Source organism: Lepus europaeus, chromosome 10, assembly GCF_033115175.1.
Source record: "Lepus europaeus isolate LE1 chromosome 10, mLepTim1.pri, whole genome shotgun sequence".
Lineage (NCBI taxonomy): Eukaryota > Metazoa > Chordata > Mammalia > Lagomorpha > Leporidae > Lepus > Lepus europaeus.
Genome location: NC_084836.1, coordinates 9,300,434 through 9,434,318, shown reverse-complemented (window position 1 = coordinate 9,434,318; position 133,885 = coordinate 9,300,434). Strand labels below are relative to the sequence as shown.

Genomic DNA, 133,885 nt, shown 5'->3' with positions numbered 1-133,885 from the left:
CGGAATTCAGGAGCACAGCTTTGTGGAGCAAATACAGGGGCCCAGGTCACCCGGGGGCGCGAATCGTGGTGGGAGGAGGGGGAGCCACGGCCGAGTTTTTGGACCCTCTGGGGGCAACTGAAGAAGCTGTGTGCTCAGCCTCTCTCTCCCTCCCTCCCTCCCTCTCTCTCTCTCTCTCTCTCTCTCACACACACACACACACACACACACAGTGGTAATCGCTTTATCCAGCTGCAGGGCTTAAGCCTCTTTCTAGGCTACGCCACCCCCAGCCCCAGCTGCTCCGGCCACCTCTGTCCCAAGGTCTGACTCCCCCGGAAACCCTGCGAGGCTGGAAGCTGAGCCCAGCAGATGGAGTACCTGCCTGGTGACACACACACCTTGGGCACACGTGCACGCACACACGCACACACACACGTGTTCCTGAGCTCGGGCTGCTCACAGCCACGCACTAAACTCTCCTCCCAAAGACACGACAGCCCCAGAGATTTGCCCAGAATCCTCCAGGCCCTCGACAGCCCCCCAAGCACAGGCAGGTGTGCCCCCAAAATGCTCCCACCCAGCCCTTCCGCCGGGGAGGTCTCGGTCCGGGGCAGGGGTTCTGCCCTGGAGCTCCCAGCTCCCTCCTCACACGACCAGGCTGGGCCCCCTTCCCACCCCCATCCTGTTTCCACAGTGCTCAGGCCCCCCCCAGGAATCTCCCCACCCCCGAGGGGCCACCGCCAGTGCCCGTGCCAGCCAGGGCGCTGAGGTGGACCTCAGCAGAGGACCCCAAATCCCAGAGCGGGAGGCCGCAGGTGTCTCCTCGCGGTCTCCTATTTGCTTAGGCTGCCGTCTGCCCTGTTCACAGCACACTTTCCCGGCCATGCTCCGGAGGCAGGCAGGTGGGATGCTGCCAGACCCGTTTTACTCCAGGGAAATCAGACCCACGGGACAAGGAAGGGCGGGTACAAACTGGTCTTCCTGGCTGGGGATCAGCTGCGTCCCCACCCCTGGAGAGGGCCCCCTGGGCCCCCAGGCCCCCTCTGCCCTTCTCCCCTCCCTGCGGACAGGTGGAGTGCAGTTGGAGAAGGGGTTCGGACCCAGCCACAGGCACACTGACTGGTACTCCCCGTGGGCGTGGCACTTCCCCACTGATGGCTGCTGTCCCCGGCTGACCCTGTTTGGCCAGCCTGGCTTTCCTGGCTGGGGAGACTCGCTAAGGATAAGAGTGCAAGGGGCCCACTGCCACCCCTCTTTATCCAGTTAGAGCCCTCCCAAGCCTGGCCTGGTCCCTGCCCCAGCAGCACCTGAGGTGTCCTAAGGGGACAGCCTGGCCCACCTTGTTGCTGTCCTGGCGCTGGGTGTGACACTAGCAGTGAGGCGTGAGCGCCCCCTCCTGGTGCCGGCCTGCAACTGCCCGTGGGACTCCGGCAGCTGTCCAGGTAATAGCACCCCCACCCCGGACGCACACCCCCAAGGATGGCCTGGCTGGGTAAGAGGAGTTCAGCCGTCTGTGAGAGGAGCTTCTGCAGGGCCTGGAAAAGCTGGGGACAGCTCCACTCCTGTTCCAGCAGCGGGGCGGGGTGGGGGGTGGGGGGCTGTGAGCAGCACGTGGTCAGCGTGGAGCAGCGACTACCAAGGGGCTCGGGCTTGTGGGATGGAGGAAGCAAGGGCGAGTGAATGAAGGAAGGAATTCATTACCTCCTAGAAGGAGGGGTAACACTGATGCATACAGAGTAACCCCCAGGTAGCAGTGTAAACACCGCTAAGTAACACACAAAGTACCTTCCCATTCCGGCTCTGGCTCCTCACCCCCGTTCCCGTGCACCTGGAAGGCAGCAGTGATGTTTCAAGTAATGGGGTCCCTACTACTCCCATGGGAGACCTGGATGCAGCTCCCAGATCCCAGCCTCAGCCCAGCCCCAGCCACTGTGGGAGTGAATGGGAGCTTTCTGCCTCCGCCCCTCTCAAATAATCTCCTACTTTAAACCTTTAGGTCCACAGGAGTCCGTGTAAAGAAAACCAGGAGGTGACTAGCCCACGCGCAGCCTCAGCACCTTGCACAGGTATCCGATAGAGGCGAGGGCTGAAACGGATGGAGTGGGTGACAGGCAGGCTTGGGGGGAGCACCGTAGAGGGAGACCCCCCACTCGGCTGCAACAGGGACCACCGGGCACCTTTATCCTCAGCGACTCTGTCTCTGACTCTCAGGGAGAAGTCAGTGTGTCCCGAGGGCCCTCGGAGGAGGGGAGAGCCGCGAGCACCGGGGTGAATGTCAGATAAGGAGGAGCCTGGCCTCACTGCCATTTTATGGAGCAGCTTGTTCGCACCCGCTGGTTCCCTCTCCAAATACCTGCGCCGGCCAGGACTGGGCTGAGGCCGAAGCCAGGGGCCGGAATTCCATCCGGGTCTCCCACACGGGGAGTAGGGGCCCGGCTTCTTGAGCCATCTCGGCTACTTGCCGGGGTCTACACAGGCAGGAAGCTGGAATCAAACGCGGAGCCGGAACTCAAACCCAGGCGCTCCAGGACCGGCTTCAGGTGTCCCGAGGGTGTCAACTGCCAAGCCAGAAGCCTGACCCCCCTGCCGGGGGGCCCTGGACGAGACCAACACCGAGGCTTCGTGACAGGGGAGAGGCGGGAGCTGCTTCCAGACTGGCACACGGCATACAGCGAATGCATTGCTGTGGCTTTCATACCCCTGAGTAAAGTGGCCTCACCCATTCACCTTGCACGTCCCGCGTTATCTGGCCCGCGTCTCTGCTATGGGTGCGTAGGACGAGGTCACGCTGGTGGCTGTGTGAACTGGCTGCCCTGACTTTATTTACAGATCAGCTCCTTAGTGGGGCTCTGCTCACTGTCCCTGCAGCGACTGGCTAAGTTAACCTTGAACGTGTGTTTATAGGGTGCGGTTCATGTGCTTATGGTCTGTTTACCTCCCGGAACGGGGCCCCAACTTGCTCCTCCTGATCTTCAGTTCCTTTCTCAATGCAAGTTGGAGGACTACGCGGCTGGCGACAAGTGCTGTGACACCAAACGCTGTGGGAGCTGCTCCGGCGCTGTTAGACACTCTCCATAAGAAAAAAGAGTTGTCAGTCATGAATTTTCATAGCGATCCCTCTGGGAAAGAATTGAGAAAAACACATTTTGTAGCATTTGGAAAGACGGGCAGACATATTGTGATTGAGTCTGATTTTTTTTTAATCAGTCAACTGGTATTCAAATAATAGCTTTGGTGGGAGGTTTTTTTTTTTTTTTAGCTTTGAGCAGATTTTTAAAACATACAGCATAAGTAGATTTGTCATAGCACAGGGTCAAAATTAGTTCTGTTGATGGCAAGTTATTGGATATTAATTCTGTTTAATGAACAAATGCAATTAAGTTGCAAATCCCTTAACAGGGTGCAATGTTAGGCCAATTTTTTAATTGGTATTAGGAAATGTCAGATTAGCATCCCCCAAGGAAGACAAAGTCTTTGGCACAATGCTGGAAACATATGCGCTGGTTTTAAAGTCAGGCCTCGCTCTCTCACACAGCTGCTGACGATACAAAGCGAGGCCTGCATCCCCTGCACCCCTGGGCGATCAGACGGCAGCCACCCCAACGACAAACGCACCTTCTCCTTCCGCACCAAGCCTGGCGGTAGGAACTGGCCCTCCACGGCTCTCCCACGTGTGCAGCACAGCACGCGTGCAAGGAAGCAAGCAGTGTGTGTGTGATCGCAACAACCCAGAGAGCCGCCCAAAGGGGCCTGCCGGGCACAGGGCTGCCAAGGTGCACGGTCGTAAAAAAGAACCAAGACTCCACAACCCAGGCAAAAGCTGGGCAAGGAAGCTGGAGGGGACGTCTCTCCGAAGAAGAGGTACAAGCCAGACGGCCCACGGCGCCCAGCATCACCAGGCATGGAGGCAGCTGCTTCACGCCCACGACGATGGCATTATCTTCACGAAAGAAACAGAAAGGAGCAAGTGTTGGTGTGGACGGGGAGAAGCTGGGCCCCGGGGAGAAGCTGGACCCCTTATTCGCTGTACAACTGCTGTGGGCAATAGTGTAGCAGTTCCCCCAGAACCTTAAACACAGAATCACCATCGACCCCCAGTCCTACTTGCGCAGATTCTCCCCGAAGAGTAGAAAGCAGCAGTGGACCAAAACACGCGGGCACCCACACTCAGGGCACAACCCGAATGTCTACTGATGGGTGAGCAGATACATGAAATGCAGCGAGCCTGGGCAGTGGAGTACTATGCTGCCATGAAGAGGAACGAGGTGCCAAGATCGGCAGCAGCAGGGCTGCACCCCGGAACACTCTGCCGAAACATCCCGACAAACCTGCGCTGATGTTTGGGCCACACTGAACGAAATGAAAGCCACTGGCGCCAGCTGTCACTTGGTGCACCCCCCTCTCACAAGTGGCTGGGTTCAAGTCCCAGCTCCACTTCCAACTCAACTCTCTGCTCTTGCTCACCCTGAGAGGCGGCAGGTGATGGCACAAGTACTTGGGTTCCTGCCACCCATGTCGGGGACCCTAACTGAGCTCCAGGCCCCTGGGTAGGCCTGGCCCAACCTGGCTTTCGTAGGCACATAGAGAGTCAACCAGAGAATGGAAGGTCTCTCTCTTTCTCCATCGTTCAAATAAATGAAAATGATTAAATAACTAACTTTAAAAATAAATTAATACCACTGAATTGTACACTTTAAATAGTTTAAATGGAAAATCTTATGTCATCTGTATTGAACACAATTTTTAAAAATTCACACCGTGAGGGCCGGCATTGTGGCATAGCGGGTTAAGCCACCACCTGCAATACCGGTAATCCACATGAGCACTGCTTTGAGTCCCTGCTCTTCTGCTTCCAATCCAGCACTCTGCTCGTGCACCCAGGGAGTAGTGAAGATGGCCCAGGTGCTTGGGTCCCTGCACCTGCATGGGAGACCCAGAAGAAGCTCCTGGCTTCCAATCGGCGCAGCTCTTGCCGTTGTGGCCATCTAGGGAGTGAACCAGCAGATGGAAGCCCTCTCTCTCTGCCTCTCTGTAACTCTGCCTTTCAAATAAATAAATAAATCTTTGGCTGGCACCACAGCTCACTAGGCTAATCCTCCACCTGCGGTGCTGGCACCCCAAGTTCTAGTCCCAATTGGGGCACCGGTTCTGTTCCGGTTGCTCCTCTTCCAGTCCAGCTCTCTGCTGTGGCCCGGGAAGGCAGTGAAGGATGGCCCAAGTGCTTGGGCCCTGCACCCGCATGGGAGACCAGGAGGAAGCACCTGGCTCCTGGCTTCGGATCAGCGCATCGTGCCAGCCGTAATAGCCATTTGGGGGATGAACCAATGGAAGGAAGACCTTTCTCTCTGTCTCTGTCTCTGTCTCTGTCTCTCTCTCTCTCTCTCTCACTGTCTAACTCTGCCTGTCAAAAACAAAAATAAATAAATAAATAAATAAATCTTTAATAAAATAAAATAAAATGGAGGAAGTCTAGATCGCCCCTGGTCCTAGCTTCGAGTGAAGTGACCCAGCCTGACTTCCTAGGCCAGCCCCTAGGGGGATCCAGCCTCCACGTCGCTCTCTTGGCTGGAGCCCTGAGCCAACATGCAAGTGGCCAGCGACCCTGCAATGTCCTGTGGGAAGCGGTGCCCGGGAGGCCCAGCCTTGGGGCATCAGACAGGCGGGAGAGCCTCCGGGTGACTCCACCCCAGCCTGGGCCTCCCGCGCGGCGCCAAGTGCGGCAGAAGCCAGCGGTCTTGCCGAGCGCTGCCAACCCCGACTCCCAAGCAAACCCAGTGCCGTTGCCGCTTGGAGCCACTAAGTTCTGCGGTGTGTGTTATGCAGACACGTGGACCAGTAACCTCCTGACTATGTGAGTCGACTCGAATTCCATTTCAAAGCGATCAGAATTACGTAACACAGATTTAGACGACATAAATGTCTCCTGCAAACCAGCTGGTACACCGAGTGGGCCTCACGCTCAGGGCCAGCATCTTGCCCCGGGATGCCAGCAAAGGTGCAGGGGCCCGTGCTGAGGAGGAGCCAGGGAAGCCACGGCCTATGGTGCTCGCATTCCGTGTGAGAGCCCTGGTCAAAGAGATTTTCCATCTGCTGGTTCACTCCCCAGATGGCTGCAAGAGTGACGTGTGGCCCAGCATAAAGCCAGGAGCCAGGAGCCCTATCTGGGTCTCCCACATGAGTGGCAGGGGCCCAAGTACTGGCGCCCACCTTCTGCTGTTTTCCCAGGCCCATAAGCAGGGAGCTGGATTGGAAGAGCAGCATCCGGGACCTGAACTTGCACTCTGATATTCGATTAACAACAGTTTAACCCACTGCGCCACAATACCTGCCCCTGGCTGCCTCTCTGGTATCCACACTCGCTGGCTAGAGGCCTGGTTACCTTCCAAGCTGCTCTCCTTCCTAACAACCAGCAGACCGTGTTCAACAAGCTGTAGGTTGCTGCCTGGGCCAGCAGCTGAGTCTCTCTCATCCCTGCGCGCCCCTTGGCGGCTGGCACAGCCCTTGGACACAGTGGGTACTCAAACCATGTCTGGAGGATTAACTTGTAATCACGGCTCAGGCTCCACGCTTCGCTGCCTGCACAGTACGGGGGCGCTTACAGCCGATAACAGAGAGTGAGGGGATGTCTATCATAGGCTCCTCCCTGTGTGGAGTCAGAGCTGTCCCTGGGGCAGCAGGACCAGGGGCCTCCCTGAAACTTGCTCCTGGAGTGCTGGTTGGGCTGGATCATGAGCCCCCGAACAGAGCCACCTGGCCCCCGGAGTCCCAGGAACTGGTGGAGAGGGAGGCGGGGCGGGGCTCTGTCCATGGTGCTGAACTCACCTCTCGCTCACCCCACACCCCATTCTCCAGCAGGCAACAACTGTAACCGCCCCGGCAGCCAGAGATGAACCCTGGGGCCCTTCTTCGCACAGCAGGTTCTGGAATCGGTTTTGACCCAAACCCCAAGCTCCTGTGATTCTACATGGGCAGCTTGCTACTGGCCTGAGTTTGACACCCACTGCCATCATGAGTTGGTGTTTGTGGAGAGCTTGCTGCGTGCCCAGCCCCGGGTGAGACACCAGGAACAGGCAGCTGCCTCCAGCAGGGTCTGTGCTCTGGGCAGGGGGCAGTGCTGGGGCCAAGTTCCTCAGTAGCTGAGGTAGGCAGGGAAGGAGGTAGAGCGCCCTTGTTTGCGTGGACCCCCTGCCAGCCACACACCTCGCCTTCCTCCTGCAAGGCAAGACAGGTGGCGTGGAAGACAGCGGTCATCGCTAGCAGGACCCATGCTCGGGTCTTCCTTTAGGGTCTCGCAGCCCTGTGTACAGGACAACAAGTGCTGCCCTCCAGGGCTCAAGACCCGGATCAACGTTCCCTCGTTCCCTCGTGCACCTGCTTGGTGCTCCCCGACACGCCCCGACGGCTTAGCGCTCCCTCCCATCGTCTTGCGGCTTCATCCTGTGCCACATTTCTCACACAGTCTGGGCCAGGGTTGGAGCTCCCTCCTGCGGGCAGGACTTGTGCCCAGTGCCCCTGAGTGGCATCTAAGATCCCCACCCGCAGAGGAGGTGGGCAGTAAATTCCCACTGGAGGAGGAGTGGGCAGAACGGGCAGTGGGGGCAGGACTGTGCCCAGGGGAGCATGCCGCTGGGCTGTAGCTGGGACAAGCGCTCAGAACCGGGAGCGATCAGCTGGGCCTCCGGGAGGCAGGGCGACCGGCCAAATGCCAATCAGGCACCGCGAGCCTCCAGCCAAGGCTCGGCCCCATGCACTGGGCGTGGGGGGGTGCAGGAAGTGAGCTGGATGAAGACAGATGTTCTCTGGGCCTGAATGTGGGGCGGGGGGAGGGGCGGGGAGGGGGGGGGGAGGCCCCAGCTCTCGGAGTGCAATAGCCAGACTCCGGTTTCCTTGGTTCACTTTTTGTTATGAAGAATCACAAACACGTGCACGCACACGAACATGTGTGCACACACGTGCACACACATGCACGCACTCACGTGCTCACATGGCAGGAATGGCATTGTCACCACTGCCCATTTAACAACCACCCCCCCCGTTTGCTTTTCTTACTTCAAGCCCCCCTCAGGCCCCTTTCCAGTGAAAATCCCGGACAGCCTTCCCCACCGGGCTCTAAAGGGGGTCCCTACATTGCCCTGGGGGTGGGTCTCTCTTTCGTGTCCCTCCCTCTCCCCTCCTGACACCCTTGGCCTTGTTGAAGAAACCAGGCCCTGTGTCCCACAGAACCAGCCTCGCCGCTGACATGGTAGGTGGGTCGCTTGTGGTGTTTAGCACGTCACACCATCCTCCTCGGCCCTGTCACCTGGCGCGCAGACCCAAGGGGGCGAGCGGAGGTAGCAGACGTTATTGTGGCAAGCTGACCGCCTGGAAGGCGCTGGCATGAGCCCAGGGGCCTGTAAGGTCTGACTTTCCCTGTGGGGAAATACCGAGTGACTAGGGAACCTGGGGGGCCTGCAGAGAGCGACCCTCCCCCGGGAATCTGAAATCACAGTCAGTGCCGGAGGACATCCGAGAACCCCACTCACTAGGCCGCGGGCTGCCGGCACCAGGACCCACGTGCTCCTCAGGATCTCAGAGCCAACAGCCAGGTGGGGGCGACCACGGCCGACGGCCCAGCAAGGGACAAGGGTGAGGGGTCCGCTGAGTTTCCCAGGGCAGGATGAGGTGGCCGACAGCGCCCAGGGGGCTGTCGCATGTTGGGAGGCCTGGAGGAGGCACCTGCTAGGAGAGGGGAGTGGGGCCAGGCAGGACGCGGCCCCCGGGCTGGGCGGGGGGCGCCTTCCAGGGAGAGGGAAGAACCAGTGCTGGCAGAGAACTTGGCACCTGCTGGGGGTGCAAGGGGGCCTTGTGACTGTGACGGGAGCTGGTGAGCCGGGGGAGGGGCCTGCAGGCACAGCGAGGGGGCTGCCGGGAGAAGGGACCCTGGGTAAGGAGTCTGTGCTGTTTGCTGGCTGCCCAAGGCCAGGCTCACGGGAGATACAGGAGCATGGAGTAAGGCAGCTCTGGGAGGAGAGGGGGCTCCCCCTCGACCCCCTGCCCCGTGCTGGGGCCCCCATACAGCACCTCCAGCTCCCGCTGATGCCCACGCAGGCCGCCTCCCACCCTCCAGCCACCCTCTGTTCCCGTCCTCAGCACCAGGCCAGAGTGAGACGGCGGAGGGGCAGCTGCATCCCCAAGGGCACCCCAAGGCCATGACGGGGTGGTCCAAACCAGCCCCGCAACCCCACTCCCAGCCCATGCCCCCCGGGGCCCAGCGGAGCTCCCCCGCCCTGCCCCAGCACGGGGCCCAGGCAGCCATATCCCCACCCATACAGACCCACAAAGGGTTAACCCGGCTCCCTCCCTCCTCCACCCCAACTCTGCTGAGCCACTCGGCTCCCCCTCCCCACCCCCAGCTATTCTGGGACAATGGAGGCAGCAGATGGCCACGTCCTGTTCCCTCCACCCGACCCTCAGGATCTCTTTCGGGAACAACCCAAAAATCTGCCAGCCGTTTCTAAAAGCAGGCCGGCGGGCGGTGGGGGGTGGGGAGCATGGAGGGGGCTGCGGCCTGCCCCACCCTGCCCCCCAGCTGGGGGCTTCCTCGGGGTTGGGGCTGCAAGGCCAGGGGCCGCCTCCTGGGGCTGGCGTCCCAGCCTTGCGTCAGCCTGGGGAGGACGGGGCTTTGGAAGCAGCAGCTGGTCTCTGCACCTGATGGCTTCGTGGCCACAGGCCCACGCGGGCGTCTCCAGGCTGCGGGCTCCTCCTTGGGAGACCCAGCGGTTCTGACACAGGGGCCGAGGCCCCCTCTAGGGACGAAGGGAACCGCTGGCCTGCCTGGGCCCGGCCCCTCGGCCCTAGGGGTCTCTCCTCCCTTCTCCCCCAGCACTTGGGCCTGATGCAGGGTGAGCGAGAGACCCTCCCCCATGCACCACCGTGCCTGGCACCCCACTTCCAACACCGCACCCATTCAGCCCACCGCTGTGGGACCCCACAGTCTGAGGGCGTTTGCACTTATCCAGCCCCTGCCTTGCCCGCCCCCAGGTGGAGTCCACCAGCTCCAAGTGTCCACCCTGCCTCCTGTGACCCTCAGAGCCCCCGACCCAGGCCTGCGGGGAGAGCCGAGGAGGAGCGAGTCCCTGTGCTGGCAGCTCATGGAGCGCTCTCGCTCACACGTGCATCCGTCATGCACACACACACGTGACACACACACATGTCCTTATGCACAGACATGTGCTGAAGGGAATACCACCCCCACCAGCAGCCACTGTTCACTGAGCCCCCCCCCCCCGCTGTGCTGGGCTCCGCTGTGCCCTTTATAGCCCTGGTACCACAGCACCAAAAGTGGCCACCGCTGTGACCCTGGCGCCCCAGAGCCTGCCCCAGTCAGGAACACTCGGGCTGCGACCGGACGTGAACGAACAAGGGTTTAATTTTCTTACAGAATCGGACGCTGAGGGGCACAGCTGCAGACGGCCGTCGGGGTCTTTCCTTCATGGCACCAAGGTGGCTGCCCCAGAGCCAGCCATCACAGCCACAGTCACAATAGGAAGGTAAGGTCTGGCACTCAAATCCATGCCCAGAAATCGCCCCCCAAGGACTTTGCTTAGTTCCCACCAGCCAGAGCAGGGTTGTGCGGTCGCCCCCAACCGCCAGGGAGGCTGGAAAAGTGAGTGAGAGGATGGTTCCGGTGGGCAGCACCCATGAGGACCCCTCGCCTGGGGTTGTAAGCAGTTGCAGGGGGGAGCCTGCTCTGTACCAAAAGCCTCTGACGCAGCTCCCCCACCCCCACCATTTGCTGTGATTCCCCCTGGGCACCCTCAGTGACTGGGTGGCCTGGAGACTTGGGGGAGAGAGGCCAGAGCCCACCCATGGCCCCACATCACGCTCTAGAGTTAGGACCCCCAAGTCCCAGCCCATCTCCTTGTCAGTTCAGCCATCCAAGGCCTGCAGGAGCCTCTCTGGCCATCCCCTAGGCCCCCGGCCCCCAGACAGCCTGACTCGGCACCCAGGGGCCCCGCCGGGGCTGCCTCCCTCAGGGCCCTCGCGGGTGAGTGCCGGCAGCTCTGAGCTCACTGAGCAGCCAGCTGTGGACACCAGGGCGTCTCTGGGTAAAGGAGGCAGTGGAGGGAGCGGAACCTGCAGAGAGACGAGAAACAGACAGGACGGTCACCGCCACACCTGCCCTGGTCACCGGGCCGGCCAGGAGCGCAGCACTGCTGGGGGAACGCCCGTGCTTTGGGGGTGCCGGCCAGCGTCCCTGGCCCCTGCTCGCCTGCTGCCAGCTGCACCCCGACACACGCCTCCCAGAAGGGTCCCAGGTAAACCCAAAGTCCAGGCAGAACCCGCTAGGACCCTGCCACCTCCCCAGCCAGATCTGGCCCTGCTCTCTCCGCTCTGCCGCCTTCTGGTTACACCACTTCCTCTACTCCCCTGGGCAGGGCAGGCCCTGGCCGCTGCCCCTGGACCTTTGCATGTGCTGTCCCGTCCGCCTGCGGTTCACCTGCCTCCCCAGTTCCCTGGGGCTGCTCCTTCAGGTGCTCCGTGTTGTCCTCCATGTCACCTCCCCCGAGAGGCCTTCCTGACCACTCCCGGTCAAAACCAGGGCTCCACCTCACACCCTCCAGCAACAGCCCCCACTTCACCGGGACCCCTCATCCCAGGACTCCCTGTGGACAGGTCTCGGGCCCTCAGCACAGCTCACTTCATCCCTCCCCACCTCCTGGCTCCCCGCCCAGCACCCCCAGCCCCTGCGGCTCGTCCTGCAGCTCCCGGCCTTCCACACGTAACTGCCAAGGGCAGAGATGGGGGGAGGGGTGACAGGCAAGCCCACTGCCCACGGGTGGGACCCACTGCCTCGGGGAGGAGCCAAAGCCAGCTGTCACCTGGGAGGGGCTGAAGCGCCGGTTCCGGGGCTGGACCACTGGGCCGGAGTCCATGTGCCTCCCCCAGAATCCCAGAGGCATCAGGAGGCCAGCGGGGGTCCCACGGGGGCACTGGAGGTCCCCAGCTCTGCTCTCACTGGTTGTGCACCCAGGTGGTGGTCTCCCCAGGGCGTGTTGGGGGCCGAGCTGAAAGGTACCATCCCAACCCACTCCCTGCCTAGGAAAGCCCAAAGGGGAGAGGATAAAAACCCCCCGCCACCCCTGCTAGGACCTGAGGCTGCACTGCACCTGCACCTCTGAGCTCTGACCTTTCCATCTTCCAGGGGCTCCTGCAGGCTCCCAAGGGATAAGGGCTGGGAGAGCCCTGCGGAGCTACAAGTAGGAAAACCAAGGCCCAGAGAGGGCAAGATACTTTCCTAAGGTCGCACAGCAAACCAGTGACCGAGTAAGGACTGAAATCCATGCTCAGCTCCGTGCTGTCATCCTCCAGGCCGGCCCATCGCCCTCCTCCCTGGCCATTCTCTGGACCCAACCCCCACTCCTCCCATCTTCCAGCCCGCCCCCAGACTCACCTGGATGGGTCCTCCTCCGGGGAGAAGGGGCCTTGCAGCTTAATGACATTGAGCTTCCCCTCGAAGACGCCGTAGCTCAGAGTGACCTGGCAGAGAGGGGCAGAGCTGAGCAGGGGGAGGCAGAGACCCCGCTCAACACGCGCAATCCCGCCATGGACAGGCACCTCACAAGGAGCCCGGCCCTGCCCCAAGGGGCTCCAGAGCTACCTCCCATCGGCTGCTGCCACCCGCTTGTCCGGGGAGCCTGGACCCGACTGGGGTTTTCTGAGACTCCCTGTGGGGCCCGCAGACAACCCCGCAGCGCAGCCTCCACGCGCCCAGCAGCCAGGACGGAGGCGGCTTCAGCTGAGGGGCGGCCGAGCACAGGGGCAGCACAGGGGTTAAGCCGCTCCCTGTGACACCGGCGCCCTGGATGGAGCCAGTTCAGGTCCCGGCTGCTCCACTTCCGGTCCAGCTCCCTGCTAATGTGTCTGGGGGAAGCAGGTGATGGCCCGAGTCCTTGGGCCCCTGCACCCACACGGGAGACCTGGAAGAGGCCCCTGGCTCCTGGCTTTGGATTGGTCCAGCTCTGGCCACTGGGGGCCATTTGGAGAGTGAACCAGTGGCTGGAAGAGATGTGTGTGTGTGTGTGTGTGTCACACCACCTTTCAAATAGATAAATCTTAAAAAAAAAAAAAAAAAAAAAAAAAAGATTAGGAGCTTAAGGGATACTCAGCCAGGACTCCAACCCCCCTCTGCCCTACAGCGGCTGTGTGCCACAGTCCAGCTCGGTGGGATCAGTTGTCCTGTCTGTAGAATGGGTATAATGGCAGTCAGCCCTCTATCCGCGGATTTGAGCAGCCATGGGTCAGAACCGTCTGGAACAACAGTGTCTGTACTGCATACGTGTGCGATTTCGTCCTGAGCCTCTGAGCAGAGTAACTCGGCACTGACGTGCTGGGGCCACAGTACTCGAGAGGGGATGAAAGACCACGCAGCTGTGACGCGCTGGGAAGTCAGGGACCCGAGTGCCGCAGGACTCTGGTCGCTCAGAGCCCTGCAGCCCCCCGCAAGCCACGGCGCTGCCCTCAGCTCACTCCTGCGAGAGCCAGAGAGTTCTGGAAGGGAGCTGCCCACCGCGGTGCCCGGCACAGTGGGTGCTCAGGACACCCTGACCGCTAGGGCACCCTGCTTTGGGCCACCCCAACTCCGCCCCCTTTCCTGGTTTCAGGCCGTGCAGTCCTGATGGGGCTGACCTGCACCCCAGTTCCAGGCACTGGCAGAGACAGGTCTCAGGCCAGGCCATCGGACCCAGGGACCCCAGCCCTCCGCGCTCACAGAAATCCGCGGTCCGGCAAGGGGGGGAAGAGCCTGCCTAGGCACACGGCGAGCACCAGGGGGCGCACACAGCATCCCGCGGCTCCATCTGACCTCCAAGTGGAACCAGACCTGCGAGGCCCCCCCTCCGCTCCCAGGCCATGAGCGCACACCGCTGTTTCACGCCACGTGGTGCTTCTGTCACTTGCACCCAAAAGGGTCTGAGAGAAGACCCCAGCCCCCCTCCCAGCTGAGGGCAGCTGCTGTGGGACAGAGCCAGTCTGCCCCGCCAGGAGGTGGGCCACCTTACACCGGAGCGCCCCCTGAGACCTGCGGGCCCCTCCCAGCAGCCCCAGGGTTAGCAGGAAAAGCTGGGTACAGGAATATGGTGATGAAGGGCAGCCTGGCTCCCTGGGGGGGTGGGGCGTGGACGGCTCCTCCCAGGGGCGGGGGTGGGGTGTGGACGGCTCCTCCCAGGGGCGGGAGCTGAGACGGCTCCTCCTCCTCTGTGCAGGGACTTCTAGCACCATCAGTGTGAATCCATGGGGGTGTCCGGTGCAGAGGGCTGGGTCACTCTGTGCCCCGACAGGTCCCTGGTCGCTGGGGCCTCAGTTTCCCAACCGGGGCCGCACAATCCAGGGCTCCAGGTTGACTTCAAATACCAGGAGGGCGGGTGGAGGAGACCCCACCTCCCCTTCCTCACAGCCACCTGCCCAGAGCCCGGCTCACCTGCTCCAGGAGCTGGGCCGCCCCCAGCAGCTGCAGGGTCTCCAGGTGGGAGTGGAAGAGGGGGCTGGGCTGCAGGCGGCCGCCCAGCTTGCGCTCCACAATGTAGCCCACGGTACAGTCGTCCGGCAGCCGGATGAGAGCAGACGTGTCCATGAAGCGGGAGCCGCTGATGGACAGAGGGACAGAGCGAGCGGCCAGCGTCAGCTGCTGCCCAGAGGACCCTCAGGGGTGGGGTGGGGCAGCGCTGACAGTAGAGCCCCCGATCCAGCTTCTGCCTCCATCCTGTAGGCCCTTGGGCCTTGGGGAGCCTCAGTGCCCTCCTCTGGGAAATGGGGCTAATCATGGCCCTGCACTCCCCCCACCCGCCAGGCTGCGTGCCCGCACCTGTGGGGAGCGGGAGCTTTTTCTAATTTGCAGAGGTAGGCAGGAGCCTGGGTGGGGCACCCCGGCACAGAGAGGACCCCGGCTGTGGTCTGCACCTGCTATAGACATGCGCTGGGACCATGCGTCCACCCCCACTCCAGCCCAGGAACCCCGCCCACCCAGGGCAAGGCAGGACAGACTGGGGGTACTGGCATGAAGCTAAATCCAGCGGCCGGGTGGCCTTGCACCTGCTTCGCCTCTGGGTGCCTCGGCTCCTTCTCCCCCCTGGGTGTTGCAAGGCCCTCTATAAATCAGAGGCCTGGCTTCGAGCCGACCCTAAATTCCAGGCAGTGCCGCTGACGTCAATGAGAACAGCTGGGGAGGCTCAGGCAGCCAGGCCCCTCCCCTTCAGATCCCACTCATCGGGGAACTCCAGGGCTGCCCCAGCTCAAATACCACCTCTTCCAGGAAGCCTTCGCTCCTGTCCCCAACTAGAAGGCCCTTCTCCGTGCTCTGAACGGCCCTGCCTTGGCCTTCACCTCCCAGTCAGAAGACAGCCGCAGAGAGGACCCAGTGCTGCCCTGGCTTGTGCCAGGGGCCAGCCCGGACGTTTGCTCATGGAACCCTGACAACATCCCGGCCATTGTACCATCAGACCCGTTGACAGACAGGGGATGACGCAGCTCGCCAGAAGGAGGAAGGCACTGGCCCAGGCGCCGCCCCCACCCCCAGGGTGCGGCAGCGGTGGCCTCACCAGTAGCCAGCCCACAGGACGGCTGAGGGCAGATCCACCCAAGCCCCCTGCTGCAGAGCCCCCCACCACCACCGTCACTACGTCCACCACCCACCTGCTGCCCGCCCCCGGGTCCCGGCTCACCTGGCCCACGGGGCCATCTTCAAAGCCAGCCTGCGGTTGATGCAGAAGCCAGCACCCCCCGTGGCGAACCAGAACTGGACCAGCCTCTGCGGGAGACGAGGACCGAGGAGCAGGGTGAGGGGGGGCATGTGGCGGGACAACCAGGCCGCCCCTCACCCCAGCCAGCAGGGCTCAAAAGCGCTGGAGTTCACGTCTCCTCTCCAGCGTCCTGCTCCGGCCTGGCCTCAGTATGCCCATTTTAGACAAAGGGAAACCGAGGCCCAACGTCACCCAGGTAATTATGAGGGCGAAGGTGGCTGATCAGACAGATTCACGTGGATTCTGGCAAAGGGGACGTGTGTCGTTCTGTCCACCCAGCACTCCCTCCCCCTGCCCGGAGAAACGTCTCTACCTCCCTCCAGCAGGTCTGGGAGGGGCGCCCCAGCACAGCCCCTACCCCCCTGGGCCACAGAGGCAAGGCAGGGGCCTGGGAATGAGAGATCACAAGGCCACGCCCCTTGGCCCAGTGATAGGCCCAGCCATGGGCTCATGACTTAGGCCAGCCAATCAGAGTCCTTCCCTGAGCCCACTAACTGCAAGGAGCAGGTGCTCTCTACAGGGTCACCAAGCCTGGGCACTGTGGCCCTGAGGCCAGTGCCTGGGACCGAGCAGCTTTTCCCCACAAGGAGAGGGGGGCACCTTTCTTAGAGGAAGAAAGGACCCACAGGCCTGTGGGCGGCCGGCTCCAGCGAGCCCCTTGAGGTCTCCATCAATAGCATCTTTCTGGTTGAAACCACTTTCTGCCCCACCCACAGCCCAGGCCCCGTGAATTCACCCCCCCGTTTCTCTATGGCTGCTGGGAAACCCGCCCCCTGCCGGCTGCCCTGTCAAACAAGTGCCCAGGGTTGAGTTCTCCCAAGCACATAGTTGGTGCCCAATGGGTGCAGTTGCATCATGAGTCTGAGCTCTCTCCCACAAGGCAGCAGTGAGCAGAGCCCTGGCAGGGGTGGGGGGAGCTGGGAGCCCTGCACCCCAGCCCCTGCCTCCCCCGCTGCACCCTGCGTGACCCTGAGGAAGTCACTTCCCCTCTCGGGGCCTCGGAGCTGGCACTTGTGAGAACATCCGCCCACTTCTGAAGTCCAGTGGATCCCCTAGCCCCGAGGTGTCCTCCCCCCCCCCAACTAGCCGGCTTCTAGAAACACCGCCCTGTAGAGAAAGGGCCGGGCTCAGTGAGGCGGAGCGAAAGGGCTGTTGGGGATCTGACACACAGGAGGCGTCCAGCGGACGCTGCCTCATGAGCTGCAGCTTCGGCTCCCGGGCACCGCAGCAGCACCCACTGGGCTGAGGGCCACGCCCAGGTGGGGCGACCAAGGCACAGAGAAACAAAGTCACGTTGTCGTCTCGCCCTGGGGCACCCCAGGGCCTGAACATGCCGGGGCACTGCGGGCTTCTGTGGCGCCCCAGGAAGAGTCCCGAGATCCCCCTTTTGGGGGCCAGAGCAGGGTGCCGGGGAGGGCACTGAACCCGCGTGGGAAAGGCACGGCTTGGGACTGAAGTCCGGTCCTGACTGCTGATAGCTACCAGCGGCTCTCACGGGCCAGCTGCCCTCCAGGGCTTAGACACGACCTCGTCCCTTTCTTTGTGCCAGGGTGGTCGGGGGCTGTGATCTCCCATTTCAGATGAGGAAACTGAGGCTCCGAGGTCAGGTGACCTGGATTAAGGTCACAAAGCCAGGGGGCGGCAGGGCTGTGTGTGACCCGGGGAGCCAGGCTCCAGAGTGGAGTTGTTCTCAACCCCTAGAGCAAACTGCTGGCACCAGCTGCGTGGCCAGGGTGCCATGGAGACGCCGAGACCCCCCGGCTCCCCGGCGGCTCAGGAGGGTTTAATTAGTGCTCAGACGCCGCGGAGCTGCTGATAATTAAGGCTCCAGGTTTCTCTGGTGAAGCATATGGTGCGCCGGGAGGGAGAGCGAGCCCCGTGGCACGCCCGGCTCCTGCGCCAGGTGCTGCCTGCAGAGGGGCCACCTCCTCAGCTGCCTCTTCCCTGGGGCCAGGGGAGCCCCAGGGGCCTGGGCCACCCGGCCACCTGACGCTCGGTGGGTCCCGCGGACGCGGGGAGGGGCAGACTGCGCGACACCAAGGACGTCCCTGGCTAGGCACTGCTCCACTGTGTAGCTGATTTACCCAGCTCTTGGCTCGTGTGTGTTCTAAATTTGGCACGTCTGATCAGCACCCAGCCAGGTGCGGAGATGTAGCAGGTGCTGGGCTCCGTGCTGTGGCCGCTGGTGAACGCCGGGCAGAGGGGGAAAGTCTCCCTTAGGCTCAGAGCGCCTCAGTTCACCACCTGGCCCGCAGCCGTCCAGCGCCTTAGCAAACTACCCACGTGCACGGTGGCTCAGGAGCCACCTGCGCTCACCTGGGGGACCCACTGCTCCTGGGGGACTGAGGCCTTCCTGCGCGCCCCCCTCTGCCTTAGCTGGGTTACCCCAATCTCCGCACTGCACGGAGGGGCAGCCCCAGGCCCAAATCCACAGAGGAGCCCGAACCTGCAAGGCAGAACCCGCCCCTACCTCTCCGCCGGCTCCGCCCCCATTCCGGCCCCGCCCCTCCCCGGGCCGACGACCAATGGGTAAAGCGGGACGGCGGGCACCGACCGAGCGGTTGTGCGGCTGCGGCTCCGAGGCGTGGATGGGCCGGTTGAGGCTGGGCCGGCCCACGTAGACGTCGCGGGACTGCGGGAAGCTGTTCAGCAGCTGCAGCAGAGCCCGCGGGTTGACGTAGTTGTCGTCATCCACGTGGCAGAACCACCTGCAGTGGGGCGGCGGGGGGGGGGGGGGGCAGTGAGCCGCGGGCGGGGGCCTGGGGGAAGGCAGCGGGGCCTGCTCTACGCCCCGCCCCGCGTCGGTCCACAGTGACAGGGCGGGCTGGGAACCGAGGAGCGGGCAGGGTCTGAACCCGGGGGTCTGCAGGCTGCCTGCACCTGCCTGCTGAGCGGGGGCACGGTGGCGGGACTCAGGCCCCAGGGCCTCTACTCACCGGGCAGGGCCACTTTCTGCCCAGGACTCACCTGAGGAGGTGGCCCCAGGCAAAGGCCACTGTCCCCGCCCCGCCCACCCGCTCAGACCCAGGCCATGCACCTGCGCCCGCTGATCACAAAGGCATCCAGCTCGGCAGCCATCTTGCAGGACAGGGCGGGGTGGCTGTGCTCGGTGGAGCAGTTGGTGACCACGAGGTGGGAGCCTGGAGAAGCGAGGAGTGGTCAGGGGACCCTGGGCAGCTCCTCCCCACAGCCCTGAGCCTGTGCCCATGCAGGCCAAGGCGGGACCTCAGAGCGCCCAGAGCAGCCCACCCACTGCCACCTTCCACCCAGCGCGACGGAGGCCTGGAAAGAACTGGCCTGCCAGGGCCATGGAGCCTACGGTCAGTAGGCTGAACCGGGGCCTGGTATCCAAGACCTGGTGCTGCCCAACCCGCACAAACTTCCTGGGGGGACGCCCAGGCAGGACACAGCCACCCCGGCTTCCCCTGAGAAACGCCCAGCGGCTCCCCTCCCCCCCGCCCCCGCCAGGCCGCTTCGAGTTACCCAGTCTCTCCTGGAGGCCTTCGTCTGGGCTGTCGGTGAAGACGAACGTCTGGAAAGCAGAGGAGGGGTCAGGTCTCGGCTGTGCCGAAGGCAGCCCCAGGCCCATGCACAGCCCGCCGTGGCCACGCCCCGGGCAGACCACTTGTCCAAGGGGACAGACACACGTCTCTCCTGGTCATGCGTTCCTTGGGGACAACATACAACACACACTCAGGGTGTGCACCTGTCCTGCCTCTCACACACACACACATCCCATTCACAGAGCAGCACACACCCTCGGCAAAACCACACCCCTTGCCATCCAACGCACACGTCACAGTCGCCCTCGGCCTCTCCACAGACTCAGTGAGAAGCCCATCCCACCGCGGGGACACTGCCGCGCTCAGAGGGACAGTCACATGCTGCTGACCACACCAACCCCTGCCCAGTACATGCGCCCACTCCGGCTCTCCCAGCCTGGACACGCCCCCAGCAGGTGCTTTTGCACGCCTGATTCCCAGCGACCCTGGTAGGGCAGATGGCGTGATCTGTCCCTTTCACAGATGACAAAACTGAGGTGAAGTGGCAGCCCGAGCTTGGCGAGTACACGGTGGGGTTCCAGCCCAGGAGCCGCGGCCTCGGCCCTCTTCCCACCGCCTCCCGCCCTGGACCAGGGGCAGGGGAACGTGCAGCAGTGTCAGGCCCTGCCCCCACAGCCACAGACTTGCAAGTCACTAGATCTGCAGCAGGCCGATTGTCCAGGTGATCATTTTGTGTGACCGGCTGCAGACACCCAAATGGTTCCCCTGCAGGACAGCTGGTGCACAGACCCCGCATGGGGGCAGAGACAAACGCGGGGCGGCCCAGCATGCGCAGGGCTCTGCCTGCCCGAGCCATCCTCTCGTCCGCTAGGTTACCTGGAGGCCCTTCAGGGCTTCCCCGAGCCTCGGGCAGCTGTGGACCCCTCCTAACCGAGGACCAAAGAGAAAGCACGCCATCTGTTCACAGCCCCCAACTCTGTTAGCCCTGACTGGAGCCGCCCCACAGCCCAGCCCGGTCCTTGCTTTGCTCATCTGGCTTCTTTCCAGAAATCGGCCATTTGGATCAGAGCAGCCCCTGTCGTGAGCCTCGGTTTACCCATCTGTAAAATGGGGGATCGCAGAGTGAAACGAGAGAGTAAAAGAACAGGGCGAAGTTGACGGCGAAGCCAGGGAGAGGAGACCAGGAGGCCGGAAGCCAGGGTTGGCCCCTGGACATGGCAGAAGGTACCGGACCTGTCTCCCAGGGCCCACGGCCACCAACCCTTTCCTGAGTGGATCATTGCCTGGGCCGTTCCCTCAGCCTGTCTGCCCGGCAGGACCAGAATCGGATGAGACTCAGAGCCCTTCCCCTCCCTGTGACTGTGCGCAGCCCCGGCCGCCCAGCCTCCTAGGTGTGCCAGGGACGCAGCCCCAGCCCAGGCTTCCCTCGGCCCTAGTTCTTTCAGCTCAAAGCCTGTGCCGCATCACACCCCTCGCTCAGCCCTCCTCCCAGCCTCTAACCCCCAGCCCGGGCACCCCCTCCTCCAGGAAGCCTTCTCTAACACCCCTTCAGCCACAGCAGCCGCTCCTCCCGTGGGTTCCTCCATGGTGCCAGCAACCGTGGGCTTTGGAAAATGACCCCTGGGTGTCTCCCGCCCGGAGACCACAGGCCTGGTCCCATCCATCTCCTTGTGCAGCACGGGGCCGGCCGTGCTCAGGGAGGGCGGGGCAGGCTCCACCCTCTGAGTCTGTTGCTGATGATGGAGATCCTGCATCTCCGTGGGGTGGTGGCAGCCCCAGCCCAGGCCCTGGTCCCCCTGCGTCCTGCTCACTCCTGTGGCCGTGCTGCCCGCAGGAAGCTGGCAGCTGACCTGTGCACCTGCCCTGGCCTCCTTCCACCCCACCCCCCAGCTCCAAGCTGCCAAGTGCTCTGCAGCCAGGCCCCCATGCGCTCTACCACAGGGTGTGGCATCGCAACTGAGCCCCGCACTGCCTCCCTCGCAGCGCCGCCCTCCTGGTACCCGGAACCGGGTACTCCCCTACACGGCCTCTCTTTCTTGCCCTGCGCACCCAGCTGTCCAGCCAACCCTCAAGCCCCTGAGAGCCAGCTGCTTCCCGTGGGCCCACCCTGGGCCAGCCCACGGGACCGCTCCTGCCGGCTTTACTGCAGGTGCCCTGCCCTGGCCTCCTGTCTGTCCCGCCCCGCCAGCCCCCCAGTCTGTTTTTTGGCTGTGGGAGGAGTCAGACCGCTCTCACCGTGCGCCCTGGAAGACTTGGGCTCCAAGCAGCCACTGGGTCATCGGCAATCTCAAGACAGGGCCAAGTGGGTTTGGAAATGTTTGTGGATGAAGAACTGGGAAGCCTCAATAAATGGGGGCTGGGGAGGCAAAGCGGGGCACCCCAGGACCAGGAGAGGGCCCGGGAGGCTGGGGGTGTCAGGTCCTGGGAATGCTACGGCGGGCACAGGGTGTGGAGCGCTGGGTCCTCCCCGGGTAAGGAGGGGGCCCTGCTGATGGGTCCGACTGCACAGGCCTGGTACAGACAAAGGCGGCAGCAGCCTGCCGGGGAGGGGAGGGGTGGCTGGGGAGCAGCTGCTGCAGGGGAGGGGCCATGGGGCCCGGCCACCAGGGGACTGCAGAAAAGAGAAAGGCGCCCCATCACCAGCCCGAGGAGCACAAAACACACAGCACACGCCCCCTCGGCCGGGGACAAAGGCTGCGCACGAGCCCCAGCCGCTGCTGCAGGCCCACCTGCTACCCCCCAAGTTAACCGGCCGGGGCCGGTGGCTGTGGGGAGGCGGCCCAGAGTTAACCAGCTCCGCCTGTCCCATGCAGATGGGGAAATCGAGAGCCGAAAGAGGAAGAGCCAAGGGCACAAAGAGAAATGAGCCCAAGGTTGAGGGATACTGCCTGGGCGAGAGGGTGTCTCCCGGTCCGCCCCCCCTCCCGCCCCTGAGCACCCTGCCTGCCTTCCGCGCCTCCGCGCTCTCCTGCCTCTGGCTCAGGTTCCTCCCATGGAAAACCGGAACAGCCACGCCGACCCCTCGGGCTTGTGGCGGGGGCTGAACCCGGAGGCCGTGTCTGGCAGGTGGACGCGTGCGTCCCCGGCCCCAAGCCCTGCTGCCCTGCTGGCATCTGGGACTAAGCCTGGGACACAGAGGGGCATCGCTGCTGGCCTCCCCCGTCAGCCTGGTACCACCCAGCTGCCCACACCGAAGGCCCAAGGACCCTTCCGGCCCTGGTGACCCAGCCAGAGGAGAAAGGACCCCAGCTGACACGTGGGCTCTGCCCGCCAGCCCTCAGGAGGGGCACTGGCAGGTCCTACTCCCTGGAACAAGGGCACCCCCGCTGCGATCAAGACAGACAGGAAAGGGCCTGGGGCCACGTGAGCCCACGCTGCAGACACAAGGCCATAAACAGGAAGCCTGCGGGGAGGGCGGGCCTCGGCGGCTTCCGCGGGATGGGGGGTGGGGGCCGGAGGGGTGTGCAGGGAGCAGGATCTCCCCAAGATGAGAAGCTGTGTGGGGCCCCGGGTGCAGGGGTCCCGACCGGAAGAGGGTCATTCCTTGGAGAAAGGGGTCAGCGTCAGGACCAGGACGCCCTCTCCCCACTATGGGGGCTGGGGAGGGTGGGGGCCCCCATGCAGCACTTCCCCTCCTGGGTTCCCGGTCACTTCCTCCGTCTGAGCCAGCCACCCAAGTGGGGACTGCAGTGCGCTGGAAGTCTTCCCGCCACGCCCCCAGCAGTGGTCTCCAACACCCCCACATCACTGACAGCCCAGAGAGGACCTGGGAGCCGGGGGGCGGGCAGGGCTGGAAGGCACAGCTTATGGGCAAAAGGCCTAAGCTGGGCGCCGGTGAGCCCCATGGGCCTCCTACAGGGACGCACCTGACACACACACACACACACACACGTGCACGCACACAGCCCCACAGCCCAGGCTCCCTGCACCCCCCACCCCGCTCCCTCAGCCCCACAGGAAGTGAGCACAGGAGGCGAGATGCCATCCGCATCCCTCTTGGCACACCCCCATTGCAGCATGCGGGCAGCCAGAGCAGGTGCGACCCCCAGCAGGCCCCACCTCGCTCTCCCTCCACGGCCACCCAGAACCAGGGCAGGACAGCGCCTAGGCCTCTCTGCAGCCTCTACCCCAGCTGTCCAGCACCCACCACTGCCCCCGATGCGGGGCTGGGCCAAGGCGGGCAGGAGTGGGGCCCCCACTGCAGCAGCCAGGGAGACAGGGGCCCCAGGGGGGACCCAGGAGCCCGGGGCAGAGGCCCAGCCTGGCCCCCAGAGAGGGGACGTGGTGCCCCTGCTGCACGCCTGGCATGGGAAGATGAGCCCCAGGGGGGCCGGCGCAGGGCAGCTTGTCCCTGGAGGTGGCCAGGGTCCCCAGCCCCACAGAAAGGCCCCTGAGCCCTTCCAGCCAGGGGCCACTCCCAGAGCCACCCAGTGTCACCTGTCGCCTGGTCCTGGAGACCCACGTGTCCAGCAGCAGCTCCAGGCGGGAGCGGTGGAAGGCCCGGGTGGTCTTGACCGCGATGAAGACGTCGGGCAGCTGCAGAGGCCGGGGCCCAGGGCTCGGCGCACTCAGCCCGGGGGTCTCCTGGCCCCCCTGGGGAGACCCACCCGAGAGGAAGCGCAGGACCAGGAGCCACACACACAGGAGGCTCAGGAGAGCTGCCGCCAGGCCCCGGAGGAGCCGGCACGGCATTGGCCTCAGCCCCCAAACCCCAACACAAGGCGGAGGGGAGGCTGGTCAGGCGGGGGCCCCAGCAGACGCAAAAGCCTGGTGGGCATCGGGGGCAGGCGGGGAGGGGAGAGGCGGGAGTAGAGGCTCTGGCTGCCGCAGAGGCTGAGCCATGGCAGCCGGCCGCCAGCCCTCCACCTGCTCCCGCTGCCCGCTGCCCTCCCCACCGCCGGCTCCGGGGCTGCCCGGCCCCGCCCCTGCCTCAGCCCGAGGGGCGGGGCCAGACCAAGGGAGCCCCAGAGGTGGCAGAAAAGGAGGCACCTGCTGAAGGCACAGCCTGGGCTCTGCGGCTGCTGCCGTGGTGACAACGCGAGACCCTCCAGCCTGACCCCGCCCCACCTGGGACCTGTCAGCTTGGCTCACTCCACACTCACACACACCTGGCTTGTGCTCACTCTTCCTCCTCCGGGATGCCCTCCCCATCTCCCACCATCCTCCCAGCCGTCCCTCTGCAAGGCTGAATTCTGTACTTTCAAGCTCAGCTCAGAGGCCCCCTCCACCAAGAAGCCTTCCCTGATGGCCCCTCCCATCCTCTAGGGCTCCCACAGTGGCCTGCTCAAGTCAATCTGGGTTATAGTGAGGACGTAGGGCTCAGGGGCACAGAATGACCTCAGCTGATTAGGCACAGCCGGCTGGAGCCCAGGCATCTGGTCCTTGCCTGGCCTACAGGGTCCCCGCAGGCACCTGCCCACTCCGTGCCCATCTCGCCGGCCAGCCCCCAGAGCCGCCCCTCTCCCAGCCAGGCCAGTGGCCGGGCAGAGCATCCTGCAGTCACTGCCTTGGCCAGGTTTTGCACGAGCTCACTCACCTCCCCCCCCCCCCCCCCGCTCGACCCCTGCCCTGGCTCCCATTTCCGTCAGAAAGAAGTCAGATGGGCCAGGCATGGCGGTGCAGCAGGTTCAGCCACCGCCTGCGACACCGGAATCCATAGCGGGACACCGGCAAGTCCTGGCTGCCACTCCATTCCCAATCCGGCTCCCTGTTCATCCACCTGGAAAAGCAGTGGAAGACGGCTCAAGGGCTTGGGCCCATGCGCCCACCTGGGAGACCCGGATGGAGTTCCAGGCCCCTGGCCTCAGCCTGGCCCAGCCACAGCCATTGAAGCCATGTCCCGATGCTCTTCCCTTGCTCCCTCACTCCAGAACTGGGCCTGCAAGTCCATGGGCTTCCTGGAGGTGATGTCCCAGCCCGGCTTCGAAGGACATCAAGCCTCAGGCAGGAAGTGGGGCTCAGGCAGGGCCAGCAGCAGCAGTGGGGCAACAGGGCAGCCGGGAGCAGATTCTGAGACCACAGCCCCGGCTGGGAGGGCACGGATGGAGGGCAGGACAGGGAGGGGCTGCTGGCGGCTCAGGGCCCCTCCACATCCCCAATCTGCCCCTTGTTAAAGGCTCCTCTCTCCTGGAGAAAGCGCTGAGGCCAATCCTGCCCGACCGCACGTGCAGAGCCCCCGGGAGCCTCCACACTACAGGGAAGACCCCGAGGTCTTGAGAAGCTGTCCGAGCTGCTGTCCCGGCCGGCAAGTACGGGAGCTGGGTCTGATTCTAGGGGTCTTTCCACCAACGGGCCCTGCACCTGCCCCCATCCCAGGAGAGCAGCTTCCCCACCCCCACTTCTGGGACAGCCTGGGCCCATCCCCACCAGGCAGCTCCCTCCCTGCCCGCCCCCGAGGCCCTCACTCACCCCCTCCTCACCCAGCCCCGCACCCCTCTCCCACCCAGCACCCCAGGCCCCTCACAGGAGCTCAGGCCCTTTGCTAACGGCCTGCCCCACGCGGAGGCCCAGAGCCGCTCCTCCCGCGTGCCCCACTCCCTGCTCAGCCACGGAGCTAACCCCAAACCAGGCCTCCAGGCACACCCAGGGCCTGCCGCCCTAGACGCCGAGGCCCACCTCACTTCCTGCCACTCTCCAGTTGGCCGTGCCCCACTTCGACGCTGAGCTTCTGCTCTTGGAGACCCCCCCCCAACCTGAGCTCATCACTATGACAGATGACAGCTGCCTGAGCATGGGCACACAGGTCCAAAAGGCACCTCCTCCTGTAAGGCTGCCTGGATTGTTCCTGCTGGAGGCAGTTGTCCTTTGGGGGCGGGGGGGGGCTGCCCCAAGGACTCAGGTACACACAGAGGGTCTGTCCTTGGTCTACTACACTCAGCAGCTGGCCCCTTAAGCCAGACCACGCCCTGCTGGCTTCAGCAGCCCGGCTCCACAGGACGCCCCTTAGACGATCAGCTGCGGGCAGGCGCTGAGCGCTGGGTGGCCCATCTGGGGGCCTCCGGCCCGTCACCCAGGCAGGTAAGGTGACGCCAGCACAGATGGCGGGCGGCTGTGGGAAGAGTCAGGAGGGAAATCTGACCCCACGGGCGAGCAGGGACCTGAAAGGTGGGATCAGCCTGGGTGGGGGTGGGGACAAACAGGAGGGGAGCGAGGCGGCGCCGGGCCAGGGACACCAGCAGGCGGAGGGCACCAGTGTCTATGACAAATGGAGTTTAATGTTCCGTAGTGTTCTCAGTGGAAAAGGCCGGCGGGTGAACCATACGCCACTGAGCGTCTGGGGGCGGGACAGGGAGCGCACGCCATGACGTGTGCTCACCGGGAACACACGGCTGTCAGTGCCCGAGTATCACGGGCCAGGAGCATGACATTTGCACAGGGAAGAACCACAGACACACCAGTGAGGAGAGGAGACGGGGCACAGAGAGAAGGCAGCCCCGATGTGCCGGTGCGCAGGTCACACGAGATATGTAGCAGAAACCACGTGGTGCCGGGCACCGGGCTCCGGCGGGAACAGGCTGGAGACTCAGTGGAGGGACTGAACCCGAGCCTGCGTGAGAACTCGTGTGTGCAAACCTATGCACTGGAGGGAGAACTCGGACTCCACGGTGAGGGTCAAGGTCAGGCCCCAGCCCACACAGAGCAGCAAGTGTGGGGCCCAGTGTGCCACAGGCTCCCCAGGGCCTCGGATCAACTCAGATTTCAGGGCCCAGAGCCCAGGGTCCCACATCTGCCGGTGCAAGGGTCCACGGCCGACCCCGGGCTCCCCTTAGGCTGGCAGCTTCTGCAGGCCAGAGGAAGCCACGGGCGGCGGCCGTCCATCCATCAGGCCTCGCTGCTGCTCTGACAGCCGCGGCTGCTGCCACGCTCCACCCACACGAGGCGGGCCTGCTCCTGCAGGATGCGGCCGCGAACCACCTTGGCCAGCTCCTCGGCATGGGCCCACGCGTGGGCGGGCACCTGCACCCAGGAGCACGGCAGTCCCCAGAGCACCTGCTCTGAGCCGCGGCACTGGCGCAGCAGCTCCGAGTCACGCCAGCCCGGCCGGCCCAGCAGACCCCTGCAGAGAGAGCAGAGCGGGGCAACGGTCAGAGCTGACGCGGGGAGACACGGGGGGCCCCAACATCTGGCGGGGAGGGGGCTCCACGGGCCCCGCCCCACCTGACTTCCCGGATGTTCTTCTCGGTGACCTCCACATGGATGACAATGGGGTAGATGTCATTGTGGACCAGTTCCCGCACGCCCCGGGCGCCCAGCTCCAACAGGCAGTGCTTCTGCTCGGAGGATGGGGGGGGGGGGCGGGGGGACACATTTTATTCCCAGCCCAGGGACATCAGCCTCCCCGGGCCCCGCCCCAGACGGCATCACTCCCATCAGAGACCCTAGGAGCAAGTCCTGCTGCCCCACCCCCAACAGGAGCTCAGGCAGCCAGCAAAGAACCCACGAGGGGAGACTGAGGCCCTGCACGGCCCCTGCAGACCCCGGCCTCCCCTCCCACCCACCGCCCCAGCACCTACCTTCCCGACAGACTCCTGGATGGCACGGATCCTGCTGCCCAGCCCAGGGGTGGCAGGCCGGGCCTTGGGGGCTCCAGGCGCCGATGGTGTGCACTGCTCCTCCCCAGAGAGGCTTTCTGTACGGGGAGAGGGAGAGGCGGGCCCCAAGGGCCATGGGCCTGGCCGCCCAGAGCGCCCCCAGCCCTCCCTCCCCAGGGACACAGGCTCACCCGCCGGGCACACGTGGAAGTCCAGGCGGGAGCTGGGCAGGTCGAGCAGGTTGCGGATGAGCCGGGGCGCCAGGCACTCGGGCAGCAGCACCACGGGCCGCAGGGCGGACACCAGCAGTGGCCGCACCAGGCTGTAGGGTTTGAGGCTCCGCTCTGGCTCTGCGGGGGCGGGGAGGGGGTGCCAGAGAGGTGAGGATGCAGGCAGGGTCGCATCTCCCACTACGGCCCTCCCCTGTCAGATCTCTGTGTGCCCTTCCTGGGCGCTGCTGTTCATGCACAACACACACACGTGCACACACAGGTACACACACGTGCACACATTCGCCCCAAGGGTGCCTCCTCCCTCACTCTCTGGGCCCCTTGCTCTGGGTTCCTCCCTGCGCCTCCGCCTCACCTCTGCCCCCTACAGGTCATTCTGCACGCAGCAGCCAGAGGAGGAACCACAATGCTGAAGTCCGGTCAATGAACTCCCCAGCGACTTCCCAGGTTCCCAGGGAGAGGGCCACACCCTCCACGCGGGGTCCTGCCCGATGCAGCCCTGCCCGGGAGCCCGGGAGGGGGGTGGCACCCACGGACTCCCCTGCTGCCTCGGCTCTGCTTTCAGCTGCCTGCCTTTGTGTGCCTGGGGATTACCCAGAAGCCCACCTTGGGTGTCCCTCTCCCCCCTCCCTTCAGAGCCCAGGCCACACGTGACCTGCTCCCACAAAGTGCAGGGCCCCTGGCGCATGCTCCAGGGAACCCCATTCTCCTGTATCCCCCACTACACAGTAAGCCCCCCCAACACACCAGCGCACCTAGAGCTGGTATTTGATCCCCCTGTGCTGGACCAAAAGCCCTCCAAACACCCACACGGCGAGCCCCTGGGCTTCGGCACAGCCCAGAACAAAGCCCTCCCCAGCCTCAAAGGCCCGGTTCCGACGTTCACTCTTCCAGGAAGTCCTCCCTGACCACCTCCCCGCACAACTGCTCCCCTTCTGGGCTCCCCCAGCCCCTTGTCCCGGCTCTGGCCTAAGGCCTCCTCCCACCGCCTTCAGCCAGCCCCTGTGCGGCCCCCACAGCACCTGCCAGCACACACGCCCGCCAAGCACAGCTCCACACCCTCAGCCAGACACAGGCCCACGGTCCCAGTCCCACGCACACATGCACCTGCCGCAGGGTCTCCTCTCACCATGGGGGGGCGCCTGTCAGGCCCCTGCCCTCACACTGGGCCCTTCCAGGCCAAAGGGACCCTGAGCCACGACCCTCGTGGTCACGGCACGCTCACCTGAGCAGGGCTCCAGCAGCAGCTGTTCCGGGCAATCCCCTGCGGGACCCCCCACCGGCTTGGGCCTCACCAGGCGCAGCTGGTCCAGGGCTCGCTTCTTCAGCTGGGGGTGGGGGTGCAAGGAAAGAAAGGCACCTGAGAGCCCAGCCGCCCACCCTGGGGAAAGAGGGGAGGAAAGGGGGCCCAGGCAGAGCAGGCCCCCCTGCCCCCACAGGCCAGGCACACGGAAGAGGGGGCCCAGCCCAGCCTCCCAGGCACGTGGCCCAGGGAAGCAAGGCCGTGGGAGCCAGCTCAGGAGCCTTATCTAGACTCCACTTTACAAATGGGAAGACTGAGGGCCAGAGACCAAAGGACCCTCATGTCCCCTGAGAGGCCAACTTTGGGTTCTTGAGCAGTGGGACCTGGATGGGGAGAGCAGTGAGCCTGCTCCCCACAGCACTGACCAGAGCAGCACCTGACGGCCAGAGAGCGCTGGCCTGCCGCAGGTGAGATGCCGGCCAGCCGCTGACCGCCCGGAGCAGGCCCATTTAACAGGGGGGCAAACAGAGCCTCCAGCACCTCATAGGCAGAAAGGAGCAGGGAGGGAGTCCAGGCCAGGCGGCCTCCCCCAGGGCCACGCCCTCACAGCTCGCCAGGGTCACCTCACTCACCTCCCCTGGCCCAGGGGCCCAGCCCAGCCTTTGCCCAGGGCCTGGGAGAGGGGGCAGGACTGCAGCCCCATCCCAGGCCCCCAATCACTGGGCACCGCTTCGCACAACACACGATCCACTAGGTCCCAGGGCAGGAGCCCATGGAGGGGCCGCCCTGCTCTCCCCACCAGGGCTGCCAATGCTGTCCCCCCTCCCCCCCAAGCCCCGCCCCCCCCAGCCCTGCTTACATTGCTACGGGGGCTTCGGTGGCGGCTGGAGGGCAGGCACTTCTCCTGGACTTCCAGGAGCTGCTGGGCTCTGCGGGAGGGACCCAGGTCATACATTTGTTAGGGACAGGGAGCTCCCCGCAGCCTCTCCCCAAACCTCATCCTTGCCAGGGGACAATGCGAACCCCACGTGGGCCCCGGCCCCTGGCAGCACTTACCTCTGGTAGTTGGGCACGGTGCCCCGGTCCAGGTCCCGCAGAGTGAGGGGGTCCACACGGGTACAGAACCACTCCTGCCGGCGCTTGTAGGCTGGGTCCACCAGTCGCAGGATCTCTTGCGCCTTCACACACAGGGCGTGCGGGTCGGCCCGCTTGGGCAGGGTGAGGTTGGCTCGGATGTAGAAGGGCTCAGCCCCCGGCCCCTTCGCCCAGGCATCCAGGGCCTCATGGAAGGACTGGCAAGCTGGGCAGGGTGGGCAGGACAGCAAAGAGGAGGATGCTGGGACCACGGGAGCCCACCCCCTCAAGTGAGGGACAGGTCCCAAGGCCACCAAGCCCTCGAAGGGCACAGCCAGGACTCAAGCCCAGGTCTCTGGACCAACATAAGCTCCCTCCACTGTCAGCAAAGGCATGGGAACAGATGCAAGGAGGTGGGAGTCACGAGACTGGGCCTCAGTTTCCCCACCTGCACTATGAGCTCTTGGGCCTTCGCCCCTGACCTTCCAGGACCCGTGAGCTCCCGCCCCCGCCATACTCACCCTTGGAGTCCCCCAGGAAGGGCAGTGTGGACCCCTGGCTCCAGGGCAAGGTTCTCTGCTGGGACTCGGCCTCCAGGCACGCCCCCTCCTGGCCAGCGGCCTCCGCCCTCGGCTGGGAGAAAAGGCAGAGTGAGTCTCCGAGGGAGGAAGACTGGGTGTGGGGGTGGCCACACCCATCACTCGCAGGGCAGCCGTGCCCACCACTCACGCCCTGCTCCCACCCACAGCACCCCCAGCCAGCCCTGCTTAGCGGTCAGGATCTGCTGAGTGCTGTCAGTCTGCCCCACCTCCCAGCCCCTGCCCAATCAGACTTCAGTTAATGCTGGCTGGGGCGGGGCAACCAGCTGCTAACCACTGAGCAAGCTTCCCCAGAAGCTCCACCCAGTGTCCTGGCTCCACCAATCAGAAAGCACCCATCCCGGGCTAAAGCACTGACTCCACCCCTCCCAGCTCAGTGGGTGGAGCCCACCTCACCTCTCTTGGTTCCGTCCTGGCAGACCCAGGCCCAGACAGCACCCTGCGTACCACTGCCCCGGACCATCTGTCCCCAAGCAATGACAGGCAGTCTGGGCCCCTGTCTGGGGACTCTGGGCCCCCTGGGGGGCTCCAGCCAGACACTCGGATGGCCAGAGACCTGGGAAGAGAGAAGGGGGTGGGCGGGAGAGGCCCATGGGTCCTCTGATTCGGTTCAGCACTCCTGGAGAGCCACAGCGATTCCATTCCCCAAGTACGCCTCGGCCCCCATGCCCGGGCCACTGGACCTGCCAGGCCCTCTGCTGGGGCTGCCCCTCCCCCCTGTCCTTTCTGCCTGCAAAGGCTGCTACCCCTCACCTTGACTTTCCACTCCCTCCTGCCCCTCACCTCCATCAGACTCAGCACCAGACCTCCCTGGTGCTGTCTGCACCCCCAGTGCCCGCCCAGCGTCTGGCACACGGCAGATGGGGTCTCACACGCAACAGATCAGGAGATGGCGACAGCTGGCAGCAGGTGCACAGAGCAGAGGGGCTTCCTGGGGACCAAGCACCTGCACCTCGCTCTGGTGAGGAACAGACGGCCTTGGGAGACAGCCGAAGGAGCGGCGTGAGGAAAGGCACGGAGGACAGAGCACAGGCGGCGAGGACAGCTTGCCAACGACGCCGATGACAACAGCAACAGTAGCAGCAGCACTTCGGGGGGTGCCAGACGCCACACTCAGCTCCCTGCCCCGACCACTAGATGACTAATTTCACACCCTGGGGAACGTCTCACAGAAAACGCAATCCACGGGGCCGGCGCTGCTGTGCAGCAGGTTAAAGCCCCAGCCCGCAGTGCCAGCATCCCATATGGGCGCCTGTTAGAGTCCAGCTGCTCCTATTCCGATCCAGCTCTCTGCTGTGGCCTGGGAAAGCAGTAGAAGATGGCCCAACGCCTTGGGCCCCTGTACCCACATGGGAGACCTGGAAGAAGCTCCTGGCTCCTGGCTTCGGATTGGTGCAGCTCTGGCCATTGTGGCCAACTGGGGAGTGAACCAGCAGATGGAAGACCTCTCTGTCTCTACCTCTCTCTGTAACTCTTTCAAATAAATAAAACTCATCTTAAAAGAAAGAAAGAAAAGGCAACCTGCAGCCAGCCTGGGGAGGGAGGGGTCCGGCCTTGCTCCCCTGGGCAGTGGGAGCCGCTGCATTCAGACAGAATCGCTCAAGATCCTCAGCGTGCCAGGGTCCAGGATGGGAACAGGAAGGGCCCTGTGGCCAGGCTCGGAGGCAAACTGACCCTAAGTCCATTCAGTGAGCCCCTGGCCACGGGAGGGAATAAACCAGGGCCAGAGGCAGCTGGGCCAGCGGGAGGAGGGGCGGCCAGCCTGGAGTGCGGGAGGCTGCAGGGAAATTGACCCTGTCAGCACCCCTGGAGAGCGGGAAACAGCCCTGTCTCAGCCCCTACACAGAGAGCCAGGATCAGCCCCAGCCAGCGCTGGCCACAGGGAGGTGGCGCAAAGCCGGGACAGGGTCAGAGAGCCTGAGATGGGCCTGCTGTGTTGGCCAGGGACCGTGTGGATGGACGAACGCAGCGCAGCCCAAAGTCAGGTGAGTGGTGCCCTGGCCCCGGGCAAGTGAGCCAGTGGCTGGCGGCTCAGCCACGGCAGTGGGCGGTGAGGTCCTACCCGGGGCGGGGTCAGAGGCAGGGAGGGGCAGAGCAGATGGACGAGGGAACCACAGGCTCCGGGGCTGGGACACCTGGCGGGCTGTGAGTGACCCTGGCTTTTAGCAGAACGCACCAGGAAACAGGATCCTGCCCCCCGGTCCCTGAGCACCAACACTTGCTGCGGGCATGAGTGCCCAGGGCTCTATGGGACAGCCACACGTGGGGACCCGCAGCCTGGCTCCGGAGCCGCTAGCACTCGGCTCCCTCCTCTCCTCCAGCCATGCAGTGAGCCGTGCCCAGCCAATCCACAGCGCTCCAGGAGAGGGAGAAGTTTCCAGTGAGCGTGGCCGGGATACCTTCTCCCCAGCCTCAGGGTCAGGGAACGCAGCGAGCAACCTGCTCCCGGCCCGGCCCACCCCACGCCATGGACTTGGCCCCGCCAGGGTTTCTGGCTCTTCCTGCCAACTCCTGCTGCCCGCCACGGACCCAGTCCAGGCACCTGCACAGAGCGGGAAACCCGTGCTGAGCACATGCCCGCCCGAGGGCCTGGAGAGGCCACGTGCGGGATGACAGGGACCGGGTTACAGACGGGAGCCCCCTCGGCTGGGGCCTGGGCAGACAAGCGTGGGGGCGCTGCCTACTCCAACCCCTCCCTGCACAAGACATCAGGTGGGGGCTCCCAGCCCCTCCCCCAGTAAGGGCAGGGGCTCTGTGGGCTCCAGGGCTGATGGCCATTTGGCCTCAGTGAGCGACAGGGCGCTAGGGGAGGGGTCTCCAGAACACTGAGCACATTGGATGCTGACATCGCATCTGTACATTCCCCACTTGGCCCTGCCCCCAGCACCCCAACGGGGCGTCTGCCATCACCCCATGTCACAGGTGAGGGAAACTGAAGCAACAGAAGTGCCACGTGCCAAGGGTGGCAGAGCGGGGAAAGGAAGACCAGGCAATGGACTCCCAGAACCCTCTCTGTGCCAGGACCAAAGGCACCCGGATCCCAGATCCTGGGGAGGCTGAGTGAGGGCAGCCAGGATGGGGCCCGGCAGGGAGCCGGCACCCACGATGGCCAGCGCTCTCCCCGCCCCTACTACTCCTCACCACCCGTCTGTCCACCTTCCTGCCCATCCCAGACAGCCCCACTGCCCACATCGCCTGTCCCCAAGCCCAGACAGGGCAGCAGAGGGAGCTCAGAGAGCAGAGAGGCCAGCGACAGGAGAGAGGCGGAACCCCCAGCACAGGGCCAGAAGCAGCTCGGACAAAGACAAGCACGCCGGATCACCAGCACAAGCAACCTCCGATATGGGGCGGATTGCTGACCCTCTGTGGGCCTCCCTGTCCTCATCTGTGTAATGGGGCTAAGGACAGCAGCCTTGCAAAGATGCTGGGGAATGAATAACGTTGGCCACGGCAAACAGATGGGAGCCAACAACAGGTTCAGCGTGCCCCAGGGGCCAGGCCACTAGAAGGAATGCCGGGAGCTGGGCATCTCGCCCAGTGGTCAGCGCACCACTGGGACCAGGTCTCCCAAAGCAGAGCGCCTGGTTTCTACCTCCAGCTCCCTGCCGATGCACACCACGGGGGCGGTGGCGACGGCTCCAGGACTGGAGTCTCCAACACTGACATGGGAGACCTGGATGGAGCTCAGGGCTTCTGGCTGTGGCCTGCCCAACCCTGGTTGGTGCAGATTTCTGTGGAGTCGACCAGCAGATGGGAGATCTCTCTCTCTCTGTCTCTGTCTCTCTCTCTCTCAAGTAAATTATGTATTTTGCTGTTGTTGCTGCTGAAGAAGGAATACTGGAGCCCCTGCAAGGACCCTAGGGGACAGGCACTACTGTGCTCCCATTTCACAGAGCGGGAGACTGAGGCACTGAGAAACGGACTTGCTAAGGTCCCCCGATACCAAGCCACAGGGCTAGGATTTCAGCCGCGGCAAGTGGCTCCAAAGCCTCTCTCGTCACCTGGCCCTGGGACGCTGCGCGCCACCCTCACCCAGGCTCCTGCGCCCTCATCCACCACCAGTCCCATTCCAGCGTGTCCCCCAACCCCAGGAACAGAGGTGGTGGCCCCACGTGATCTGAGGGCCAAGCAGGGGCCAGGCAGGGCCTCCTGCTCCCCCCTCTGCATCCTGGCGCCCCCTGGACGGCAGCCAGGCCCCCTGCTGCAGGCCCCGCTGGAGGAAGGGCCCCCGCAGGCAGGAAGGGAGGCGCCTCCGCCCCTTCCCCCAGAACACGGCCTGTGCAGGCAGAAACAATGTGGCGCTGGGCCGGCTGCCCGAGCTGGGGGGCAGGGCCCGGGCCCAGCCACCGGCCTGGCCAAGCTGCTTCCCGCAGCCCTGCCCCGCCCGGACCTGCTGTGTGACCTGTATGACCTGCCCCCCTGCCCAGCGTCCCCACGTTCCAGTTCTATCATTCGATGCCGCCCATGCCCCTTTCCAAACCCCAAACCGCTGGGGACCTGGCCCTGGTACTTCTCAGCTGTGTGCCCTCGGACAAGCTGCTTAACCTCTCTGGGCCTCAACGCCCTGCTCCTCTGTAAACAGGGGCTGTCGTCATAACGCTCACTGCTGCCACAGAAGGTTCCCAGGACGCCCGGGGTGGACAAGCCAAAGGCCACACTTCCAGCCTGGCTCAGGAAGCTGCCCGCCTCCCCTCTCCCCTCCCTGGCCAGCCTCTGCTGCCTCCCTCCCCTCAGCTGCTACCCCTCCACGGCTGAGGTCAAAGGCCACACGGTCAGCCATGGTCCCACTACCCCAGCCCTCCTGAGAGCCACTGGCACGAACAGGGGCCACGGCGGGCCACCACAGAGCACGTCACCTGCGACGCCGTGTGTGACGGCTCCCGTCCCAGGCCTGCCCCACCCTCAGCCCAGCCGGACGGTGGAGCCAAGCCGGGAGCTCAGGCAAGCAGGACGGTGGAATGAGGGCGCCTGTGCCTGACACCTACTGTATACTGAGCACCTACTAGGTGCCTGGCAGCCCTGAGGGCTTCGCCCACACGAGAGGGGCCCAGGGAGGTGAGGTGACCGGCCCACGCCACATAGGCGACCAGCGGCGGTGACAGGTTTTGAACTCAGACCTGCCAGTATCTAAAAACCTCACTGTCTCGTCCTGCCCCCCCGCCCCGCTCCAGGCCCCGAGGGCCACCTGCAGCGCCACCAGCAGGTGCAGTACCTGTTGATGAGGTCCAGGCCGCAGCCCCGGGACGCGGGGCCTTCCGGCTTTCCCAGAGGCCACACGCTGTCAGAAGACGACGACGAGGAGAGGCCGGGGGACCAGGGCTTCAGTGTCACACTCCCTGGGGAGGTAGACACAGCTCAGGGACTGGGCCGCCCTCCGGCCCAGGAGTGGCCCAGGTCCCAGATGCCCCAGGAGCACACGGGACCCTCCCCCAGCCCTACCCCACCCCCATCCAGGGTTGGGCCAGGGCCGGCCGGGGACACCTACTCCCCGGAGCCTGGGCCACAACGGAGTTGCCCATTAGAGCACAACCAGGAAGGGCAGGGAAGGCCAGGGCTGGGCCCGGGCGAGAGGCCTCCGGAGCGTGGCCTCGGGAAGGGGGCACCGACCAAGGGCAGAGCAGGTGCCACAGGCCCCAGGCAGGCTGGCTGCACAGTCCCTCCCCTCCTCCATGGCGTCGCCGGCGCTGTCACCTGTGATGTCCGACATGCTGCTAAAGGACCTGGGTGGGGACAGGGTGGGGGCAGGGGAGGTCCAGTGAGACTCCGCCCCACTCCTTCATCCTGCCCCCGGGCCCCCCAAGGTGGGGACTCAGGGCACCCAGAGCCCCTACAGTCAGAGTGAGCCTCCGTCTGGTCAGTACAGGGAAGTCAGGGAGGGCTGACGAGCAGCCGTGGTGAGGACGCCTCTGGGAGGCCCACGGGGCCCCACCTCTCGCCATGTTCTCGGCGGCACCCAGCCTGCCTACCTCTTAGGGGGCGCGGGGTCCTCCTCACGCTGCCTCCGGAGGATGGAGCCGGCGCTGGGGGGGAAGGGCAGGATGGAGAGCCGGTTGATCTCCTTCTCGCTGTCGGTGGCTTCCTCCTGCAACGCCACCATAAGGCGCCGGTCACCCCACTGCCCAGCGCAGTCCCCGTGCCGTGACACACCTGCCTGGTGCCCCGCCCACAGAGGACACCTAGGGACGAAGCGCAGGAGCGGGTCCTGCAGGGTTATAGGGAGGGAGCGGTCCCCGGGCCCCGCACATGGGCTCGAGGTGAGCTGAAAGAAGGCACACGGCAGGGCAGATGCTCCCGGGGACACGCGGCACCAATGCAAACAACGGAACACGCAGCCAGGACAGCAGGACCCACTGCAGCGCCTGAACTCAGCCCCGGCTCGGCTTCCGGCTAACGCGCAGCCCGGGGAGCAGCAGCGATGGCTCAAGTCCTTGGGTCGCCGCCACCCACGTGGGGATCCCAGATCGAGTGCCAGGCTCCTGGCTGCTGGGGGCCTGCCCCAGCAGAGGGAAGACCTCTGCCTACTTCTCAGATATATATGGGATTCTCTGAAGGGTTTCTGAGCTCCGCGGGCCACGGCGTCGTCACCTGTGACCCGGAGCCATAGCTGAGAGCAGCCCGGGTCAGTAATTACATGAACGTTACGGGCAGCTGAACCCCGTATCTGGGGCGGGCTGGACGTCTTACCGAGGTGAGGGGCTCAGAGCCGGCCGCGTCCCCAGCTGCTTCCGGAACTCCTAGCGGGGAGGGGAGCTCACTGAGGCTCCAGGTGCTGCTGAGGTTGGAGCACAGGGAATGGGAGGAGGCGCAGGCCTGGGAGAGGGGGAGGGGAGAGAGGCGGTGAGCCGCGCTGGGTCCGTGCCATGTGCCAGGCACGGGGACACAGCCAGGCACGGGGAGCCTGAGCCCTGCCCTCATGCTGCTCGCAGCCTCCAGGGGGAGCCAGACTGTAAACCAGCGAGAGATGAACAAAACCGCTCCAAGCTGCAGATCACGAGGGAAGTGGCCAGGCCGTGCAGAGCCCTCACGGGCCCCACCCTGCCCAGGAGCACCAGTGCTTTCCAGGGAAAGTGGGTTCTGAGAGTCCAAGCTATGTCACAGCTGGGGAGGAGGGTCCCAGCAGCCCCGACAGCATGTGCAAAGGCCCTGAGGCAGGACTGTGCCCCATTCCGGGGATTAAAAAGCTGTGACTCATAGGAACAGCCTACGGGGAAGAAAGCTCAAACCTGCTGGGCCTCTCTGGCATGAAAAGGGGCTCTGTGTTTACCCAAGAACAAAAAAGGCACCGAGGGGGCCAGGGCTGCGGTACAGCAGGTTAAGCCTCCACCTTCGTCACCAGCATCCCACATGGGTGCAGGTCTGAGTCCTGCTTCCCGTCCAGCTCCCTGCCGATGCACCTGGGAAGGCAGTGGGCCACGGCCCGAGTGCTTGGGCCCCTGCACCTCTGCAGGAGATCAGATGGAGCTCCTGGCTCCTGGCTGTGGCCTGGCCCAGCTCAGAGCCCGCCGAGCCACACCCTCCCAGCCTGGGACCCAGCACACCCAGCCCCACCAGGTCTCCCGCCAGCTCCTGCCAGGTTCGGGGCCCCTGCTCACCTTGAGGCAGGGCCCGCCCTGGGCCCGCTGCAGCTGAGCCTCGAGCAGGGCCTTGGCGCCCTCCAGGCTGGTGAGTGTGGTCAGCAGCTCGTCCCGCTCGGCCTCCAGGCCCCGCACCTGCTTGCGGTACTGGTCCTTCTCAATGAGGCTCTGGGAGTACTGCAGCTGGATGCGGTCCCGGCTCTGGATGGCCTGGGGTGGGGGGCGGGGGAGTGAGAGAGGCGGGCAGCAGGGGGCGCTGTCCCGGCCTCTGATCACAGGAACACGGGCGCTAAAACGCGCACTTCCTGTGGGCCAGGCCGCGCGTGCTGCAGACGGGTGGATGGAGGCGCGGGGACCACACCGCCCCGCTGCAGGCTCCCGGGCTCCTGCCGGTCCACCAAGACTTGACTCTCCCTCGCAGGAGACCCACTGGGTGCCAGCCAGCCGCTTTCCTCACAGCATCCTGATTGGAGGAGCCAAGCCCCGCCCACTGCATCCCCCCCCCCCCCGTGCTGTTCCCCACGATGAAGACCTGGTCGTTGAGCACTGGGCCCACGGCCGCTGCCTTGGAGGGAGCTGGGGCCAGAGGCCCGAGGGGACTGGCAGCAGCCTGGCGACATACAGATGCCCGGGCCTCGCCTCAAGGCACCTCAATCGGGACATCCAGGGAGGAACCCCAAATCCAACCTTAGCCACACCCACCAGGGGGATGGGCCCACGCCAATGTGTAGACTTGAACTTCCCTGGCAGGACACACACTCGCTCAAGGACAAAACCCCCTGCCCTCCTCCCTCACGGAGAACCACACACACACAGGCGGGCCGGGGCCCTCGGCCCCTCGCAGTCTTGGCAAGTGACAAGGACCATGGTGCCAAGGACCAGCAGCCAGACCTGGGAGGATTTCTTCATTGGCAAATATTTGCAAACACCTCCAGCGTCAGCTCTGTCCTTGAGACGCAGAGAACAGGCGAAGCAGAAATCGAGGCTGCCAGGCCCGACTTCCTAACCGGCACAGGTGCTCAGCTGAGACAGGTGGGCTCAGGGAGCGAGGCTGCCACCGCCAGCCTGCGGGGGCTGCGTCTGTGTCCCCCAGCCGGCCTGCCCACCCCGCACCGCTCAGCACACCGTTGGTGTCTATTTCCACAACCATGGATGCACCAGCTTCTCCCTTCTTCAAATGTTTCCTGCAACACCCACATTTCATATGGGAGCACGGGTTCAAGGCCCGGCTGCTCCGCTTCTGATCCGGCTCCCGCTAGTGCGCCTGGGAAAGCAGTAGAAGACAGCCCAAGTGCTTGGGCCCCTGCACCCACATGGGAGACCCGGATGGAGCTCCAAGCTGCTGGCATGAGCCTCGCCCAGCCCCAGCTGTTGTGACCACTGGGGAACGAACCAGAGGATGGAAGATCCCTTTCTCTCTCCTCTCTCTGTCACTCTGCCTTTCAAGTAAATACATCGATCTTTGTTTTATTTTTTTTATGAATCACCAGCAACTCAAGTGTGTGGTGTTTGTTTTTGTTGTTGTTGTTGTTTGACAGGCAGAGTTAGACAGTGAGAGAGAGAGAGAAAGGTCTTCCTTCCATTGGTTCACCCCCAAAATGGCCGCCACAGCCGGCACACTGTGCCGATCTGAAGCCAGGAGCCAGGTGCTTCTCCTGGTCTCCCATGGGGTGCAGGGCCCAAGGACTTGGGCCATCCTCCACTGTACTCCCTGGCCACAGCAGAGAGCTGGCCTGGAAGAGGGGCAACCGGGACAGAATCTGGCGCCCCGACCAGGTAGAACCTGGGGTGCCGGCACCGCAGGTGGAGGATTAGCCTGTTGAGCCACGGCGCCGCCCTAAATCAATCTTTAAAGATTAAATAAATACAAAGTTCCTGGGACCTCCTGTGTGCCGGGGGCTTTCGTCACAGCGTCCCGAGTGGTGCAGGAGCCGGGAGTCAAACCGCCCACTGCAGCAGGTGCAGGCTCACCTGGTCCCGCTCCTTCTCGATCTCCTCCAGCTGCGCCAGGACGGTGGCCATGCGGTGCTTGTACAGGTCACAGTCTTTCTGCAGTGTGCGGTGCTTCAGCCGCAGGTCCTCCATCTCCTGCAGGTACTGCGGGCGGGCGAGCGGGCGGGCAGGGTGGGCTCAGACCCTAGGGCCGGGGATGGCGAGCGCCGACCAGCCAGCGCCTGACAGGCAGGTCAAGGGGCAGAGGCCTGGGCCCTAACGACAGGGCCATCTGGGCCACCGACCTCACCTCACTGGGCCTCAGCTGCCCCATCTGTAAAATGGGGCAATGGTACTGATGGCACCCAGGAGGGGCCAGCCTTGCCTCCCCGCCGCAGCCTGCTCCCTGCCCTGCCCTGCCACCCGCCTCTCCTGCTTCTGCCACACTGCCCGTCTCCCTGCTCCGAGCCACAGTCCCCTGTGTTGTTCACGGCTGTGTCTCAAGCGCCCCAGAAGGCGGCTTCCATCGCATGCCTGGCTCCTGGCACAAGGCCCGCAGCCAGCTGCGCTGGGGAACGTGCCCCTCCCACTCCCAGGAGCCAGGCGTTGGCAGGGGCCGTGCCGGGGGAGGGGCTACCTTGTCCCGCAGCTCCTCAGCCCACTGCAGCTCCCCCTGCACGGCCAGCAGCTTCTGGCACAGCTCCTGCCTGCTGTCCTGCGCCTCCCGCCAGTCGTGCTCCAGGATGTCCAACAGGATGCGCTCGGAGCCCGGGGCCCCCGGCCGGCTCGCCTCCTGGGGGTCGGGTTCAGGACGCCTCAGCAGCTGGCCCAGGGCCCACCTGGGGTGAGGGGAGGAAGGGGCCCTCGGCACCCCCCGCCCCACCAGCTCTGCCATCTTGGCCTAGGCCTCGACCTCTCCGGAGCCTGGCTTCCCCCCAGGGGCCTGGGTGTGGCCCAGCCATGAGGGCGGGCTGGGGCCAGTGCAGCCAGGACCGCTCATTCCCAAACAACAAGGAGACCCACCCACCCAGGGCCAGGGCCTGATGGTCATTTCCAAGGCCAGTGCCCACGCCCCTGATGGGGGGAGGGTCTTCATGAGACTGAGCCTGAGCCTGGCCCAGGCACGAGGACCCTGGGCCCAAGTTCTCGCCCCCAGACCCACACCTCCACCAGGAGCCCCCAAGCCCTGGAACTCCCCAGCTCCCACCCCACTTCCGGTATGGAGTCTCGGCCAGGAAGCCACTCCCAGCCACAGGACACCAGGAGAGCCCCAGGGCCACCCAGCTCATCCTGCCGGAGCCACAGACCCCTCCACAAATCCAGGTACAGGGTCGGGGTGGGGATGCTCACACTCAGAATCAGCCGCACGGCTTCACGGAGCACAAGATGGCCTGGGGGCCCCGGCAGCCCCTGGACCGAACGCCCTCGGCTCAGACGAGAGGCCGGCCAGGATCCCACCCAGGTCTCAGGTCCCTGGTTCTGAAACCCTCGCCTTTCCAGGCCTAGGGAAGGACAAGTGAGAAGCAGCCCTCCCCCCCTCCCCCCCCCCGCCAGCCCGGCCCCGGCACCTGCTGCAGGCCCTGCTGCAGCTCCTGCAGGGACGCCGTCAGCCGCTGGTTCTCGGCGCGCAGCTCGGAGACAAGGTCCACGCTGTCCGGCTCCTTCTCTCTCTCCTTCTCCTCACTCCCGGGGAGGGGGCCCCTGGCCCTCCGCAGCAGGGTGCACTCTTCCTCCAGCCGGCTCACCTTGAGCTTGAGCTGGTCCACCTGGGGCCCAAGACACGGGTCAGGCCAGAGAAGGACCCACTGGCAGGACCGGCGCGCCCTCCAGGTGTGTGCGCGCGGTGGGGGCACTGCTCCCCCACCCAGGGGCCTCTGGATTCCCAGAGGGGCATGAGCAGGAGGGGCAGGCTGGACACCTGGGATGTGAGGAGGGAGGAGGAAGGGAGAAAGGCAGGCAACAGGGCCAAAGCCAAGGCCACCCTCCCAGGTGCACCTGCTTCAAGGACTGGTGGGCGGATGGGCGGTGTCACAGCTAGCTTGTCCCACACTTCTGACACTTAGCACCTTCAACATAGCCCTGAATCAGCGTAACAGGGAGGGGGAGGGGAGGAGGAGGAGGAGGAGGAGGAGGAGGGGGAGGGGGTGGGGGAATGACCATGACAACACTGCCTAAGAACAGGGGGATCAATCCATCTCCCTGCTGTGCCCTGGGAAAGCAGCGGAAGATGCCCCAAGTGCTTGGGCCCCTGCACCCGCGTGGGAGACCAGGAAGAAGCTACTGGCTCAGGATCGGCGCAGCTCCGGCCATCGCAGCCATTTGGGAAGTGAACCAGTGGATGGAAGACCTTTCTGTCTCTCCCTCTCACTGACTGTAACTCTACCTCTCAAATAAATAAATACAAATCTTTGAAAAAATAAAAAAAAAGATTCCAACTTATTAAAAAGAAAAAAAAAAAGAATGGGGGATCGGTCTCAACTCAGAGTGGCATGGGCCTGTCCTGGCTCCCATGAGCCCGCGGGAGGGAGGAGGAGGATGTGTTTCGGGGCCTCAGCCCACCCGAAAGCCAGGATGAGGGGCTTGTGCTGCAGCACAGCGGGGTGAGCTGCCACTTGTAGGGTCCCACACAGGAGTAGCAGGGGGGGTCCGGCTGCTCCACTCTCAAAACCAGCTCCCTGCTGACAGCCTGGGAAGGCAGAAGTGCGTGGGCCCCCACCACCCACATGGAGCTCTGGGCTGCTGGCTTCGGCCCGGCCCGGTCCTGGCTACTGCAGCTGTTTGGGGCATGAAGCAGCAGACGGAAGATCTCTGTGTTCTTCTGCCTCTCAAATACATAAATCAATTTTTTTGCTTTTTCAGAAACAGCCAGGTGTCCCCTCCAACCCAACCTCCCGGCCGTCACACACTCAGCTTTGTACCCGATCCTCCTTAAAGAGACTCCCGGCCACCCCAGCTCCAAGCTGCGCCTCTCGGTCCATCCGCACAAGACCTCCACGGCCAGGGCTCTGGTTCCCACCTGACTACTTGCTAGGCGCCACCATCCCGAGCAGGTCCCCGGTGTCCTTGCTGGTAAAACGGGCCCGGCGACTGCCCTCACAGCTACCCCCAACCCGCCTCCTCACATCACCAGGAGAATCAAAGGCAGGAATGAGCCCAGCCTCTCACGGTAAAAGGCAGGCTGTGGGGGCCAGTGCTGTGGCATAGCAGGTACAGCTGCCACCTGTAGTACCACATGGGCACGAGTTCGAGTCCCGGCTGCTCCACTTCCAATCCAGCTCCCTGCTAATGACCTGGGAAAGCAGCGGAAGACGGCCCAAGTGCTTGGGCCCCTGCATTCACATGGGAGACCAGGAAAAAAGCTTCTGGCAGGAGGCTCTGGTCTGGCCCAGCCCTGACCAGTAAGGGCATTTGGGGAGTGAACCAGCAGATGGAAGATTTCTCTCTGTCTCTCCCTCTCTAGCTGTGCCTATCAAATAAATAAAAATAAATCTTAAAAAAAAAAAAAAAAAGGCAGGCTGTAGCCTCGCCACGGGTGTGACTAGGGCTGCCTCGACTGCTTTAAACCATGGCTCGGGGCCCTGATGGGTTCAGCGTGTGCAGACAGAGGCTGGCTGGGGCTGTGGAGCCGGCAGGGGGCGTGGCCGCCTGGCAGAGGCTGGACATGCATGAACAGCTTGCTGGGCTATGAGTGTACCCAGCCAGGGACAAGTTCCAAAGGCTCGTAGGGTCTGGGTGGCCAGAGATAAGGGGAACAGCAGGTGGCAGGCGGTGAAATGCAGCCTTTGTTGGGAAGAGGTCACAATGACCTCCGGGGCACCCTCGGCGTGCCAACGTCTGGTGCCCTAGGAATGCCCCGGCTGCTCCTGGCGCGCTGGTCCCCCAGGCCTTGGAGCCTGGAATGGCACACGCATGCGCACACACACACACACACACTTGCACGCCGGGGTCCGGGGGCTGGGTCAGGCCCGTCCACAAATTAACGTTCCGCTCCTCCTCCACAAGACTCAGAGAGAAATCCATGACTCCCACATTCCTTTCCACTCACAAAACTCCCTTTGTGAGCCGCCGGCTCCAGGGCAAGCATGGCCGCGCCCTCTGCCCCGCAGCCCCAGCCACCCCCAGCCACCCCAGGCAGCTTCCCCGGTGAGCTCATGACAGCGGGCACCTGCGAGTCCCCGCCTGCCCGCCCCCAGGAAACACGCGTTTAATCCTGGTGTACAAACTCCCTGAGCACAAAATTACGGCGTCCCTCCCTGAGGTTTATGTTGCTGGCAAATAACAGCTCATTAAATTTGCACCTTATAAAACACAGCGCTAAATCAGCCACCGTGCACCTGTCCACGGGGGAGGGGACCCAGGCTGCCTCGCTGCTCAAACCCACCTGCAACGCCTTTTGTTGATTTTGTGGCAGAAAAGCTTCAAGAAAGCCAAGGTAAACGTACGGTAGCCAAGTTCAAAGAAACCTGGCACCATCCTGGGAACCCAGGGGCAGACTGCGCTCCCTGGAGGTGTTCCCCGTGCCCCTAGGCTGACCTGCAGACACGGAGGCCCCTCCAGCCCCCAGCCCCATCCCGGCGGCCCCCAGAGGCGCCCCCCCACACACACACACGCAGGCCACCGTCCTGTCACACGTGCACACTCACAAACACTCCAGCCCACAGGTGAGGAGGCAAGCTTCCTCTGCCCCGAGCAGCCAGGTGCTTCTTCCCAAACCCCCCCCCACACACACACACACAAGCCCCAGGTCTGCAGGCAGGAAAGCAGACCCGCCTCTGAGTGAAGGGAGGGGACCTCACTCACGCGTCCTCTCCTGCCACCCCCACCCGCCATGATTCTGCAGTGCTGAGAGCTCAGTCAGGCAGAGACTCCAGGACAGTGCTCTAAGTAACCGCTCTCTGCCTCGGTTTCCCCCTCCAGAAACTGGGGTGATGGCAGTGGCAAGGCCTGGGACCCCAGACACCCACAACCTTAGGGCTGGTGTTGTGGAGCAACAAGCTAACCCCTTGCCTGCAAAACCAGCATGAGGTGCCGGTTCGCGTCCCAGCTGCTCTGCTTCCAACCCAGCTCCCTGCTGATGCGCCTGGGAAAGCAGCGGAGAATGGCCCAAGTGCTTGGGCCCCTGCACCCACAGGGGAGACCCAGATGGCGTTCCAGGCTCCTCGTTTCGGCCTGCCATTGCAGGCATTTAGGGAATGAAGCAGCCCCATGGGAGCTCATATGCGGGGCTCCACTCCCCTCTACCACCAGCCTTTCAAGTTAAAAAAAAAAATGAAAGCAAACACTAGGCGGGCCCTCAGGCAGTGGCCTCTTGGTCACCTCACAAGTTAGCCACCAGTTCTCGGAAGCAGGCTCATCTCCCAACAACACACTGACCACCTGGCATGCACAACTACACATACCAGCAACCCTGCAGCCGCAGCCCGCGGCTCCGGGGGGGGGGGGGTGTGCCTGCTGTGGCACCCTGCACAGAGGGGCTGGAAAGCATCTACTGTGTGCCACTGGCCCCCTGAAGCCTTTGACAGGGATTAGCTCCTTAAACCCTTGGGATGACTCGCTGGGCAGTCAAACACCAGTATAATCCCCCAGGCCAAGTCCCAGTGAGAATCCAAGAAAGTGAGCCTCGGCTTCTCCACCTGGGAAAAGCCACCGGCCACGGAGCAGGCCCACAGCACCAGGCAAGGGAGGCCAGCACTGGCGGATCCGGCTCGGGGACCCGGAGCGAGTCCCTTTGCCAACCCAGGCCTCAGCATCTGAACTTCAAAACCAGAGGCTGGAGCGCAGTGGGTGGGCCCAGGCGACGGCGTGACACCGAGGGCCAGAGTTAACGATGACACGGACCGTGCATCTGAAACCCTGGGTCTTGAACTCACGGAGTCCTCGAAGCCCCAGGTTCCTCCGCCTTGGCACCACGGACGCCTGGGGCCAGAAAGCTCAGCAAGGTGCAGCCCGCAGGATGCACTGTAGCAGTGGTGGGCAACTTTTTTTCTGCCAAGGGCCATTTAGATATTTGCAATATCATATAAAATTGTCAATTTAAACATGAGTCTAGGTGAGGCCGGGGTGGGTTAGGCCACCACCTACAACACCACCATCCCACGTGGGCACCGGTTCAATTCCCCACCGCTCCGCTTCTGGTTCAGCTTCCTGCGGACGCTCCTGGGAAAACAGCAGCAGATGGCCCAAGTCCTTGCACCCCTGCCACCCACGTGGGAGACCTGGATAGGGTTCCAGGCTCCTGGCTTTGGCCTGGCCCAGCCCTGGTTGTGGCAGACATTTAGGGAGTGAACCAGCAGATAGAAGATCTCTCTCTCTCTCTCTCTTTCTCTCTCTCTGGTCTCTCCCCCTCTCTCTGTAACTGTTCCCAGATCACTATCATTTCTGGCCAGGGCACCTCCTTCCCCACCCAAGCCTGCCCACGGCCCCAGGGCCTACCGCCAGCTGCAGGTCCCGGCTCCGGAGCACCGCGGAGTTCTTCTCCTCACTGAGCTGGGCCAGGCGCATGGCGATCATGTAGTTCTCGTCCTTGAGGCGCAGCAGCTCCAGGCTGCCCGCCTCCCAGTCCTCCCGGAGCCGCTGGCAACGCTCCTGCGCCTGCTGCTGCTCCCGCAGCCGCTGCTCCAGGCCCGCCCGCTCCTCCTCCAGTGCCCGGCCGCGGGCCTGCAGCTGCTGCTCCCGCTGCAGCTGGCTCTTGCGGGCATCCCGGAGTCTCCGCACCTCTGTCATCAGGAACTGGGTGAGGCCCTCAGGCCCCTCCTCGTCTGCCCAGACACAAAGAGAGTCGGTCAGGGCCAAGCGGCTCCAGAGGGGGTGGCAGACCGCACAGAAAAACCCCAGCCATAAAAACCAGCGCGGGGAAGTTCTAGGCTGTGCTTCTGTCCTTTGGGGCTCGGCAAGGCCTTCCTCCATGGGCACAAACTCCAGCAGGGAGAGGAGAAAGGGGGCCCCAGCCATGGAGACCTTGGAAACCTTTACAACATGAAAGCTGCAACAAAGTTAAAAGAAAAGCTGCAGAATGGACACAAAATAACAAACAGAAGCACGGCCTCAGAGCCACAGTGCACAGCGAGCTCCTGGCAAGGCGGCCGGAAAAGGCAAACGTGTGAATAAAAACACAGGCATAAAACTCTAAGCAAGCAAGCCTCAGAATAAAAATGGCAATAAACACTGCGAAGGTGGTCTCGCCACCAGCGACAACATTAGGGACCGCCACCTGCAGACTTCACTCTCTGTACCACACACGGATGTCGGCTCCGTCAATCTTCACAACACTACAAGGTAAACACTGGTATTGTACCAAGTTTATAGCTTTCTGTAAGATTTACATATTTCTCTGAAATTCAAAGTTAGAGAGAGGGAGAGACAGAGAGAGATCGTCCATCTACTGGTTTATCCCCCAAATGGCCAGGCGGTAGCCAGGAGCCAGGAACTCCATCCTGGTCTTCCATGTGGGTGCAGGGGTCCAAAGACTTGGGCCACCCTCCGCTGCTCTTCCCAGACCACTAGCAGAGAGCTGGATGGGAAGTGGAACAGTGGGGACACGAACCGGCACCCATATGGGACGCCAGCATTGCAGGCAGTGGCTTTCCCAGCTATGCCCCAACACTGGGCTCTCCCTGTACCAATTTTAAAGATAGAAAAACTGAGACACAGAGAAAGGTCAAGTCATTTATCTGAAGTCTGTAAACTACTAAGCCATCAACAACATCCCTCAGTGAACTAAAACCTTAAAACAGAAAGGTTACTTTTCACGTATCAGACTGGCAAAAACATTTGTAAATGATTCCCAGAATTCACGGAAGCGAGAGCAAGATGGGCCGTGAGACACCCGGGCTCTCAGAACTTCCACCTCTCAGATCCCTGCCCCTAAGACACGCATTTGCACAAAGACGCAAAGGCAGGAATCTCCTAGAAGCATCATCGCAATGTTGCAAAACCGGAACTGATGACCTGGATGGCCGTCAACAGGGAAGGGTTCTACGTATTCTATGTCATTAATACTCACTACCAAGCACCAGGCCATCCCTTAAAACATGAGAGACCCACTGACGTGGAGCATGAGGGGAAAAATCAGGACACTGGGCGTGAACACTGCCGGCGGTGCTGGCCGGGGGTGTCGGTGTGCAGGAAGCGAGACCTGGCCAAGCCAAGCAGGAGAGCAGAGCTGCAGGAGGGGGGAAAGCTCTTCCTATTCTAAGGGCACCTGGACCTTTCACGGGCGAACATGGAAACCACAGGCCGGACACGTGGAAGCAACATGATCTGAAACCCACGTGGGCTCTGCACTCAGACTAACCAGAGGGGTATCCCAGCCCCACCCTCCACCTACTGCGGGGCCCCTGGCAAAACCGCTCCAGTCACTCAGCGCCTCAGTTTCCCTGTCTGTTCAGCAGGGGGACCGGGGGGGGGGGGCCTGTGCGCGGGTGGCTCAGGCCCCTGATCCAGCCACTCACCGAGGATCATGGAGCAGCGCTGGGCAGGCTCCTGGCCGGTGAGCAGTGTGAAGTGCTCCGGGTAGTAGAACTCCAGGGCCTCCAGGAAGGCCTCGTAGCCCCTCTTGCCACGGCAGCGCAAGATGTCCATCAGACGCCCTGGGGGGAGGGGAGGGGTCGCACGCAGGGGCTGAGCAAGGCTGGCTGCTGGCTCCCCCCACCTGCCTCCAGGGGCCCTCGTTCCCCGGATGTTCTGAACAGGTGACACACACACAGGGGCCTGTCCCAACACATCAGGGAAGTGAGCCTAGAGAGCCAGACCCCCTCCCCCATGGCACTTGAACTTCAACTGCCCCGCCCCTCCCCAACACAGATGCAGGGCCTATAAATCCCCCTTGCCTTGCCTTTCTTATTAACCTGTCTCTAACTTTCCACCTACTTATTTGACAGGCAGAGAAGAGAGAGGCAGGCAAAAGTGAAGGGGCTCCGGCTTGCTGGTCGACCCCTCGAATGCCCACAGCAGCTGGAACAGGGCTCTGAAGCCAGGGGCCAGGAACTCAACCCAGGTCTCTCTGAGCCATCATCGCTCTCTCCCGGGTGTACGTGAGCAGGAAGCGGGAGTCAGGAGCCCTCCAGTGTGGGACCCGGGGGCCTTGGCCACACTTCTGTCTTAACCGATTGCCAGCCGCCTGCCTATGCAATGACATGAAGTCCGCACTGATCCCCACAACAACGTAAATACTCCCACCAGCCAGTGCCTGAAATTTCACCTTAGACCCTCATTCCTCTGCCAGCCCGGGCGCGCGCACACACACACACACGTGTGGGAGGAGACCCTCCAAAAGCTGAGACGGGTCCCTGGCGCTTCAGAAGAAGGGACAGAGAGAGGCGGGGAGGTCAAAGGGCACAGGGAAGATGCCAAGTGCGCAGCCAGGCGTGGCAGCACCAGCAACCACATCCAAGCCGCTGCTCCACTGCGGGCACAGGAAGTGAAAGGGAACCCCAAAGCAGCCAGACCCGGCCGCCCGGGCCGCCCGGCCAGCAGCCTGGGCTGTAACAGGATGACCGGCACACCCCACCAGCCCACTCCACCCACGCGGAGACCGAGGCCGGTGAGCAGCGCCCGGCCCCGCGCGCCGGCACTGTGCGCACTGCACAGCCACGCGCGCCGCGCTGCGGGACACAGCGGGCCCCCGAGCGCGGCTCACCGGTGCGGTTGACGCGGCACGGGAAGCGGTAGGTGCTCAGCACCTCCTCCTCGTCCTGCTCGTCGATGACCCGGCACTGGCGCAGATACGGCGTGAGCTTGGCCGGGTTCAGGGCGCGCGTTAGCCGGTGCCGGACGCCCTCGATCCGCTCCCACAGCGCGTCCTCCTCCGCCTCGGACCCCGAGCCGCCTCCGGCCTCCTCCTCGGCCTCCCCCGCCTCGGCCCGGCCCGGCATGGCCGCGTCCTCGGGGTCTACGGGCGAGAAGGGACGCGCGAGTTAGCAGGGGCGCCCTGGAGCTGGGTGCGCCGGCCGATCCCGGCTCGCTGAGTCGCCTGCAGGCCCCGCCGCCAGGACCCCCCTCCCCGCGCCCCACGCCCCGCGTCCCGCGTCCCGCGCCCGGCACTCACCCCGCGCGCCGCAGCCGCCTCGAGCTCCCCGGTCCGCGCTCGGGCGGCGGCTCCGCCGGCGTAGGGGGGCGGTGTCCTCGGCGCCCCCGACTCCGCCCCCGTCCCCGTCCCCGTCCCTGTCCCCATCGCCGCGGCCGCCGGGGCTGCCCGGGCCGCCCCCCATCGCCGCCGCGGCCCGGGCACAGCGTCCGGCCCGCCAGCCGCCCCGCAGGTCCGCCCGCACGCCCTCCTCCCGGCCGTCCGGCCGTGCGCCTCCCCCCACAGCTTCCTGTTTCCCGCCGGCGCTCCCGGCCCTGGCGCGGCGGGGTCCGGGCGGCCCGCCCACACCTGCCCGGCCTCGGGACAGGGCGGGGCCGACAGGCACCTTCGCAGGCCCACGCGCGTCGGCGCCCCACGCCCACCACTCGCCTGGCCGCGCGGAGTCGCGGCTCAGCTGCGCCAGGTGTCTCCCGCAAACTACAGTCTGCCCCGGGACGGATGCACTGGGCGCCTGCCGCACTCAAAGTTGCCCGGCACCACCCGCACAGCAGCCAGGCCACGCACCTGCTCCCAGTCTGTGCGTCCCCGGCCCTCCAGGAAAGGACCCAAGGTGTGGGGGAGGGCTCAGCCCTTCCAGGAGGCCCCACGAGGCCCTGCCCCAGACACCTCCTCCCATGTAGAAACCCGTCCGTGGCCCCGGGCAGCTGAGCTGCCCACTTGGGGCCAGACCCTGGGTGCTCAGAGATGGGGGCTGGACCCACAGCCCCCACATCTGCAGCCCCTGTTACATGAAGCCCCTGCGCAGGTGGGGAGTGGGAGGGTCTCCCCAGAGCTCAGGGGATGCAGGTGGTCACCACCGGCATGGGGGAGGGCCTGTGTGCAACTCCCAGCTGCAGGTCCTGACTCCAACTCCCAGCTCATGCAGATGTCGGAGGCTCCACTGGGGGCTCAATTGTATGGGTTCCTGCCACTCGTGGGGAGATCTAAACCCGATTCCTGGCTCCCAGTTTGTAAGCTGGCTTCTGCCTGGCCGTTGCAGCCATTTATGGAGTGAACTAGCAAATCAAAGATCTCTCTTTCCCTCTCTCTCTCCCTCCTTCCTCCCACCTTCTTTTGCTCTTTGTAACTCTGCCTTTCAAATCAATAAATAGGTCTAAAAACAAAAAAACATGCATGATTCCAGTTCTGCACAAATTTCTTCAAGTGCCCTCGTATGAGAAACATTGTTTCCACGCTCCACCCTCCCTTGGAGATGGGCGGTCCCTTAGCTGCCGACATCTGGTCTATGCCGTTATTCCCTCGGTCACCAGCTCTCAATGCTTTGGAAGCTGTCACCGCTGGGCTGGGGGTGGGGGACAGCTGGTAGGAGAGGGATCAGTGATGAGCTCCTGAAATGCCTGCCACACCTTCTTTAACAAATATATTATTTATTTATTTGAGAGTCAGAGTTAGAGAGAGGAAGACACAGAGACAGATCTTCCACCCACTGGTTCACTCCCCAAATGGCTGCAAAGACCAGAGCCGAGCCGAGCTGAAGCCAGGAGCCAGGAGCTTCTTCCGGGTCTCCCAGGCAGGTGCAGGGGCCCCAGGACTTGGGCCATCTTCTACTGCTTTCCCTGGCCACAGCAGAGAGCTGGATCGGAACTAGAGCAGCTGGACCAGAACCGGCACCTGTATGGGATGCCGGCACCACGGGCGGTAGCTTTACCCGCTCAGCCACAGCCCTGGCCCCCTGCCACACCTTCTGAATGCAATGCTGTGGCCAAGGGCGCTACTTCTCCGAATAAAAAAGTCTTCAATCAGTAAAGGCTCTGAAAAGCCCCCCAGGAGCTTTCTGGACCCGGGGTCCTTTGGAAACCAGGCTTTTCCTTTGGTTGCTGTTGCTCTCTCGTTTTTGTTTGGGTCTCACCTGTTTGCTTGCAGGGAGCACGGAGTTTGAGTGCAAACTTCTCCATGAACCCAGGAGGGACTCACCCACATTCGCACAGCAAGGCAGCCACGGCGGGCAGGAGGGGAGGAAGGGAGGCTAGAGCCAGGCGCCTGGCCTCTCTCCTCCCCCAGGCTCTGTGTCCCACACACACCAGGCCTCCCTCCAACACACACCTTCCCTCTCTCTGGCCCTGGATGTCCTCGGCGCTCCCACATGGAGCAGCTCCGCCCAGCAGCAGCCCTGCTCGTTGTATTTTTAACTTGGCCTGGAGGACACCGGGATGGAAGCCTTGGAAATGAGTCTGCGGTTAATTATTTTCTCAGCCAAAAGCCTGAGCAGGGCCCAGAGATAAGGCACAGAAGCCACGTGGTGGGCAGATCAGTGCACAGAGAAGTGAGGGGACAGGGGTCAGAGCAGGAGCCCCCGGGGGCCACGGGTTCACACTCACTCTGCTCATGGTGGGCATCGGGCCATGTGGGGAGAGGCAGGCAGAGACCCGCCCACAGCCCCGCACACAGCAGCGCCTCCTGGTCCTGTCCCTGGGCACCCACAGCCCCGATGGCGGACGCCCCGGGCTGGCCATCTCCTCCAGTGTCCTCTGTCCGCTCTGCAGCCACGCCAGGGCGGCAGGACTGCAGCAGCAACACGCAAGGTCTGGAGCTTGTGCCAGACCCCGGGTACCATCCCAGGATCGCCGCACGAGTGACCTTCTCCAAGGCCCTTGTCCAGCCCCTCCCTCTTCCTGGAATGCTTGTCCGAAGCTCCAGGGTCTCCAGGCAGGCGGTTCCACGCACCCCTCCCACCGCCCCCAATGCCTTGTCTCCACCTGACACCCACAGGTGCTCACTTGGCTTGCCTGTTTTCTTGCTTCCGCCCCAACAGCAGCGCAGCGCTGGGCTACAAGAGTGGACGGGAATGTTCCGAGAACATTGGATGGGGCGTGAAGCGGGGGAGGTGGGGGCAGGGGCGGGAGGAGAGGGACAGCGTCCTTCTCAGGGCACTGGCCTCCATCTAATACTCCACCATCCGGGCCTTCCCCAAACCAGCCGCGCGGTCCACAGAGGCGGGGGTCCACGATTCCATTCCCTCCTTCCTGGCAGCCCTGGCCCGCGTGCCATCTCTGGTTCCTCTTTGGTCCCGATCGTACCCAGGAGTTTAGGTCTAGAGTTGCACAGTCTGTAAGTGTGGGTGCACCAGGACCCTGGCCCCAAGACTGCTCTCACCATGTGTGGCTGTCTGGTCACCGACGGGGAGGGCCTGGGTCATACGGGTCCCCGCACAGAGCCTGCCACCACAGCGGCCACCAGGACACTTGGCAATGACCCGGGATGGGCCAGAACACCCAGGGCTCCTGTCCTAGTACAACGCCCACTTGTGGCTATGGGCACAGTCCTCAGCACATCCCTGCTGTTCATCTGAGGGTGCACCTGGGCCCGGGGAGGGAGGAGGAGGGGCGGGGCTGGAGAGACTAGGAGACTAGAGTCTAGGAGGCTCCCGCATTTTACAGATCTTGGGGAGACAGAGTCTGGGGCGGCTTCACCTGGGCTCCCGAGGCAGAGCGTGGGAAGCAGAGACCGGAGCGGCCATGGAGCCTCTCCGGGATGCAGCGGGGGCGCCGGCAGGGACCGAAGGGAAAGCAGCGCCATTCCCAATGACTGACTCACCCCCACCTCCCATCAGACCCCTTACAGAGATCTGTGCCTGCCTGGCCTTGGGCTAGGCACGAGGTGGAGCTGGGGTGGGGGGCTGGGGGCTGGGCTGGGAGCTGAGCCCTGGGACCCAGGGCAGCAGGCAGGAGCCGGAGCACACTGGTCCTGAGGCTGTGCCACCTAGCCACACCTCGGGTGCTCTCGCCGAGCCTCGGGGTGCCCTTCCGCCTGCAAGGGGGAGCAAGAGAGAAGCCCCACCCACCCGAGAGAAGCTCCAGACCCCCAGGGGGACACAGGACACAGCCAGAGCTGTCATGAGCACTCAGGTCATCACCGACATCCCCCAGCACTGGTGTCCCCAAGGAGGTGGCTGCCTGGGGAACGCGGCCTGGGGCCCGGGATTCCAGAGAAAAGCCGGCAGAATCCACAGGGCTGAGTCAGCGGGAGAGAGCGGGAGGCGGGCGGGGGACCTGCCCACGCTGAGTCACGGCCCGCGGCTGGCCAGCTTTCCCCTGCCGATGGCCCAAACACGCGGTCGCCCAGCCCTGAGTTCAAATCTCAACCTGGAGACCGTCGTGGCTGTGTCTGGCAAGAGGAATGGCGCCGTCTAAAGTCCAGGGCTCCGTGATCACCAATGGTTTGAGCATTTGTTCGGTACCCGCATAAGTGGTTTCCAGGCTTAGCACCCTAAATCTTTGGCTCTTTAAAGATTTATTGATTTATTATTTATTTATTTGAAAGGCAGAGTTAGAGAGAGGAGAGACAGATCTTCCATCCACTGCTAGTTAACTCGACAAATGGCGTAACTGCCACATGGGGACCAGGACAAAGCAGGGAGCCAGGAACGCCATCCGGGTCTCCCACGTGGGTACAGGGACCCAAGCACGCGGGTGGTCTTCCGCTGCTTTCCCAGGTGCACCAGCAGGGAGCTGGATTGGAAGTGAAGCAGCCTGGATGTGAACCGGTGCCCATATGGGACGCCAGCACTGCAGCTTGGCGCTGGCCCCAGCTCCTTAAATCTTAACAAGCCCCTAGTCAGTTCCTCTGTGAACCCCAGGTTCCGTTATGGCTACAGGTAGGCCCAGGGCCCTGCAGGCTGGAGCGGTGACCACAGGGGCTAAGTCTGGGGGGCGGGCCTGCCAGCCCGGCCCCCAGATGGTGCCCTCCCCACCTGCCGGCACGGCTCAGCCCCATCTGGCGCCCTGGGGACCCAGGTCACTGTCACAGACGCACAAGCCCACGCCCACCACGGGAGGTGAGAAGAGGAAACCCTGGGCACCCCACTCCATGGCTGAGGAAGAGGCAGTGCGGGAGGGGTGGCCCGGGAGAAGGACCGGCCAGGGTGCTCCGCGAGGGGTGCTGGCTCCTCACCTGCTGAAACTCGCACCCTTGCATGCCACGGTGAGTTCTGCTCACCACCAGCCCGGTGACTCAGCCCCCCCCCCCCCAGCCCCCAAGCCCGGGAGGGAGGAGATGAGTGGGCGGCGTCTGCCTGGAAGGAGGTGAATAATCTGGCCCTGGTGCTCCCAGAGGAAGCTCCCCGCAGCCCAGCGCAGGCCGGAACGAGCGCTCCTCTCACGCGAGCTGGGGGCGGGCTGGTTACAAGCGAGGAGGCGGGGGCTCAGGTGAGGCCGAGGGCAAAGTGCTCTCTCCCAGCCGGAAACCTCGGCCAGCTTCAACACGCTCTGGGGAGAAGCCGTGACGGTGAGCATGAGGAATCCTGGTTCAAAGCCCTACTCTGCCCCGTGTTTGTTTCTAGACTTTGGGGAGCTCATACTTCCTTTCTTGGCCTCAGTTTCCCTACCTGAGCTGCAAAAAGAAAAAGAAAGACAAAACATAAAATTAAAAAAAAGAACATGAGCTACAGCATGGCGCGGGGTCAGGAGCCTGGGCTTTGGAGCAGCCTGCCTGCTTGCAAATCCCTCTCTGGGCCTCAGTCTTCTGGTCTGTGAAATGGGGCTATAATAACAGCTATTGCACAAGGCCATTCCAGGGACCAAATGAGTTCCTACATTGGAGGAGCTCAGCATGACGCCCGGCCCATCCTAGGTGGTCAGCACAGTGCACTTGCTGGGATCCGGCCCAGGGATCGCCCATGACTCCAGCAATGCAGGTGGCAACAGACCCGAGGAGTAGCCACCAGCACAACCCTCAGCTGAGCCTCGAAGTTAAGCGACCAGACCCCGGGACCCCAGCTGGGAAGTGGGTGATCCCAGGGGTTTGAATCCAGGCATAGCCTGGTTCTGCACTCAGCTTGCTTTTCAACGTCATCCAGTACTGCAAGCAGGAGGGCTTCCTGGGGGAGGTGTGGCAGACGCTGGGCCTGGCAGCATGGAGGGAACCCAGCACTGGAGCAGCTGGCCCCGGGTGAGTGGAGAGGCCCCCGCAGATAGGGTGGCCAGGCGTGGTGGTGTCACCGCAGGGACTGTGTTCCCGCTGACTCGGGCAGGACGCAGCGGGCCGGCTGCCCTCGGAGTCCTGTGGTCTTGCACAGCAGCTTCAATGGCCTGAATCAAGGGGGCGGCGCTGTGGCGCAGCGGGTAAAGCCACCGCCTGCAGTGCCGGCATCCCACGTGGGCACCCGTATCGAGTCCCGGCTTCTCCACTTCCCATCCAGCTTCTGGCTCACAGCCCGGGGAAAAGCAGCGGAGGATGGCCCAAGTGCTTGGGCCCCTGCCCCCGCGTGGGAGACCAGGAAGAAGCTCCTGGCTGGTTCAGCCCTGGCTGTTGCGGCCAACCAGTGGATGGGAGAGCTCGTTCTCTCTCTCATATCTCTCCCTCTCTCCCTGAAACTTCCAAATTAGCTAATTAATTAATTAAGACAGTTAATCTACCAAGCACTACACCCTAACCACATTACCTTAAACATGCTCAGAACTCTCATGTAGGGTGAACGCCGGGGCACAGCGGTTGAGCCCCGACTTGGGACACCTGCATCCCGTATCGGAGTCCCACCTCCACCTGTGAATCCAGCTTCCTTCCAAAGTGCACCCTGGGGGCCAGCGCTGTGGCGTAGCAAGTAAAGCCGCCGCCTGCAGTGCCCATATCCCAAATAGGCGCCGGTTCTAGTCCTGGCTGCTCTCTTCCAATCCAGCTCTCTGCTATGGCCTGGGAAAGCAGTAGAAGATGGTCCAAGTCCTTGGGCCCCTGCACCCGCATGGGAAACCCAGAAGAAGCTCCTGGCTCCTGGCTTCGGATCAGCGCAGCTCCGGCCATTGCAGCCACTTGGGGAGCAAACCAGCTTATGGAAGACCTCTCTCTCTCTCTCTCTCTCTCCCCCTCTCTCCCTCTCTCCCTCTCTCCCTCTCTCTAACTCTGCCTTTCAAATAAATAAATAAATCTTAAAAATAAATAAATAGGCCAGCGCCATGGCTTAACAGGCTAATCCTCCACCTTGTGGTGCCGGCACACTGGGTTCTAGTCCCGGTTGGGGCGCCAGATTCTATCCCGGTTGCCCCTCTTCCAGGCCAGCTCTCTGCTATGGCCCGGGAAGGCAGTGGAGGATGGTCCAAGTCCTTGGGCCCTGCACCTGCATGGAAGACCAGGAGAAGCACCTGGCTCCTGGCTTCGGATCAGCGAGATGCGCCCACTGCAGCGCCCATTGGAGGGTGAACCAACGGCAAAAAGGAAGACCTTTCTCTCTGTCTCTCTCACTATCCACTCTGCCTGTCAAAAAATAAATAAAAAAATATATAAATAAATAAAGCACACCCTGGGAGGCAGCAGCTGAAGGCCCAAGTACTCGGGTCCCTGCCACCCAGGTGGAAGACTTGCATTGAGTCCCAGCCTCCTGTTGTCGGCCCAACCCAGCCCTAGCCATTGCACGGCATTTGGGACGTGAACCAGCACACGGAAAATCCCTCTCCTTCTCTCTCTCCCTCTCTGCTTTTCAAATAAACACATAAATAGAACTTTAAGAAAACAAAAGAGCACTCACCTGAGCCTACAGTCGGGCAAAACCATGAACACAAAGCCCACGGGAGAAACCTCCGGGACCTTGGCTTTGCTGTCTTTTCAAGGCATCGAAGTCAGGATCCTCCAAGGAAACACTGAACGCGTTGGACGCCGTTAAAATGAAAAGCTGTGCTCTGAGAAAGGCACTGTCCGTGGAATGAGAAGACAAGCCGCAAACGATGAGAAAGGATTCGCAAAGCCATCTCTGGGTCTCCCGCGTGGGTGCAGGGCCCCAAGCGCTTGCACCCTCTTTTGCTACTTTCTCAGGTGCAGTCCCAGGGAGCTGGATCGGAAGTGGGTGGCCCGGCACACAGCCCAACAATGGAATCGTCAGTGCCAAAAATACACGAGCTGCCAGGGCCCACGCTGCGGCGCAGCGGGTTAAGCGGCCGCCTACAACGCCAGCCTCTCCTGTGGGCTCCAGTTCAAGTCCCGGCTGCTCCACTTCCGATCCAGCTCCCTGCTAATGGCCTGGGAAAGCAGCAGAGGATGGCCCAAGGGCATGTGCCCTGCACCCACGTGGGAGACCCAGAGGAAGCTCCTGGCTCCTGGCTTTGGATTGGCTAAACTCCGGCCATTGTGGCCATTTGGAGAATGAACCAGCAGATGGAGGATTTAGCTCGCTCTCTCTCTCTCTCTCTCTCTCTCCCTTACACTGTCTGTAACTCTGCCTTTCAAATAAATAAATCTTTAAGAAAAGTAATATGTATAGGAAAATCAAAATCACCCTCTCCCAAGGAATAAATCAAAAGACGTGTAAGAGCCGCTCTCCTGAAAACCACAAAACATGATTGCACATTAGGAAGACGCACATCAACGCCGCAGTGGGACGCCGCACGGCACGCCCAGCCCCGGGACACACAGGCAGCCGCTGCTGCTGGGACCCGGGAGGCCAGCGAGGGGACGAGGGGACGAGGGGACGAGGGGACGGCCGCCGCAGGGCGCTTCCTCCAGAAGCGAAACACACAGCCACAGTACGGCCAGCGGCTTCACTCGGGACAGCGGCAAACACGCGTACACACGCTGTTCCTGCTGCTGTCGACGGCCAAGAAGCGTACACGGCCCACACAGCCATCGGCCGATGAGAAGGCAGTTTCTTTTAATATAAAATTTTATTTATTCCAGAGGCAGAGCTACAGAGAGAGGGAGAGACAGAGAGAGAGAGAGAGAGAGAGATCTTCCATCTGCTGGTTCACTCCTCAGATGGCCTCAACAGCCGGAGCTGAGCCGATCCGAAACCGGGAGAGCTCCACTTCCCATCCAGCTCTCTGCTGTGGCCCGGGAAAGCGGTGGAAGATGGAGAAGGCTCGGGCCCCTGCACCCACGTGGGAGACCCAGAGGAAGCTCCTGGCTCCTGGCTTTGGATTGGCTAAACTCTGGCCATTGTGGCCATTTGGGGAGTGAACCAGCAGACGGAACCTCTCTCTCTCTCTCTCTCTCTCTCTCTCTCTCTAACTCTACCACTCAGATAAATAAATAAATCTTTAAGAAATGTGAAAATACAGAAAAGCTGGATAAATTAAGGCACCTCTGAGAACTGGAGGAGTCCAGCCGGTGATCCTCCTGAGCCTTCCCGGGCTGCAAATATAACGCAATCCCAATCAAAATCCCTGCGCTTGGTTTTTCTCCTGAAATTATTATTATTATTATTATTTTTTGACAGGCAGAGTGGACAGTGAGAGAGAGAGACAGAGAGAAAGGTCTTCCTTTTGCCGTTGGTTCACCCTCCAATGGCCGCTGCGGTAGCGCGCTGCGGCCGGCGCACCGCGCTGATCCGATGGCAGGAGCCAGGTGCTTATCCTGGTCTCCCATGGGGTGCAGGGCCCAAGCACTTGGGCCATCCTCCACTGCACTCCCTGGCCACAGCAGAGAGCTGGCCTGGAAGAGGGGCAACCGGAACAGGATCGGTGCCCCGACCGGGACTAGAACCCGGTGTGCCAGCGCCGCAAGGCGGAGGATTAGCCTAGTGAGCCGCGGCGCCGGCCTCTCCTGAAATTAATGCGCTGATTCCAAAACGTATGTTGACGGGCAGCGAAAAAGCCGCTTCTAGAAGGAGCAGACGAGGAAGCAGCCCGGGGAGCATCCTGTGTGGGATCGCGGGAGCTCGGTCGAGGCACGGGTGCAGAAGACAAACAGAGAAGGCGACAAGGCAGAGGGCGGAGACCAGCTCCCACCCCACCCCCGCAGGCGGGCTCGCAGAGCCGTGGGAGGAGGGGCCTGGGGGCGGGGAGAGGTGCGGCTGACCCGGGTGTGAGCTTCCCGGGGCTGCTCCTAAAACCTGCCACCAACTTGGTGACTTCGCACAGCAGGGCCCAGGCCTGGCACCGCGGCCCAGCAGCGGAAGCCACCGCTCGGGCTGCCTGCACACCCGAGTGCCCGGATTCGAGTCTCTCCTCCACTTCTGATACACGCCCCCTGCAGTAGGCAGCGGTGTCTTAAGCCAAAAAAGCACAAGCCATAAAAAAATAACAATACGTTAGACCATCCAGCGGCTGTTCTACAAAAACACGTAAGGGGGGAGTGTGGCCTAATGGTTAAGGACACCGGTTCAGACTGGGTTTGTGTCCTGCCCGCTGCCTCCCTCCAGGGGGCGCTGGCGGTCGCTGCTCCGGGAGTTGACTTTGTTCGCCAGTGAACAACCCACGCTGAAGAGCCCCGCACTGGGAGCTCACTCAGGGGCCGGAGATGCACGGGGCCCACGGGGGTCTTCACGCTTCTCTCAGGATCAGAGGAGGGGAAGGGGCCTCTTCCAGGCGGGCTCGCCAGCGCCCCCCTCCGGTTCCAGGCGAGGACACGGTGACCCTGAGAAGCCCCGCCCGGCGCCCCGCGCGCGAGTCCGGGTCTTGCTCGTGGGTGTCGGGGCGGCATAGAGCCGCTGCTGTCCGCACTGATGCAAGGCGGACACACGGTGGCGCCCTCGCCCCGCAGGTGCTTCCCAGCCTCCTGGGTCCCGGTGCAGAGGGAGGGAAGAAGGGGGCTGGCGACAAGGGCTCCACGAGGAGGCTGGGGCGGGTTCTCCCTGGAGCCCTCTGACCCCTGACTTCCCGAAGCAGGACAGGAGGGACAGTGGAACGGAGGGAATGTCTCGTGGTCTCAAGTCGCCAGGCTTGTGGCCTTCTGTCTTTATTTTAAAGATTTATTTACTTATTTGAAAGAGAGAATGGGAGAGGGAGAGAGACAGAGAGAGACATCCTCCACCCACTGGTTCACTCCTCAAATGACTGCAACATCAGGGCTGGGCCAGGACAAAGCCAGGAGCCTGGAGCTGCACGCGGGTCTCCCACGTGGGCGCAGGGGCCCAAGCTGCTTTCCCAGGCGTGCCAGCAGGGAGCTGGATCGGAAATGGAGCAGCTGGGACTTGTATGGGATGCTGGAGCCTAAAGCAGAGGCATAACCCACCGTTCCACAAGGCGGGCCCTGCCCCCTGTGTTACCATAGCAACCGGTGCCCCTCAGCCACTGACCCCCACCCCCGGGACCTGCAGGTGGCACCCAAGGCCCCCAACTTCTGACCCCACACTCTCCCCACACACCCAGACCCACAGGCTCTGTGGAACCTTCCACGCTTGCTTCCAGGCAGGGGCCGCTACCCCTCCCTCAGGGGTCCCAGGACAACTCCTACACACCCTTCAAGGCCCGCCTGTGGATGGCTCCCAGTCTCCCACAACCCCCTCCCGCAGCCCAGGCCTCAGCCACGAGCTCCCCACTGGGCTACGGCCCCGGCTCCGAGACCCTTGCCGGTCCCTCGGTCCTTCCAGCCCTGACTGCTGTGCAGATCTACCAAATCCCTCCGGAGCTCACAAGCCCTCCGTGGCTCCCTGCCGCCCTGAGAAAGCCCAAGGGGAATGACAGTGTCCTCCACGCCCCCCCTCTCCTCCCACTACTGCCCTCACAGCCGCAGGCCACACACCTCTGGGCCCTGGTGTCCAGAAAGCCCCTCCCTGCCCACCAGGCTTGCCCTGACATCTCGGGTACGCAGCCAGCAGCACCGACAGCAGCCAAACATCCCTGGGCCGACCAGGCACCCAGTGCACCTCCTAACGGCCCCATTCTTGTGCCCAGCTCACAGATGGGATAATCAAGGCCCAGGTGGGAGCAGGGGCCGCGAAACTGTTCAACAGAGCTGTGGAAACCCCCCCACTTACCCTCCAACCCCAAGTCCATCCCCCACCCCGTGCCTGGGGACCCTAGTTGTGCAAACGCCCCTTGTTCCTGCGAGCTGGACAACCACACAACCACACAGTGGGGATGGCAGGAACAGGGGTGGGAGGAACCGGGGAGTGAGTGGCAGCATGGAGGGGGGGACTAGCCCTGGGGCTTTCTCACAATCCTCAAAGAAAGGAGTGAATTATGCAAATGATGACTCTCGGGGACCTGGCGCTCTGCCCCACTGCCGGCCCCTCCCCCGGGGGTTCTGGCTCAGCAGAAAGTGCCCCAGGCTCTCCGTGGCTGGCTCCTGGTTACAAATGAAACTGGGGCTTCGCCAGTGACTCACCACGAGGCCCAGCCAGGGCGTGCGGGGCGCAGGTGGGGCGGGAAGGCGGCAGCCGAGCTCCCAGACAACCCCCCCTCCTGCTAGCCCCAATCTGCCATCCACAGGGTGGCGGGGGGCGGGGGCAGGCGGTAGACACTGGACACTAGCCCCAGGGACAGCCGCTTCGACCACTGCCCGCCCCCAGGCCCACCCCCCACCCGCCCCCATCCCAGGCCCACCACGGGCAGAACTGTTCCCAAGCCCCTTCCCACGCCTGGCTCCATGGGCCCAGTGACGAAGCCCATGAGCTGCTCCAATCTGAGAGACCAGGACAGGGCGAGGAACCCCCGGACCCCGGTGGAGGGAAACAAGTTGGGCGCGAGGTTGAGTCCCAGGCTCTGTCTCCCAGAGGGGTCTACACCAGGGCCCGCCGCTTCTTCATCCCAGCGTCACAACAGAGGGCTGGATCGGAAGAAGAGTGCCCCGGACTCAAACCAGCGCCCATATGGGATGCCGGCACTGCAGGCGGAAGCTTCACCCGCTACACCATAGTGCCGGCCCAAAAAATAAATAAATATTTTTAAAGAGTCCATGTGCAGGTTCAAATCCCAGGTCGGGGCCTCACAAGGCACTTGCGATCCCCGCCAGTCTCTTAGCTCCCGTAGAGCTCACTTTCTCCATCAGGAAAACGGGACGACTCTGTACCTCCCGCCTGCCGGAGCCTGGCGTGCACCTGCCCGTTAGCAGCAGCCTGGCTGGGGTGAGGGCGCAGGAGTCACTTCCCCTGGAGGAGGCACAGGGGCGAATCCCCGCTGTCACCCCGAGGAATGCACCCCACACCTGCCCCATCCCGACCCGGCCGGTCGGAGCGTGGGGGAGGGCCGCGGGGGTTCCTGGGTCCCGCAGGTCTGCCCACCAGGTCTGCCTGTGCAGACTTTTGGGAAAACACCTTCCCCCACCTGCCAAGTTGGAGGAGAACCAACTTTCTTTTTCTCAGTTCATACGGATGCTTGCTAACCGGAAGGGAGCGCTCACAGGTGCCAGGTGCCTCCTTGCTGCCAGAGGCCACGGCGTGGAGCTCCATCTCACAGAGGGGGAAACTGAGGCCGGGGATGTCCCCATCTTGCCTACAGTCACGACGCTGCAACCTGGCAGATCGGGACTCCCCTCAGGGCTGCCGTGCGGCCTGCACAAGCATCCCCAGGGCCCGGGTCCCGAGCACCTCTCACAGGGGCTGTGCCGCAGCTCCCCTCGCCACACCTGTGGGGGCCCCACAGAATCCCAAATCCTTGCCCAGGGCAAAAGGGGGCGCCCCAGAGCCGTGAAAAGCCCAGCCCAGCCCAGCCCGACCCCATCCCTCGCTCCCTCAGCTCTCTCCTGGACCATGAGACCCCTGGCATTGCTCTGGAGATTGTTGCCTTTGGCTAGGCTGTTTCCTGGGCCTCCCCCTGGAAGCCCTCCAGGATTACTTCACCACAGCTCTCAGGAAAGTGATGTTGTGCCCTAGGGGTCTGTCTCCAGAGCTGGGGGTGCAGAGCAGGAGGGGAGACAGAAGACTGTCGGGGACTCACCCATCTCCTTGGGGGCTAGGGGAGGGAGGGAAGCGGGGGAGGGGCCAGTGTCCCTCTGGCCTGCCGGCCTGGCTGTAACCCTATGCCCTGGGTGGATACCTGTTGAGCAACACAGGGCCAGTTGGCTGGGCTGCAGGGAGGGGGAGGGGACAAGGTGTCCACTTCCTGGTGGCAACTCTGGCCAGCCCCACCCACGGTGGAGGGGTTCTGCCAGGTGCGAAGCCACCCAGCCTCTTGGCAGCTCCAGGGGCATCACAGGGGAGAAAGAGAGGCTGGGCTGGCAGAGGAGCCGGCCCGCGCCCATCCTAGGGGTGCGCCAACTGAGGCCCCCAGAGTCTGCTCAGGCCCTGGCTCCTCCCTCCAGGCTCCTCGGCTCCTCCCCTCCTGCAGCTGGGCGGGTGGGAGGAAGGGAGGGCCGGGTGGAGCCCCGCCCAGGGGGCCTGGAGCCCCGGATGCTTCCCTGGGACATCGGCTCCCTGGCCCTTCCCCTTCTGTGCCCCCCACCAAGTGCAGTGGGGGGAACTGGGATTGAGCTAGTTGCGGGGGGGATGCTCAGAGGGGAGCAAGGGGGCCTCCCCTGGCGAGGACTTGGGATCTGGCCTAGCGGGGCTGCCCCAGGCCTGTCCAGGGCGCGGCCTGAGGGTCCTTGGATCGTGGTAAACAGGAAGCCCCCCTCGCTGGCAGACAGGCCCCTGTGTGTGCGCGCTGGGCTCTTGACCTCCCCGGCTGCTGTTTCCTGTTAGCCCGGCCAGCAGAGGAGCCTGGCTGGGGGAGGCGCGAGGCAGGGCGGGAAGCTGGAGGGGAGGGGTCAGAGCGCGTAGTGGGGGCTCAGCACCCCCTCCGTGAGCTGGCCGCATAGTAGGTGCTGGGGAGATGCTCGAGGCCTATTTTTAGAACACGCAGGGGAGGAAGTGTTCTTGGGAGAGCAGTACCGCTGAGGGAGGGGAGAATGGGGGGGCTGCGGTGGGAGGAACGTCCCCCCATTGTCCCTGTCTGGCCCCTGCCCCGCCCCATGGCCACCCGGGCCAGGCCACTGTCTCAAGGCCCTTTATTTTTAAAATCCCTGCGGTGTTCCTGCCCCAACCCCAAGGAGCAGTGCCAGCCGCAGCTCAGCCTGTGGCCTGGGCTCAGGGCCCAGAGGCGCCGGAGGGGGGGCATCCGGCCGTCCTGCAGCTGCCGAGGCGGCCGGAGCAGGCGCGCAGGCCCGTGGAATGCCCGAGCCCGGCCCCCGGGCGGCAGCGCTTGGTCCTCGGTGGGGGGACAGAGGCCCACGCGGTGGCAGCTGGCTTGGGAGGGAGCCCAGCAGCTTGCCCTGTCCAACGGTCTCTGTCACCCTCCGCGCTATGCCCGGCACCTGCCATGGCCGAGGGAGGAGGCAGCCGCTGGCCTTGGCGGCGGTGACAAGCAGGGGGAAGAAACTCTCTCCAGGCTGGTGAGGCCGGCAGTGGGTGCTGCTTCTAGAGTCCTGGCTCCATCTCTCCCGGGCTGTGTGACCTTGGACACCGCCCTTGGCTTCTCTGAGCCTCAGGTGTCGCCCCATTCTCATGGGACAAAGACCGAGGTGCATCTCCTGACACAGCAGGGACGAGGCTGTCCCAGACCCTGTCCTCAGGGAGATGGTCCCCGTATAAAAACATGAGAGGGAAGGGGCCCTGGGGCCGCGGGCCGCGGAAAGAAGCTAACTCAGGGCTGGGGTCTGGTGGGCTCTGAGTACAGGACAGGGACGACACGGGCACTGAGCTGGGAAGACAGCAGCGTCTCCCTTACCAGAGGCGAGAGTGCTGTAGGAAGAGGGAACAGCAGTGCAAAGGCCCTGCGGCAGGAGGAGGTGGGGGGACCTGAGCTGTCTGTGTCCAGCCCCGAGGAGGCCGGGACAACAGGCAGCCTCGTGCTGAGCCCCAGGTCTCCTCCGAAGGGCGTTCACCAGGGCCCTTTGATGCTCCCAATAGCTGTGAGGCGCGGCAGGCCAGGTTTATTAGCATATACCCATTTGATGGATGGGGGAACTGAGGTGGGAGGGGCGCTGAGCTCACCTAAGTCATTCGTGGCAGAGCTGAGCCCTGCCAGCCAGTAGCTCAGTTCCTGGCTAAACATTCCCCCCTGTAGTGGCCCCTCCTGACCTCCACCGCCCACCAGCAGCTGTCCCAGTGTCCCGAGCCCCTAGCAGCGCAGAAGCCACCAGGAGGTGCCAGCCGCCCCGCAGGCAGCAGCACCAAGAATGTGGCCTCCCCCCACGCCGCCCCGCCACTGTGGGAGCTCCGGCCAGCAGGCCTTGGCAGGAGGTACCAGCTGAGTCAGCAAGGGGCTGGCAGGGACTGGATCTGCCCACCGAGGGGGAGGCAGAGGTCTCGAGGGGGCCGCCCACTCCCCACGAGACCCTCCCTCCTGCTGCTCTGGGTGCCCCCCCCCCCCAGTGAACTGCTGGCCTGACCGGGCATGCGCTGGGAGACTGGCTGCCCCCGCCCCACCCCACCACGTGCCGCCCCCCCCCCACCTGTGAGCTCCCTCTGCTCCCCCAGAGGACGTTTCTGGAGTCTTCGTGAATGTGTACAAGTTCCTGTGCCCACAAAGTTGTGCAAACCCTCATGTCCCCTCTCTGCGGGCCAGCGGTGAAGACGTGTGGGTTCAAAGGCCAGGGCTGTGACCGGCGGCCGGTGCCGAGCTGTGGCTTTAATGAGTGTCTGCTAGGCTGTGACAGTTTAGCCCATGGGACACGGAAGAAAGCACAAGGATATGAGCACCCACAATAAAGATGACACGCAGCCCGCCTGCATGAGCAAGGCTCCTCTCCCAGACGTCGGCTTTGATCATGGGCGTTACTGTGCCCATCTTACAGATGAGACAACTGAGGCACGGGGACGCTGAGGAACTTGCCCAAAACCCGGCTGGGAACAGCTGGAGCCAGGCCTCCAGACATGGGGAGGGGGATCCCTCTGGGGGCTCTGGGCAGCCCAGGAGGTGGCGGGGAGCAGAGGCTACGAGGTGACTGGGAAAGGCTGGGCTGGCAGAGCTGTCCTCTCGGGGAAGTGGGGAGGCATGTGAGCAGAGGCCACACCCACCAGGCAGCCACGCCTCGGCCCCCATGGCAGCCGGCACCACAGGTGCTATGGGCCCAGGCTCCAGTCCCGTGGTCACTTCAAGCCCTGGGAGGTTGAGCCAGTGCCCCCCTCCCCTGGGCGCCAGACTGGACAACAGCAAACGCGGGTCCGCGCCGCCAAGCACCGGCCGGCCATGGGTGTGGCACCGAGAGCTCTCAGCAGCCCCGTCCCCCCCAGCACAGGGGGCCACGCCAGGTGCTAAGACAAAGGCCAGGGGGTGAGGGCAGCCGAGGGGCTGGCGTCAGGAGTGTCAGGGCCCAGGAGTGTCACCTCCACGCCAGCAGGAGCCTGAGGAGACCAGGGACCAGGCCAGCGGCACGTGGTGGGGAGGAGCCCCCAGCCCCCTAGGCGGGCCGTCGGTGGAGATGGTAAGGCAGGCGGCAGGGCTGGCCTTCAGCCCACGGGCCTATCTCCCGGGCCAGGCGAGCTGCAGAGAATGGGTCATTGTTTCGGGCCTCAAAGCTCTTCCTGCCCCCCCACACTGGGAGAACAAAGGGTCCCCTGGAGGACCCCTCCTCACTGCCCTTCTGTCCAGACCCCGAACCACTGGGCCTGGCCCCGGCACCCACACTCCATCCCCCACGGGACCAGAGCGTCCCCTGGCCCTGCCCCCCACCACGCGCCCACCCCTCAGCGCATCCATCTGTCTGTCCCCCTCTGGGTGGGGCAGGAGGAACTGGCCCCACATCCTTCCTCGGCCCCCGCCAAGGAGAAAGGGAGCTGGGGGGAGGGGTCCTTCCCCACCCCCACTTCCCTGCACACCCGAGGAGCAGCGCTGAGCTGGCCTGGCTCTCCCGCCCCCCTGAGGTCCCTCCACAGCCGCCGGCCCCTCTCCCACAGCCTGGAATTCCAGAGGCGTTTCCGGCCGGACAGCTGTCTCCCGAGACTCCAGCGAGCTCTCCCTGCGGCCACGCCCTCCCAAATACCCTGGGCCGGAGCTCCCACCCTCCCCCTGCAGGCCCGAGAGCCCTGCACACCCAGCCTCCGAGAAACAGCTGCGCAAGACAGACACGGACTGCTGTGCTGGCCCCCGGCCCCCAAGCCACCCACCAGCCCCCAAGTCGGCCAGCTCCATGGGGTCCTGTGGCCACCCACACTTGGTATGCCCAGCCTGGTCACAAGCTCCCACATCTGTGCCAAGTCTTCTGTCCTCCTCCTCCAGGCAGCCTTCCTGGAAACGCCAGCGAGCTGCTGCTGCGCCTTAACTGTCTGAGTGCCGGTGTGTCCCGCGGGGACGGGAGCTGGCACAGAGCAGGCACTCAGGAGATGCTCGCCCACACAGAAGGCGACCCTGGACTCTGGGCATCCCTGGCAAGTCCCCACTCTCCGGGCCTCAGCATCTAGGGGAGCCTCTGAGGACCCCGCATCCCACCCACCCCCAAATGTTTACTCTTGAGGCCTTGGGGGAGGGGGCGGCGAGGGCTTCAAGATCAGCCAGGAGACAAAGACCCGACATTGGCCAAGGTTGCTGCCCAGAGACCTTATCCAGGGTCTGCGAGGCCTGGGACCATCGCTGCAGTGGGGCGGGGCCCAGCCTAGCCCCGTCACAGGGGGTCCTCCGCTGGCCCCCCCAGCCATTCCCAGCCCATCATCTGCCTATCCTGCACCAGACCCTGAACCAACACCCCCCAACGCGCGTGCCAGTTCCCACCTCCACCTCTCTGCAGAGGTCTGCACTCTCCCCAACTGCTCCAACTACAGGCACTGCTACCCCAAGATGCCGCCTCCTCCAGGAAGCCTTCAGCACCTTCCCAGTTAGTCCTCAGCCTCCAGAGCCCCTTTCGGCCACTGTCTTGGGCTTCATCTCCCCACCGGCCCTCTCAAGGCTCGCAGCCCGGAGCCGCCTTGTAGCAGCTGCACACGCAGAGCGTGTTCATAGGCTCACAGCCTGGGAGAAGGGAGATGCTCATAGTGACAGCAACAGCCATTGACCGTGAACTTCACGTCTCATCAGACAACCCAAGGCCAAGGTCAGGGAGCAACGGGGCGAATGCCACTCTGCTAGTGAGGGGTAAGGCTGGGCTGTGAACTTGGCCTTTAATGCATACAGGGTCACAGAGAGGGAGAACAGGGGTCCGAACCCTTAGCCCACCACAGTCTCTCCTGGGGGTGAGGGCACCTCCAGGGGACGCGCCCACTGCACGAACCTCTGGGGAGAGTCCATCGCTGCCTGTCCCCTGCGTTGCCCACGTGCGTCTGAGCCCCTGCAGGAGCCTGGCCAGGAGTCCTCTGGAGCAGTCCCAAGAGGAAAGCCAAGGGGCGGGGAGCGCGGGAGTGAGCCCGGAGCCAGGCCTCACGGGGGGGGGGGGGGAGATGCTAACAGGGAGCCAGGGTCAGGTGCGGGCTCGAGGCTCACTCTGCTGCAAGGCCTCCCGGAGGAGAGGACATTTCAAAGTCGCCTTGGGGGAGGTGTGTACCCGTGAGAGAGAAGAGGATGCGCTCAGGGACCCAGCAGAGGCCAGGGGCAAGGGAGGGAGAAGCCATCGCAGAATGGAACTGGAACGAGAAGACACACTGAGGCGGGGACAGGTGGGGGGCGGTGGATCGGGGGTGCTGCATGGGAGGGGGCAGCAGGACGCATGGGGGTGTGCAGGCAGTGGATCAGTGGAGGGAGATAGGTGGGCAGGTGCCTGGATGGGGTGGGCCGCACATCAGCAGATGGGTGGGCAGCTGAGCGGGTCACGGGCAGGCAGATGGATGGACAGGGGAGCAGGGCGGGGGGAGGGCCTGCGGACACCCAAGAGATAACGGAGTGGGAGGCCCAATCGTGGGTGTCTAGGGTACACACTCTCCAGGGAGGGGCTGGACAGGAGCTTGGCGAGCGGGCGGAGCTCCAAGCCTCTCACACCTGTAGGCAGCCAAGGCACCTGCTACCTGGGAAGTAGCCTCTTTCCCCAAAGCCCCTGCCCCAGGGCCCCCGGCCTCAGGGTGAGGGGAGGGGCAGTTGAGCTGAGTCCCCCCAGACCCCACTCTCCCTCAGCACTGCAGGCAGCCCAGCCAGCAGCAGGGTTGCCAGGATTAACCCCTGTACTCCCAGGCTGGGCCTGTTGAGGACTATGGGGGGGGGGTGGCAAACCCAAGAGAGGGGCTGCCCAGCCCCCTTTCTTCTCAGAGATGCCGGGACCTCCCTTCGTCCCATCTTCCAGAGAACAAACCGAGTAGGCGCCTTAAACCGGGAGGGGAGCCAGGAACAGCGAGGCAGCCTACGGGAGAGCGACTTCCACCCGGAACCTGGCTGCGAATGAGGAAGAGGGCTCCTCCCACCTGCTTCCCCATCTCTAAAATGGGCTGGCAATTCCTGCTGTACAGGTTACTGCACAACGAGCTGGAGGAGCCAGAGCGCCTGGGGCAGGGTAGAGACGCTCCTTTGGCCTTTCCCTGCCCGCCCAGCCCAGCCCAGGGGGCCGAGGAAGGAACGAGGGTGAGGCAGGTCCTACCCACTCCCGCTAGGACAGATTTTTCCGCCGTCATCTCTCCGCGGCTCACAACATCCCCGCACTGGTGATAGTCCCATTTCACAGATGGGAAACATAAGGCTTGGAGAGGCCAGGCGCTCTGCTCTGAGCAGCCCTTGTTTGTTTGTTTGTTTGTTTGTTTTATGTCGACTTGTTTATTTGGAAAACAGAAGAGACAGAGAAATCTTCCATCTGCTGGTTTGCTCCCCCAAATGCCTGTAACAGCCAGGCTGGGCCAGGCTGAAGCCAGGAGCCTGGAACTCCATCCAGGTCTCTCACGTGGGTGGCAGGGCCTTGAGCCATCATCAGGTGCCTCCAAGCATGTGAGTTAGAAGCCTGGTAGGAAGCGGAGTAGCTGGGACTTGGACCCGGCGCTCCGATACGGCACACAGACGACTCCAGTGGTGGCTTAACCTGCTGGGCCCCCCACGCCCACCCCAGCGCTCCGTGTCTGTGACCTTCCCCGCTGCTCCGGGCCCCTCTGACTGCAGTGCCGTGTGTCTTACCATCCACCCAGGGCGCCAGTACTGCTGGTTATCCGGGCACGGTCCTGGGCAACCTGGGAAGAGTGGGCAGCCTGCCAAAGCGGAGGGCTTGGTGGAAGTCGCGCCTGAGGGGCTGTGGTGAGGACGGAAGTGATCATACATGCAAGGGGCTGGAGACCTGGCACGTGCGCCTCAGGTGCTCAGTATGTGCTGGCTGTCACCAGCACCGGCCGTGGTAAGAGCTGCAGCACATCGCTGCCCTCCCAGTCCTGACCTTGCTCTTAGCTTCTAAAATGCACCTGCCGCCGCTGCCGCTGCCGCCGCCGCTGCCTCCCACCCCTGCTTTGGGCGCGGTGGGGGAGGGATGGGCAGCCACCGGCCAGCGCCGCCCCCCCCCCCCCGTCCCTCCTTCAGTGCCCTTTCTGCTCACCCGTGTTCCTCAGGGCCTCCTTCCCCCAGTTCTCCACGGGGCAAAACACGCCAGGAGTCCGTCTCCAGGGAAAGAGCCGGGACGACCCTCCCGCGCCGCCCGCCCAGAAGCTGGAATGAATGCCATGTGCCTCGGTCTCCCTACCTGTCCAGCTGGGAAAACGAGCCCCTCCCGCAGTGGCCAGCATGAGGAGGCGTGGCCTCTGGGGACAGTAGGGACCTTGTCTCCCTCACCTATGTGTAAATACAGCCCTGGCCCAGCCAGGCCAGCACGCATACAATTTCCTGCCACCACACCTGCCCTCTCCAACGGAAGCCTTGGCACCAAGGCCGTGCTGTGCCCGCTCCTGCCAGGTGTACGAGCCGCTGCCTTTAACACTTAACGCAGGTGTCACCTGTGGGAGCCCACCCTGAGCCCCCACCCCGGCTGCTGGTAGGGGCTTCTCTGGGCAGTGACCCCTCGTAGAGACCAGAGGCCGGCACAGCCACGCAAGGCAGGAGTCACCCATCTGCCTCCCCTTTTTGAGGATGATACAGGGTCCTGGGAGGCCTTGTCCCCTCCGGGGCCAGGGGGCCGGGAGCGCTAGGCAAAGCCATGTGAGGCGTGGCCTCATTACCTGTTCTGCAAGTCGCCTGGGTGCTGACAGAGCAGAGGACGCTCGATGCCTGCCTTGACTGTTAAGTTGGGGAAATTGAGGCACGGACGCTATAGAGCAGTGCCCCAGGCTCCAGACTCCATGACCCCGAGCCCCACACTGCAGCACTCTGGGAGCGGCGGGGGCGGCCGTGTGCGGCCCTGTCTGGCCACGCTGCCACCCACAGAGCCTGCAGGGGGGCGGGAAGCATTGGGGGGCTGGCGGAAGGGGGCGGGCTGCCCTCCATTGCAAAACTCCATGAGCACGCAGGTCTCCCGGGCCTTCAAGGGCTCTGGATCACGCCTCCTCGGTGCCCAAAGTCTCGCGGGGAGCATACGGAGGGGGCCCGGGGCGAGATGATCAGGGCCCAAGGCCCCAAGGCTGCGCGGGGAGCTGTTGGGAACGCACTGGCCCGGAGCCCCCCCAGCCCTGTCGCCGGCTCGCCTCCCCAGGGTAGCTCGCACATTTCCTGCTCGCCCTGCCCCAGGCCGGCAGAAGCCTGGCCCAGCGCCCCCCGCCGCGCCCCTGCAGCTCTCGCGGCGTGGACAGCGCCCGGGAGGGGGCCGGGGAGGGGGCCGGCCCCGCCCGCGGGCTGAGGGGAGGGGACGGGAGGGAGGGCGGGGAGGCCGCGCGCCCACACCCCGCCCCCGCCCCCGGATCCAGCCCGCCGAGCCCGCGGCCAGGGCGGTGCAGACCGGCCCGGCGACTCTCTCGGGCTGCGCGCCGGGACGCGCAGCCACCGCGGCCCACGAGTGCGCCCGCCCCGGGACTCGCCGAGACCAGGTAATCGCGGCCGGCCCTCTGGGCGCCGAGGCGGGTCGGGGTCCGCGGCACCCCCCCCGCCCCGGGAACTCCGCACCCTTCGGCGGCCTCGAGGGGCCGGGCCGGGGAGGGTCTGGGCCCGCGGGAAGCGCGCGGTGCCAACAGGAAGGCCCGGAGCGCCGCGGCGCGGGCAGGCACGCTCCGAGTTTTCGGGCTGTTTGGCAAAGTCCCGGGCGGCGGGGAGCGCTCCTGCGGGCAGAGGCGCCGAGCCCGGGCCGTCTGAGCTGCTTCCTGCGGAGGGGCTCGGAGGGGGCGACGGGCGGGACGTGGGGCCCCGCGGTGCGGGCCGACGCCGGAGCGGGAAGTGGAGGGGGGGCCGGCGTGGACCAGGCACCCTGCCCCCTCCCCAGCCGCCGCCGCATTCCAGGCTGGAGCCGCGGATGAGGTCATTCCGGCCGGTTCCCCTCCGGCCACGACAGCCGGCCGGCCCCTTCCCCGCGGAGCGCCCCTCCGCCCCCTGCCTTCCCTGGTCCTCCAGAGCGAATGTTTAGGGCGAGTCTTTCCCGGACCTCACTCTTGGCCGGGTCCCAGCCTGCTGTGCCCTGGCCCCAACTGTGAGAGACCCGCCAAGTTGAAAGCCCATTTTCCGGACGGGCAGGCTGAGGATCAGAGAGGCGCTGGGACCCGAGACCCAGCTCTGACTTCGGGCCCCCTTCGTGCCTCCCCAGTCTCTCTGGGCTCCCTCTTCCTCCACCTCGGGGCGGGAGAACTGACTGCCCCCTCTCTGGCCGCAGATGCCCTGTCCCTCCCCCAAAGCTGCTGGGCTCAGAGGGGCTTGAAAAGGAGTTAACCCCCTCCCCCTGAGGTCCGAGCAGGTTTGGGGGGGCCTGCTGTCCTGCGGGGAGGGTGTCACCCCGCGGGGCGCCTGCAGCCTGGTGCACTCTAGCGGTGGCCTCTGGGGTGAGACGTGGCACTGCTCAGGACACAGCCGCGTGCCGGTGACCTCTGGGTGACAACTGGGCTGTGGGGCCACCACCTCCCCAGGGCTCAGGTCATCCCTAGGCCTCCACAGCGGCCCCTGTTGGCCTCTCTGGTGCCGTCCCCCCGCCAGACACCTGCCCTTGCTAGCCCCTGACTGTCCTGCAGGGTGAGTGGAAGGACGCGGGGACACGGTGACTGCATGGCGACCACGCTGGCCAGGACGCAGGCACTGAGCTGCAGACACACAGGCTCCCGCCCTCCGGGTGCTGGGCACCTGCGCCTCCACCACCTGTGCCCCCTCCCCCGCAGACTCCACCCCAGCCCTGGGGCATTTACTGTTGATGTTGGCGCCCAGGCGCGCCAGGCTCTGCTCCGTGACCCAGGGTAAATCAGGCCCATTCTGAGCCTCATTTGTCTCGCCTGCAAAATGGGTGCTGCGAGCATTCACAGGTAGAATTACTGTGCTGGGAGGGGAGGGGAGCCCTTTCCCAGGACCCCCAGAGCCCAGCTTCCTTCTGTGCCTGGGGGGGGGATGGCCAGCAGCGTCCTTGTGGTCAGCTGCCACCAAGGGTCTCCACAGTGAGGTGTAGGATTTGAACCCAGAGCTGCCCTGCACCGGGATCCAAGGTCTTGCTGAGAACATCATGTCTCCTCACGGCTGCCCAGAAGGGGACCCGTCTGTGATGTGGTGCCCAGGCCTCTGCTGCACTCTGCTGGGTGGGGCGGTGGGGGTGACCCTCAGGAGGTGTCCAGAGGCACCTGGGAGGCTGGGAGGAGGCTGTGCTTGGGGGTTGCGTGGAGCCGGAGCCCCTTTGGCTGGGAGGGGAGGGGCTGCCTTGAGAAGCCTGGAGTTGGGGTGAGGGTGAGGTGGGTGTGGCCACAGGGCCAAGCCCCTACCAGGTACCTGTCGCGTGATCTTGGAATGGGCCGACCCTCCGGCTCTGGCTCCGGCTCCGCAGGACTGCTGGGGAGCGAGGTGACATCATGGCACCGCTGGCCAAGTGCAGAGCGCTTGGTGACCTCAGCCACATTCCACGAGGACACGGCGGTGCCTGGGGTGCCAGGGGGAGGATGATTCAAGAGGCCCCCCAGGGGGAGGAGCCAGCGGGTGGTGGGTAGGGCGAGCTACAGTCAGGGGACAAAGCAAGCTTTGTCCGGTGCCTCCTTTGTTTTTATCTTGTTATTTAACCTATTTTGAATTTCAAATAACAGTCAAAGGGCAGATTTTTATGCTTCGAGGTGGAAGTAATTCCTTAAAGAAAAAAAAAAAAAAAAAAGGTTGAGGCTCCAAGGTAGGTGTCCTTGTCCCTGGCTGGTGGAGGTGAGTGACCTGCCCAGGGTCACCCAGCGGGACACAGCGTCCCCGCCTGCGGTCGCCGCTCGCCGGGAGGGTGACCTGTTGGCTCAAAGCTTATCACAGAGCTCCCCTGCGAGGGAGCTGGCGGGGATCCGGGCCTGGCCACGTGGACGAGCCAGGCTGGCTGGGGGCCTCGGTGTGTCCCAGGCTCTGAGTTCAAGTCGCGACCAGCTGTCGCCATGTGACCAAGAGTGGGCTCGGCCCTCTCTGGACGCTGGGAAAACCAGAGGTTGGGCGGTGACCACCAGGGCGCTCTCAGCCCTGGATGTCCTAGGAAGCACCGAGGGGCAGAACCGAGAGACCCTGGGAGAAGGCCAGGGTCGGGGAGAGCGGGCAGGGTCGTCTTTCCCAAAACTTGTTCCTACGTCGGTTGACAAACCGTGATAAAGTCCTTCCTGCAGGCCTTCTCAGAGCCTTGAACACGCACACCCAGGCGTGCAGGAGGCGGCTGGAAAAAGCCACTTTTGACCACAGGGTCCTTTTCCCAGGAAGCACCTTGAAGGCGGGGGGGGGGGGGGTGCTCCGAGGAGCCTCTGACTGGCGGTTTGCACAGCAATGCAGAAGCCCCGGCCAGGCCCCGCCTCCCTCCCGGCTTCATCAGGTTTGGGGCTCGGCTTCACCCCACCCCCTGCGTAGTCTTGGCCGAGTCACTTCTCTCGGTGCCTCAGTTTCCCTCCTCTAACATGGTGCCGCCTCTGGGACGGGCTGAGTGACAGCTGCAGGTGACGCACTGGTAGGTGGGCGGGCCCTGAGAGGTCACCGCCCCTTTGGGCTGATTCACACCTTATTTTTTATTTTACCTTTTTTTTAAAAAGATAAGGGAACTTCCGCTATCAGATATCATGACTTTTTTTTTTTTTAAAGATTTATGTATTTATTTGAAAGGCAGAGATACATAGAGAGAAGGGGAGACAGAGAGAGCTTCCATCCACTGGTTCACTCCCCCAAATGGCCGCAACGGCTGTAGCTGGTCCAGGCCAAAGCTAGGAGCTTCTTCCAGGTCTCCCACATGGGTGCAGGGGCCCAAGCACTTGGGCCATCTTCTACTGCTTTCCCAGGCCAAGCAGAGAGCTGGATCGGAAGCTGAGCAGCCGGGACTTGAACCGGCGCCCATGTGGGATGCCGGCACTGCAGGCAGAGCCTTAGCCCACCGTGCCACAGCGCCAACCCCCAGATTCACATTTTAAGGGGACAGCTGGGTGGCTTCGGTCAGTTCCTGCGTAAAGGCAGCCACAGTCCTGGTCTCAAACGCCATCAATGTCTTTGGTTCTGGAACTTTCTCTGCCCAGACCACAGCAGCGTGGCCCCCGCTGTGGTCTCACTGCACGTGGCTCACTCTCCTCTCTGTCCCTCCAGGTCCCTGCCCCTGTGGGGCACCTCGTGGGCTTCTTTCTGAGCCGGGCCCAGAGACACAGCCACGCCCCCCTCCAGCCTCAGCCTCTGGGGCCAGCACCTCGGGAGAGCCGAGCCGAGGAGTGGGCTCTGAGCCGCGGTCCCGGCGGGCATGGCCCAGCAGTCGTGAGCAGCCCGAGCTCATGCCCGGCCCCCAGGGGGCCGGTGGAGCCCCCGCCATGAGCCTGGGCAAGCTCTCGCCCGTGGGCTGGGTGTCCGGCTCGCAGGGCAAGCAGCGGCTGACGGCCGACATGATCAGCCCGCCGCTCGGGGACTTCCGCCACACCATGCACGTGGGCCGTGGCGGGGACGTCTTCGGCGACACCTCCTTCCTCAGCAACCACGGCGGCAGCTCCGGGAGCGCCCACCGCTCGCCCCGCAGCTTCCTGGCCAAGAAGCTGCAGCAGGTGCGGAGGGTGAGGGCCCCGCCCCGGCGCATGGCCTCCCCGCCAGCGCCCTCGCCCGCTCCGCCCGCCGTCTCGCCCATCATCAAGAACGCCATCTCACTGCCGCAGCTCAACCAGGCCGCCTACGACAGCCTGGTGGTGAGCAAGCTCAGCTTCGACAGCGCCACCGGCTCCCCGGACGGCCACTCCACTTACGGTGAGGGCCTGGCTCGCTTGCCCCAGGGGCTTGTGGGGTGGGGAGTGAAGAGGAGGGGCCCACTGTCCTCCCCACACAGCGGTCGCTTGCTGTGCAATGCGGGCCCGCCTCCGCCTCGCCGGGCCCTCGGCTGGGCCAGCCAGCCCCCAGGTGATGTCCTGGATGGGTGGGAGCCAGGGCACTGGGTTCGAGTCCTGGCTCTGCCTGATTCCAGCGCTTGTGCAGGGTCCAGGCCATACCCGTGTGCAGAGCCCCGTGGAGTCATTACCGACACGCACTGGGGTCAGAGACTGGCACACAGTAGGCGCTCAGGACACTGGAGACGTCCTTGTGTGAACAAAACTTCCCATAACTTCGCAGACTTGGGTGCAAACCAGGTGCCCAGCCTCGGTCTGGGAACCATGGCTCCCTGCTGCCATCTGGTGGTTGTTTCCTGCCTTGCAGCTTTGGCCCCCACCTCCTCACAAGAGGCGTCTCTCTGCTGCACCCTAGGGGGCTGTGTAGGACACTGCCGTGGTCCCCTGGGGTACCAGGCCTGCAAGTCCTACTTAGTGCTCCGGCTTCCCTGCACGTGCACGAGCTGTGACTCCTGCTGAGCCTCACTCTCCCCGTGTGCAAAGTGGGAATGGGGGTTCGGACCATCCTCGGTTCTCAGGGTTGCCGAGAGGGTGCCAGGAGAGGCCATGGTTCTCACCTGTGTTGAGAACAAGGGAGAAGCAGGCCAGAGAGGGCATTGGCCTGCCTGAGGCCACACAGCCAGCCAGGGTCGGTCCTGGGTCTCTCTGCGCAGTCCCTGGCCGGGGACCCCTCCTCTGATGCCACTCCCTCGTTCCCTGCTAGGCATGGACTCAGGCTTCTGCACCATCTCCCGCCTGCCCCGCACGGAGAAGCCTCGCGATCGCGACCGGGACCGGGACCGGGACCGCGACAGTTCCTTCCCCACCGAGCCCGAGCTCCGCCGCTCCGACTCTCTCTTGTCCTTCCGCCTTGACCTTGGGCCTTCTCTCCTCAGTGAGCTGCTGGGGGCCATGAGCCTCTCAGAAGCCCCCGCCGCTGAGACCCCAGCCCCTGCTGCAAACCCTCCAGCCCCTGCCCCAAGTCCCCCAGCCCATGGACACTGCCCCAATGGTGTGACTGCTGAGTCGAGGGCTGGCACAGTGGCCGAGGGTCCCCGAGCACCTGCCGCCACTGCCGGAGACCTGGGCAGGCACTGGGGAGCCAGCTGGGGGCCCAGCCGCCCCTACACTGAGATGGATGCCTGGCGGGAGCTGGTGGGGGTGCTGCCGCAGGCCCGGGCCTCCTGGGAGAGCCTGGACGAAGAGTGGCCGCCCCCCAAGGCAGGCAGCAGGACCCCCGTGCCCAGTGCAGTGCAGGCAAACACCTTCGGGTTTGCTGACGCCGAGGAGGATGACGAGGTGAAGGTGTGAGCGCTGGGGGGCTCAGGACGCCCCCTCCCTGGCCTGGGCCAGGGCTGGCTCCCGCAGGGATGGGAGAGTCCCTGCCGCCGCCCCCACGCTGTTCCACGTCTCTGCGAGCCTGACGTGGGAGGGGGCAGAGGACAGCGTGCTCGCCCCGGGACCGGGGTCCCCAGCAGGCCATCCCCGGCTCACCTGCCTCCCCCACTGCCACTCAGGCTGGATGCACTTCCTTAGGCCCGCCCCCCTGCACCCCCTCTCACTGCGTGGCCCTTGTGCCAGAGGGAGCCGTCCCCGCATGTGGTGGGGGTGGGGCGTGCAGCACACAGAGCCATCCACGCCTCTTGGGGTCCCCGCCGCTCCCCAGCACCCTCCCCACCTTGTCCTCAAAGCCTCAGAGAAGGCCAGGTGTGCCCTCACCGGGGAGACCCCCTCCTGTGTACCCCAGATCTGCCACCCCGAGGCCTAATTAAAAAGCTGTTTTGATAACGGTGTCCTGCGAGGAATTTGGGGGCTTGGGAGGGCAGTGTGGGCTCCACCTGTAGCAGGTCCCTTTCTGCTGGGAAGCTACGAATGTTAGGGACCCCCCCCTTAAGGCCCCCAACCAGGGGAGGGAGGCCCAGGCAGGGGTAATGAGTAACCGGCCTGGAATGCCCTGTGATAAGAGGCCCAGGTGGGAGCCTTATCTGTAGTTCCGGGAGCACCAGGTGCCTGGAGCCAGCGTCAGCAGCCCCAGAAGCCCCGGCACCTGGCATCTGCTCCCCTGATAATGGGGGCCAGGGAGACGGGAGCCTGGCTCGGCTGTTGGGGGGGTGCTAGGGTGCCGGTCCATGTGCGAGGCAGCCTCGCGCCTCACACCTGAGAGCACTCCCCGGGGTTCCAGTAAAGGTGGGTTCTTCCGGGGGGGAACTGGAGGTGGGGGTGAGGGCTGCTGACCCTGGTGCGACCAGGAAGAAGGCTTGATGCAGGCACCTGGCTGGGGGTCTTTTATTCCGGCTCATTCGAACTTGAAGGAGGAGATGCTGAACCCACCCTGCACGCCCAGGTAGCTCAGGTGGCTGTGGCCCAGCCTGTTGGGAAAGGTCAGCTCGTGCCCGTCCGGCAGCTTCACCTTGAACTTATCGCCCTCAAAGGTCATCGTGAACTGTGGAGGGAGAGTGAGGGGTCAGGGCCGCAGGAGGGGCCCCGGGAAGGGGCCGAGGTGGTGCCCGGCAGCCAAGATGGTGCCAGCGTCCAGACTGGACGCTCCCCCCTGCACCTCACCTTGACCTCTGACCCTGGGCTGAAGCACAGGTGGTTTTCCCGTTGCTCTCTTCCCCACTGGCTGCCGTCCCGGGAATTGCAGACGATGGTGGATTCCTTGAAGCGGGGGTTGAAGTGGAGGCCCAGCTTGTCTGTCCCCTGGCCCAGGTTAATCACGAAACTGCAGGAGAGGGACGCGGTGAGGCTTACGCTCGGGGCTGACCGCACGCTGGGGGAATGGGCAAAGCAGGCTGTGGGTGTTGAGCTGGTGCCTTCGAGCTGGGGGCGTGGCCACAGGGGCAGTGGTGGAAGTCCAGAAATTGGGGATGTCCATCTTGAAGGACAAAATTGCTGTCCTTGGCCATAAACAGGAGCCCCCATCCCCATGGTGTCAGGTCCCTGGGAGCAGGTTCTGGGTCATAGGTGCCTGCATGTCCGTGAACTTGAGGGAGTCACCTTTCTCTCGGCTTTCGCCTCGTGCATCTGCCTGCCTCCTTCCCGGCCAAAACAGTAGGGCAAGCTGTTCCCAGCACCTTTGAAATCGCCCTGCCCGGCTGTGACTGGCTGGACGCCTGTGGTTCTGACCAACAGGATGCAAACGGGGCTGCTTGGCGCCCCCTGGTGGCTGCCCCTGGTTTTTGCCAGCCAGAGGCCACTGCCCAGGTCCCCGGGGGCGGGGAGGGGGGAGTGCCAAGAAGCAAAGTAAATGGGCATCAGCTCTGGTCCTAACGGAAGGGGAGCCAGCAGGGCTGCTTGGGAGGGGCTCCTTGTCCTGCCCCCCTGCCGAGGTGGACATCCCCCCGCCTGCTCACCCGTCACAGTCGTCATCAATCTTGCCCTTGAGCCTCAGGGAGGTGCCCGCTCTCATGTCCATGTTTGTGATCTCAAACTTCTCCTGTGGCAACAGAGAAAGAGCCCACTGGAATCCAGCCCTCAGCACCCAGCCCCCGACTGCTGGGGTAGCAAGGGCACGGCCAGTGCCACCCCCTTCCCACTCCACCCCCCTCCCCTGCTCACGCACAGGCAGCGGGCACTCGGACCCAGGCCTCCCACAGCCCCGCTCGCCCCAGCCCAGCTGGAAGAACAGCTGGACCTGAAGGCACAGGGCCTGGCTCCCGGAGCCTCGCTTTGCCCAGCTATAAAATGGGAGGAGTGGTCCCTGCCAATCTCACACTTCCCCAAAGTGTTCAAACCCCAGGATCCAGACTGTGAGACAAGGCACACAGATCTTGGCCCATCCAAAACTAAGAGTCAATAGATCTAGGGGCTGGCACTATGGCACAGTGGGTTAAAGCCCCAGCCTGCAGCACCAGCATCCCGTATGGGCGCCAGTTCGAGTCTCAGTTGCTCCACTTCCAATCCAGCTCCCTGCTAATGCACCTGGGAAAGCAGCAGAAGATGGCCCAAGTCCTTGGGCCCCTGCACTCACGTGGCAGACCCAGGAGAAGCTCCTGGCTCCTGGCTTTGGCCTGGCCCAGCCCTGGCTGCTGTAGCCATAAGCCCCATGTCTGGATGTGTCTCTACAGCACCCCTTCTGTAAAATGGGCTCAGCTGAGCCACTCATTCAAGAGCAGTTGGTTGAGGGAGGAGTCAAGGTCACAGCTGCAAAGCTGAAGCCTAGGGCCCGGTGCAGACCAACGTCAAGGCCGGGGCAGCCACTCGTCATTACTCATCTGTGCCTCGGCTGCCCGGCCAGCACCCGGGATTCCGTACCTTCCTCCATCTGCCCTGCCGTCAACAGAGGCTCCCCAGGCTGGGGGGTGAAGCTCATTACCCAGGCCTGGGAGGTGAGGCTTGGGGGCTCGCTCTAGGCTGTGCTCACTTAACAGCCGGATGCCAACACAAGACAGGCAGCGTTGGGCGTGCATTGGACCCACACGGATGTGGAGGTGTGCGTGCCGGCCAGGGCTCCTTCCCACACTCAGCAGGCTGCAAGGCCCAGAGAGAGACAGAGAGATGAGAGAGAGAGAGAGAGAGAGAGAGAGACGAGGAGGCAGAGCAGGGACCAGGGTTGCTCTGCAGAGCTGAGGAGTCCAGGGACCAGTGTCTCGTGGTGGCTCTGCCCCTAAGTGGCTGAGTGACCTGAGCCAGCCTTGCCCCTCTCTGGGTCTTGGTGCCTCCATCTGTAACAGGAGGGGTTTGAATTAGGTGGTCTCAGAGAGGAAGGGAGAGGGAGGGAGGGAGGGAGGGAGAGGGGGAGGGGCAGTACCAGCAGAGAAAAGAAAAGCGGGCCCCCAGGGCCACGCTGCCCCTCCTGGGAGCAGGGATGAGGCATTGCTCCCCCCCCCGCAGGGGTGAGGCCCTCCATGCCAGATCCTCAGCAGCCCCGGTCACGCCCGGCCTCCCACCTGCTCTGGCTTGCAGAGCGTCCCCCAGTGTCCTGTCCACCTGGCATGTGTGACTGCGACCTGTCCAGAAGCAACCCCTCTGCAGGTGCAGCCAAGACGAGGGCGGCCTCTGACCAGAGATACAGACACACAGAGGCCGCGGAGACAGAGGCCAGAGACCCAGACACACAGAGGCCGTGGACACAGAGACCAGAGACCCAGACACACAGAGGCCGTGGACACAGAGACCAGAGACCCAGACACACAGAGGGGCCGTGGACACAGAGACCAGAGACCCAGACACACAGAGGGGCCGTAGAGACAGAGACCAGAGACCCAGACACACAGAGGGGCAGTGGAGACAGAGACCAGAGACCCAGACACACAGAGGGGGGCAGTGGACACAGAGACCAGAGACCCAGACACACAGAGGGGCAGTGGAGACAGAGACCAGAGACCCAGACACACAGAGGGGCAGTGGAGACAGAGACCAGAGACCCAGACACACAGAGGGGCAGTGGAGACAGAGACCAGAGACCCAGACACACAGAGGGGCAGTGGAGACAGAGACCAGAGACCCAGACACACAGAGGCCGCGGACACAGAGACACAGACACACAGAGGCCATGGAGACAGGCAGAGACCAGAGACCCAGACACACAGGGGGCTGTGGAGACAGAGACCAGAGACATAGACACACAGAGGCCGTGGACACAGAGACCAGAGACCCAGACACACAGAGGCCGTGGACACAGAGACCAGAGACCCAGACACACAGAGGGGCCGTGGACACAGAGACCAGAGACCCAGACACACAGAGGCCGTGGACACAGAGACCAGAGACCCAGACACACAGAGGCCGTGGACACAGAGACCAGAGACCCAGACACACAGAGGGGCCGTGGACACAGAGACCAGAGACCCAGACACACAGAGGGGCCGTGGAGACAGAGACCAGAGACCCAGACACACAGGGGGCTGTGGACACAGAGACCAGAGACCCAGACACACAGAGGGGCCGTGGAGACAGAGACCAGAGACCCAGACACACAGAGGGGGTCAGTGGAGACAGAGACCAGAGACCCAGACACACAGAGGGGCCGCGGACACAGAGACACAGACACACAGAGGCCATGGAGACAGGCAGAGACCAGAGACCCAGACACACAGGGGGCTGTGGAGACAGAGACCAGAGACCCAGACACACAGAGGCCATGGAGACAGAGACCAGAGACACAGACACACAGGGGGCTGTGGAGACAGAGACCAGAGACCCAGACACACACAGGGGGGCAGTGGAGACAGAGACCAGAGACCCAGACACACAGAGGGGCCGCGGAGACAGAGACCAGAGACCCAGGCACACAGAGGGGCCGCGGAGACAGAGACCAGAGACCCAGACACACAGAGGGGCCGTGGAGACAGAGACCAGAGACACAGACACACAGGGGGCTGTGGAGACAGAGACCAGAGACCCAGACACACAGGGGGCAGTGGAGACAGAGACCAGAGACACAGACACACAGAGGCCATGGAGACAGAGACCAGAGACACAGACACACAGGGGGCTGTGGAGACAGAGACCAGAGACACAGACACACAGAGGCCATGGAGACAGGCAGAGACCAGAGACCCAGACACACACAGAGGCCATGGAGACAGAGACCAGAGACCCAGACACACACAGGGGGGCAGTGGAGACAGAGACCAGAGACACAGACACACAGGGGGCTGTGAAGATAGGCAGAGACCAGAGACAGAGCTCCAGAAGCTGAAGGTGCCAAAAATGCCCTGGCCGCAGGCAGAAGCTGTGAGGGACAGGTAGGACTCTGCTCCGGGGGCCTCAGGACCTTGAACTCCGACCCCCGGAGCTGGGGGATGGCGAGCTAGGGGACGGTGAGCGGCCCTGTGGTGGTGTTGGGTCACAGGGAATGAAACAGCTTCCAACCCACAGAGGATGCCTTCTGCGTGGGGGCGGCGGGGCGCAGACAGGGGCAGTGACCGCCCCACAGCCACGCAGCCAGGCTGTGGCTGAGCCAGGGGTGGACTCAGAGAGCCTCGCTCGAGCCCTGCAATTTATAGATGGCGACCTCGGCCAGTTTAACTCTGAGCTCAGTCGCCGCGTCTTTATAAAGATGCTACGTTGATGTTCACAGCTAATTACTGCTAGTACTACTATTACTATTACTACTATTACTATCATTACTATTACTACTGTTATTATTAATTATTGCTGATGAGAAAGCTAAAGCCAGAGAGAGGGAGAGACAGGCCCAGGTTCCCACGGCGGGACGATGGCAGAGGGGGCAGAGACCTCGGGCCCAAGGGGCCGTGGGGCCGTCTCCCCAACATCCTTGGAAAGAGGACCGAGAGCAATGTCCATGCGTTCTCCTGAGTCCCCCGGCCCCCAACCCCAGCAAAGACACAGAAGAACACGGGGAAGTGGGCTGGGGGCTGGCCTCCTCACCGACATGGCGACAGCTCCTGGCGACCAGCGGCGACAGCTCCGGCAGCAGCTCCTATGCCCAGGGCCACCAGTCTGAGTCAAGCTTATATCCCGCGATATTACACATTAACCCTCCAAGCTCATAAATGAGGACTTTGGCCCCTCCCTTCCAGGCGTCTCCAGAGCAGCAGGCTGAGGACCCCCATCTTGCCTCCCCATCCCCCCAGCCCCAGCCCAGCCCAAGCCGTGGCCCTCAAAAGACAGACTTGCTCTGAAAAAAGTGTCCCAGCTCCGCATTTTCTGCGGCGTCCTGATTCATCGGAGGGTCCCTTTGTTCCCCCCACCCCGTTATTCTGTGATCGTACAGGTCGGCTTTCAGAGGGATACCTGGGGGACTCAAAGGAAACATCTAGAAGTCTCTGGGGGGGGGGGCTGAGCTGGGGGGATGGGATTCACCCGCTTTGCTGCTGTGTCTATTGCTTGTCTACTTCAGAGATAGTAAGCAGGAACAGAAATGGCCGCCTCCCAGCCTCTTCCATGTCGTGGACACCCCCCTGCCAGGGCGGCCGGGGCGGCGTGGGTCCCGTTTCAATCAGGAAACTGAAATCACCCATCGCCGTTTCCAAATTGTATTTTAATGGCTGAGAAATGCCGGACCTCTCGATGGCTGGATTGATGTCACCAATTTCCTCCGCCCAACGGCGAACCTTCATTCCCCATGTTTGCTGTTAAAAATATTGCGGCCTCAAATCTCGGTGCACGCTGACAGCGCGCAGGGCAGACTCCCGGGAGAACACTCCAGCTCTGTCCTGGCTCTGAGCGCTTTCCATCGGAGCTGGCGCTGGGCGGGGCGCTGGGCAGCCAGCCCCTCCCTGGGGCCCTCGGGGGCTCACTGCCTCTATGCAAACACAGGACCCCACCCTCAGCCCCCAGCGTCCCTAGTGGGTCGATTCCTTCACTTCACCCACAAGGAAATCAATCCCTTCTCGGCCTTTCTTCCAGGGCCACGGTAAACCCCAAAGGAGATAAAGGGCTTTAAAGTTCTCGCCCCGAAACTCAACCAACAGAAACCGCAGCTGTTAAAGGTGCCTTTCTGATTGTGAGACTGATACCAGCTGGCCGCATACCCTGGACGTTTGTGGAGAAAGCGCAGGCTGGAAAGAACTAGCTGCAGGGCTTCCTTGTAAAACCCGGATGTTCGACGGCAAGGAAGCTCTGTTGACTTCTGTGTGCGCGTGTTTGACACCATTGAGTTTCACAGCCCACCAGAGCGCCGTTGGGCTTAGCGCCTGAGACCCCGACCTGGGTTCTGTTCCTGGCTCTGCTGCCGGTTCCAGCTCCCTGCTAATGCGCGCCCTGGGACACAGCGGGGGGTGGCTCAAGTATTTGGGTCCCTGCCACCCATGGGGGGACCTGGCTCCCAGCCTGGCCTGTTGCAGGCATTTGAGGAGTGAACTAGCAGATGGGAGATAACATTGTCTTTCAAACCAATTAAGCGAGTCAGTTTTTAAAAATCCTTTGCATAGTGTACTGGCCGGCTCTGAGAGGGCCCCCCGCCATCCCCAGCCCCTGGCACTCACGCTGTGGGGTGATCGGCTCCCTTGCTCGTGGCTGGACCCAGCAGCTAGCAGAGTTAGAACACAGCTAAAGTGATGGTCGTCACTTCCCAGGTGGTCACACCAGGGCTGTATCCCTTCTCTCTCTCTCTCTCTCTCTCTCCCTCTCTCCCGTTGCTCTGGGGCAAGCAAGCAAGGAAGCCATGTTGGAGTAGCCCCATGGAAGGGCCCGTGTGCCAAGGAGAGGGCTGATGTCCCAGACAGCCTCCAATGACACCTGAGGCCAGCAACAGTGCTGTGGCCATGTGGACGGCCCTGGCCATTGAAGCCATTTGTGGAGTGAACCAGCAGGTGGAGGACCTCTGTCTCTCTCTCTCTCTCTCTCTCTCTGTAACTCTGACTTTCAAATCCATAAATAAGTATTTAAAAATAGAATTGCAATTGTCTTCTAATTGAATCTCCTTTATTAAAAAAAAAAGTTTATTTAAAAGGCAGAGCATCAGAGAAATGGAGACAGAGGGAATGAGAGGACCCTCCAGGGGCCAGCGCCATGGTGCAGTGGGCTAAGCCTCCACCTGCAGCACTGGAGTCTCATATGGGCACTGGTTCATGTCCCAGTTGCTCCTCTTCCGATCCAGCTCTCTGCTGTGGCCTGGGAATGCAGCAGAAGATGGCCCAAGTGCTCGGGCCCTGCACCCTGTGGGAGACCCAGAGGGAGCTCCTGGCTTCAGATCAGCGCAGCTCCGGCCATTGAGGTCATCTGGGGAGTGAACCAGCAGGTGGAAGAGCTTTTTCCCTGTCTCCCTCGCTCTGTAACTCTCTCTTAAGTAAGTAGACAACATCTTAAAAGAGAGAGAGAGAGAGAGAGATCTTCATCCACAGGTTCACTCCCCAAACGGTCGCAACACTCTTCTCATAACTGCAGTGGAAGCTGTGACTTTTCCTCTGAGTGCTGCTTTGGCCTCTTCTCGTAGAATTTGAGTTCTCAACATTCAAAATCTGACTCTTCACTCAAGCCAGATGGTCGGAAAGTGGTCGTCACCACTCGGAAAGTACTGGGTGGAGAGACTCACTGAGTCGTTAACTGCCTTCATTACCATCGTCCTCCCTGGGGAGAAGGAAGGGGAGACACCCGCGGTCGCGCTCGGCTGAGTTAATGACCCCAGAACACAGGCAAGCGCTCCGCATCGTCCGATGTCCCCTCCGCGGCCCGGGCTCCCTGCTCCGGAGCAGCAGTGACTCTGGGATTCTGCGGGAGATTCCCAGGACTTCCCGACAGCCCCTCACAGAGCCGCCCTCGCTGAAGCTGCGGCTGTGCCGAGGTCTTGCCAAGAAGCACGGAAGCCAGTGCTGCAGGTGCACCTCTCCAGGCCGGGGAGGGCGCCGCCCAGCTCGGCCGGAATGTCCGCCTGCCTTGACCCACACACACAGGATGAGGGGCTTCCAGAGAAGGGACATGCAGAATGCGGCCACGTGGTCAAGAGACCACGCCCAGCTGGGGACACAAGCCTGGGTGTAGGAAACAACTAGAAAACGAGGCCTTACGCACCCCCCACCCCGTGGAAGGCTCCAGAGAACCCCAGGGTGTCCTCGAGTGTCAGCGTCTGCCCCTTCCTGCCGTGTGACCCTGGGCCAGGTCTCCTCTGCAAAGCGGGAATCAGTGTACCGAGGGCGGTGTCGCCTGGTGCTGTGTTCATACTGGATGGCTCATTAATCACTCTTGTCCTCAGGAGCCCGGGTCCCACCTGTGTCAGCCGTGGAGGCGGGGGCAGCTCCCCGCACCTGGCCACTGGGTCTCCGCTGGGTCTCCGGGATGTTCTACCTTGACCTGCTGGGGCCCCACGACTTCTGCCTTTGTCAGCTCCTTCCTACACAAAGCTCTTGGACGTGGGATTGAAAATAGTTTCATTTGGTACAAAGGTTAAAGTCCGGGCATCGGGGTGTGTTTATTTTTATTGTTTTAGATTTATTTATTTATTTGAAAGGCAGAGCTACAGAGAGGCAGAGGCAGGGAGAGAGAGAGAGCTTCCATCCGCTGGTTCACTCCCCAAATGGCCACAACGGCTGAGCCAGGCCGAAGCCAGGAGCCAGGAGCTTCTTCTGGGTCTCTCATGTGGGTGCTGGGCTTATGCCCCCCCCCCCCGTGGAAGGCTCCAGAGAACCCCAGGGTGTTCTTCACAAGCACATTAGCGGGGAGCTGGATCGGAAGTGGAGCAGCCAGGACTCGAACCGGCGCCCATATGGGATGCCGGCGCTGCAGGCAACTGCTTAACCTGCTGCGCCACAGCCCAGGCCCCTGGTTTTTAAAATAATCTGCATTTCCATGCACTTCTTGAAGACCTGTTGTATGCAGATCTCAAACACTTTTGCAGCAGAGTAAGCATCTTTTCGTTGTTTTCCGCCACCCTCTGAAGCTGCGAGCATACCACCTATGTGTGGTTCTGATGGACATCAGGGGATGAGTAAATCAATATTGAAAACATTTCCTTCCACCTAAAGGTTCATTTTTTCCCTCCTGATCTTATAAGAAATTTACACATTTCGGGGCCGTGGGCCGGAAACGCATGGTGGCTGAGCCTGGTGGAAAAGTCCCCAGCGGCCCCCTGCGGTTGGGGACTTTGGCCCTGGTCACCCTGGGATCCCTGTCTATCTCCCCTGTGGTCAACTCCTCCCAAAGTGCAAACAGATCGCCCACAGCCCCGGAACTTTCCCTTTTAATAATTAATTTATTGGGGCCAGCGCATTGTGGTGTAGCAAGTAAAGCCAAAGCCTGCAATGCCGGCATCCCATATGGGTGCTGGTCCCAGATCTGGCTGCTCCACTTCCGATCCAGCTCTCTGCTGTGCCCTGGGAAAGCAGTAGAAGATGGCCCAAGTCCTTGGGCCTCAGCACCTGCGTGGGAGACCCGGAAGAAGCTCCTTGCTCCTGGCTTCGAATTGGCTCAGCTCTGTGCATTGTGGCCGTTTGGAGAGTGAATCAACGGATGGAAGACCTCTCTCTCTAATTCTGTCTTTTAAACAATTAATTAAATCTTTTTTATAAAGGCAACAGGGGAGAGGTGTTGAACAGAAGAAATGACCGCAGGCCGGGGCACGGGTGACAGAGCTCAGGGGCCACCCCGGTTCTGTGACGCTGGGCGAGTCACGGCTCCCTGCTGGGCCCAGGTTGGGCCTGAACCAGCATCTTCAAATTCAGGCTGCAAAAAAACAGAGCAGAGAGCAGTAGCGTGCCTGGCACGTGGCCAGGGTACTCAGTGAAGCTCGACAGGTGAGGTGTCTGTGCACGTGTGCGGCGGTCACACCAGACGGCTCCCCCGCGAGGCTGATGGAGCGGGAACCCCAGGCCCCGCCCTTGTTTCGGGAAGGGACCCAGCAGCGTGGCCCCTGCTTTTCCCGATGACTTGCTCTCCATCCCGCTGTCCCCCGGGAATTGCGATCCCTGGGCTGGCGCAGGCGCCCCTGGGACCTGGTTAGCGGGAGGCAAGAGGAGCGTGCAGTTTGAGCTGAGCGGGGGTCGCGCTTACGAGGGTCAGTCAGCAACACAAATGTGATTCCTAGCAGTACTGGCGCGGGAATGGCTTCCACTGCCTGTCTCACCTGGGAGGAAGAGACGTCTTCCTCCCATCCTCAAATGCCCACAGCAGCCAGAGCTGGGCCAGGCTGAGAAGCCTGGAGACCAATCCGGGTCTCCCACGCGGGTGCAGGGGCCCAAGCACTCGGCCCTCCTCCGCGGCTTTCCCAGGCGCATTAGCAGGGGACTGGACCGGAAGGGGAGCAACCGGGACTCGAACTGGCGCTCTGATGTTGGATGCCAGGGGCGCAGGTGGTAGCTTAGCCCACCGTGCCATGGCGTGGGCCCCCCAGTGCGTCTGTTGTCGGGCACAAAGCCGTGGCAGGCCCCACACAGCTGGCGCCTAATGGTTGCTACATCAGGACACACGGGCTGGCGTCCCAGCGCGTGACACATGACTGATCACAGATTATGAAGCTGAGAAAAACACTTCTAAAATAAAAAACATTTTTGGTCAATCTTGCCAGAAGGATGACTTGTCTTTCTCACTCTGGGAAAAAAAAAAAAAAAAAGGAATAAAAATCATTGTGTGTATTTGGTCCAAAACGGCAGGAAAAACAGGGTACCACGGCCAGCCAGGGAGCTAAGACCACAACACCTCACTGTTCTCATTCATGGTTATGGCACTTGTCAGCCTTTTATTTTTATTTTTTTAAGATTTATTTACTGGGGCCGGCGTTATGGCACAGTGGGTTAACGTCCTGGCCTGAAGTGCTGGCATCCCATATGGGCGCTGGTTCGAGTCCCTGCTGCTCCACTTCCGCTCCAGCTCTCTGCTGTGGCCTGGGAAAGCAGTGGACGATGGCCCAAGTGCTTGGGCCCCTGCACCCACATGAGAGGCCCGGAAGAAGCTCCTAGAGCTCCGGCCATTGCAGCCAACTAGGGAGTGAACCAGTGAATGGAAGACCTCCCACGTAGGTACAGGGGCCCAAGCACTTGGGCCATCGTCCACTGCTTTCCCAGGGCACAGCAGAGAGCTGGAGCAGAAGTGGAACAGCCGGGACTCGAACCGGCGCCCATGCAGGATGCTGGTGTTGCAGGTGATGGCTTCCCCATTTGTCAGCTTGTAAAGTCGTCGTTTCTGGGGATTTATTTCTCACTCTAAACAAATTCATAATTTTATACTTTTTTACCCCTGCTCAGAGTTTGAGCTCGCCAGTCCCCGTAAATGAGAAATGTGTTAGCGGTAGGGGTAGGGGTAGGGGTAGGGGTAGGGGTAGGGATCCGCCAGGATCTGCCCAGATTCACGCGCTGCCATGCAGGGAGCTGAGCGCCTTCCAGCCCCAACGTCTCTGAGTGCAGGAAGCTGCCCGGGTCCCTCCTCTCAGCAGCTGCCACGCTCGCACACAGACCAGGAAGTCCTTTCCTGGGGCTCATCCAAGTCTTTCCTGCTGTCCTTGGAAACAGGAAGACAGAGCGGCAGTGTGCGGGGCCGCGGGGAGGCCAAGGCAGGTGCCTTGGGGTGGGGTGGCGGGAGGCCAGCAGGACCAAAGCCCTCAGCCTGGGAGTGGAACTGAAGCCTCTCTCCCAACAACAGCACGCTTTAAAATTGAGGAGGCACTAGGCACCTGCTGTGTGCTGAGTGCCACCCGTAGGGAAGTGACCTCCTGCTCTCCCCCTGAGGTCACACTGAGGTCATACACACACACACACACACACACACACCCCGTCTGGCTCCCAGGCACTTCCCCTCTCTGGTTGTTTCTTTGTGTTTACATTTTTCATTGTTTTACTTTCATTTTATTTGAAAGGCAGAGAGAGAGATAGACAGCCCTGTCCCCTGGTCCACTCCCCAAAGGCTCACATCAGCCAGGGCTGGGCCAGGCTGAAGCCAGGAGCCAGGGGTCCCACGTGGGTGCAGGGGCCCGAGGACTTGGGCCGTCACCTGCGGTCTCCCGGGGTGTGCGTCAGCAGCGAACCGGATCCAAAGTGGAGCAGGGACTCCTATGGGCTGTGGCGTCCCCCATGGCGCCTTGACACCTGCACCGGCCCCTCCCCGCCCACACACGGCCCCTTGCAGCAATCACCCAGCAGCACCAGCTTCCAGCACCCTGACCGTCCAGGGGCCCCGCGCTGACAGACGCACGCGGTTGGTTCCCTGGAATGGAAATCCTAGGAGGCAGGAGCCTCATCAGCACAGGACTGGGACCGCTCCCTGCAGCAGGTGAATGAACGGTACTGCCCTTCAGTGCCTGCCCACCACCAGGTGGTCACTCCCCAGGAAACCAGAACAGCCCCAGCGGCACCTGGGAATCGAGCAGCTCCCTGCCTGCAGCCTCCACTAAGCTCTTCTCAGCTGCTCTCCAGAACGGGGACCGCAGCCTGCCCGAGGACGCTGTGACGCCCGTGTGGCAGTCCCCGCACACGGCCGTGAGCGGCAGCAATTCGTCTGTCGTGGGATCACAGCGGAGCCACCTGAGGGAGAGCCCCCCTGCGCCCCAGCCCAGGTCAGGGGGCCTCAGTCCGCCTCCCACCCCCACCACACCCGGCCCACTTCCTTCTGCCCCAAGGGAGACCCCCCCCCCCGCTGCACCCCAGCCCAGGTCAGGGGGCCTCAGTCCGCCTCCCACCCCCACCACACCCCGCCCACTTCCTTCTGCCCCAAGGGAGACCCCCCCCTGCACCCCAGCCCAGGTCAGGGGGCCTCAGCCCGCCTCCCACCCCCACCACACCCCGCCCACTTCCTTCTGCCAAGGGAGACCCCCCCTGCACCCCAGCCCAGGTCAGGGGGCCTCAGCCCGCCTCCCACCCCCACCACACCCCGCCCACTTCCTTCTGCCAAGGGAGACCCCCCCTGCACCCCAGCCCAGGTCAGGGGGCCTCAGCCCGCCTCCCACCCCCACCACACCTGGCCCACTTCCTTCTGCCAAGGGAGACCCCCCCTGCACCCCAGCCCCAGGTCAGGGGGCCTCAGCCCGCCTCCCACCCCCACCACACCCGGCCCACTTCCCTCCGAGCGGACCCTGCCGTTATTCCTAGCAACCCAGACTTCCCTGGAAAGCCCTCGCAGCAGGCAGCCAACGAAAACGCTTCCCGCAGGCTGAGAGCCTGCACTCGCCCTGGATTGCGTCTCCCTCCGCCCCAAGGGCCGCTCTCTTCTCTCCGGTAAAGAGGATCTATGGGATGCACAGGAAGAGCTGGATGCTCACACCGGGAGCTGGGCTGGAATGGGGCTCCAGCAGGAGACCCAAACCATCAGACGTTAATCAGAATTTGCTTTGCTATATGAGGGCAGCCGGCTGTGTGGCGTCGGGTGCCCTCATCCATCCAGTGCACACTGACTGGGTGCCGTAGCCGAGGACAAGCCGGGGTCCTGGAGGGCTGCGAGGAGGTGACAGGTAAGGTGAGAGCCAATCTCCCTCCTCAGGGCTCTGGGTGACAGGGGAGCCTCGCACGACGGGGACGGGGTGAGCTGGCCATCCCTGCACTGGGCTTTGACGGGGAGGCTGGGGAGACCCGCGGGGCCAGGTTCCTGCAGCCCCCCCTTTCTTCCCCTCCCTGGGTCCAGGGCAGGACCCGGGCAGTGAGGGCCATGCTCCATGGGACCCGCTGGGCTGGAGACACCTGACCGCCAGCTCCTCTCCCCGATGAGGGGAGGTCAGCCACGTCTGGGCTTCGCAGCTGGCTGGGAGAGGGGAATTCTGGCTTCTCCGGCCTGCCAGGGTCAGAAGGCGCCCACATCCGGGTCCTTCCTACAACCTGAAGGACTCTGGGCCCTGACAACACTCACTGGGCTCTGGTTAAGGGCCCAACAGATGCAATTCCTCTTTATTTATTTATTTATTTATTTATTTATTTATTTATTTATCTGAAAGGCAGAGTTAGAGAGAGACAGAGACAGAGAGAGAGAGAGGGGTCTTCCATCTGCTGGTTCACTCCCCAGATGGTTGAAATGGCCAGAGCCACACCAATCCCAAGCCAGGAGCCAGGAGCCTCCCCCAGGTCTCCCACGCGGGTGCAGCGGCCCAAGCACTCGGGCCATCTTCCACTGCTCTCCCAGGCCACAGCAGAGAGCTGGATGGGAAGTGGAGCAGCCGGGACTCGAACCGGCGCCCACATGGGATGCCGCGCTGCCTTACCCACCAGGCCACAGCGCCGCCCCGCAATCCTCTTGAAGGCAGCACGGCAGGAGGTGACGTTGGGGCAGGCACCAGGATGAGAACCCGCAGCGGGGGGGGGGGCGCCGAGTGGGGGGGCAGGTGCGGGCGGCTTCCCGCTCACAGCCCGCTTCAGACCGGCCTGAGCTCCACAGGGGCAGCGGCCTGCACCCGGGCCAGATCCGTGCTGTCCGAGAACAGAAAGTGACCCCCGGTGCGTGGCCGCGCCCGCGTCCACGCACAACACCCGGCTTCGCCTCGAACGTCGCCAACGAGGCCGAAACATCAAAGCACGCGCTCTCACAGCCTCACTGAGGACGCACCGAGCACGCGCGTCGCTTGCCTGCATGACTGCAGCGGCCTGCGGGGCCGGACCTAGAAAAGCGTGCCCGCGTGCTGGACGCTGAGTTCAGCGGGGAAACTGACCCAGCTGAGGGCCCCGGGTCCCGGGACTCCTTCCCCGGAGGGCCGCCAGGGGGCGACCGAGAGCAACGGGCCCGGCCCCCCCCCCCCGCAGCCCGGGCGTGACGTCATCAGGCGGGGCCGGCCCCACCCCGGCGCGTGACGTCACCCGGGCCGCCCGAGCCTGGGGCATCCTCCCTCGCCGATTTGGCGCTGCCCCCGCGGTCTCCCCTACCCACCTCGTGCCGAAGCCTCAGCGCACAGAGCCCCCGGGACCTGCGCGACCCAGCCCGCGCGGCGAACACCCTCTGGGGCTGCACTAGGGGCACTCAAAGCCCTGGTCTTTTCACGCCGGGTCTGCGGGGAGACCCGACCGCCTTTCGGCCTCTGCCCCCCGCCAGGCGCCCCACCTCCTGGGTCGCCGCTAGCCGTGGGCGTTCCCCGTCTCTTCCCGGGCCCGTCACTTCGCGACAACACAAAACGCAGCACAGCCCCGGGGGCCGTGACCTCAGGCAAACCGCCTGGCTCAGAGCGATTTCGTCATCACCTCCACAGCGGCCGACGAACGCCATCGCCCTTTTAAGAGACCCTCCCATTTTCGCACCCGAGCGGAAGTACGCGCTGAGGGCTCCGGAAGTGACCTCAGACCTAGAGCCCCTCAGAAACATGGCCGCGGAGCGTTCTTCCGGAAGCGGTCACAGGCCCCTCCGTGACGCAGGGCCCCTCGGAGCGTCCTGTGGGGTTTCCATGGCGCTCCCCTCAGCCCCCAGCCTCTCCGCCTCCTCTGCCGCCTAAGCTCCGGGAACGGGCAGGGGAGCGCCGGGTCCCACCCGCGGCGGCGCCGGCGCCTGGGGGAGGGGCCTGGCGCGCAGGCGACGCTCTAGGCGGACGCGCTCGCGTCTCTATGGTGCCGGGCGCTCCCGCGCGCCGGGCCGGACATTGCCCCTTTAAGCGGCGGCGGGCGGTGCCGAGGAGGTCCCGCGAGAGCGGCGGGGGGCGGGGGGCGGCGCCGAGGCTGGGGGCCCGCGGCCGATGGAGCCCGCGATGGAGCCGGAGACGCTGGAGGCGCGAATCAGTGAGTGTCCGGGAGGGGCGCGGGCCGGACCGGAACCGGAACCGGGGGCGCGAGGCGGGCCCCTTCCCGGCGGAGGCGGGGTACGCGGCGCCCCCTCCTCACGCCCCGCCCCAGCCCAGGAGGGGCGGCGCCCCGAGTCCGCCGCGCCGACCCCGGGGGAAGGAGGACCTGCGGCCGGACGCCGCCCCCCGCCCCGAGCCCGGGCGGCGACCCCCGGCGCCCCGGACGGCGGCCGCAGCCTCCGCGGCCTTGCGCGCTGCTCCTCGGGGCTGGGCGGGGGGCGAGCCCGCGGACCCGGGAGGAAGTCGGGCCCGAACCGTCTGCTCCGGTCCTGCGTGGCGCGACTCCCTCCCGTCCGTTCTCCCTGGCCTTCCGGGAGGGCAGGACCCTCTGGCCGTTCCCTGCGGCGTCCGCACCTCCGTCCGAGGCCCCTGCCCCCTGCTCGGTGCTCGGCGCCCCGCACCTGCGCCCCGCACCTGCAGCCCGCCCCCGGCCAGACCCCTGACCCAGTGACCGCTCTCCCCAGGGCTTCTCTCGCGTCGGGCCCCGCCTGGGCCAGGGACCCGGGTCTCCCCTCGGCTCAGCCTCTAGGACCGGGGCACCCCGAGAAGCGGGGCAGGGCGGCTTGGGGTCGTGGCCGGCCCCCTTTAAGCCGGTCTTGAGCAGAGTTGAACCCTGAGGTTGGCCGCGGAACCGCACCGACCCAGGGAAGACAAAGTCAGGGCCGGCCGGCGCGGGGGCAGGCGGGGAGAGGGGGCGCTGGGCGGCCCTTGACCTTTCTGGAAGCCACAGGTGTCCAGGTCCGGCAGCCTGGGGGATGGGCAGGGCCTTGGCCGAGTAGGCCCAGAGAGGCTGCAGGACTAGGCGATACCAGCCCCTCTCGGGTTTAGCAACCGCGGGGGTTGCCCAAGAGGCCGGAGTCTGGGGGCTGGCAGGAGTCAGGACACCGGGGCTCCGCTGGACCCTGCAGCCCGGCGGCCTGGAGGTCCCTGGGCGCTTCCCTGGCGGAGCCCGAGGCAGAGCGGCTTGGGGTGGGGGTGATCCCAATGACAGCTCCACCGCGGCGGGAGCTGGGCCCTGAAAGGCTGTCCTCCCTACCCCCGCCCCCCTGCCCGGGAAGGGGCTCCCCCACCCCACCCCGGAGGAGTCAAGGGGGCTGGGGGCCGTGCAGGGGAGGGCGCTGTGTCTCGTGATGCCGGTACTTCCTCCCCGGCTCTGCCACTTGCTGCAGGGTCACAGAGCGGCCGCGATCCCGCTGCGGCTGGCGGGCAGAGTGGACAGCTGCCCGTGCCCCGGGGTGGGGGAGGAGGGGGCTCAGTGGGGGCTTCCCTAAGAAGGGCTGGGAGGTCCTGCGGGCCTCGCCGTCTCCGTGTCCCCGAGAGCAGCTGCCAGATGCCCTCTCCTCTCCTGCACGACTGGTCCTGGTGCCCGGCCGGCGGTGTGTCCGCCCCGGCTCGCTCCTTCCTCCCGCGACCCAAGCCTGAGGAGGGCAGGGTGTGTGTGTGTGTGTGTGTGTGTTTAATGTTTGTTTGTTTTACTTGAAAGGCAGAGATCTTCCATCTGCTGGTTCACTTCCCAAATGCCCACAGTAGCCAGGAGCCCAGAACTCCATCTGGCTCTCCCGGAGGGGTGGCAGGGCCCACTTGGGCCGGCATCCACTGCCTCTCGGGACACACGAGCAGGAAGCAAGATTGGAGGCAGAGGGGCGAGACTGGAACCGGCACTCTGATGCGGGCGGGACTGCCCCTAGCCGGTGCCCAGTGCCCCCAACCACTGTAGCCTAGGCCCCTGGAACGTGCACGATACGTGAAGGACTTGAATGACAGCCGCCGGGCCCAAGGCCGCCAGCCTCTTCCTGTCCAGAGGTCCTGCTCCGTCCTCAGGCCCTGCGGAGCTGGCTTAGAAGGGTGACGCTTGGAGCCCGGCTCCCCCGTGGCCTCATGGGCGGAGTTGTGGTGTCCACAGTGTCTCAGTGCAGCTCGAGGAGTCGGGGATGGAGGGAGGGATCATGTGGCCCCGTTGTTGCTGAACCTCATTAGGGGCCAAGGGGGCAGGGGTCGGGCCTTGCTCGCTGGTCCCCTCTGTGTGCCCTTTCCCGGCCACCACCCGTCCCCACACCTTACCCCTGCCTGCCCAGCTGGTCCTCACACGTTCATGCATTTGCCGAAGGGAGACCAGGCGCGCACGGTGGCTGGGATGCAGCGTGACCGCAGCCTTGGGTCAGTGCCCTGGCCCGGCAAGGCTGCCGTGGGTGGGTGACACTGAGCCATTGCCAAGGAGAGCAGGACTTGATGAAGCTAGCGTGGCGAAAGGAGCCACACGCCTGCCGCCTCTGTGCCTGGGGCCCTGACACCGCGTGTCCCCTGGAGCTGGTCAGGGTGGAGTCCCAGCACCAGCCGCCTCAGCTCCTCCGGGTCCTTCCCCGGCCCCTGGCCCCCAGCCTGAGCCCCGCCTCCATCACACTTACTAAGAGCTGGCTTCCCCTGGCCCTGCCCGCCGCACAGCTCCTTGAGCTTGGCTGTTTTGTTGTTGTTGTTGTTGTTTTATCTGTAAAGGTGTATTTATTTGAAAAGCAGTTAGAGAGAGAGAGGTCTTCACCTGCTGGTTCACTCCCCAAATGGCCACAATGGCCGGGTCTGGGCCAGGCTGAAGCCAGGAGCCTCCTCCAGGTCTCCCACGTGGGTGTATGGGCCCAAGCACTTAGGCCGTCCTCCGCTGCTTTCCCAGCCTTTAGCAGGGAGCTGGATGGGACGTGGAGCAGCCGGGTCTTGAACCAGCGCCCTTACGGGATGCCAGTGTCGCAGGCGGCAGCTTTCCCCACTGTGCCACAGCACCAGCCCCGGCTGTTTCCTTACCCGTGGGTCGCTGAGCACGGAGGCAGGAAGTCGGAAGCCCTCTTCCGTGTGCTCGTCACAATGCTTCCCTCGCCTGACCGAGCCGGCTGCCTGGGCAGGGGTGGGAGAGGCAGGGACCCCCGCGCAGGCCACTGATCCCCTCCTCCTGCAGACAGAGCCACGAACCCCCTGAACAAGGAGCTGAACTGGGCCAGCATCAACGGCTTCTGTGAGCAGCTCAACGAGGACTTCGAGGGGTAGGTGCCCGCGTGTGCCCACGGCGCCCCAGGGCGGGGCCCAGGAAGCCACTGGCAGCCTGATGGCGACCCGGCCGCTGGTGCCGAGTGCCGCCTGAGAGGCAGCCGCTGGCCTGGGCCTTGCTGGGCCCCTCACAGGGGAAGAAAGCCCCGCCCAGCCTTGGGGGCCTCGGAGAGGAAGTGGCAGCCCTGAGCTCTCCTGGGGTCCCACGGGCCAGCTGGGAGGAGGCCGGCAGAGCCTGTGCGCAGGGGGGCCGCAGTGCCCGTCCTTGGGCTGCCCAGAGCCAGACCTCGGGCAGGGATCGGGAGGGGCCGTCGTGCCGCGCGCTCTGCCTGCCCTCTGCTTTGTAGTCGCCCTGGTTCCGCGTGAACACACCCCTCTCTGCAGAGTGCCCGGGCCTCGCTGTCCAGCGGGAGTGATGGCGCTGCCCGCCTCTTGACTCTGTAGCTGGCAGGAAAGCACATGTGACACACTGCTGGCACTCTTTCCGGTGACGGGCCTCTCACCTGTCGCCACTCCACTGTGAGGCCGCCGATGCCCCTCGCAGGAGGTCCTTTGCCACCCTGAGCTCCCCGGGAGCTGTGCCCGGGGCCGAGTCCTGCTCCCAGGCCGGCTGCCCGCAACGCCGTACCTTCCTCCACGGCACTCACTGTCAGGTTCTCGGGAAAGCCAGCAGGAGGCTGAGCCTGCCCTGCCCCGCCCAGTCCTGGGCTGCGTCCTGGCCAGAGTGCGAGCCGGGCCTTTGCACGTGCCCGTGTCAGCGGGGTACCGGGGGCTCCGTGGCGGTCACGCCTCTGCGTTCTTCCCTCCCAGGCCTCCACTTGCCACCCGGCTGCTGGCCCACAAGATCCAGTCCCCGCAGGAGTGGGAGGCCCTCCAGGCCCTGACGGTGAGGAGAGGGGGCGGCGCTCTGTCCCCGGGCCACGCAATGGCACTGGGGATGCCAAGGGGCAGCCCATTCCCCGGGGGCGCCCCGGCAGCTGGTGGGCCAGCCCCTGGCACCCACTGTGTGCTGCCTTGGGGGTCTGCGCGCCCCCAGGCCCAGCACAGTCCCCGATGCCCGAAACTGCACTTCCGTGAAGGAGCAGGGTGGGCGCCGCCCCCACCCACATAGGGCAGAGCTGATGGGGCCGTGGCGGGGAGCGCTTTTCCTGTGCTGACAACGTTGGGGGGGGGGGGTGTCGTGTCCTCACGTCACAGACACAGGCAGGACACCCGGTCAGTGGTGCCCGCCGACGTTTAAAAAGAGCGGAAGAGAGCCCCGGGAAACCAACGAGCAGGGTTCTCAGAGGGGGCTCCTGGGGCGCTGTGGGTCACTGACCCGGTCCATCCACGGGCTCTGGGCGTGGCCTGGGCGTGGAGGCGGGGCCTCCCGGGATCCAGCCCTCATGCTTGCGCCTGCGCAGGTGCTGGAGACATGCATGAAGAGCTGCGGCAAGCGCTTCCACGACGAGGTGGGCAAGTTCCGCTTCCTCAACGAGCTCATCAAGGTCGTGTCTCCCAAGGTGGGTGCTGCGGCCCCGCCCTGCTCAGGGCCCCCCACTCCGGCGAGCCAGCCTGGGGGCTGTGGCAAGGGCGAGTGCAGGCCGGCCGTGGGGGCAGCTGTGGAACTGCTCTGAGCTCGGAGACGTGACCCTAAGAAGCCGCTCTCCCGGCTCAGCTGCCCCTGCCTGGGCGCCACTCCCTGCACACCCGGCCGTGGCCACGCCTCAGCTCTGGCACGTGCCCCTGAGTCCACCACACACGGTGGCCTCCGCGTCCTAAAGAAAGACGGAGCCTGGGGCGCCCTCCCGCGGGCCATGCACGGGAGCAGTGCCATAAGTGAGCGCCCACACCCTTCTCCTCCCCCGTGGGCTGCTGGGAGCGGCCCGGAGCCACTCGTCCACGTCCACGTCCACGGGTGTCCCTTCAGTCTGGGAGCCTCTGGCTCCTCCCCCTGAGGTCTCAAGGGTGGTGTCTGTGAGCCGGCTCTGCGCCTGGGCTGTACGCTGGGCCTTCCCCATACCCACTCCGCAGCCTCACCCCAGGGCTGCGTGGCAGGTGGGGAGACCCGGCGCAGGGCACCCCTGGCTGGCGAGTGGCAGAGCTGGGGGGGAAGCCCCGTCTGCGCTGGGCTGCACCCCGTAGTCCAGATGCCTTCGGAGGGGGCTCTGGGGAGGCAGCCAGGTTCGGGCTGGGCCCGGGTGGGGACCGATTGGATATTGATGGCGTCGCCCGTGGCCACACAAGAGGATCCACTGAGAAATGGCCTGCTGTGGAGCTGCCGAACGGCCCGAGGGCCAGGTGTTCCCCGCCCTGGGCGTCACAGCCGCCCCTCCCCTGTGCCCCCAGTACCTGGGCTCCCGGACGTCGGAGAAGGTGAAGGGCAAGGTCCTGGAGCTGCTGTACAGCTGGACGGTCGGCCTGCCCGAGGAGGCCAAGATCGCCGAGGCCTACCAGATGCTCAAGAAGCAGGGTGAGGCCCCGCCCCCGCGCTCCTGGCCAGCAGGGCTTCCTTGGGGGACCCCAGTGTGGGTGCCCGGCCCCTCTCGCCATGCCTCTTGACATGAGTTGGGGTAGGCTGGAGCCAAGTCCAGAGCCAGCGCCAGCCTGCTGGAGAGAGGCTGACCCCCACCCCGCTCCGTCCCGCCTCTCCCCAGGCCACCTGGGCCCTGCTGGAGAGAGGCTGACCCCCACCCCGCTCCGTCCCGCCTCTCCCCGGCCACCTGGGCCCTGCTGACGCCCTGCTGGCCCGGTTACCCCAGGGATCGTGAAGTCTGACCCCAAGCTCCCGGACGACGCCATCTTTGCCCTTCCTCCTCCACGGCCCAAGAATGTCATCTTTGAAGATGAGGAGAAATCCAAGGTGAGGGGCCCGGGAGCAGCAGGGGGCAGAGGTGCAGGGCCACCCTCTCAGGCGCTTCCTGGAGAGCCTGCCCCGGCCCAGGCGTCGCCCCAAGTCCCAGCCCCTCTGTCTCCGCAGATGCTGGCCCGCCTGCTCAAGAGCTCGCACCCCGAGGACCTCCGAGCAGCCAACAAGCTCATCAAAGAGATGGTGCAGGAGGTGAGGGGTGGGCTGGGCCGGCTGTAGGGCGGGGGCGCTGCTGGGCAGGGCTCTGAGGTGGGGCTGTGTGCCTGAGCGGGGGTGGGGGCAGTGCTGCGCTGGGCTCTGAGGTGGGGCTGTGCACGTGCCGGAGGGCAGGGCATGGCGCTGGGCTGGGTGTGCATGGGAGCAGGGCGCCCTGCGCCAGGTACGCGCCAGCACTAACAGCGCCAGTACGCTCGGGACTGGTGTGCCGGGATGCATTTCCAGCCCCATGAGCCTCCGGGCTGGCCAGCTCCCACATAGACTTGAGAAGCAGATGAGCCCATAGAGTGGTTAAATATGTTTACATACATACATAAACGTGCATAGACACGTGTAGACATATGGACAGAGTAGTGTATGGTGTTTTGGTTTTTTTTTTAAGGTTTTTTTTTTTTTTTTTTTTGAAAGATTACAGAAAAAGAGGGAGAGACACTACTGGTTGGCCTCTGCTGGCTCGCTTCCCAAATGGCTACAGCAGCCAGGGCTGGGCCAGGCTGGAGCCAGGAGCTCCTTCCCGATCTCCCACGCGGGTGCAGGGGCCCAAGCACTCGGGCCAGCCTCCACTGCTTTCCCAGGCGCATCAGCAGGGCGCTGGACCGGAAGCGGAGCAGTGCCCTTGTGGGATGTGGGTGTTCAGGTGGCAGCTTTGCCCTCTGCGGGCCCTGAAATTCCTGTCAACGAGGATACGTCACCGCCGTTCGCAGACGTTCCCACCTGCCGCTCCCTGGGTGTGGGGTCGTCAGCCATGAAGTAAACTCCATGAAGGGCACCCAGCAGGGCGGGGCCACAGCACGGGCACCCCTGGGGCAGGAAGAGGCAGTGCCCTCCCGTCGTGTGCAGGGAGCGCACCCAGCCGCAGCCCGGTGTCGCCAGGTCGTCAGATCCCGAGCTCTCCCGTCACTCGTGGTAGCATCCACCTCCCAACGTGGCCGCACCAGAACTGGCTGCTCCTTCTGGGCCTGAATCCCATCTACACGGCTTGGCCCAGGGCTGAGCGAGGGCTGAGGGCTCCCCTGGGCGCTCCTGCAGCGGGGGGGAAGAGGCCCGGGCGGCGGACGCCTGAGGTTGTCTGCTGCCTGTCCTGCCGGCCCTCACGGGGCGAGGTCGGGCCCGGCTAGCGGGCTGGGCCGGGGCCTGGGTCACTCCTGCAGCTGCCTTGCCAGGCCCTGGCTCCGGCTCCAGCTCCTGTGTGCGCCAGGCCCTGGCTGGCACCGGGAGGGCCGCAGCGCCCACTGCTCGGCTGTGCTTGGTGAGAGGCCCCTTTCACTGTAGAGCCGGGCACGCAGGGGGCATCGCCGAGGTTCGAGGCTCAGGCCCTGGTCCCTCAGAAGCACCTGAGAGTGGCGGGAATCCAGACCCCCGGGCCTTCTCTGGAGGTTGTGCTGGGCTCATGTAGAGACCTGGGGCCTGGAGAGGAAGCGCCTGCAGGGTGACAGGGTGCTCTCAGCAGGGTCTGAGGACCCCCAGCAGACTGCCCAGGGGCAGGGGTCGGGGCGGCGAGGCCAGCTCCCGGTTCCTCCTCTTCCGCAGGACCAGAAGCGGATGGAGAAGATCTCGCGGCGGGTCAGTGCCATCGAGGAGGTGAACAACAATGTGAAGCTGCTCACGGAGATGGTGATGAGCCACAGCCAGGGCGGCGCGCCCTCGGGCGGCAGCGAGGACCTCATGAAGGTGCGTGTGCCTCCCCGGCCCCTCCCCGCTCCAGGCCCACCCCGGAGGCCCTGGCCACCCTGACCTGCCCACCCTGCTGCCCCCAGGAACTATATCAGCGGTGTGAGCGGATGCGGCCCACGCTCTTCCGACTGGCCAGCGACACCGAGGACAACGACGAGGCCTTAGGTGAGCCCAGGCCCCGCCCGGCCCCTCCCTCCGCTTCTTGCTTCTCTCTCCTGCCCAGCCCCCAGCCCCGCTGAATGCCTGCAGTGAGAAGGAGCCCCCACCAGAGGGTGCCCTTCTCCACTGCTGAGCTAGGGCCTCTGCCCTTGCAGGAGGGAGCAGAGAGCAGGGTCTCCCGCAGCTGGGAGAGCCTTTGGGCCAGGGTCCTTTGTGGGTACAGGCTCACGGCACTGTCCCCGTATCCCTGCTGGGGCTCGGGTGTGATAGAGCCAGGGTGGACCAAGGGCCGCTGCCTTGGAGCCGTTCCAGAGCTGAGCTGGGGATGTCTGGCCGGGCTCCCGGGGCAGGTGTCTGGGAGTCCACCTGGCACCTGAGGAGGCCAGTGTGAGGGGACGGCCGCCCGCGGGGGTGTGGCAGGGGCCTCCTCCTGGAGCTTGGCACCTGCTGGCGGGGGCAGTCCGTAAACCACTTCCGTGAACGGTGACCGTGGCCATGAGTGGCAGGAGAGAAATGGGGGGAGGCGAGGCAGCGTAGGGCGGCAAAGACCGAGGCAGCGAGGGGGCAGGAAGCGAGAAGATCCAGATGCGAGGCAGCGAGGCCGAGATGCAAGGCCGGAGGCAGCCCCGTGCCCAGCGTGTTCAGGGCCAGCGCGGCAGTGTGGCTGAGCGGACGAGACGGAGGACCCCCCGCCCCTCGCCTCCCACACAGGCGGGGCTGCACGCGGCCCCTCAGCCTGGCTGCCCCTCCCGCCTCTTGCAGCCGAGATCCTGCAGGCCAATGACAACCTCACCCAGGTGATCAACCTGTACAAGCAGCTGGTGCGCGGCGAGGAGGTCAACGGGGACGCCGCGGCCAGCGCCATCCCTGGTGAGAAGAGGCCGGGCAGGGCCTGCTGTGTCTGTGTCTCAGTGTGTGTGTACCTGTGTCTCTGGGTGTGTCTGTGTGTATGTATCTCTATGTGTGTGCGTGCCTGTGTGTGTGTGTATCTCCATGTGTCTCTGTCTGTGTATATCTCCGTGTGTGTGTATCTGCGTGTGTGTGCTTGTGTCTGTGTATCTGGGTGTGCATGTGTGTTTCTGGGTGTGTGTGTTTGCATCTCTGTATCTGTGTGCGTGTGTATGTATGTGTGTGCATGTATATCTCTGTATGTATCCGCATGGGTGTGTCTGTGTATGTATCCATGTATATATGTGTGTATTTGTATGTATGTGTGTATTTATGTCTGTATGTATCCATGTGTGTCTGTATCTGTATGTGTGTATCCGTGTGTGTGTTTGTGTGTGTATGTATGTGTGTGTATCCGTGTGTCTGTGTGTATCTGTATGTATATATCTGTGTGTGCGTGTGTACATATATCTATTCATGTATATGTGTGTATGTATGTATCTGCGTGTCTATATGTATCTGTGTATGTATGCGTTTCTATATGTGTGTATGTGTGTGTGTATCTGTGTGTGTATCTATATGTATGTATCTGTGTATGTACCTGTCTCTCTGTGTATGCACCCATGCGTGTCTGTGTGTGTATGTGTCTCTGTGTCTGTGTGTACACGTAGCACAGAGGGTGTAAGGTGGCACCAGTCCCACGGCTGGCCCAGGGAGGGAGCTGGAGGACGGCCGTGGCTGGGCCGAGCCTGCAGCTATGGGGGAAGCAGCGTGTGCTGGGGCGGGGGTTTGGAGAGCCCAGTCGGAAGGCAGCTTTTCTTCCTGTGCCGGGGCTGGGTGACACCGCCAGGCCTGCCGGAGTGAGAGCAGGCAGGAGGGGGTTAGTCGAAGGCACTGGTCAGGGGGAGGTTGGCATTGGCCGCGGGGCATGCCCAGGGGCAGCCTTGGCTTAGCTTGGCCTTAAGGCCGAAGGGCAGCTTGCCCAGCGAAGCTAGGAAGGCAGTATGGGCATGGCCCCGCCACTCGGGCACCTGGCCACGCATCGCCTGGCGACACGCTCCTTAGAGGGCTCCCTGTTCTGTCATCACATGACACAGACAAGTGCCACCGTGGCCAAGGAGGGGGAGGCAGGAGGCCGGCAGGGGGTGAGGGTGGAGCTAGGCGTTGCCCCCCCGAAATCTCTGTGGACCCCAAGACCCAGTGTCCTCCACCCAGGCCCTGCTGGACGCTCCCCTCCCGCCCTAGGGAGCACATCAGCCCTGCTGGACCTCTCAGGCCTGGACCTCCCTCCTGCCGGGACCACGCCCCCGGCCCCGCCCCCTGGCCCTGGCAGCCAGGCAAGCCCGGAGCAGCTCAGCGCCTCGGTTTCCCTGCTTGACGACGAGCTCATGTCCCTGGGTAAAGAAGGGGCCAGGCTGGAGGGGGGCGGGCTCCGCCGAGGGCGTGCTGCGCGTGTGGCTGTGTAGGATGGCGTGTGAATCGTGGGCAGTAGGCCCATTTCACAGATGAGGCGGCCAAGGCTCAGAGAACAAGGCTGTGCCCGCAGGCGAGCTGGAGGGCAGGGACGCCGTGGCAGGGTTCCCTCCCCCAGCTCGTGCTCGGGAAGCGAGGTGCGCTTTGCACTTCCTGTCCCGCAGCTGTTCAGCAGAACCCTGAGCCCCCAGCTCCCTTCTGGTTTCTTCTCACACGCACAGACGGCCCTGTGCCGGGGCCACAGCACCCAGCCGCGCCCTGGGACTGGAGGAAGCCTCAGGCCCTCGCTGTGGCCCATGGCAGGGAGGGTGAGGGCTGGCGGACGGGGCTGTGTCCCCAGCTCAGCAGCCCGAGGTCACGCAGAACAGTGCCCAAGTCCGAGTCTGGACTCTGCCGCTCTCTGCTGTCTGACCTTGGGCGCGTGACTCCACCCCCCGGGCACCCGCCTCGTCCTTAGGAGAGCCCAGGATCCCACTCCCACCTTTGAAAGTTGTAGGAGTCGGCAGGCCCCGCGTCCCAGCACGCGGCCTGTGGGGCCGCCATATTAGCGTTGCCGCCGTGGTGTCTCTGGGGACACGTGCACAAGAAGAGACCCGGTGATCACGTGGCGGTCACCTGGCACTGCAGTCGGGAGCTGGGCCACCCAGGCTGCAGCAGGAGGGGGGACTCGTCTTCCGGGGTCAACCTGGTGTCTCAGGGAGGTGGCGGCCGCTGCCTCCTGCTGGGGAACCGCCCCCTACTGCCCGGGCCCCAGCCCCGCGGCACCGGCTGGCACCCTGGTTGACCTTGCTGGCACTGCAGAGTGGCCCAGCCCGCACCATCATTGCATGTGTGGGGACACAGGCTCGGCCAGCGCCCTGCTCGCCCTCCTCAGCCCCAACACAGGGAAGTCCTGGCCTCGTGCGCAGGCGGAAGCCAGCGTGGGCCACGCTGTCCGAGTCTCCGCCTTGTCTCCTTGCCCTGCCCCTGTCCCCTGAGATCCTGTGGGTGTCGCGCCTCTGAATGGAGCCTCTCAGAAAGCCCGGGGTGGGGGTGGTAGGAGCTGGGAGCCCCCCACCAGCTCCTGGTCGCCCTCTGTGGTCAGTCCTGCTCCTCCACCTGTGTCCTCTCCCGCAGGCCTGAGCGACCCCACGCCCGCTGCGGGCCCCAGCTTGGATGGCGCCGGGTGGAACAGCTTCCAGGTAGGGGGGCCTGGCACCAGCCTGCCCAGTCCCACGTCTGAGGGGCAGGGGCAGCAGGGAAGGCGCACGGGGCCTCGGGGCTCCAGGCCGTGGGGCGGCAGTAGCCCAGGGGCTGGAGGCGCCACGGGTCCTCTCCTCCCGGCCCTCCAGCCGCACCTTCCCCATCTTGGCCTCGGGTCTCCCTTGGGGCTGCCACCCCACCTCGGGGTTGGGAGGAGGGCTTTCCCTGAGGGGACCCTTGAGGTCTCCAGAACACAGCCGAGGGTCTGCTGTTCCCCAGGCGCCACCTGCCATGATGGGTAGGAGCCTCAGGGCGGGGCCGGGGCCCCCTCCCCCCACACCTCTTCCCACAGCTGCACCCCTGCGTCTTTCCACCCATAGTCCTCCGAGGGCGCTGAGCCCCCAGCCCCCACTCCGGCCCAGGCCCCCAGCACGCACAGCTGCCCCCCGGCGCCGGCGTCCGTGCCGACAAGCAGCGGCCTGGATGACCTGGACCTGCTGGGGAAGACGCTCCTGCAGCAGTCGCTGCCCCCGGAGTCCCAGCAAGTGCGGTGGTGAGCGCTGCCCCCGCCAGCCGTGTCCACGCGCCAACCACTTCTCCTGGCCCTGCCCGGCCCGGCAGAGGGAGGCGGCGCTGGCTTACTCCTCGCAGCGGTGCGGGCTGGGGGTGGGGGGAGGAGGGGCCTGCAAGGTCACAGCAGCAGCTGAGCTGAGACAGAAGGGACCCAGGCCTTCCTGAAAGCCCAGAGCCAGGGCACGGAGGGGAGGGCTTGGGCGGATCTGAGGTGAGGAGACCCCAGGCCAGAGCGACTGACTGGGGACGGAGCCAGAGCCCCGCCGCTGAGTAGCGCCTGTCCCCCAATAAGGGAGAAGCCGCAGCCAGCGCCCCGGCTCACGCTGCGGGACCTGCAGAGCAAGAGCAGCGGCAGCTCGCCCGGCTCCAGTGCCGGCAGCCTGCTCCACGCCACGTCCCCGGAGCCCCCTGCACCCGCGCAGCAGCCCACGCCCACGCCCACCGAGCTCTCCCTGGCCAGCATCACTGTGCCCTTGGAGTCCATCAAACCCAGTGAGTGGGCTCGGTCCGGGGGAGCAGAGCTGCCTCCGCCGACATGGGGACACGGGGAGCCGGGAGCAGGCAGGAGAACCCGCCCCAGGATGGTGGGGGCTGGGGCACAAGAAGGCTTGGATCTCCCCAGGGTCATGGAACCGGCCTGCAGGCCACTGCCCGACACCAGGTCCCGAACAGAAGGGTGGGTGCTGGCTGTCGTCATTGAACTCGCTGCGACCCAAGCTCTCGCTGGTCCCTCTCGGGCTGCGGCCTCTCGGGATCCTAGCACGGTGGGAGCCCCAGACAGCAGCCGCGCGGGGGCTGTGCCATGTGCCGTGTGCCGAGCGCCGCCCTCCCACGCTCGCCCGCAGGCAGCATCTTGCCCGTGACCGTGTACGACCAGCATGGCTTCCGCGTCCTCTTCCACTTCGCCCGCGACCCCCTACCGGGGCGCGCCGACGTGCTGGTGGTGGTGGTGTCCATGCTGAGCACAGCGCCCCAGCCCATCCGCAACATCGTCTTCCAGTCGGCCGTCCCCAAGGTGACAGCGTGGGGCAGGCGGGGGCAGGCTGGGCCGGGGCCGGGGCCGGGGCAGGCAGGGAGAGCAGCAGGGCCCGCCGCGCCCTTGTCCCCTGTGCCCACAGGTCATGAAAGTGAAGCTGCAGCCACCCTCGGGCACGGAGCTGCCCGCCTTCAACCCCATCGTGCACCCCTCAGCCATCACCCAGGTCCTGCTCCTCGCCAACCCGCAGAAGGTGAGGGCCCGGCCAAGAGCCGGCCACGCAGGGCGGGGCGAGGGCGCCCTCCCCCGCTGACCTCTGCTTCCGTGTGTCTGCCGCAGGAGAAGGTTCGCCTCCGCTACAAGCTCATCTTCACCATGGGCGACCAGACCTACAACGAGATGGGGGACGTGGACCAGTTCCCCCCGCCCGAGACCTGGGGCAGCCTCTAGAACAGGGAGGAGGGCGGGGCCGAGCCACTGTCCAGCCTGGGACACCCTGTGTGCCCCGCGGCCACGCCCCCACCCGGGCCTGGTGCTTCGCCCCACCCCTGCGGCTCCCAGTGACTCTGCCTACTCCCTCCTGGGTTTGCACTTCCGGGGCCCCATCCCCAGTGGGAGCCTGGGGCCGAGACGGGCTGCATGGGCCTGGAAGGACCTTGGGTGGCGGGAAGAAGCAGGCTGTTGGGGAAGGGTGGGCGCAGAGGCAGCCCCACCCCGGCCTGTGGCGGCGACTTTACCGCCTGTCTCTTATGCCTTATGGGAAGGCCCAGCCATAACCCAGGAGCCGTGCTGGAGCTGGGGCCAGCCTCGCCTCCGCCATAGGATGCCCGTGAATGGGGGTGGCCCTGCACCCCCAGCTGTTTGCACTCTGGTGTGTGGTTTGACTCCGCTTTCTTTCAGAGTGGCCCTGTGGTCACAGTCGCAGGGGGCTGCACCGGGGGAGCCCCACCCGGCCCCGGTCTGCTGTGGGGTTGTGGGCCCTTGGAGTCCTCGGTGTGACCCCTTGGGTCCTTGGCCTCTGCTGGGGCCTCCTGTCCACCCCCGTCCGTGGTCAGAAGTGGGCTCGGTGTGAGTGGGAGCAGGAGTATTTATGAACATAAAATGTCCTTTTTCCTGGACCGGCCGCTCGCATGGCCCTCTCTGCCTCCGTCATCTCTGGCCGCCCTCCGCCACCCGCTCGGGGGGCCGCGGCCACTGCTGAGTCACCAGCGGGCCCTGGGCTGCGGCCGCCCCCGCCGTCCCAGCTGGAAGTGAGCAGCCGCCAGGGCTGCCGGCGCCCCAGCTGCTGCGGCCGCTGAGGGGGGCTGAGGGGGGGCCCCGGCTGCTCAGAGCTTCCTCCGGCTCTGCTCAGCCCTCAGACTGCAGGGCTGCTCCGCCCCTGCCCGGGGCCCCGCTGCTCCTGTCCTGGGGCCCAGGAAGTGTGGGTGCAGGCCCGGGGCCCCTGCCTCTGCAGGCCCTGCCCACCCGCCCTGGTCCTGGGGTTCCGTAGCAGGCCCACCCTGCAGGGCGGGGGAGGAGGGCCCCGTGCAGGGGCAGCCAGCGCCACGCACACGCTCCGCTCTGCAGGAAGCGGCCCTCCACTCCTCCTGAGCCCGGGCGCCCAGGAAGGGCCCTGGGAAGTCCCACTCGGAGCCATTTTCACTGTCAGGCCCTGTTTCCCAATCGCAGCTTGGCGGGCGAACCCACGGTCGAGCCAGGCTGGAGGGCGGCCCAGCTCGCCCTTCCTGGCTGTGTGCCCCTCCGTTCATCATCAAATGAGGGAGCCCTGTGTGCTGGGCCCTCACAGGAGGAGCGGGGGGCCCTGTGCGCCCCAGCAGTGCCTGCCGTGTGGCTCCCACCCCAGATGGCCCGACCCTCACTGTGGGGCCCCTGGCCTCCCACCCCCCGCAGGACTCGCCTCCCAGAGGTGACCTCGTTCTAAGGTCCCGTGGTGTCCACCTGCGGACCCGAAATCCCGGAAGGCATGTGTGGTGGGGCTGGGAGTGTGGGGTGCTGGGTGGCTCCCATCAAGACATCGTCCTTTCTGGCCTTCGGGGTCCTTGTTTCAGAAGCCAGGAAGGATCTGGTGAGCTTTGAGAGCCTCCAGGCAGTCCTTGGGCGAGACTCCAGACTGCCAGCTTTGGAGGACTTGGGTGTTACAAGGCCAAGGGTCCCTTCCACCTCGTCCCAGGCCCTCCACTCGGCTGGTGTTAGCTTGAGTGGTCCTTGAACCGGGCATCACTCTGTCCTCAGCTGGGAAAGACTTGTGAGCCCGCAGCTCCTTGTACCCTGACAGCTGGGGGGGACATGAGGTGCCACAGGAACCCTGTAACAGAGCCTGGGATGGGGGCCAACCAGGGAAGGACCCTTGGCCACCCCTGCCTGGAGGGCTTGCTCCCTGCTAATGGCGGCTCCCCAGCTTATGGTGGGGTTCCAGCTCCATAAACCCACCGTGTGTGGGAAATAGCCCAGTGGGAAATGCACCTGCTCGACCAGCAGCCCTTGTAGGGGACCAGGGGTCTCCCTCGAGAGCGTGAGGCCACTGTTCCGTGGCACATGTTCATAGCCTGGGAAAAACAAACGCCAAGGATGGCTGTCAGCAATGCCGACTGGAGCCGTCGGTGCCATGTGCCGGTCCAGCCTGGCCCCCGGCCGTGGCATTCTCAGGGGCTGGGGCAGGGTGTCAACACAAGAGCGGTGGGACTTCCCACATCGCAAAGCCACACTGCCACTTGCAGAGGTGGAAGTTCGTTCTGTCTTCGCAACCACAGCACATGCTGCTCACGGGCACACAGCAGCCAAGAGAGCTGGAGAGGCCCCGCCGGCCCGGGCAGCCAGCCCCCGCCTGGTCTCCTGATGTCCCCTACCCGCCTTCTCTGTGTGCCTCCTGGCAGGGCGCAGGCCCAGCAAAGGTGGACCAGGGATGCCAGCCCCAGGCCTGCCTCATGCCACGGTGCTACCTGCAGTCTCTGGTTCCCTTACTGCTCGAGTAGAGGCCTCGCGACTCAGGACAGGCTCCAGAGCAGGTGTCCACTATGGGATCACATTGCCCCTGCCTCCAGAGCCCCCCACCCCCACCCACGGCTCCGTCAGCCCAGCCCGCCCTCCTCAGGGGCTGTGGTTAGGGGTACACGGCCCCGGGGCTCCCTGGAAAGTCCCTGTAGCTTGGGGAGGGGAAAGTCAGTTCCCAGAGCTGCAGAAAGCACGTGTGGGAGGGGTGGGGGGCACCACTCAGCGGGCAGCCCCGACGCGGCCACAAGCACACAGTTCGTCCCTGTGTCTAAAACGGGCTGTTTTTGCTACACCGCCTTGGCCACTGGTCGCTGGCCACGCTGCCCACATCCCACTCCGGCTTCACCAGCAGGCACTACCCAGAGTGTCACAGGTCTTCCCAGGCAAATCTGAGGTCACTGGGCCCCTTGATGCAGCCACAGAGGTTGGGGCTGGCCAAGGGCCATCACTGCCGGAGTTTCCAGGCAGGGCGCTTGGGCTCACCAGGAGACCAGCTGTGGGCTTTTGTGGGCCCCATGGGCTTTCCCAGTCAACCTGTAGCAGCCAGCTGGCCGGCCAGCCACCTCAGGCGGGAGCCTGGAACGGGCCCGGCAGGCATTCAGCCCAGCAGTTAGGATGCTGGTCGGTGCGCCACCTCCCGTCGGGAGATGCAGACCCTGGGAGGCCGCAGCAGTGGCTCCAGCGGTTGAGTTCCTACCTCAGTGTCCCAACACCCGGATTGCATTCTCGCTTCCAGCCTCCGGCTGGCTGAGCCCCAGCCCCGGCCCCGGCCATTGAGGGTGTTCGGAGAGTGACCCGGCAGATAGGCGAGCTCGCTCTCTGCACCACCCCCCCAATAAATGGGGCAATGACACCGCCTCACTGCAAGGTGTACCAGGGCACGTGACAATAAGTTGCATGGTCCATGGCAGCTGAGCACATTAGGGGGTCACAGAGGCAGAACTGGGGTGAAGAGGTTTTCCATCCTGACCTGGTAGACTGAATAATGATGGTAAACACTGCCAGGCACTGTCCTCTTCTTTTTTAAAAAAGTGTTTATTTGAAAGGCAGAGTTACAGAGTGAGAGACTGCGCTAGCTTTCATCTGCTGGTTCATTCCCCGAATGGCCACGTGGCCAGGGACAGCCCAGGCTGAAGCCAGAGGCCAGGCACTCCATGCTGGTCTCCCACGCGGATGCAGGGGCCCAAGCACTTGGACTGTCTGCTGCTTTCCCAGGTGCATTAGCAGGGAGCCGGACCAGAAGTGGAGCAGCCAGGACTTGAACCGGTGCCTATATGGGATGCCGGCGCTGCAAGCAGCGGCTTTATCCATTATGCCACAGCGCCGGCCCTGCCAGGCACGTTTCCAAGGACTGAGCTAGTTACTGCTGTATTTCCACTTCACACAGGAGACACTGGGTCTCCGAGAGATGAGCTGGATCATCCCAGGCCACCCAGCTCACGAGAGACTGACCCTGCCGGCTGCGTCCATCCGCACCCGTCGGCCCCGTCCTAGCTGCCTGCAGGGTGCAGCTGAGCGTCCATTGATGGTGCCGTCACCTGCTGTGACTGTCCGCTCCCCAGACCACGGCCCAGTGCGGGGGGCCCAGGGGGTTCACCGAGAGCCAGCTGAGCCCCAGGCAGGAGGCCCTGGAGGAAGGGCCCCGGGAGGCTCGGCGGGTGACCGCTCACGTCCCCCGTCTGCACACACAGTTCTAAAACGCCAGGATCCCAGCACCAGCTGCCTGCAACTCCTGAGTCCTCCAGATTCGCATTATAGCTGGGATCCAACCTCCGGCCTGAGCAGCAAAGGCCCTGACCTGTCCCCAGTCCCCAGCCAAGTCACACAGCAGCCCCACCCAGGTCACGCCCAGGAGAGCTGGGCGCGTCTCCTGCCCAGGACTCCTGGGTCTGGCTGGAGGGGAGCTCAGAGCCGGGGGGGGGCCTGGTCATGGGGCTCCAGCCCTTCCATGGCTGCTGCTGCGACAGCCCCAGAGATGGATCCCATCCTGGACCAGAGCTCCAGAATTCAGCCTGGACAAGCCGGGGGGGGGGGGGCACGGGTCCAAGTCTGGCCTCCGGGACCTTCAGAGCAGCTGGGGGACCCACACGGCCCGCGCCCAGCGTGGGCCAGAAGAAGGGGAGGGCACAGTGAAGTCCAGAGACTCGGAGGGGCAGGAGGGCCGGTGCCTGGCGTCTCCAGTGTCCTCTCGCTGCGCTCGGTAGGTTGTGCCCATTGCAGGGCCAGGGAAACTGAGCCACCTGGAAGTTTGGGGATTGACCGGTGGGGAAGGTGGAGAGGCCAGGACTGAACCCACACGTTCCAAGCTCCAGCTCACCACTTTAAGGAGCCAGGTCTAGGGGCTGGCCTTTTGGCATAGTGGGTAAAGCCATATGGGCACCAGTTTGAGTCCCAGCTGCTCCACTTCTGATCCAGCTCCCTGCTAATGCGCCTGGGAAAAGCAATGGAGGAGGGGCTGGTGCTGTGACAGCAGGTAAAGCCTCCGCCTGCAGTGCCAGCATCCATAGGGGCGCCGGTTTGAGTCCCGGCTGCTCCACTTCCGCTCCAGCTCTTGGCTGTGGCTTGGGAAAGCAGAAGATGGCCCAAGTCCTTGGGCCCCTGCACCTGCGTGGGAGACCCAGAAGAAGCTCCTGGCTCCTGGCTTCAGATCAGCGGAGCTCTGGCTGTTGTGGCCATTTGGGGAGTGAACCAGCAGATGGAAGACCTCTCTCTCTGTCTCTCCCTCTCTCTCTCTATCTCTCCTCTCTGTGTGTAACTCTTTCAAATAATAAATAAATACACAAATATTTAAAAGAAGAAGAAAACCAGTGGAGGATGGCTCAGGTGCTTGGGCCCCCGCCAGCCACGCGGGAGACCCAGATGAAGTTCCTGGCTCCTGGCTTTGGCTTGGCTTGGTCTTGACCATTCAGGGAGTAAACCGGTGGATGGAAAAATCTCTCTCCCTCTCTCTCTGTAACTCCGATGTTCAAGTAAACAAATCTTAACAAACAAGGAAGACCCCAGGGCGCTGGCGTTTCTCTCATTTCCCAAGCCCTGCCTTCTTTCTGGACCCCCCCTCCCGGCCGGGGTCTCCTGCGGGAAAGGGGAGGTGGGAGAGGGCCCTTCCCTGGCATTGCAGCTTCTCACGCTGGCCCCTCCCAGCTTCCTGCAGGGCCTCCTCCACCAGGTGGGCTTCCAGCTGGTTCCCTAATCAGCTGCTCTCACCCAGTGGCCTATTCAAGTCTCCCCTCAGGGACTGGGGGGGCTGCCAGCCCTGTGCCGGGCACTGGGAATACAGAGGGGTCCAAAGGGCCCATTCGGGGCAGCAGCACACAGTAGGTGCTCCAGTGGTTTCCCCCCGGGGGGGCACCTGGGGCACAAGCAGTTATGCAGCGCCTACTGCATACCTAGCTCTGTTTGGGGGGAGGGCCCAAGTCAGCCCCTGCTCCCTGCGGGCAGCAGCACCCACTTGGTTGCCTTTCAGGGAGGAAGGATGGGGCTGAGCCCCCCCTCCCCGACAGAAAGGGAGAGGCAGGGCTCTGCAAGGGGAGGAGACTGTCCCCGCTGGGCCCACAGGTGTGGGGGCTGCAGGGGCGGGGTCTGGTGCAGGCTCCCGCCAGAAAGGAGGCCGGGGAGCAGAAGCCTGGAGCTGGGAGGCTGCAGGAGTGGGTGGGCTCTCTGGTCCATGCTGAGGGTCAGCCAGGACAGTAGCTGGAGGCGGCCGGCCCAGGATCCCGCGGGTGCCCAAGCTCCCAGACAGGCCAGCGCTGGTCCCAAAGACCTGTCTCTCCTAAGCACGAGGCCCTCTTTACCCTTTAAGACGGGGGCAAAGGTCCCTTCTGCCCGGGGCCCCGCGGGCGGCAGGCGGCGGCCAGAGCCGGCTCACCTGCTCCCGGCCGCCAGCCGGGCGCGCGCGCCAGCACCACCTGTGGACGGGCGGCGGGCGGGCGGCGGGGGGCCCGGAAGCCTGGGGGGAGCGAGGAGGCGAACTCCGAGAGAGGAGTGACCTGGGGACCGGGGCGGAGCCGCGAGTGGGGGAGGAGGCAGCCGGCGGCGGCGGCGGCGGCAGCGGCGAGCGAGCCCGCGGCCCAGGAAGCGAGCGGCGCGGCGGCCAGGCAGGCTGGGCTGGGGGCTGCCCGGGCCCTCGACCCCCGGAGCGCGACCCACACCCGCCGCCGCCCCCAAGATGATGAAGCGGCAGCTGCACCGCATGCGGCAGCTGGCCCAGACGGGCAGCTTGGGACGGTGAGTGCCAGCCCCCGGCGGCGCCCACTCCCCGCCGCGGGACCCGAAGGGGCGTCGAGGGGCGCGTGTGGCGGGGGAGGCGGGGGTGTGGGGGCGGCTGGGCAGCGCTGTGGCCGGCCTGAGTCCTGCTCTCGTTCCCTCTCCCCGGAGCCACCCCACCTCCCAGGAGGAGCGGACTGGCCTTTGCGGGAAGGGGCGCCCCCACGCCGGACGGGAGGGGCTCCCTGGGCAGAAGAGGCCGGCCCAGGGCGCTGGGTCCGCTCTGCCTCCGGGAGCCTCCCCGGCCTCCCTGGTCGGCTAGGACAGTGGGGACAGCGAAGCCCCTCTGCCGGCTGGAGGAAGGGGAGGGGTGGACGCGGGGGCCCCAGCCCTTGGGGGAGGGGAGGAGGCAGGGGCCTGGCCTGGCGGGAGGAGGGGCCTCCTCGCCGTGCCCCCTCCCCCGCCCCAGCCCGGAGGCTGCTTCTGCTTTTCGAGGCTCAGGTGGAAAACACGCTCAGGTCCCCGGGTTCTCACCTCCGGCCCCTGAGCTGGTGGAGGGGAGGCCGGAAGTCTGGGGAGGTGCTGAGGGCCTGTCGCCGCCACTGCTCTTCCCCCAGCCTCCAGAGTTCCCCATTCTGTGGGCCAGGGCAGGGGCTGGGTGTCCCCGGACCTGCTGTGGCCTCCCGCCAGCACAGACCCCCGTGTGCACCTTGCCCTGGGCCCCGGTGCCTGCTGGGGACACAGCAGGGGCCCAGGGCCCGCCCAGGGCACTCCTGCCTGCAGCTGCTCTGCAGAGTCCCTGTGACAGCCCAGGCGTCAGCTCTGGCACTTCTTCTTGGGGGGCTGATGTGAGGGGTGGGCAGAGGAGAGCCACCCCCTGCCCAGCCCGGTGAGGACACAGCCCTGGGTGGAGGAAGGCCCTGCCGCCCTGTGGAATGTGCTGCCCCTGGAATGTGCTCCGACTGGGATGAGGCTGCTGGGCCACCCAGGGTGGGCCCACCTGGGAGAGGCCCTGCAGCAGCTGGGGGGCAGGGGGAGGCAGGGGGCTTCCAAAACTGGGGGGTGGGGGTGCTGAGCTAAAGCTCTCCCGCAGCACGCCGGAGACGGCCGAGTTCCTGGGCGAGGACCTGCTGCAGGTACGTGCCTGGGCCAGCAGCGGGTGGGAAGACAGGCCCACGCAGGCTGTCAGAGCCAGGGCAGGGCGGGGACACCAGCTGGGGACCCAGGTTGAGTCATTCCCCAAGCTCTGCTGGCCACCAGATCCCCAGGAGGAGGGAACCGAAGGTGGCTCCAGCTCCTGGTTGCGGCTGGGGGTGGGGATGTGGTGGCACAACAGCCTCCCATAATCCTCCATCCCTGCCTCCCCCCACACACCCCCAGGTGGAGCAGCGGCTGGAGCCCGCCAAGCGTGCTGCCCACAATGTGCACAAACGGCTGCAGGCGTGTTTGCAAGGCCAGAGTGGGGCGGACATGGACAAGAGAGTGGTGAGGGTCCCAGCGGGGAGGGGCTGAGCTCCGAGGGGGCCCCGGGGCTTCCCTGCCAGTGGGAGCCGCTGGCACCGAGGGCCTGGCGGCTGCCCTGTCCCAAGGCCCTGTGTCTTCCCCATGCCTTTCCTGACGCTGCTTCCTTCTGCACGGATCCCGATCCCCGCCCTCTGCAGTCTGCCCTCGCTCCGTGGGGCAGCCCACGAGGGCTTCCTGAAGGAAGTGGCATTAGGGCTGGATCTTGAGGGATGCTCGCTGATTCCGGCTAGGCCGTCCCTAAGACACACGGATGCCTGGCCACGCTGAGTGCTGGCAAGACTCTAGAGGAGGAAGTGGGGACTCACGTCGAGTTACCTGCTCCGACCCCAAAGCTAGGGCTCCCATGCCTTCAGGGGGGTAGGGGGAGCGTATGTGTGGGACTCCGTGTGACCAGGACACCGTGGGCGGCCGCGGAGGGTGTGAGCCAGGCTCCTCCAGCCCTGTGACCTGAGCAGGCTCCATGCCCTGTGCCAGCCTGGGAGAACTCGGCCCCTCCTCCTTGTCCAGTCAAGTGGCTCTGGGCGGGGAAAGGGGACCAGACGGGCAGGGGCTCTGAACATGGTCCTCTCCTTGCCACCGTGTCTGGGGTCAAACAGTGATTCGTCTGTGGCTGTGGCCCTCCTGGGCTCCCTCGTCCCCTGTCCCAGGGGCTGACCCAATGGCTCGGACAGGAGGCTGGGGGTCCGCCTGTCAGGCTCACGGCCACCTGCCCTGCCCCCCGCAGAAAAAACTTCCCCTCATGGCTTTGTCCACCACGATGGCCGAGAGCTTCAAGGAGCTGGACCCTGACTCCAGCATGGGGTGAGCTCATGACGCAGTCGGGCTGGGAGGGGGCCCCTCGGGTGGGGGGACGGTCGCATTGGGGACAGTGACAGTGTGGGGGTCAGGGAGGGTGGCCAGGCCTGGGAGGGCGTTGGGTCTAGTGGGATTGGAGGAGAGCTGGGAGGGGTGCCCCCTAAGCGTTTGCAGATGGGACGCGGGGCCCGGCGAGCCTGGGCCCACTGGGCGCTCCGTCCCCAGGAAAGCCTTGGAGATGAGCTGTGCCATCCAGAACCAGCTGGCCCGCATCTTGGCCGAGTTTGAGATGACGCTGGAGAGGGATGTCCTGCAGCCACTCAGCAGGCTGAGTGAGGTGACTGAGCCCCCGCGCCCACAGCCCCTCGCGCCCCCTCCTCCTGCCCACTGAGCACCCCCATCCGCCCCAGGAGGAGCTGCCGGCCATCCTCAAGCACAAGAAGAGCCTGCAGAAGCTCGTGTCCGACTGGAACGCCCTCAAGAGCAGGTGCGAGCTCAGCCGCCGGGGCGGGGGCGGGGCCGCACCAGAGCTGGCCACAGGGCTGGCCACGGAGCTGGAGGCCCTCGCCACAGGGAGAGGATACTGCAGGGCCCACAGGAGCACGTGTGGTGCCGGTACATGCACGTGACAGCTGTGGCGACCCCAAAGCTTAGGGGAGCCGTAAACAGTCCCCACCAGATCCCTGGATGGCTGTAGTTACCAAAGGCGCCACCAGGGAGCGCACCTGTGGCCAGGGAGCTCTGAGGTCTGCAGCCCCCGCTGGACAAGCTGGTGACCGCCCCACCTCGGGGTCTTCCCCAGGCTCAGCCAGGCAGCCAAGAACTCAGGTAGCAGTCAAGGGCTGGGCGGTGGCCCGAGCAGCCACAGCCACACCACGGCGGCCAACAAGGTGGAGACGCTGAAGGAGGAGGAGGAGGAGCTGAAGAGGAGGGTGCAGCAGTGCAAGGTGGGCACGGAGGGCTCCCTGGGGGGTGAGGGTGCGGGGGGTTCTCTGGGGGGTGAGGGTGCGGGGTGGGTGAGGGTGCAGGGGCGGGTTCCCTGGGGGGTGAGGGTGCAGGGGCGGGTTCCCTGGGGGTGAGGGTGTGTGGGGGGGTGAGGGGCGGGGATGGGTTCTGTCCCTGTCTCGGGGGGCAGAAACGGGCTCAGAGAGGTGACGTGACTTGCTCAAGGCTGCTGAGCTGGGGGGCAGCAGAGCTGGGGTTTGAACCCTGGCAGCCAGGCTCCAGGGTCTACATACTTGGCCCTGACCTTGGAACTGCCTCTGTCTATACCACGGGCACAGCCGCCTCTGTCTATACCACATGCACAATCTCTGCCTACATGCCTTGCACAGCCGCCTCTGTCTATGCCGCGGCCATGCCCCCCGGGAGGCAGGTGCGCAGTCTGTTCACTGGACTCGGGTGCATTTGAGGAGTGCACGAGTGAACAGACGGCGAGCGATGGGGCGCTGTGCTAAGGAGGCAGAGACACAGAGATGGGGCTGAGAGGCTGAAGCCCCCCAGGAGCTGCAGGGGGGGTTCTTGAGCCGGTCCCAAGCACAAACCTCGGCTGAGGGCAGCCAGCTGGCTGGGACCCCAAGTGCAGCTGTGTGGCCTGGGGTGGGTCACGGACCCCTGCCGCCCCCCCCCATTCACTGGGTGGGCTTCCCCCTGCTCTGTCCCCAAGGACGAGTACCTGGCTGACCTGTACCACTTTGCCACCAAGGAGGACTCCTATGCCAACTACTTCATTCAGGTGACCCCAGGACCACGCCAGGTGCCCGAGCCCCGGGGCGGCAGGGAGGACGGGGCCACAGCTGTCCTCACTGCCCCTGGGGGTGGCCCTTTGTCCCCACAGCTCCTGGAGATTCAAGCTGATTACCACCGCAGGTCGCTGAGCTCACTGGACACAGCCCTGTCTGAGCTGAGGGAGAACCACAGCCAAGCAGGTGGGGGTGGCCCCGCCCCAGCCCTGCCCCTTCCCCGCCCCTGGGAGCTGAGAAGGAGCTGGGAGTGGGGGAGGCCTGGGTGTGACTTTGATGGCGAGGTCGCTTCTGCGGCTGTGTGGGTGAGGGGAGCAAGGGAGCAGGACCAGAGCCAGAGCTGGGAGGTGGAGCGGGGAGATGGCGGCCAGGCCTAGGGCAGGCTCTGGGAGGCGGGCAGACGCGGGGGTGGGGTGCGGGGGAGAGTGTGCGTCCGTCTGGGGTGGGCGGCCCCGGGCCTCTGATCTGTCTCGTCCCTGCAGACCCCTCCCCCTCGATGACGGCCGCCCCCTTCTCCAGGGTGTATGGGGTGTCGCTGGGGACGCACCTGCAGGAGCTGGGCCGCGACATCGCCCTGCCCATCGAGGCCTGCGTCCTGATGCTGCTCTCAGAGGGCATGAAGGAGGAGGTGGGGCCCCCTGGGGCCCTCGTGCTGTGCCCTGTCCCAGCAGAAGGCATGGCCTCCTGGTGTTGAGCCGACCCTGCCCCCCTGCCCTGGACCGTGCCCAGCTGGGCCAGGCACCACGCTGTGGGCCCTTTGCATTCCTGGCTCCGCTTAGTGACCCCACTGACCTCAGGGCTCTGCTTTATAAGGCAGGACAGAGGCCGAGGGAAACCGGCCCGAGTGGCTCGTGAGAACCCGAGCCGTGGCTGCTGCGCGCTGGCCCCTGCCTGTCCCCTGGCTCGCCTCCTGAGGCCAGGACAGAGCCCAGGCCCCTTCCTCCCCACCGTGTCCCGCCATCCTCCCCAGCCCCCGCCCTTTGCCCCAAGTTCTGCTGGACCTTGGGAGTTGAGGGCGCCCACAGACTGGGGGCGCTGCTGAGCCTCGCGCCCCCCATGACCCCCTCCTGTCCTCTCACACTCAGGGCCTCTTCCGGCTGGCCGCCGGGGCCTCCGTGCTGAAGCGGCTCAAGCAGACCATGGCTTCAGACCCGGGCAGCCTGGAGGAGTTCTGTTCCGACCCCCACGCGGTGGCAGGTGCCCGATGCTGGGGGGTAGGGGGGCAGGGCACAGCTGCCCAAAAGGACTCCCGTGAACTCCCCGCTCCCCGGGCCGGGACAAAACCCTCACTTTCCCCAAAACACCCATGACCCAGAGAAACTCAGACCTGGGCGCTTCCATATGACCCGCCCCACCCCCACGGCAGGTGCCCTCAAGTCCTACCTTCGGGAGCTGCCAGAGCCCCTGATGACCTTTGACCTCTATGACGATTGGATGAGGGCAGCGAGGTGAGGCCACGGGGAAGGGAGAGTGGGAAGCAGGAGATGCCAGGGCCTGGCCGGGGCTGGCTCACCTGCTCTCTCTGCCCCCCAGCCTGAAGGAGCCGGGCGCGCGGCTGGAGGCCCTGCGGGAGGTGTGCGGCCGCCTGCCCCATGACAACCTCAACAACCTCAGGTGAGCCCTGCCGCTGCGGCCTGAGCCGTGTCTTGTGACATGCTGACGCGGGACAGGCAGCCCCTGGGACCCTTGGAGCCACCTGCCACCTCGGCCTGGGTGGCCGGAGGGCGCCCAGCCCAGCCCGCCAAGTGGCTCCACGGACGTCACCGTTAACAGCTTGGGCGCCACCCTTGTTGGCAGCTTCCCCCTCTTGGGAAATGCCCGGACCCCAGGGGCGCCCTCCCCCTGGCTTCAGCCCCCCTCCCGCCGCCAGGTACCTGATGAAGTTTCTGGCGCGGCTGGCCGAGGAGCAGGAGGTGAACAAGATGACGCCCAGCAACATCGCCATCGTGCTGGGGCCCAACCTGCTGTGGCCGCCTGAGAAGGAAGGGTGAGGGCCGCGGGGTGGCGGCGGGAGGGAGCCCCCCACTCGCGGCTTCCCCACTGGGGGCCTGGGTCGAGCAGCTGCTGTTGCCAGAATTGCCGTCGGGAACATGTGGTGGGACTGGCACCCCCAGGGCTCGGGCCTTGGGCATTCTGGGTAATGGCTGGGGGCGTGAGACTGGCCCCCACCCACCTCCTTCCAGAGATGGGCCCGGGGAAGGCACTCCCCAAACCTCCACTTGCTCGTCTGTAACTTGGGGGGATTTACATAAGCTTTGAGGGGCTGGGAATGAGAGGGAACCAGGAGACAGTGCGTGAGATCATCTGCTTGCGTATTTATTGCTGAAGTAATTTGAAAGGCAGAGAGGAAGAGAGAGGGAGAACTCCCATCTGCTGGTTCACTCCCCAAATGCCTGCAACAGCCAGGACTGGGCCAGGCCGAAGCTGGGAGCCAGGAGCTCGCAGGGACCCAGCCACCGGAGCCGTCACCCACTGCCTCCCAGGGTGCGGGCTGTGGCCATCCCCAGTGGCACCTCCCCGGGAAGTGCTTTGAGACCAGAAAGTGCTGTGATGCGGGGAGGTTGTTAGCACTCACCGGGCCACAGACGGCACAAAGATTCCATCTCCTCCTCAGTGTGGTTGCCCTGGGAGGCTGTGTAGATCCAAATACACCTTGGAAAAGGGTCGGTGATTAACTAGTGATGTCTGTCGTGGGTGGAGGAAGGGGAGCATGGGCCGCGTGAGCCACACACGTGCCTCTGACCTGTGATCTATGAGCCTTCTAGAGCCTGGTACTCCATGTGATTGGTCCCCAGGCCCCTGGTGCCCAGCGCCAGGCGAGACAGAGCTGGGGTCACGCAACTCAGCCAGGCAGGTGACTTTGTCTCCCTTGTGCCAGGGACCAGGCCCAGCTGGACGCGGCTTCGGTGTCTTCCATCCAGGTGGTGGGTGTGGTCGAGGCTCTGATCCAGAGCGCGGACACTCTGTTCCCTGGAGGTGAGGCTCCTGCCTGCGTGCCCAGCCCCTGCCCACCTCTGTGCCCCCTGCGCCCAGCCCCCGGCCCAGCAGCCCCGTGGACACACAGTGAAGCCTGGACGGAGCTGCATCTCCACTCTGAGCCTCGGTTTCAAAGTGCAGCCCAGCCGACTGCAGGGGAGTGGGGAGGGGGCCCTGACGGGCACAGGGGCTTCGGCCGGGGGCTGGCAGACCTGAGTGGAAGACTTGCTTCTCCGCCTACAGACGTCAACTTCAATGTGTCGGGCCTCTTCTCGGCCCTCGCCCCACCGGACAAGGTCGGGGCCAGGCCGGCCTCGGGGGAGCTGCCACCCACCGCCGGGCCCGTCCCGGCCGCCACCCTGGCTCCAGCTCCAGCTCCAGTTCCAGCCCCAGCCGCGGTGACCTCCAGAGAAAGGTGAGGACTGGGTGGGACTCGCCCCTCTGCTGGCCCTGCCGGTGTCCGGCCCCAGGCCCCAAGTCAGCTTGGAGCAGTGGATTAGGGGATGTAATTAAGTTGGTCCTGTGGTCGACCACGTGTTTTTTCCTTCCCACTTAGTCCCTGAACAGTGGAGCGTAACTGCCGTGTAGGTAGCCTTGCCTGGTGACAGGTGTCCTAAGTAATCGAGAAGCGACTGCACTGTGGCGGATTTTGGCGTCCGCACAGAGCGCAGTCCTCAGTGGATACCAAGGGCAGGCTGTGCCATTCCATTTATCCAAACACCAGGCCTGCCAGTCAGGAGTGGGCAGGTTGCGGACTCCACGCAGTTAGCCTGTTTGTTGAGCACCTACTGCGCACCAGGCACTTTTGCAGGCCCTGGGAACTTAGGGAACCAGAGAGGTGGCCACTGTGGAATTTGTAAAAACCTTCTAGCCTTTGAACCCGGAAGGACTTCTGGGGGTCCTGTGGCCTCTGTACCAAGCAAGTGTCCAGCGTCCTGCAGGCTGCCCTGGCCAGAGCCATGAAGCTCAGACGCACAGAGCTCGCGCTGCAGAGTAGAAGTGGGGCGGCAGGCAGCCGCGGCCGCTGTGCGGGAAGGGAGGCTCACCTGCTCGCTGCTTCATCCCGTCAGTGAGATCACAGGGAGCCATTGCAGGCAGTGGGGGTGCCCTCCCAGCCCCACAGGGACCACGAGCTCCTTAGTGGCGCAGTATGCAAACCTGGCCAGTGCCGGAAGCGTCTTCCCTGGGGGGCCTGGTTGGAGGCGGGTCCCAGACGGAGCCACAGGTGGCGGGGAGCAAGCTATGGGACAGCTCAGACTCCGCCTGGCAGCCGGGAGCCTCCCCAAGGTCACAGGCAGCTTCCGGGGAGGTGACCTTGCCTGCCTCCTACCTCCCCCACCGCAACAGGACAGACCTGGACGCGCCCCCCAGACCAGCCTCCCCCAAGGTCAGCAGAAGCCCCCCAGAGACAGCTGTCCCGGCAGAGGATACGGCTCGGAGGAGTGAGTCGGGGGGGAGTGCGGGGTGGGCCGGGGGGATGGTACCCCGGCCCCGCGGAGTGTTCAGCCAGCCAGGGGAGGCCAGGAACCGGGGGACGAAGCCCGGGTTTTGCTGCCTGGCTCACGTTCTCTGGCGGGACCTGGGACTGTGGCGTCCCTGTCTCAGCTGCCGGAGGGGGCACACGATGGCTGTGCTCAGCTGGCTGTGGCCTGCACGGAGCTCCCGCAGGGTTAGTCCAGGGGAGCCTGGGCGACAGCGGCCCGAGGTCTAAGGGTGAGGATTTTCGGTGGGCTAGGGAGAGGCCAGGTGGTCAGGGTAGGGAGACCTGGAGCCTCCTAGGGCACTGTGGCTGCCTCGTGACATTGAAACTGTGCAGTGGGACCTGGGAGAGCTGGGTGGGGGCAGTCCTGGTGGGCTTCTCAGAGGAGAACAGACCCAAGTGTCAGCAGGGACACTGTGTGGGCAGACACCCACTCCCTGCCCGGTGCAGTGGCGGCCGGCAGCCCCCAGCCTCACTCGGTGTCTGTGCTGGTGAGGGAGGTGGACAGTGAACAGGAAAGTAGAAACCGACAAGGTCCGTTCTGAGCACAGAAAACCATGTGAAGAGAGTAAAACTGGAGGATGGGTCAGTAGCAGGGCTGGCCATAGGGTGGGGTCTCTTCTAGGGTGGTCTTGGGGCCTTCCAGGAGACAGGCATGAAGGGAGACCAGCAAGTGCAAAGGCCCTGGGGTGGGACGAGCATGTGGGTGGAGCTTGCATGACAGGGATGCGTAACCTCCCTCCCATTCCTTGCCCCACAGCCAAGCGCCCCGCGCCCGCCCGGCCCACCATGCCGCCCCCCCAGGTTGCCAGCGCCCGCTCTTCCTCTCCAGCTCCACCTCTGCCCTCTGGCTCTGGCAGCCCCGGGACCCCCCGAGCTCTGCCCCGCCGCCTGGTTGGCAGCAACCTCCGGGCCCCCACGGTACCGCCCCCGCTGCCCCCAGTGCCCCCCCTGCCCGCCCGGCGTCACAGCCGGCGTTCCCCGGCCTCCCCCAGCCCCGCCTCCCCGGGGCCAGCCGTGCATAGCCCGCACAGCCCGGTCTCTCTCAGCGGAGAGGAGGGAACCGGAGAGGAGGGAGGGGCCCCGGAGGCTGTCGCTGGGACCCCCCCTCCCCAGGCTGTGCCGCCTCAGCCCCGGCCCCGGAGCCTTGCTTCAGAGACCGACTGAGGGGCCGTCCCCTCCTCCCCACCTGCAGCCTTTGCCCACAAGTGCCTCGGTGCCCGCTGGGTCGGCCCCCAGGGCGGGAGGGGGCTTGGGGGACCCCCCGCCAACTCCCCCTCTGGCAGGGGCCCAGGGGAGCCACGAGAAAGAAGGAGAGGCTTGCCTGCTCCCGGGGGATTTTTATTTTTCTCTTGCCGATGTATTTTTTGTAAGGCTGAGCAATAAATTATTTTGGACCAAACTGGAGCAGCTGCCAAGGGGTCGTTTCACTTTCTTTGCACTTCTGAAGCCACTTGCCTCCAGGGGAGGGACGCGGCCTCCTATCTCGGTGCCGCACGCAGCACCATCCCGTCTCCTCCCAGGGAGGCGGCGCCCCTGCCCGTCTCGCCCAGAACGGCGTGGCTTGCCAAGGTGCCAGGGTCGTAGCGGGCGAGGCACGGGCCTGGGATTGGGACCCAGGTCTGCTGAGGCCGGGCACCCTGGCGCCGGTGAGCGGGGCCAGCAGAGGTGCAGCTCCGAGGGTCGTACGAGACACTCCTCTACACGCCAAGCACCACCTCTCTGAATACGCGCTGGCCGCTGCTGTCCCCCCACCCGGGAGAAGGCAGGAGGGCCCCCCGAGGAGCAGGGCTGCTGTGTCCACAGCTCCCCTGAGGCCCTGGGCCAGCTCCCAGACTCCGCTGGACACCCGAGGAGCTCTGGACACAGACCAGAGACCCGACCTGTCATGGCACTGGGGTCCCACTTAGGGGTGGGCCACCTCACTCTGACTGATGCAGAGGGGGGTGCCAGCCTTCAGTGACAAAGTTGAAAAGCAGGGACATTCCAGGCCGAGGAGATGACCCAGGCAAAGGCCAGGGCAGGGGCCCTCGTGCCTGCAACGCCAGCATCCCATCCTGGAACGCTGGTTCGAGACCCGGCTGCTTCACTCCCTGCTAACGGACCTGGGAGACGGTTTCCTCCATGTCAGCACCCCATTCCCACGGTCAGGCCCCGGGTGGCTGGGCCACCACACCAGAGGCCCTGGGCTATTGGCTGGTGAGCCCGGTTCTTGTCCACCCTGACCTCATAGTGGATTCCCTGTAATTAACAACCAAACCAACCCAGTGATCCCCAGGGCCCACTCTAAACAATTACATCAGAAGCTCTGGGCTCCTGCCACACATCAGGGGTGCATTTTCATGCTTGTTAATTTTCACCAACTTGAAAAGCAGAGCGACACACATCTTGTACCCGCTGGGTCACTCCCCAGGTGGCCTGGGTCAGGCTGAAGCCAGGGGCCAGGAACTCCATGTGGATGGCTGAGCCCCAAGGCCTTGGCTATTATCTACTGACCCCAGGTAAATTAGCAGGAAGTTGGGTGGGAAGTGGAGCAGCTGGGACTTGAACTGGTGCCCTGACAGGGGATGCAGGTGGGTGTCCCAAGTGGCAGCTTAGCCCCCTGCATCATAATGCCCTCCCCACATGAGTGGGTTTTTAAATAAAGATTTATTTATTTGTTTGAAAGAGTTACAGACAGGCAAAGGCAGAGAGACAGAGAGAGAGGTCTTCCATCTGCCGGTTCACTCCCCAAATGGCCACAATGGCCGGAGCTGCGTGGATCCAAAGCCAGGAGCCAGAAGCCTCTTCCAGATCTCCCATGCAGGTGCAGGGGCCCAAGGACTTGGGCCATCTTCTGCATTGCATAATGCAGGCGGTGGCTTTACCCACTATGCCATAGCACTGACTCCTATTATTTGAAAGAGCGATAGAGGAGAGAGAGCGCGCGCGCCTCCATCTGCTGGTCCACTCTCCAAGTGGCGCAGCAGCTGGGCTGGGCTCTCATGTGGGTGACCCAAGCACTGAGGCCATCGATGGCCGCTCTCCCAGGTGCCTTTGCAGGAACGCACCCGGACTGGAAGTGGAGACCCTGGGGCTGAAACAGGGACCCGATACGGGAGGCCAGCACTGCACACGGCGGCTGAACCCGTGTGCCACAACGCGGGCTCCCACAGCACAGCGTTTGTCAAAAGCCATCGCAGTGAACAACCAAAGGTCCATGCTAGGGCGAGCCTTGGGGTGCAGCAGGCTAAGCCCCGGCTTGGAGCTCCGCACCCCGTATCAGAGTTCCACCCCTGCTTCCTGCTGACGCGCCCTGGGAGGCACCAGAGGGCCGCCCCAGTGCTGAGCCCCTGCCACCCACGTGGGCGACGCTGCTGGAGTTCCAGACTCCTGGCTTCCCTCTGGCCCAGCCCCAGCACTGGGGAGTGACCAGATCTCTCTCCCCATCTCTCTCTTTCAAAAAAAAAAAAAGTTATAAAAAATTAATAGAATAGTGGAATTAAGTGCACGAAAATGGAAATCACATAAGAAAAATCTAAGAGCCCCAGCCAGCGTGGAGAGCCACGGGGCCTAGACCACGGGGCCCAGCGCCCGAACGCGCCTCCCGCCGCATCGCACGCACGCATTCCTCAGGACTTCGCAGCTGCACCGGCCACGGCTCGGAGGACAATGAGGTTTAACCAAAAGACATCTCCCGCAGCATCTCTTCCTCCTAGCAACCAGCTCTCCCAAGCTTCTGATTGGCTGGGGAACGCGGCTGACTTGCTCCGCCTTTTCTATTCCTAGCTCCTTATTGGTTCAGAAGAGCGTCATCTCCCAGCCTCCCGCCTCCGAACGCCGTTAGCCAGAGTTAACATTCGTCGGCGACTGGCCCCGTGGCGGTAGGGGGCGGGGCGAAGGGCCAACCCGGTTCTTCATTGGCCGCCTCCCTTCCCTTTGCCCCGAGCGGCGTGTGTTCGCCGCCTCCGAGACGCTCGCCCCTATTGGCTACGGGCCAGGCCGTGACCCCGCCCCCTGGCCCTTCCGGCGCGCCGATTGGGCAGCCGCAGGGGACGGGCCGGGGCGAGCGCGCCGTGCCCGCGGAGGCCGAGCGGCGCGGGCGTGCGTGCGAGCGGCCGGCCGGCTGCATGGCGCGCTGCGAGCGGCTGCGCGGCGCGGCCCTGCGCGACGTGCTGGGCCAGGCGCAGGGGGTCCTGTTCGACTGCGACGGGGTGCTGTGGAACGGCGAGCGCGCCGTGCCGGGCGCCCCCGAGCTGGTGGAGCGGCTGGCGCGGGCCGGCAAGGCCGCCCTGTTCGTGAGCAACAACAGCCGGCGCGCGCGGCCCGAGCTGGCCCAGCGCTTCGCGCGCCTCGGCTTCGGGGGGCTGCGGGCCGAGCAGCTCTTCAGCTCCGCGCTGTGCGCCGCGCGCCTGCTGCGCCAGCGCCTGCCCGGGCCGCCGGGGGCCGCGGGCGCCGTGTTCGTGCTGGGCGGCGAGGGGCTGCGCGCCGAGCTGCGCGCCGCGGGGCTGCGCCTGGCGGGGGACCCGGGCGAGGACCCGGGCGCGGGCGACCCGGCGGCCGCGCGAGTGCGCGCCGTGCTGGTGGGCTACGACGAGCGCTTCTCCTTCGCCACGCTGAGCCAGGCGTGCGCGCACCTGCGCGACCCCGACTGCCTGCTCGTGGCCACGGATCGCGACCCTTGGCACCCGCTCAGCGACGGCAGCCGGACCCCCGGTGAGCGCGCGGCGGCGGCGGGGAGTAGGCGCGACGCGAGGGGCGAGACGCGGGCGGCCGCTCCCATCGCCGCCGTGGGGAAGCCGAGGCCCATCGTGGCTCAGGGAGAAGAGGTGGAGTGAGGTCCCCGCCCCCGCCCCAGGACTCCTGGCTCTGCCCCGCCCACCACCGGGTGGGGTTGGAGGGTGGGAGCCTCCCCCCCCAGGGGGGATGTGGCAAATGTGCGGAGGCTGGAGGAGTAGGACTGACCTGAGTCCCAGTTCCAGCTCCAGGCCGTGCAATCCCGCTGAGTTACGTAACCTGCAGGCATGCCCGCCCGGGTGTAAAATGGGAACGCTCACCCCTGCTCCTTCCAGCCCAGGAGACCGTGGACGGCTGAGTGCATGGCGCATAGTAGGTGCTCACGTGTGAGAGCCTGGGAGAAGCACCTTGGTGTCTGTTCTTGCTCGGCTTCCGAATTAACCGGAAGATGGACATTATTGTCCCATTTCTCAGATAAAGAAACTGAGACCAAGAGACAGGAAAGGAGCTGCTCGGGGGTTCAGCTGTCATCCGCCCCCGGCCCCTGCTGTCATCCTGGGGAGGCCCCTGCTCCTCGGAGGGTTCCGGGCAGGACAGATCCCTGTCACTCCCTGTCTCCTGCCCACTGCCCTGGTCATCCGCACCCAGTCGTGGGGGGAGGGCAGTGTGGCGTGGAGGTGGAAGGAGAGGAGAGCCTTGCGGCGAGGGAATCTGGGAAGGCTTCCTGGAGGAAGCCTGTTGCAGGGTATGTGGATAATCGGGGAGAAGACAGACGTCCAGTGGGGACGGAGGGAGAGAACCTGTAGTTGCCGGCCTGTGCTGGCCCTGACCAAGACAGATCCGCTTAGGTGACCGCCCCAGGTCGGCTCAGCGCCCGCCTGCCCAGGGCCACAGTGTGAAAGGTGTGTTTTTCTCTGGAAGGCTCAGGCAGGACGGTGGGGGGCCCGGCCTGCCCACGCCTACCTCCCGGGCGCCTGGGGTCCCTGTGCCCACCTGGCTGTGCCCGCTCGCCCTGGAGGGCGAGGCCCAGGCTTAGCTGCGCACAGGTGAGCGGGGCAGCTCTGAAGTCCCGGCTCCCCGTGCTGCCCCGCAGTAGCGCTGAGTGCAGACGGCCACTCTGGGGAGGACTGCGCCAGCCTCGGGTGCCAGACGGGAGCCAGGAGGAAAGACAGCAGCGCCCGGGCTGGGGTCTTCCTCGTGCTGCTACTTGGAACCCAGGGTCTGGAGCTGGGCCGCGGGAGATCCTGGGCAGTGAGCAGAGCGCCCGGCTCCATCCTGGTGGGGCGGGGTGAGCCACTGCCCGAGGCCCCGCACCCTGGAGGATTCTCTAACCCAGGGGCAATGGCTTTTCCTCCCCACCTGGTGAAAAGCAGGCAAGCTGCAGGTCAGACGTCCATGTGCACTTCCCGGGTGGGGGCGTTGCCCGTGCCCAGGTCTCGTGGCACCCACGGGCGGTCGGTGGCGGGGACAGCCTTGCTGCTTGCCACGGCGGCCGGGAAGGGTCGGCTCGCACTGCGACCGCGCTTGGCTGGACGAGCAAGTGGGGGCTCCGAAAGCCTGCGGCATCTGGACGCAGCTCGTGGTTGTGCCTGGGGCCGGGAGTAGTTGCCTTCACCCTGCAGCGCACGGAATCCGCGAGTGCGAATCGCTCTGCCCTCTGAAAGCGGAAGCCATGGTGGCACAGGACCGCGTCCCGCCCAGGCTTTGCTGCCCCTTGGGAGGCTGTGCCGCCTCGGCAGTTCCTTAGGGGCCCCGAGCCTCAACGTCCTCGTCTGTGACCTGGGCTCCCAGGGGCACCCAGCACAGCCTGGGAGTTGAGAAGGTGCCCCGCCCTCCCCGATGGCTCAGGGACAGGGAAGGCAGACGGTGATGGCGCAGGGGCCCGCGGTGCCCTGGCCGGGAGACGGCCCTGAACAGCCCACAGCCCCCCCCCCCGCTGGTCCCCGCCGAGGTGTGGCTTAGGATGGCCACTGCAGACGCCTGGGGGGGAGGGGCTTCCGCCTCCCGTGGGAATTCCCAGGACCATTTCCCTGCGGAGCAGCACGGGGTTGGGGTAGGGGCTCTCTGAGCCCTGCACGCTTCCAAGAGGAGGAGGGACGGCGGCAGCCACGACCAGGACTGCGCTTGCTCCTGGGGTGCCCCTCTTTGGGGTGGGGGGCTCTTTCCTGGATCCCCCCTTTGTAGCAAGTCCAGGGAAACAGAGAGGTTGAGGGGCTTGCCTGAAGGCACACAGCTGCCAGGCAGAAGAGGGACCCTCAGGCGGGACTGACGAGCCAGGCTGGTTACGAGGAGCAGCACCCCCTTGGGAACCAAGCGCCGTCGGGATCCCCGGGTCGGAGATGAGGAAGCTGAGGCACCCGAGGCCAAGCAGCCTGCGCAGGCCCCGTGCAGACGGAGCCGCAGCGCCAGCCGCCGGTGCAGCGCCTGCCTCCTGCCCACGGCCCTAAGAGCAGGCGCAGGCCTGGCTCACTGCGGCGCCTCCGCTGGCCCCTGCTGACCCGAGTCCCTGTCTCCCCACAGGTGCCGGGAGCCTGGCCGCCGCCGTGGAGACGGCCTCGGGCCGCCAGGCCGTGGTGGTGGGCAAGCCCAGCCCCTACATGTTCGAGTGCATCACAGAGCACTTCCACGTGGACCCCGCCCGCACGCTCATGGTGGGTGACCGCCTGGAGACCGACATCCTCTTCGGCCACCGCTGCGGCATGACCACCGTGCTCACGCTCACGGGCGTCTCGCGCCTGGAGGAGGCTCAGGCCTACCTGGCGGCCGGCCAGCACGACCTCGTGCCCCACTACTACGTGGAGAGCATTGCGGACCTGATGGAGGGGTTGGAGGACTGAGCCCGCCCCCCTGTGGCCTCGGCCCCACCCCTCCCCCATCCCCAGTCCTTAGAGCCGTGGGGCCCGAGTTGTGTGAAGCGTTGAACGCCATCCACTCCCTGGCCCGTTTTTGACCTTGGTGGGGCGGGGACCCAGGGGAGGTCTGAGGCCTCGTGCCCGCCTCCCAGCAGTGGCTGGGCACTCTGCTCTCCCAGGAGCTGCCTGTCCCGGTGGGTCCAGGCAGGTGGCCTTAATTCCTGCCCTGGCACCTTCCCTCCTGGAACTCAGGGCCCTGAGGCCAGCTCAAGAGTCCCCTACCCTGAGCACCTGGCCCCCGCCCCCACCCTGGGTCGTGGGGCGTCCTGCCTGCCCCCCACCCTGGCCTCTGACCGTCAGAGCAGACATCTGGGTAGCCACAGCCCGTTACTGTGGCCCGTGGACCAATCCAAGGCCAAGTGACTCCCTGATGATAGCTCCTGAACTGACCAGTCAGGGGCCTAGGGACACCACCCTCTCCTGTCCTGGAGCCAATCAGAAAGCCAGGTGACAGTCACCCACGTTTGCATGTCCTACGCCCTGGGTGCCCCTATCAGGGCACCACTGGCCTCAGATCCAGGATAGAATAGTCTGGAAGCCCGAGAGACCATGGCCTCTTGACAGTCCAGGTCTGGACCAGCCAGGGGTCCGGATCTCTGCCGTGGGCAGACCGCCCTCTCCCACAGACCGTGACTCCGCGCTGTGGCACTGCTGCGGCCGGGAGCCCCGACCCCTCCTGGCTGTGGTACCGTCCAGTGTTCATGGTGGCCGCGGCTCCGAAGGGGGCCGTTGTGTGTCCCCCACGTGGTCAGTGTTGGCTGTGCCACCTCTCCCCTGTGCCCACACCCAGCTATTTATTTATTCTTGTGTGCCCGTGACGGTGGGGGTGGGGAGGGGCCATGTCCGCCACCCTGCCTCAGCTGTAGCCGGTCCTCCGTACTTAATAAAGTACGAGTGGGCGTGTCCGTGTGCGGTTGAGTCTGTGCCTGGGCAGGGGCCCTGTCCACCCCTCAGGAGGGGACGCATCCCAGGCCAAGTCACGCCTTGGCTCGATAGTACTTTATTGATTTTAAGATTAGTTATTTGGAAGGCAGAGTATCAGAGAGGCCAGGCTGAAATCAGAATCCTGGAGCTCCTTCCGGGTCTCCCACACGTATGGCAGGCGCCCAAGCACGTGGGCCATCCTCCGCTGCCTTCCAGGCGTGTTAGCAGGGAGCCGGACCGGAAGTGGAGCAGCCGGGACCCGAACCTGCACCCTGATGGGGGCGGCTGAACCCCCTGTGCCACAGCGCCAGCCCCTCGCAGAGTCTGCATAGGGACAGAGGAGTCAGCAGGATCGTCACGCCTGTCCCGCTGGACAGCTGAGGAGCTGGGCTCAGCGACGGCGCTAACAGCCCAGGCTCTCGGCTGGAAGGTGCAGTCACACCGAATCTGAACTGGCGCTGGTGACCGGGAGGCTGCGGCCCCCTCTGGGGAGACGGGGAGCTGGGGGAGGGCTCTTGAAGGCATCTGTCACGCTGCGGGTGCTGCCGCGGGGGAGCGCAGCCACAGCTCCAGCCGGGCGCTGACTCCTGGGCTCCTTGAGCTTGCACAAGCTCCTTGCTGGGCTGTCGATTTGTTTTGAGATTTGTGTATTTTGGGACTGGCGCTGTGACCACCGTTTACTGCACCGACGCCGGTTCGAATCCCGGCTGCTCCACATCCAGTCCAGCTCCCTGCTGATGTGCCTGGGAGAGCGGTGGAGGACAGCACAAGTGCTTGGGCCCCTGCACCCGTGCGGGAGACCCGGATGAAGCTCCTGGCTTCAGCCTGGTCCTGCCTGTGGGCAGTCCTCTGGGGAGTGAGCCAGCAGATGGAAGATCTCTCTCTCAGTGACTCTTCCTTTCGAAGTAAATAAAGCAAATCTGGAAGAACAAAGGCTCACGTACTCACGTGTTTGAGAGGGTGATGTTCTGCTCCACAGAAGCCGAGGCTGGGTCAGGCTGAAGCTGGGGACTGCGTTGCACGTGCGTGGCGGCACCCAGAACACGAGCTCACCTGCTGCCTTCCGGGGTGTGGGTTAGCAGGGAGTGGAGCCGGCACCCACGCAGGATGCGCGTGGGCTTACGGGCTGTGCCTAATGCCTGCCCCTGTATTTACACTTTTTTTTT

General features: G+C 64.4%; 7 protein-coding genes across 12 annotated transcripts; 4 read left to right on the top strand and 3 right to left on the bottom strand.

Annotated features, from left to right (window-relative positions):
• Positions 1-10,372: 10,372 nt before the first annotated feature.
• On the bottom strand, positions 10,373-24,121 carry MFNG (MFNG O-fucosylpeptide 3-beta-N-acetylglucosaminyltransferase). Its single transcript, XM_062201967.1, has 8 exons — positions 23,699-24,121; positions 19,242-19,290; positions 18,796-18,898; positions 18,313-18,466; positions 15,681-15,766; positions 14,441-14,606; positions 12,416-12,501; positions 10,373-11,097 (listed from the first exon to the last, which is right to left on the bottom strand). The coding sequence occupies exons 1-8, from the start codon at positions 23,951-23,953 to the stop codon at positions 11,031-11,033; spliced, it is 966 nt and encodes a 321-aa protein (XP_062057951.1). The 5' UTR covers positions 23,954-24,121; the 3' UTR covers positions 10,373-11,030.
• A 2,341-nt stretch (positions 24,122-26,462) lies between these two features.
• CARD10 (caspase recruitment domain family member 10) lies at positions 26,463-51,052 on the bottom strand. 2 transcript variants are annotated; one of them, XM_062202879.1, is made up of 21 exons: positions 51,033-51,052; positions 50,082-50,333; positions 48,895-49,032; positions 46,877-47,202; positions 42,013-42,210; positions 41,082-41,237; positions 40,484-40,609; positions 38,531-38,722; positions 37,623-37,748; positions 36,905-37,020; positions 36,630-36,658; positions 36,151-36,274; positions 31,335-31,494; positions 30,861-30,972; positions 30,322-30,565; positions 30,125-30,194; positions 29,248-29,350; positions 27,984-28,142; positions 27,775-27,890; positions 27,419-27,531; positions 26,463-27,317 (listed from the first exon to the last, which is right to left on the bottom strand). In XM_062202879.1, the coding sequence occupies exons 2-21, from the start codon at positions 50,314-50,316 to the stop codon at positions 27,083-27,085; spliced, it is 3,078 nt and encodes a 1,025-aa protein (XP_062058863.1). In that variant the 5' UTR covers positions 50,317-50,333; positions 51,033-51,052; the 3' UTR covers positions 26,463-27,082. The 2 variants fall into 2 exon arrangements, with proteins under 2 accessions (XP_062058863.1, XP_062058862.1); XM_062202878.1 differs by lacking the exon at positions 51,033-51,052 and adding an exon at positions 50,490-50,567.
• Positions 51,053-72,827: 21,775 nt separating this feature from the next.
• On the top strand, positions 72,828-79,150 carry CDC42EP1 (CDC42 effector protein 1). The gene is made up of 3 exons (XM_062202877.1): positions 72,828-72,930; positions 76,604-77,242; positions 78,083-79,150. Exons 2-3 carry the CDS (start codon positions 76,783-76,785, stop codon positions 78,667-78,669), a joined length of 1,047 nt encoding a protein of 348 aa, XP_062058861.1. The 5' UTR covers positions 72,828-72,930; positions 76,604-76,782; the 3' UTR covers positions 78,670-79,150.
• A 432-nt stretch (positions 79,151-79,582) lies between these two features.
• On the bottom strand, positions 79,583-95,103 carry LGALS2 (galectin 2). Of its 3 annotated transcripts, XM_062202875.1 has the most exons (5): positions 94,537-94,680; positions 84,694-84,745; positions 80,712-80,794; positions 79,921-80,080; positions 79,613-79,801 (listed from the first exon to the last, which is right to left on the bottom strand). In XM_062202875.1, exons 2-5 carry the CDS (start codon positions 84,697-84,699, stop codon positions 79,655-79,657), a joined length of 396 nt encoding a protein of 131 aa, XP_062058859.1. In that variant the 5' UTR covers positions 84,700-84,745; positions 94,537-94,680; the 3' UTR covers positions 79,613-79,654. The 3 variants fall into 3 exon arrangements, with proteins under 3 accessions (XP_062058858.1, XP_062058860.1, XP_062058859.1); XM_062202874.1 differs by lacking the exons at positions 84,694-84,745; positions 94,537-94,680 and adding an exon at positions 94,708-95,103 and having other exon boundaries at positions 79,583-79,801; XM_062202876.1 differs by lacking the exon at positions 84,694-84,745 and having other exon boundaries at positions 79,612-79,801; positions 94,537-94,681.
• A 172-nt stretch (positions 95,104-95,275) lies between these two features.
• GGA1 (golgi associated, gamma adaptin ear containing, ARF binding protein 1) lies at positions 95,276-109,574 on the top strand. 3 transcript variants are annotated; one of them, XM_062202872.1, is made up of 17 exons: positions 95,276-95,372; positions 98,379-98,463; positions 99,278-99,353; positions 99,871-99,969; positions 100,796-100,919; positions 101,209-101,309; positions 101,427-101,507; positions 103,062-103,202; positions 103,289-103,370; positions 104,127-104,234; positions 105,498-105,650; positions 106,842-106,906; positions 107,288-107,460; positions 107,773-107,972; positions 108,326-108,495; positions 108,599-108,709; positions 108,796-109,574. In XM_062202872.1, the coding sequence occupies exons 1-17, from the start codon at positions 95,330-95,332 to the stop codon at positions 108,904-108,906; spliced, it is 1,923 nt and encodes a 640-aa protein (XP_062058856.1). In that variant the 5' UTR covers positions 95,276-95,329; the 3' UTR covers positions 108,907-109,574. The 3 variants fall into 3 exon arrangements, with proteins under 3 accessions (XP_062058856.1, XP_062058855.1, XP_062058857.1); XM_062202871.1 differs by having other exon boundaries at positions 105,468-105,650; XM_062202873.1 differs by lacking the exon at positions 95,276-95,372 and adding an exon at positions 97,416-97,591 and having other exon boundaries at positions 105,468-105,650.
• Positions 109,575-115,541: 5,967 nt separating this feature from the next.
• Positions 115,542-125,420, top strand: SH3BP1 (SH3 domain binding protein 1). Its single transcript, XM_062201965.1, has 18 exons — positions 115,542-115,671; positions 116,744-116,786; positions 117,031-117,135; positions 117,899-117,975; positions 118,195-118,306; positions 118,380-118,456; positions 118,772-118,916; positions 119,636-119,704; positions 119,807-119,897; positions 120,194-120,339; positions 120,797-120,908; positions 121,078-121,159; positions 121,245-121,325; positions 121,582-121,698; positions 122,590-122,687; positions 122,931-123,102; positions 124,035-124,129; positions 124,928-125,420. The coding sequence occupies exons 1-18, from the start codon at positions 115,613-115,615 to the stop codon at positions 125,332-125,334; spliced, it is 2,088 nt and encodes a 695-aa protein (XP_062057949.1). The 5' UTR covers positions 115,542-115,612; the 3' UTR covers positions 125,335-125,420.
• A 2,856-nt stretch (positions 125,421-128,276) lies between these two features.
• PDXP (pyridoxal phosphatase) lies at positions 128,277-133,684 on the top strand. Its single transcript, XM_062201964.1, has 2 exons — positions 128,277-128,862; positions 131,404-133,684. The coding sequence occupies exons 1-2, from the start codon at positions 128,277-128,279 to the stop codon at positions 131,718-131,720; spliced, it is 903 nt and encodes a 300-aa protein (XP_062057948.1). The 3' UTR covers positions 131,721-133,684.
• The last annotated feature ends 201 nt before the right edge of the window (positions 133,685-133,885 follow it).

Coding starts and splice junctions, on each gene's coding strand:
- MFNG (XM_062201967.1), bottom strand. CDS start 23,953: ATGCCGTGCCGGCTCCTCCGGGGCCTGGCGGCAGCTCTCCTGAGCCTC. Junction 19,291..23,698: donor TCTCCAGGACCAGGCGACAG/GTGACACTGGGT, acceptor TCTGCTTTCCAG/ACGTTCGTCTTCACCGACAG. Junction 18,899..19,241: donor AGGCCTCCAGGAGAGACTGG/GTAACTCGAAGC, acceptor TCGCTTCTCCAG/GCTCCCACCTCGTGGTCACC.
- CARD10 (XM_062202879.1), bottom strand. CDS start 50,316: ATGCCGGGCCGGGCCGAGGCGGGGGAGGCCGAGGAGGAGGCCGGAGGC. Junction 29,351..30,124: donor ACCGAAGCCCCCGTAGCAAT/GTAAGCAGGGCT, acceptor CCCCACCCCCAG/CTGAAGAAGCGAGCCCTGGA. Junction 27,318..27,418: donor AAGAACATCCGGGAAGTCAG/GTGGGGCGGGGC, acceptor CTCTCTCTGCAG/GGGTCTGCTGGGCCGGCCGG.
- CDC42EP1 (XM_062202877.1), top strand. CDS start 76,783: ATGCCCGGCCCCCAGGGGGCCGGTGGAGCCCCCGCCATGAGCCTGGGC. Junction 77,243..78,082: donor GGACGGCCACTCCACTTACG/GTGAGGGCCTGG, acceptor GTTCCCTGCTAG/GCATGGACTCAGGCTTCTGC.
- LGALS2 (XM_062202874.1), bottom strand. CDS start 94,965: ATGTTTCTGAGGGGCTCTAGGTCTGAGGTCACTTCCGGAGCCCTCAGC. Junction 80,795..94,707: donor GGCTAGCGGCGACCCAGGAG/GTGGGGCGCCTG, acceptor CTGTTGCCACAG/GAGAAGTTTGAGATCACAAA. Junction 80,081..80,711: donor ATTGATGACGACTGTGACGG/GTGAGCAGGCGG, acceptor CCTCTCCTGCAG/TTTCGTGATTAACCTGGGCC.
- GGA1 (XM_062202871.1), top strand. CDS start 95,330: ATGGAGCCCGCGATGGAGCCGGAGACGCTGGAGGCGCGAATCA. Junction 95,373..98,378: donor GACGCTGGAGGCGCGAATCA/GTGAGTGTCCGG, acceptor CTCCTCCTGCAG/ACAGAGCCACGAACCCCCTG. Junction 100,920..101,208: donor CCAGATGCTCAAGAAGCAGG/GTGAGGCCCCGC, acceptor CGGTTACCCCAG/GGATCGTGAAGTCTGACCCC.
- SH3BP1 (XM_062201965.1), top strand. CDS start 115,613: ATGATGAAGCGGCAGCTGCACCGCATGCGGCAGCTGGCCCAGACGGGC. Junction 118,917..119,635: donor GGAGGGTGCAGCAGTGCAAG/GTGGGCACGGAG, acceptor TCTGTCCCCAAG/GACGAGTACCTGGCTGACCT. Junction 124,130..124,927: donor AGAGGATACGGCTCGGAGGA/GTGAGTCGGGGG, acceptor CTTGCCCCACAG/CCAAGCGCCCCGCGCCCGCC.
- PDXP (XM_062201964.1), top strand. CDS start 128,277: ATGGCGCGCTGCGAGCGGCTGCGCGGCGCGGCCCTGCGCGACGTGCTG. Junction 128,863..131,403: donor CGACGGCAGCCGGACCCCCG/GTGAGCGCGCGG, acceptor GTCTCCCCACAG/GTGCCGGGAGCCTGGCCGCC.